The 115,281-nt window shown below is 43.9% G+C and overlaps 1 protein-coding gene and 1 long non-coding RNA gene across 15 annotated transcripts; one reads left to right on the plus strand and one right to left on the minus strand.

Annotated features, from left to right (window-relative positions):
* Nucleotides 1-2,797: 2,797 nt before the first annotated feature.
* ARHGAP25 (Rho GTPase activating protein 25) lies at nucleotides 2,798-96,114 on the minus strand. Of its 14 annotated transcripts, none has more exons than XM_042245956.1 (13): nucleotides 95,661-96,114; nucleotides 51,834-51,898; nucleotides 50,992-51,191; nucleotides 43,860-43,947; nucleotides 36,758-36,874; nucleotides 21,922-22,129; nucleotides 15,751-15,883; nucleotides 15,222-15,299; nucleotides 13,682-13,755; nucleotides 11,997-12,118; nucleotides 10,460-10,644; nucleotides 6,106-6,632; nucleotides 2,798-3,660 (listed from the first exon to the last, which is right to left on the minus strand). In XM_042245956.1, exons 2-13 carry the CDS (start codon nucleotides 51,892-51,894, stop codon nucleotides 3,453-3,455), a joined length of 2,001 nt encoding a protein of 666 aa, XP_042101890.1. In that variant the 5' UTR covers nucleotides 51,895-51,898; nucleotides 95,661-96,114; the 3' UTR covers nucleotides 2,798-3,452. The 14 variants fall into 14 exon arrangements, with proteins under 14 accessions (XP_042101890.1, XP_042101889.1, XP_042101888.1 ...); XM_042245955.1 differs by lacking the exon at nucleotides 95,661-96,114 and adding an exon at nucleotides 95,368-95,550; XM_042245954.1 differs by lacking the exon at nucleotides 51,834-51,898.
* Nucleotides 33,213-34,225, plus strand: LOC121819026 (uncharacterized). Its single transcript, XR_006059149.1, has 2 exons — nucleotides 33,213-33,407; nucleotides 33,681-34,225. It is a non-coding gene; the product is annotated as an uncharacterized LOC121819026 (long non-coding RNA).
* Nucleotides 96,115-115,281: the final 19,167 nt, after the last annotated feature.

Consider the following 115,281-nt stretch of genomic DNA (forward strand, 5'->3'; position numbering starts at 1 on the left):
CGGCTCCTGGCCCTCCCCTTCTTGAGAGCCTCAGGCTGCTTGGGAGTCCTCTGCTCCATGTTTCCCGAGAGGATGGGCATCTGAGCAGGACCGAAAGAATTGGTCAAAACAACAACAAAAATGATTATTGCTTGCATCCTCTGCAGTAGGTTCGGTATTGTGATGTCACATTCCATCTCTCAAGGCTCAGACTGACCAAGATTCATTGGGAAAGAATGGCTCTGGTCTGAATGTTTGCTTCCCTTCCACCCAAAATTCATATGTAGAAATCCTCAGCCCTAACGATGATGGTAATAGGAGATGTGGCCTATGGGAGGTAAGTCGTAAGGTTGGAGCCCTTGAGAATGGGCTTAATGTCTTACAAAAGAGCCCCCATGGAGCTCTCCACGGAGCTTCTTCCATGTATGCACACAACTGGAAGCTTTCAGCCCAGAAAAGGACCTCACCTGACCTTGACCTCAGCCTCCAGAAGCGTGACAAATAAATGCCACCCCATCTGTGGAATTTTGTTAGATGAAGACAGGACTTACCCCAGGCAATTCCCTAATACAAAGTCTCCTGCCCTATGCACAAACAGATGGAAGACCACCAGGTCTGCTTCACACATAGGAGCAAACGTGCCATGCTCAAGGCAGTGAGGAAGTGAAGAATGTTGGTGGGAAGAGGGCAGGGGGTTTGAAAGCGCATATTGCAGACTTTTTGAAGTTCTCAGCACCTGTGCAGGTAGAAGAGAAGGGACGGTAAAGGGGGTAGAGGCAGGGAAAAGGCAGATTCCTTAGACCCTGCCCATTGCAGGGCTTTGGAAGTAACACTGGGAGCTCCAGGGCCCGACAGAGGTGACATAGATCAGTCTGGATCTGGCTTCCAGAAACTGGCTCCCAGATCCAGGTGAGCTGGAGCTACACTGCTATGCATCTTGTAGGTGGTCTTTTGGGGCTTTGATGACACTCAGATCCCAGATCTTCTTCCCTGGCCCTTCCTTGGACTCGAGGGCCTGAGGTCCTGGAGAAACTCTCCTCTGTGTTCTCTTTATGTGGAGAGTGGCACCACAGCAGGTAGGAGCAGCTTTGGCAAGCCAGATACCCTCGATTGTGAAGAGGTACTGAGACACTGGCTTCTGAAGCTGGACCAGTCACTCTGTGATCTTGTGGTTCTGGCAAAAGGCGTGGAATGAGAGACATGATATGACCAGGAGGCGCTTGGGACTCAAATGTGGGCCAGCAAGTTCCTATAATGTGGACCCCCAAACAAACAGGCTTCAGGGCTTCCTCTCTGTACCTGCAGACAAATGTTCCCTTTGGAACTATGAAGCCGGCTACTTCCACAGTCAAGTCTGTATTAGCATCCAAAGGGTCCATGTCAGGAACCCATGGGAGAACACAGTACACGTGCCTGGCAGAACTACAGACACTCATCAGTGGACATCAAGTATTCAGGAAGTGTTTCTACATTTGCTACTCTGTCATTGAAAAACAAATCCCAGGAAATCAAATATTTAACTGCTTTACTTAATAATGTCCCCAATCAGTCTCCCTGCCCTCAATGGGCTGTAAGCAGGCCTCTACTAGGAGCTCTACATGTCATTCTTGTCCTCCATATGTCTGGTCCTCAGGATGCTGGAGGCGGGAGGAGCAGGGCCTGGGTAGTAAGACTGGGAAACAGCTCCTGCCCAGGCCTTTCACTCTGTGAGGGATATGATGGCCAGAGTGGGGAAAATATAGAAAAGAGGAAGACAGGGGAGAAAATGAAGGGAGAAAAAGAAGTAATGAGGAGACACAGATGCTGGGGAAGGCTGAACTCTCACTGTGGTAACCGGAGATTCCAAACCACTAATTCAGCCATGTTCATGTCCAGAGTTCAAGCATATTTATGGGAGTAATGGATGAAATCTGTAATATGAGTACAGGTAACACCCGCTGGGAAATTGGGCTAGGGGCTTCTTCTAGAGCTGAAAGCACATTTGAGAATATTTACTTAGGTTTGTTTTTACCTCATCGTTATTCAGTTTCTTCCTGTGTATGCTTTGTGATATACATGATATATTAATATAGTAGTATGTATATATCATTTATAAATAGATAAACATACTTATGTTGAGAAGGATGGACTTCCCTGGCTGCTCAGATGGTAAAGAATTAGTCTGCAATGCAGGAGACCCGGGTTTGACCCCTGGGTTGGGAAGATCCACTGGAGAAGGGAATGGCAATCCACTCTAGCATTCTTGCCTGGAGAATTCCATGGCCAGAGGAGCTTGGCAGGCTACAGTCCATGGGGTTGCAAAAATAGGACACAACTGAGCGACTAACACTCACTTTTTTTCATGTTGAGGAAGGTATGCTTAAATTTTTTCTATTGATGGGGTACATGATTGAAAGAGCTTAGAGACTACTCAACCAGAACGATCACAAAAACCATCAAAGACCCCACCATGCTTCCTAGGAAGGCCTGGGGCCTCATTAGGGGCCTCTGCCAGGTTGGCTTAATATAGAAGGAAAAGTCAACTCTCAGCTTTTCTCTAGTGCCTCAGGATCATTTAAAGAGTAAAATCATATGCATTTTGGTGAAACAGAAAAAATATTATTATATGACTGTTACTATCTAAACTCACAACCAGCGTCTAAAAAGAGTTGTATCATCATGGGCGTGCCCTATGCAATTGCGGCCCCTGAAATGCAAGTGGAATTGGAACACAGCCCATGTCCTGCTCACCATGTGCCTTGAGAGGGGTATCTCTGCCCTCAGGAAGGGGAGTCATTTACTCTCATAAAGGTGTTGCATGGATTACCAACAGCCCTGCTGCTTTTTCTTTCTTTATTTGAATATAATTTTCTAATGGGTTTTGCTTTCATAAATACAGTTTATTGCTTGGTTTGTCTTTGCCTAACAAAGTTTTGAGTTTCCAGCCATGGAGGGTATGCCTCATGATGGGGGTGGCAGAATGGGGTCCCAGCTTCAGCAGGTACAGCCCTTCAAAACACAGTTCCCCACCCCCAAGGCAGAGAACTCAAAAGCTGAATATTATTTTTGGCCCCTGTGTCTCAGAGACATCCCAGTCAGATATCTGACCAAGCAAGTTGTTCCACAATGGAAACAGCTAACACTTCAGTCCAGCCTGTGTCAAGGGCAGCCTGTTGCCTGTGGCCTGCATCAATCTCCACTGGACACAGCCATCCGGTTGTGGAAGGTGCCGTTTCACTCAGCTGAAACCACCGTGGAATAATGCAATCCTTTCTAATACAGCCCCAGGGGCTCAGAGCTGTCCACACAAGTCCCCACTCACTCTTATCTTCCTGCAAACTCCACTGATCTATTTATTGGGAAATGTGATGTTTTTCCCCTCCAAATGTTGTCTACCCTCTTAGGGAGTGATGTTGCTTCCTGGCTATTGGTTAGCAGCAAGAAAGGCAGCAATGCTGGGTCTCTGCAGGCGGTCTCTGTGGTTCCTGGGATCCTCAAGCGTCAATCTTGGGTTCCTTCATTGATTTGACAAACTCCTTGACCTCCTCTTCCAAGGCCTTGTTTCTCTTCTCCACATCCTCCCGGGAGCGTTCCACGTTGCGGAGGCTGATTTCCAAGGCTGCTGACTTCTTCTTCTCATTCTCCAGTTCTTCATTGAGCCTCACCACCTTAGCCCACACGTCATAATTTTCCTTCTCGAGGCTACAAAGAAGGGAAGAAAAGAATGGGATGACAAGGCATGACCTCTAGACTCTCCCTACGGCCTTGCCCACCGCCACCCTGTCCATTTCACCTTCCACATCACAAGGCCCATCTCCAGCCTGTGCCTCCTAGTGTGTCCCACCCCGGACAGGAGGACTTCCCAGTAAACCTGAACTCCCAGAGCGCATTCCTGCTCCTCTTCTGTCATTTATCATCCATCCTGTGACATCTTGTGTTGTTTTACATGTCGTTTTGTGTTTTGTATCTTCCACCACACTATAAAGTCTTTGAATGAAGATACCACCTCTAATATTTTCAGCCCACTAGAGCCTTACATCTGTCCTGCTCTGTGGAAGTGTTGATTAACAGCTGACTCTCACCCAGATTCTGTGTGTACGGATCACCAGCCCCTGTGTACACACGTGTGCCTTCTCATCCTGCTCCACGCAGACCACGGACCAGAGCCTTCTCTCATGAAGGGTCCTGGAGACCAAGATTTGGAGAATCCAGGGAGCTGCTCTTAGAGAGCAATGGTCTTGCCAGCCCCACCCACCCTTCTGAATCCCACTCAAAGTGCAAGATCTGCTGGATTCCTGAATTCCCAGGATTTTCACTGTTATTGCCCCAAATCATAGTCTCATCCCAGGTGCCTATCTGTCCCCCTTCAGGCTGTGTTGAATTAACCCTTTAAAATGAGCATACATGTTACATTTTAAAACCACAGTAGGGAATTTCAGGCCTGTGAGGAGAATGTGATTAGAAAAGTTGCTTCAGAGTTTCATTCTGAGATAATGCCTCCATGCTACCCAATAGCAGAAACATTCTTAAATGGAGACTTGAGCTCCTGTTTGAGCCCATCCCTGGGCTCTGCTGGTGGCTCAGATGGTAAGGAATCTGCCTGCAATGCAGGAGACCCATTTCTAGCCTGTGCAGGAGACCCCGGTTCGCTCCCTGGGTTGGGAAGATCCCCTAAAGAAGGGAATGGCAACCTACTCCAGTATTCTTGTCTGGTGAATTCCATGGACAGAGAAGCCTGGCAGGCTATTGTCCATGGGGTCGCAAAGAGTTGAACACAACTGAGCAACTAACACTTTCACTGGCTTCTAACTTCAAGGGCCTAGTCGATGCTGCACGTAATGGCCTCTCATCAGAGCATTGCCTACCTCTGCCCATTTCTTCTTAAAGCCAAATTAGACATTCCTCTGGAATCCACATTGCAGGAAGATTCTTTCCCATCTTCCCTAGTGGCACAGACAGTAAAGAATCTACTTGCAACGTGGGAGAGCCAGGTTTGATCCCTGACTTGGGAAGATACTTGGCAGGAGGAAATAGCAACCCACTCCAGTGTTCTTGTCTAGGAAATCCCATGGACAGAGGAGTCTGGTGGGTTACAGTCCATGGGGTTGCGAAGAGTCAGACACGAGTGACTGACTAACACTTTTACTTTCTGGAATCCTGCTCATCACAAATCTAGTTTTCTTCTCAGAGTTCTCCACATCCCTCTTGCTTAGAGGGCAACCTCACGAGACACTGCTAGATCTTGGCCACTGATTCCAGTGGTGGAGACGTAGAATCTGAGTGGGCTTGGGAGGGTGGCTGACCCAGGTTCAAATCCCAGCCCCATCAATGATTAGCTGTGCAACCTTTAAGAACCTTTTTATACTTCCCAAACTCTTATTTCTTCTGTAAAATGAGGGTTTTACCTATTTCACCTGATTACTGAAGGGATTATATGAGAAGGGATGTCTGAAGCGTGAATATTAGAGCAAGTATCATAGACTGAGTCCTCTTTCCTCTCCCACGGAGGAGTGGGGAACCCCCACTTCCCACCCAATTTTGGATTCAGAGGACTTTGTCCCCTTCAGGAGGAGTGGCCACCTTAATAAATATTTGTAGAGTTGGTGAATGACATTAATACAAAAAAGTTTTGAAATTTCTCTTAATGTTTTAAGGCAAATGCATGAGATTCTTTGTGATCCCATGGACTACAGTCCCCTAGACTCCTGTGTCCATGAATTTTCCAGGCAAGAATACCAGAGTGGGTTGCCATTTCCTCCTCCAGGGGTTCTTTCCAACTCAGGGATCGAATCTGCCTCCCATGTGTTTCCTGCATTGGCAGGCACATTCTTTACCACTACTTCACCTGGGAAGCTTGTATTAAGGCATGTTGATGCTTAAAGAATCACTTTCTGGAAATAGCTGGTTAAGCTACTTAAGCTACATACTTACTTTTCCATGACTTTAATCTAAAGTTCAGTGTTTTCACTAATTTGGTCATCTCCTCAATCCCTTTGCCCTTGTTCTTCATTAGGCCAGACTACTTACTATAGAAACTGTTGTCTATAATTGAAGTTTCATGATGTCACTCCTTTGGCAGAGAAAAATCCCTATTTGCTTTTAATATGGAAACAAGTGGCTGCCCAAGCCCCTCTGGGGATGACTTACTTTTTAATCTCTTCCTCATACATTTGCTTCTGTGTTTCTATTTCCTTTTGCAGCTCCTGGACCATCCTCTGCAAAGATTCAAGTTCCTCTTCACCAGAGACTTTTTTCCCAGGCCCAGTTTCAGAGTTTAGGCTGGCAAGAGCATCTCTCTTGGAGTCACAGGCCTGGGGTGAGAGTGCACTGGCTTCATCCCCAGGGGACCCGGGCTGGGTGGGGACGTTATCATAGGTAGAAGTCCGCTGGGAGTCGAAAAACTGCGGCATGCCTTGAGACATCGTTCTCCTGTGCCCATCCCCAGCCTTTGCCTCCAAAGAAGATGACCAGAATTCATTTTTAAAGATCTCTGCTTTGCAGCTGTTGGCACCTTGCAAAGCTGAGGTCAAGAAGCATTTCCGGTTTGGGAGTGTCTGAGTCCTTTTTCGTGATTGCAGCTTCCAATCTCCTGGCTTGTCCCTGGATGTTTTGTCTTCTAGACACCTGTCGTTCGGCTGTTGTCCAGTGGGGCTGGTTGCATCTGAGTCACTGGCCTAAAAAAAAAAAAAGGCCACGGATGTTACATGGGTTTTTACACAAGTGTCATGTTCTCAGGATAAGGATGAATAACTTGAAAGAAGGTGCATCTATGAAACTTCAGAAGACCATCTCTTTTATGTCCTTGGTATTTTCTTTATTATTGTATTTTAGATTAGAGGATAACTACTTAACCATTGTGATGGTCTTTGCCACACATCAGCATGAATTGGCCATAGGTATACATATGTCCCTTCCTTCTTGAACCCCCCCTTCCATCGTCCACCCCATCCCACCCCTCTAAATTGTCAGAGAGCACTGACTTTGAGTTCCCTGCATCTTACATTAGACTCCCAGTGGCTATGTATTTTACATATGGCAATGTGTATGTTTCAATGCTATTCTCTCAAATCATCCCCCCTCTCCTTCCCTCACTGTGTCCAAAAGTCTGTTCTTTATGACTGTGTCTCTTTTGCTGTCCTGCATATACGACTGTCAATACTATCTTTCCAGATTCCATATATACGTGTTAATATATGATATTTACCTTTATGACTTGCTTCACTCTGCAAAATAAGCTCTAGGTTCATCCAGCTCATTAGAACTGACTCAAATGCATTCCTTTTTACAGCTGAGTAATATTCCATTGTGTATATGTACCACAACTTCTTTATCCATTCATCTGTCGATGGACATCCAGGTTGCTTCCATGTCCTAGCTATTATAAATAGTACTGCAATGAGCATTGGAGTACATGTGTATTTTTCAGTTATGTTTTCCTCAGGATATATGTCCAGTAGTGGGATTGCTGGGTTGTATGGTAGTTTTATTCCTAGTTTATTAAGGAATCTCCAGATTGTTCTTCATAGTGGCTGTATCAATTTGCATTCCCATGAACAGTGTAGGAGGGTTCCCTTTTCTCCCCACTCTCTAGCATTTATTGTTTGTAAATGGTCATCATTTTTGATGATGACCATTCTGACTGGTATAAAATGATACCTCATTGTAGTTCTGATTGGCATTTCTCTAATAATGAGCAATGTTGAGCATCTTTCCATGTGTTTCTTAGCCATCTATATGTCTTCTTTGGAGAAATGTCTGTTTAGGTAAGAAGACCATCTCTTAATTTGTCACATTAGTTGATTTTCTGCCTGGCATTTTTTTTTTCAGAAGAATATTACATAAATACTTGAAGGAACTCATGCTCTAGAAGTGAAATGCTGAATAAAATCAATTGCTTGTGGGAAAGAGTCCTAAAATAGGATCTTTTAAAATAACCTTAGAATGGGGAGGCTTTTCCATGACCCAGATCCAGAAACCATAAAAGAAAAGTTTGATAAATCCAATCTACATGGGTTTCCATGATTTCCCAAATTAAAAGTAAGCCACAGAAATCACTATATGCTAAATCAAAAAAGAATTAACAAACTAACAAAAATATTTGCAATGTCTATCACAGACAATAGGCTATTTTCCCTAATACATTAAGTTCATAAAATTTGAGAAGACGATGACCAATAATCAATAGAGACATAGGCAAAGAACAAGGTCAGATGGCTTATGTAGGAAAATACAACTGGTCCTTACACATAAGAAAACAATGTTTGGATTCTCTTATAACAGGAAAACTTCAAAATTAAAATTAATGAAATATCAGTTCTTTCCTATCAGATGGGAACCGCCACCCCCTGAAAGCTAACATACTCTGCTGGGAAAAGTGTAGGGAAATAGATTATTTCATGCATCACTGGTGGAAGTACAAAAGAGGACAACCACTATTTAACAATTTTAATTCAAATTACATATTACAAATCTATTTACTCTCTGACTCATCAATCCCACTTCGAGGAATTTATCTCAGAAATATATCTGTCTGAGCATGAAATAAAGCATGGTCAAGATTATTTGTGGCATCCTTGTTTGTAGCATAAAGGAATAAAAGTAACCTGCTCATCTATTGGGGTTGGCTGAGTAGATCATGGTACATGCACAGAATGGAATACCATGTGTGTTAGTCACTCAGTCATGTCCGACTCTGTGACCACATGGACTGTGGTCTGCCAGGCTCCTCTGCTCATGGAATTCTCCAGGCAAGAATATTGGAGTGGGTTGCCATGCCCTTCTCTAGGGGATCTTCTTGACCCAGGGATCAAACCTGGGTCTTCTGCATTGCAGGCAGATTCTTTACCATCATACATCTGCCAAAAACACAGTTTATGAAGTTGCTGTCTATGTATTGACATGAAAATGTCTCCAGGGTATGCCATTAAACAGAAAAATTCAAGATACAGAGTAGCATGTGTGTATGCCTGTGTGTGTGTGTGTGTGTGTGTGAAGGGAGAGAATGAGTATGTTATACCTTGTATAAAAAGGGAAGTAACTAACAGTTTACATTCATATTTACTTAAGTTTTCATAAAGGAACGTTGGGAGGACAAAATAGGAACTGATAAAGGCAGGGAAGAATGAGGTGGGTGGAGAGAGCAGAGGGAGCTGAAGTTCTAAACATATCTTTTTCTTTTGTTTTGACGTTTTTGTATCATGGACATATATGTTTAGATTAAATTAAGAAGAAAGAGAAAAAGACTGAGCCCTAAGTGTAAAATCAGAAAGTCAGGGCTCAAGCTGTCATTCGAGGCTTCCAGCTTATCACCTGCGTCAGCAACCCCACCTGGAATCAGAAGGGCCTGGGCCCTGAGATGCAAACTGGGTCTAAGTCCCACTCTCCTGCCATTCTAGTACCATCACCTTGGGCTAGCTGGTCGACCTCCCCGAGACTCAGCTCCTCAGCTCTAAGATGTGTAAGATAAATTCTGCCCTACAGAGGAAGGGTGACGACTCCAGACGTGATCTATTTAAGGTCTCCAGCACAGTGCCTCTCTTTAGTGTTACACTAAATACAGAAACCTGTCAAATGAGCAAAATGGCCACTCTCAAGGATGTCCAGGATGATTTCACTACATGAAGTAGGAACATTTCTAAATATTAATTTGATTTTAGAGTATTAGTAAGATGCACTGTATCCAGACAGGCATCACCCAAGAAAAATCACAACCACCACCACCTTTTTTTGCAATACGTTCTTCATCATCCACAGGATTAACAGTACTGTAGGCAACGGACAGCACCTGGTCGACTGGGAATTCTAGATCCATGACTTGGTCACACATCAAGAATCAAGCTGCTACATAAAGTTCACATGTTCTTTTAAAAAATATTTGTTGCTCTAAAGATGTGAAAATAGTTGAGCTTTGTAAATTGTTGGCCTTAGTCTAAATTTCAGAGTCTGCAGAGTTTTTTGACATTGTGAACGTGAGCCGCAATCCTTCAGTACAGAGGAGGTGGTTGACATTGCTGAGACAGCTTATCAGGGAAAGGGAAATAATACACAAACACATCACATACTCTGAGAAAGAAATCACGTTTCATGGCTTAGCAGGAAACCAGTTCTCTCTGGACTTTCACCCGGAATTTTCAACAACTCTCACTGAAACGTTTACACTGTGGTATACATTAATTTCGCTATCAAACTTCCCTGGACTGCATTTGAAAGAGTTTCCTTTTTAATGCAGGCTTCAGTGAGGACTCCCGTTGCTTAGTCACTGGGGGGTGGGCACACACGTCACTAATCCATCTCCAGGATACCAACAGAAACTAGGTTTTGAAAGAGGCCAGGCTTTCAAGATGCATTCAAATGAGTCTATACCAGCTGCGTCCACTGCCACAGCATCTCCCAGGACTCCCCAGATTGCCAGCCCAGAGCAGCTCTTACATGGAATGACCTGGACTGAAGGAAGAGTTGGATGGAAAGAGGAAGGTTTTCTACACCTTACCATGTTACTTACACTGTCTGTCCTAGAAATTGGAGGGTCCTCAGTGGCATCCCAGCCCACAGAGCTTCGTGCAACTGGAGGTTTCTTGGGGTCATTTTGGGGGGCAGGGGGGGATAAAGGTGCATCCTTGGACTTGGGGAAAAGGACTTCATGGTCTCTGATCATCATAGTCATCACTCTTTGGATCTGAGGAGTCCCTGAAAGAAAGAAGAAAGAGATTTGTAGTGCAAGACCATGGGCAGGGGGCAGGCAGTCCTCAAGGGTCTCCACCCATGAGATGTCACTAAACTTGACTCTAAAACCACATGGCCCCCAAGGACTTCAGTTATTCTTCACAGGACCCTTCTTAATTACTTGGGATAGGGGATCCTGAAAAGGATGAGACAAAAGCATATGGGACCAGGGTGAAAAAGGGTTGTTTTCAGCCTACAGTCCTCTGCATCGTCTTTGATTAGGAAATAGGGAATACAACAAGAAAGAAAATGAAGACATCTTTCTCTCCTAATGTGGTCCTCAATATGACATCTGATTTCTTACTGCACATATACCTAATGTGTGCCAAGCATACTGTCTCCCCGAAATCATGGCAGACATCAATACTCTGTGTCAGGACTCTTCACTGAACTAAGACACAGCCTCAGAAGTCTTTTCAACACAGCTTTACAAGTAGCCTCTTTCTGAGGTGTCTTATAAAATTACATTTGTTCGCACTCTCTGGTTCAGTTCAGTTCAGTTCAGTTCAGTTGCTCAGTCGTGTCCAACTCTTTGCGACCCCATGAATCGCAGCAAGCCAGGCCTCCCTGTCCATCACCAACTCCCGGAGTTCACTCAGACTCACATCCATTGAGTCAGTGATGCCATCCAGCCATCTCATCCTCTGTCGTCCCCTTAAAAGTCCTCCTGCCCCCAATCCCTCCCAGCATCAGTCTTTTCCAATGAGTCAACTCTTCGCATAAGGTGGCCAAAGTACTGGAGTTTCAGCTTTAGCATCACTTCTTCCAAAGAAATCCCAGGACTGATCTCCTCCAGAATGGACTGGTTGGATCTCCTTGCAGTCCAAGGGACTCTCAAGAGTCTTCTCCAACACCACACTTCAAAAGCATCAATTCTTCGGTGCTCAGCCTTCTTCACAGTCCAACTCTCACATCCATACATGACCACAGGAAAAACCATAGCCTTGACTAGACGGACCTTAGTCGGCAAAGTAACGTCTCTGCTTTTGAATATGCTATCTAGGTTGGTTATAACTTTTCTTCCAAGGAGTAAGCGTCTTTTAATTTCATGAGTGTTTAAAAATACTAAAAGACTAAGAAACACCAGCTAAATGTTTTTGTGCTAGCCTACCATACTGTGTGATGACTGGTAAATCTCTAACCTCTCTGCTCTGTTGTGACGCAGAAAATAAACTGCCTGCTGATTCCACAGGGTTATTTTACAACTTAGATAAGATAATCTACAGAAAATGCTCAGCAAATTGCAGAGCAATTTGGTAGTGATGTCACTGTTATTACTTCCTCTGCCCCTGCCATCACCATGGGACCAGCGGTACCTCTCATGATCACAGCAGGGTCCTCAACCTTCGACCTGATGAGATTCACACCAATCACAGTAGCCAGATTGTCCACGCTCATTTTGTTAACTCCACAGTTCAGCTGGATTTCATGGAGGAACCTGTGGGCAGCCAGGATATCCCAGAGTGGGAGATAAGAAGTTGCCACAAGGAAGTACTTCCAGGTACCAACAAGATCACAGAGGTATGTCTCAACTCTTTCCTCCTGGTCTCAGGAATGGGACCAGTCTGCTTTGACTACAGGAATTTGGCTTTGTCTCGAAAGAGTCAAGATCAAGGAAGACGAGAAACAAGCAGCCCAGCTGCTGAGGGTGGTGTAGGGGCCAAGGGTGGATAGGAAATTACTTTGGCATGAAGCATGGCCCCGTGCAAGGAGCTAAGAGGAAATGAGAAAGACTAAAATGGGTGCAGACCATGACTAGTCTTCACTTTACAGGCTTATCTCCCAGGCTCTCTGTACATCCCAGCTGAGTCCAGAGAAGAAAATGTTATAGTGAGATTTCATAAATGGGAACTCATGATCCCTCCTTGCTCTCATCCTCAGAGTACACCACTGAGCATCTCAAATTTTCAGCAGGTACTCAAAAACTAACAATGAATTTTCACTATAATTCTACCCAGTTGAGGCATGAAGCTCTCAGACTCATTATTTAAAAAAAACAACAACACACACACACACACACACACAAAACCCTGAAAAGATCAGCAAAGGGATTTCTAAATACTATCTCTAAAAAACACTTTTAAAGGAATAGGCTGAAATAATATAAAATTCCCAATATGGAGAAATTCTCAGAGAAGGGTGTGGTGTCCAAATGAGGAAACTTTATGGAATATTACGGAGTCATATATAACCCTATTTTGCGACATAGGAAAATTCTCAAACTATAATGTTTAGCCAAAAGAAGCAGGTTACAAATATATATATTATTAACATATATACATATTTCTAATTTGGTATAAAAATTGTTTCCTTATTATTTATATTGATAGATGTGAAGATCTAGCACATTCAGAAGGAAACACACTCAAATGTTAATAGTGATTTTTGCTGCGTGAGTGGACTTGGGGTAATTTTTGTTTATATACAGCACTTTGTATTTTGCTGGTTTCCAAACCAAGCATCTATCTCTTTTATAATTGGGAAACAATAGAAAATATTTTAAAAAAATAAAGAGAAATTCAGCTATGTCTGAGATGGAGATCCAGGTTCCCAACTCAGCCTGATCTGGGTCAATCCACATACCATGTGTTGCCACAAAGTGAGCACACAGCAGGTCCTCAGAAAGGGAACTAAGAAAGATGGCCTGGAATGAATGCCTCTGGGTGCTAAGCTGTGATCCAGAGTCAAGAAAATGGGAGATAATTCTAGAAAAATTATAAGGATTCTGGGTTCTAATGCCTGTCCCAGGATTCTGGGCAGCCCTGGAGTAGGTTTGAAGGAGGATGTATGTTTCCTTTTAATGTTGATCAGATTTTCAGGGGATCCTTTAAATTATCTTGGGGTCACAGGAAACTACCTCAGTGGTATGTGAATAGAGTTGATCTTCCAAACGTCTGAAACAAAATCTCTTGAGTTCACAGAGATACTCTTTCCTCCTCTAAATGGGGGCTTCTTTCTGGTGTGGCTGAAAATTATGGAGCTGATTCCAGGGGCCTCTTACCTGCAGATGTAGCTCAGGAGGCTATAGTTGTTTCGGGGAAGAAGAGAGAGCTGTTTTATCAACTCCTGCTGGGCCTGGGAAGAGATTTCAACACCAGTGAATGAGGCTGCTCACTTGCCAGCAATGGGACCCTGGAACATAATTGGGGTTTATCTCTGCAGGAGCAACACTTTGGCAGTCAATCCTGTCTGTCTCCATAGTTTTCTATGTTTTTTGAAAAAATGTTTCATTTTGAAATAACTATAAGTCCCCAGGAAGCTGCAAAAACAGCATGGAGATGCTCATTGCTTTTTGTACAGTGTATTTCTTTATTCATCTGCAATTATGCTCTCCTCCCCACCTCGGAGCTACTCTAAGGCAAGAACTAAGTGATAACAATACTCACAATAATTGTTTGTTTCGTAAATGCTAGAGATGTAACACTCCAATAAAGAACTGGACCAGAACCAAATGCCCCCCAAGTAACTTCAAATGTATTGAGAAGGAGGGTGCTTCTGAGAACTGGGATTTCAAGCAATATGGTTTTCCTGGAACACACTGGGACACAAGGCCAGGATGACCAGCCTGGAGGGCAGGTGAGAGGTCTGAAGGTTAGAGCTCCATGATGACACTGAACGTCAGAGAGAGTCACACAAGGCGTGCATGTGCCATGAAGAAGGACTGAAAACTTTCTTTCCTCTTTTCACTCATAGTACCTGCAGGGGTTGCCGTCACTATTTTCTTAAGATTTTATTTTAATGTAGATCATTATTAAAGTACTTATTGAATTTGTTACATTGTCGCTTCTGTTTTATGTTTTGGTTGATTCTGGCTGCAAGGCATGTGGAATCTTAGCTCCCTAACCAGGGATGGAACCCACATCCCCTGCAATGGAAAGTGAAGTCTTAACCCCTGGACCACCAGGGAAGTCCCGAATCAATAATTTTAAAATGTGACTCACTTGTGACACATATCCCTTGGTTCTCAAAATGATCCTGTTATGAAATCTAAGTTTGTACTGTCTAACACGACAGCAACTTGCCACATGTGACTATTATAAAATATAATAAAATTAGAAATGTTGTTCCTTAGTTACACTAGCCACATTTCAAGCACCTAGTGGCCACATACAATGAGCAGTTACTACATTGGACAGCACAGCTATGTAACAGTTCAATCATTGTAGAAAGTTCTCTTGGTCTAAGAACATAAACTGAGTCTTACAGAAGATACATCATTTGCTATTAATAAACGGCAGAATCAAAGTTAAATTTATTGCAAGTTTTTCTGTGCACCATTTTGCCAGAGAGAGCTTTTACCTTAGTAGTGCTAAACACAAATCTCCCCCCGCCCCCAATGTGGGGAGTTAGACCCCTTTAATAGCTGTGTAATACAAACGCATTCATGGACCATTTAGTTTTGCAAATCTTGATTAAAAACCATGAAGGTTTTATCGTTGTCAGTAGGGTTTTACTGGTTTATTTGCTGGTTGGTTAGTTTGTTTAACATGATTCTAATGTGGTTAACTGTTGACTCTAAGGCCTTTAAGGAAACAATTTACCTGAGGATCAAAACTCCTGCTGGTGAAGACCTTTGTGATGTTGCAGACAGGAACTGTAGGCCCTGCAGGCAGCTGTGGCTGAAATGAGCCAAGGAAAGTTCCTGTCCTTCCTCTCCCTGGCATATGTTCCTCATATACCCACGCCTGTCATGCATGGTATCACAAAGCTAGAACACTCAGGCCCCGCATCTGCCCTCTAGGTTGATCAGTCTGTCTTTCTGTTCCAGCAGGTTTCAGCAAGGCCATATTGCTTGAAACCTTCTCAGAAGCATTCTCCTTCTCTTACTGGCTTTAAGGTGACTTGAGGGTATTTGATGATAGTCCAATTCTTTGTTGGAGTGTGACATCCCATAAAGACTGTCACCGTGATTGGTTTCATTTGACTTTTTGCTGTTGAGAAAGTTCTAGCTCAACAAAGTATCTCACCAAAAGGTCCACCCTGACCCATTGTTGCTTGCCTACCAGACTAGTGTTCAGTAACCATTACCTTCTTCCAAAGTAGGACAACTTACTCTAATGACATACAAACCTTTGCCTCATCTGAATTCATGAGCTGCCCACAGAGCAGGAACCCATCGTACTGGCTCCAGGGAACCACGGGCTCTGGGAGGTCTCGGAGGTAGAGCTTCAGCAGGGAGGCCACCGTGTGGACATCTGTATCTCTGGAAGAAAATAAGCAATGCTTTTTGAAAGTAAAGTTCCAGAATTCTCCTCACCTCCCTGCTGGTGATCCACTGAATAAAATCCCAGATCCTCAAAAGGAAATTTTGCAAAGGAGTAGACTTAGCAACATCAGCAGCAGAGTTTAATAAAGACACATTTGACTAAAATATTTTTGCTACTCCCCCTTCTGGAATAACAATCCCCGACACCATTTCCTTTATCTCTTCTATCTAAGTGCCTCAAAGATAAGTTGAAGGTCTACTTTTCCATTAAACCTGTTAAACTGTATAACCTTCATTGCTTTCTTCTTTCTCTAAGTCACTTCAGTTCAGTTCAGTTCAGTCGCTCAGTCGTGTCCAACTCTTTGTGACCCCATGAATTGCAGCATGCCAGGCCTCCCTGTCCATCACCAACTCCCAGAGTTCACTCAGACTCACGTCCATCAAGTCAGTGATGCCATCCAGCCATCTCATCCTCTGTTGTCCCCTTCTCCTCCTGCCCCCAATCTCTCCCAGCATCAGAGTCTTTTCCAATGAGTCAACTCTTCACATGAGGTGGCCAAAGTACTGGAGTTTCAGCTTCAGCATCATTCCTTCCAAAGAAATCCCAGGGCTGATCTCCTTCAGAATGGACTGGTTGGATCTCCTTACAGTCCAAGGGACTCTCAAGAGTCTTCTCCAACACCACAGTTCAAAAGCATCAATTCTTCGGCTAAGTCACTTAGTATACTACAATTTAGCATTTTCTATGTAGTTTATAGCTTTTCATGTGATAACTCATTTATAGCTCTGGCCCATTGCTCTCTTTAATCCCTCAGAGAGCTTAACATAGTTCTGGGGTTCATTCATATATTTACATGATCATTTATTCAACACTTGCTCTCAACAGCAAGTGTTGAGAGAACCTACTAGGTTCAGGATACTAGGTCAGATATAGGGATTTCAGCAGTGAACCCTGAAATACCTGAAACACACAAGACATCTGTCTTCATGGAGTAACAAAGCTGTATAGACTCAAATGTTACCAAGTCATTATAATACTATGTGGTTAGTGCAAAGACAAGGGAAGTTCAGGACCTGGGACTGCATCGAAATGTAGAAAAGGGATATCCAACATAGAATTGGGGAGTCCTGGGAGACGCTTCAGAAAAGATTTGAAGAATGATGAGGAATTAGGGCATGGGCCAGGCAGCACATTATCAACAAGGAGGATGGAGGCAAGACTGGGTAAACCATGGCCCAGAAGCCAAATCTGGCCCATTGCCCTTATATGTATATCCTGTGAGCTAAGAATGGGCTTTACATTTTTAAATGGTTGGGGGGGGGGGTGTCAAAAGAAGAATATTTAATGGCAAGTGAAAAATCATATGAAATTTGAAGTTCAGCATCCATAAATAAAGTGTTATAGGAGCACAGCCATGCTCATTCATTTTTGTATTGTCTTCAGCTGATTTCATGCTATAAGAACAGAGTTGAGTAGCTGTAGTAGATACTGTCTGACCCACAAAGCCTAAATATTTTATTTGTGGCCCTTTAAGAAAAGTCTACTGATCTCTGGGGTTTATGGAGCTATTGCATTTATCCCACAGCTCTATAAGAGAAAATGAGTCTGAATATACCATAAACTTGAAGCTCAATAGTGAAAAAACATATGCTTATTTCATTCATATCAAGAAAAACTGGTCATGCACCCCACTGTTCATAACAGCACTATTTATAATAGCCAAGAAATGGAAGCGGTCTAAATGTCCATTGACAGATGAATGGATAAAGAAGATGTGCTATATATATGCACAATGGAATGTTACTCTGCCTTTAAAAGAAATCTTATAATGCAATTTGCAGCAACATGGATGGAGCTAGAGATTATACTAAGTAAAGTAAGTCAGATAGAGAAAGACAAATATACGATATCACTTATATGTGGAATCTAAAACAATGGTACAAATGGACTTACTTACAAAACAGAAATAGACTCATAGACATAGAAAACAAACTCATGGTTACCAAAGGAAGAAGGAGAGTTGGGGTAAATTGGGAGTCTGGGATTAACATATACACACTGCTGCTGCTGCTGCTAAGTCACTTCAGTTGTGTCCGACTCTGTGCGACCCCATAGACAGCAGCCCATGAGGCTCCCCCGTCCCTGGGATTCTCCAGGCAAGAACACTGGAGTGGGTTGCCATTGCCTTCTCCCTCCAATGCATGAAAGTGAAGTTGCTACTACATATAAAATACATAAACAAGAAGGACTACTGCATAGCACAGGGAACGACAGTCCACATCTTGTGATAACCCATAACGGAAGAGACTATGAGAAAGAATAGACATATATGTGTGTGTGACTGAACCACTTGGCTGTGCACTTGAAACACTGTAAATCAACTATGCTTCAATTAAAACAGAAAGAAAAAGAAAAACTGGTGTTTGTAAGAGACAGCCCCAGTAGTATTTTGAAAAGCTGTGATGTGGTAAAAGGTTCAGCTGATCTGAGTGCTTCCTGGACATCAGCAATGGGGGATACAGAAGTGGATGGGCTGGGTGGGAGCCACTTTTGGAGGACGGCCAGGGGGGGTGGATTTGTGCATGAGGAGGTGAAGGCAGGCATTTGAGGCCTCAGAAACCAGAACATCACGGCTTGACTGTGGAGCTCTCGGTCTTGACATTTCATGTAAATGTTTTCTCTTTGGTTTGTTTTGACGGCTGGTGGTTGGGGCTGCCTTCTGAAAAGACTCCAGCCTTTGCGGCCCGTGAACTCTAACTCCAAAGCAGAACTCCAGCAAGCACAGAGCCCTGCCTCTGCTCCACTGCTGCCCTCAGGAAACCAGGGGTGGGGACTATTCACTTAAAGGTGGGGATTCTGGAAAAGACTTCCCTGCTGAGTCACTGCCTAAAAATACCTTGGCAAAGCCCTCTCATCAAAACGCAGGAGAAGTTCCCCAGAAAACAGCATCTGACACTTTGCAGAGCAGCATTCTCCTAAGTCCAGAAATCTCCTTTGTCCCAAGGCCCCTGAATCACTGTCCACCCAATGGGCATCTCTGGTTTGATTGAAGCCCTTCCCCTTCCCCACATCCTCTCATCTTACTCTGCAAGTGCCCCTGGAATGCCTGTAAGTCCTGCCCCTCCTTTCCCCGCCCTGTTCCGGAAGGCCATCGTCTTTTGCCAGGATTCTGCCCCAGCCCCTATTTGGCTTCCTGCTGCCACGACTCCATTCTCCAATGCATCGTCCGTCATGTGGCACAGCCCCCAAAACTCAGAACACACCCACAGAACAAACACAGAAAACAAAGAATTTGAAGTGAGAAAAATAGTATAGATAATACATCAAGATCCAGAAACTTTTGAAGATAAACACAACCACAAAAAAGTCAAACTTTATAGATAGCTCAATTAGGAGAAGGTAATAGCCAACATTAGAAAAGAGAAAGGGACTGTAACCACAGATACAGGATTGATACTTCAAAGTTATCATCAAAAAACACAGTTAGCCATCTAAATCATCATAGAATATTACAATCCACTGAAAGCTTTCCAGTTCATTTTGCCAGGGGAAGATAATTCCACTTGGTTTCGCTAAATCCTTAGGCTTGTTTATTGTATCTCAGATTAAGTGCCATTTTGGGGTGAAAGCAAGAATACTGGAGTGGGTTGCCAAGGCCCCCCTCCTCCCAGGGGATCTTCCAAACCCAGGGATGGAACCCAGGTCTCCTGCATTGCAGGCGGATTCTTTACTGTCTGAGCCACTAGGGAAGCCCCCTAAATCCAGCAGATCATGTCAAAAGCCCCCTGCTGAAATGAAAAATGATTAAAAAGTGAAACTAAAAATAGATGAAAAAAATACTGTCAATTTTTCATTTTGGGAGCACTTAACACAATAGAACTATACAGTTTTGTCTCTAAATTTTTGGTTTAATGTCTGTGCCCCCATGGTTACAGGAACTGGCTCAAATATCATGGTTATAGTCTAAATTTCCAGCATGATTTTTCCTGAGTTTGCTTTTTCTTCAACCTAATGAAATGTCCTCATATATATTTATTTTTTTAATCAAAGACTAAAAACAAGTCAGGAGCCAAGTGACCTCTGAGTTCAATGACTGACCCATCAGAGATTAGCCAAGGCCTCTCAGATGGTCTGCCGACCCTTGCATCGTAACATTGACCTTATAATGTGGCACACTTGTCCTTTTCTCACAGAAATATAGGTATGGGAAGTGAATCATATATGGGCAGTATCCAGCCTAGAAGTAACGAGACAAAGACATTTTCAAATTCTTATTTATATGTTTAATGAGAACCAGATACATCTGCAGTAGAACCTACCAAATGAGAGCACCTTTGTTTTCCTTCTTTCTAGTGAGGTAATTCGGGGGATCTGATGGTGGAACTGCACACAAGCCCAATGTAGAGGCTCTAGACAAGTACCCTAGGGGTCACGTGGCCCCAAGAGTCGGCTCTGAAGAGCCTCAGGTGACCCTTCTTACTTTGAATGTGTAAATTCTATTCCTCATTCCTAGGGGGTGGAGCAATCAGACAAGGTGTGTGTAACTCTCCTTCCTCCAGCCCCAAATATTTCACAGGAATCAAAGACTCAACTCCAACCACCCAGGCTGACTTTATAGATGTAGGATCTCAAGCCTCGGGCAGGTGTTTGGCAACTCCCATAATCACCTCCAGTCCTCCTGGCTGACTCTCATTGCTTTAGCAATAAGCCATCTGCATCTTTTGATCCACGCAAAGCTAGCTAAAAACATGAGAAGAAAAGTCAGTGTGAAGGTGGTGCACTTGATTGAACAGGTGCCTGATGGTGAAATGTGATTTATGGTCCTCCCAGAACGCTCTGTAAATTTGATGCCCGTAACCTGCTCTCATTCCAGTAACATCTTCGCCTGTTGCTTTCTTGTTAAAAGACAGCACCTTGATAAATTAACCTGTTGGATGTCAAGGACAGCAGAGACAGACATGATGCTCCAAACCAAGACACTGGCTGAGAATGGGGAGAAAGAGACGGGTCTCAGCAATGCTTCTGAAGGAGAGTGGGCATCATTGGTGACTGGAGTGGGAGGTGAGGGAGAAGGAGGGTGAGATGGGCGACACAGTACCACACTTAGCCGTCCATGGTTGTCCCGGGATCAGCCCTAGTCCTCCATCGTAAACAAGCTCCTGGGGGGATTTCAATCTTTGGAGACTGGTGAGAGTTCAGGCTCCGCTCACTAAACCTCGGTTTATGGGCTGCTGATTTGGAAAGAACAATGGCTCTTTCTTGCCGGCAGGACAAGCGCGTGCAGGCAACTGAGCAAGCATTGCACAACAGGTCAAAAGTATCCAGTGTCGGTGGGGGTTGCGCGAGTTGAGCAGGGCAGAGAAGAAAACTTCAGCTGTGTAGATGCAGTGGTTGTGGGGGCGGGGGGGGCGGGGGGGGGAGGGTGGAAGAAACATCACTACACCTGAAATGCCCCAAACAGGGCTGGGCAACCTCCACAGACGAGATTGGGAAAACACCAGGCTGCCATGATGTCAGTCTGTACTCCCTCCCAAAGGGTTCTGAATTAAGTTCAGAGTTGCACAGGATTGTGCTCCCACAAATAAGCAAGAAGTCCTGGCCCTGGCCATTTCTGGAAAGCCAAGGAAGACCATCGGAACCCTTGGATATTGACACAGTACCTAATCCACCACCCCAAGTCTGCCCAGCCAGCTCTGCCATTCTCCATCCCTCGTCTGCTTCAAATCGTGTGCTGTGAGCTAGGTCCCATCTTTCTCCCTTAGTCCGCATTCCTCTCCCCCCATATCCTACACACCTCTTGACTGACCTGCGAGGCCCTAGTCCTAGTTCATGTCCTCTCTCACATAAACGGTCAGCATGCTTCTCTAACCATGCTCCAGGCTCCCAAATTTAGAGTTATAAGCAGAACAAAAGGCTTTTTCTGTTGCAAGCCAGGGATTTGGGAAGCATCTATGCAAGTCCCATAGCTCAACTAGTAGACAAAGGTCCTCTCAGCCAAGCAGGCCACAGGGGCGATGAGGTGAGCACAGCATACCTGTCAAAGGAGGGCCGCTCCCCCGCGTCAAAAGCATCTCTCAGCTGCTTCACCAGGTTGTCCTGCCCAGGCAGTCGGAAGATGCCCTCTTCATTCAGACCATGCTCCAGGATGAACTCGGCACACTTCTCCACCAGGATGGGCACCAGGTGGGGGCCGAACTTCTGCTCATAAGCCACGGTCTCATCCAAGCGCTGGCCAAACACAGCTGGGAAGAGAGAAAGCAGGGCCTGCCCATCACTCCGATTTCCCTTGGCAGAACTGAGCAGTCAAAGTGATAGGATTTTCTGCAATGATACTGAACAAAATATACAAGACAAACCACACATCATATTTTCTGGGGCTATAAAGTGGGGGCTGTCCATTTGAGGCTGTCGGTCAGTCTGTTTGTCTACATTTATAGTATTTAAAAGAGCAACTCACTTTTAATGACTGCTTGTTTTGTGCTAGGAATTGTGCTAAGTTTGAACACCTTTCCTCACTTAATCTTGACAGCCAACTCCATGAGATAGTATTGTTATACCTGTGTTACTATTAAAGATATGGAGCCTTAGAGGCGCTAATGAACTTGCCAAGGTCAGGTGCCAGGACACAGAACAAGTCAGAATTCACACCCAGGCAGTAAATGAAGAGGAGCAAGTAGGCCATTCTGAATTCTGCTTGTGCCATTTAGCATTAAAGCATAATAGTCTAACATCCATATGATGTCTTGTACTGTATTAAACCATTGCAGCGTTTTAAATAATTTATGTTGTTTTCTATGTTCTACTGTTGTTAACACTGCCACAGTGAACATGGTCACTAGCCTAGCAGAGTTCCTGGAATGTATCTAGTTCAATGTATAATTTCTAATTAATTGATTAATTAACATTTGGATTGGATGAACATTGGTTTTCCCTCCTTTTGAACTCTTTCCTTAGGGCCAATTCTCACATGTGGAATTACTAGGTCAAGCCGTTTGAACATTTTAATGACTATGGTAGGCATATTGCTTTCCAGAAATATTTTTCCGAATTACACTGCCTCCAGCGAAGCATGTGTGGACCAGCTCCACCCAGCCCTGCCAGCATCTGGCTCTATAATTTCCCCACCCCAGCAGTGGAACAAGGTTAGTTTATGAATCAGGACACTGGCTGACTACCCATTTCCCGACCAGGGCCCCATGCCCTTCATGTCCTGGAGGTCAGAAGACAATCATGGTTTCATTTCTGTCCTGCCTGGTTTTCTCTCTGGCATCATTAGGGCTCTGCTACACTGACTACTCCAATCCCTAGGACACTGTGCCCAAAGTCCTTTGGTTTTCCCCATGATTCTCTCTCTGGTGTGTCCCCGTTATTTGGTCTCTAATTAATGTGGATCCCACATGTAAGAGCTGCAGCCATATCTCTGTGACCGGGGTCCTCCTTAGTCCCCACTGCCTGAGGCCAAGCTGGACACCTCCCTTCTCTACCTCTGCTGTGGTCTCCTTTCCTGTAATTGTTCAAAATCCTCCTGCTAGTTACCTTTATAAACAACTGGTTTACCCAAGTATGCTTCCATTATTAATAGTCATCCACTTCTTCCCCAGTTGCCACAGCAGCATTTTTCAAATTACCCCTCAAAGCTCCAGGGGATCCTCATCACCTCAGACGTGCTGGGCTGTTTTCTGTTTTACTTACAGCATTCCAGTGAGACTGCCTGCTTAAATATTTCTGTGGGTAAAATTTGAAAACCAGGGCCAGCATCCCTTAGGTCAGCAACTGGGCCAGCCCCCACCTACCTTTCTGGCCTGACTTCCTCCCATGCCCCCAAAGGCACCTCCCTCTGATGGTCTCAGAGCCCACAGTACTCACCAGACTATACACCCTTGGACGGTCTCTTCTAGCTGCCCAATCTGCTCATCTCCCTCTTCCCTGTCTACTAAGATCCTATGTCTTCCCTGAAGTGAAAGTGTTAGTCACTCAGTCGTGTCTGACACTGCGACCCCATGGACTGTAGCCTGCCAGGCTGCTCCATCCATGGAATTCTCCAGGCAAGAATACTAGAGTGGGTTGCCATTTCCTTCTCCAGGGGATCTTCCCGGCCCAGGGATCCAACCCCAGTATCCTGCATTGCAGGGAGATTCTTCACCATTTGAGCCAGAAGGGAAGCCCACGTCTTCCTTGGCCCAACTCAAATACCATCACCTCTGCCAAGACTTCCCTGACCCAGCCGGAGGCACTCCATCCTCGCTCAGTGCACCCATATCCCTTCTGTACCATCCCAATCCTTTCTCACTGAGTTACTATCACGTACCTGTGCTGTGCCCCCTGCAAGACTGTAGGCTCCCTAATGCCAGGAGGAGTCCAGGAGAGTCCCCTGCCCTCGGAGCTCCTACTTCTTTCTTGTCATTCATGTAATCTCTCAATCCAACTCAACCTGATTTCACCCTTATGTTTAGCATGGGGACAAGGCAGACAGTCAAACAATTTTGCTGAATTACTTAATGAGCTTTGTCATCTTTAAGCAAGTGCTTTCCAAGATTAATGACAATTTGGGCATTTCTGTAGTTTAAACCCTAATAGGGATGCCCTCAGGAAGTGATTTCAGCCTCACACTGGCATCTACTGAGTGCCCTGCATGTATCAGCAACAGGTCATGTGGAATGGGTTCTATAGACAAGGGCCTGTATGAGGTGACTCTCGCTTTCAATTAGCCTACTACCAAGTTATGAAAATGAAAGGACCCATGCAAAATGATGAGAAACAATTAGAGGGTGTCAGGAAATATATAGAATTAGGTTTCTAATTGTCTGTGAAAGGAGCTAGATAGATATTTTCACCAAATTGGAAGGAAATGATTAATTGATCTGACTTAAAAGACGCCTACTTCTTGGAAGAAAAGTTATGACCAACTTAGGTAGCATATTCAAAAGCAGAGACATTACTTTGCCCACTAAGGTCCATCCAGTCAAGGCTATGGTTTTTCCTGTGGTCATGTATGGATGTGAGAGTCGCACTGCGAAGAAAGCTGAGTGCTGAAGAACTGATGCTTTTGAACTGTGGTGTTGGAGAAGACTTTTGAGAGTCCCTTGGACTGCAAGGAGATCCAACCAGTCCATTCTGAAGGAGATCAGCCCTGGGATTTCTTTGGAAGGAATGATGCTAAAGCTGAAACTCCAGCACTTTGGCCACCTCAGGCAAAGAGTTGACTCATTGGAAAAGACTCTGATGCTGGGAGGGATTGGGGGCAGGAGGAGAAGGGGACGACAGAGGATGAGATGGCTGGATGACATCACTGACTCGATGGACGTGAGTCTGAGTGAACTCTGGAAGTTGGTGATGGACAGGGAGGGGTGGGATGCTGCGATTCATGGGGTCACAAAGAGTTGGACACGACTGAGCGACTGAACTGAATTGAATGCATAGAAAACGGGACATTTAAAAAGTTCCCTTTGAGAGTTCTAGGGAGGGCACCTTAGACAGAAAAGCAGATGTGTTTCAGAGCAGTTGACATTTGGGCTCAAGGAGCCCGCTGGATCACAGTAGAGAAAGACACCCCAAACACAAAGATGTCAGAGCTGTCAAATGTAAGCTCTGTTTCTGAGGTCTTGAGGCAGATGATCTGAAATCAAGCTCCTTCTTACACACCTCTGCACAGCCTGTCCACCAGCTTTCCTCCTCGTCTGAGTCTCTCAGCTTTGTTCCTGTGCTCATTGTCTCTTCCTCCCATGGTCCACAGTCACAACTTTCAATGTCATTCTCCCCAGAACACACATTTCCCAACATCCCTTTACCCTCCAGCATCTCCTTGGGTCCAAATCTTCACCACACCCTTGAACCCACCACCCATCCCCCTCCCCTCTGTCTTAGCAGGTGACCTTGTCTCCGCTTGTCCTTATCTCCCCAAACAGAGGACATCATGAAAGAAACTGTGATCTCCAGTCCCTGCCTTTCCTATCCTCCCTCCTCTGTCCATCTGCCTGTCCTCTCTTGGAGGAAGAAAACTACCCTGTGCTTTTGTCTAAGACGATGTTTCTTAAAGTGGGGTACCCTCCTTTTCTGTCTTTTCTAGGACTTCGTTCTTCTTTGATATCTTAAACTGAAAGAGCATCTGCATCTAAGTCTTTACCAGTTTATTAAAGAATCATTTCCCACCCCAGCTCTCCTGCAATCAATAAATACTTCCTTTCTTTTCTTCACCAACATGCTTACAGAGAAACATGTATGCTTCTGGAAAGAGTCATCCGCACTCATGGCCTCCATTGTTTCCCTTGTTATTCATGTAACCTCTCAATCTATTTCAATCTGGTATCCTCACCAGCTGTTATCTAAGATTTCTCATGCCTTCCTAATAGCCAAGTCTGACAAACCTAGACAGCATATTAAAAAGAAGAGACATTACTTTGCCAACAAAGGTCCGTATAGTCAAAGCTATGGTTTTTCCAGTAGTCATGTATGGATGTGAGACTTGAACCATAAAGAAAGTTGAGCGCTGAAAAATTGATGCTTTTGAACTGTGGTGTTGGAGAAGACTCTTGAGAGTCCTTTAGACTGCACAGAGATCAAACCAGTCAATCCTAAAGGAAATCAATCTTGAATATTCATTGGAAGGACTGATGCTGAAGCTGAAGCTCCAATCCTTTGGCCACCTGATAAGAGCTGACTTACTAGAAAAGACCCTGATACTGGGAAAGATTGAAGGCAGGAGGAGAAGGGACGACAGAGGATGAGATGGTTGGATGGCATCACTGACTTGATGGACATGAGTTTGAGTAGGCTCCAGGAGCTGGTGATGTGACTCTTTGGTCACAAAGAGTCAGACACAACTGAGCGGCTAAACTGAACTGACTTTCATTCATTCCACAATCTGCTGGTCTTCTCTGAAGACCAATGGTATTGATTCTCCTTCCTTCCTCAAGACTTCCTCCCTACGTGGCAATGAAACCATCCACCTTCATTTTAGTCTCATCTCCCTGCAGGCTCCTCTGCAGGTTCCTGTACTTTCCCATCTTCTACCTGCGCTTCAATGTGTCATTTCCTAGCATCCCAATTCAGACTTCTCCTCACTCTAGATGTTATCTTTGGGAAAGTTCATACAAGTCCATGCATTTGGATAGCACCCATAAATTGACACAAATTTGCATATCTGGTCCAATCTCTTTCTATAGATATCATCTCTGCCTCTCATTTCTTTCTCTCTCTCCTTTATTCCTGTAAGCCCAATGTCTGATGGCAGTTCTCCCACTGTCTTCTCCAATCTCACTCTCATCCCACTCCCAACTCTCCCAAGTCACTGCTCCTCCTATAGACTTTCTCACAAGCAATAGCAATTCAGTCAATCATTCAAGCAGTAGGCACTTTCCGAGGCATTGAGAATACAAAGCCATTAACACAAGGTACTAATTATTGTACATTAGAATGATGTGCAACACCCCTTCCTTCCTTCTTAACAGATCAGGACATTTTCAATTCACTTTAAACTGCCTCTCTTTTCAATCCTCACTCGTACTGCAAACATTGTTGTAATGGGTGCTTCAGCAATTCTTTCTTTTTTTGAAAACTCCTTCCACTGGAATTCACAAAATCATTTGGCAAATATAGCCTGAGCATCTGCTGCAGCCCAGATTCTTTGGTAACTGTAGATTATGATAGAAGGGAAACCAGCCTTCCTCTTGAAAACTCTGGAGTGAAAGCCCTTCCTCCTCCCCACCAGGAAACCTGATTTTCCTGCAGCCTGAACTCAAATGCCTTCTCCTAAGAGGGAATTGGTTATTCCCTACATTGTGCTCACGGCACTCCCTGTGTATACCTCCATCACTTCTCATGTCGTCTTATGATGATTTATTTAAGTATTTCTCTTCCCCTGGACTGTGGGTTCCTCAGAGGCAGACAGCCTGTCTGGCTCACCATCTATTTTTATCTCCTGGCACAGAGCCTGGCACATGACAGACTAGTCCTCAAAGAGCTGTTACCTGCTGTCTCCCATGCCTCCTGTTCCCTGTCCCTTCTCTCCCCAATGCACTCTGGTCAGCACTTCCCCGAACTTGCACTTGTCAAGGAAACCAATTTGTTACTGTTGTTCAGTCACTATGTCTGACTCTTTGCGACCCCATGGACTGGCAGCACACCAGAGTTTGCTCAGATTCACATCCATTGAGTCAGTGATGCTATCTAACCATCTTATCCTCTGCTGCCGCTTACTCCTTTCGCCTTTAATCTTTCTCACCATCAGGGTCTTTTCCAGTGAGTCGGGCTCTTCCCATCAGTGGCCAAAGTATTGGAGCTCTAGCATCAGTCCTTCCAATGAATCTTCAAGATTGATTTCCTTTAGGATTGATTGGAAAGGAAATCAATGGCCTCTGCATTTTTAAAGTCCGGTGATCAAATTCTCGGTCTTTTTCTGAACTGCTGCGTCAGCAACACGTGACACAGCAAATCATCCCTTCCTTCTTGAGACAATTTCTCACATGGCTTTCGGTTCTCCATTTATTTCACCAGCCTCATTTCTCAGCCCCCTTGGATGACTCCTCCTTTCTCCCTGTACACTAAAGGTTAATGTCTCAAGCTTTTCCTTCCGCCTTTACATGTACTTTATAATCTCACAACTTTAAATATCACCTATGTGATGAAGACTCCAAACTTTCCAGCTCCAGCCTAGAAATCCGTGCAAGCCAGTCTTACCAACAAGAGATGACCACTGCCTGCTCTGGAGACACCAAGACCCCACAGATCCCTTCTACCATGAGAGAAAGGGCAACCTTATTTCTTCAGTTTGTCTGCATCAGCGTTTGCCACTCTTCATCTCACATCACATGTCATGAGTTTAGAGTCCAAAATATCCCTGGAACTTCAAAGACCCAATCCTGAGTTCTACCTGCCTCTGAATTCTGGATCCTGATTGCTAGAGTATCCTGACTTCTTTGATCCTGGGTGGACAAAGAATTCAAAGATCCTGAATTCTTTGATCCTGAGTAGACAAGAAATACCTAGCTATAAGGGAATAGATGAACTGAGAAGTCTAGGGAAACAAGTGAAGGATCAGTGAAAGGGGAAGACAACAGACAGTGGGTTAGAAAGTACTCAGAGACCATTTCCTATCCTATGGATACTAAGAGGAGAAACCCAGCTCCCTTTTCTCTGCCCTCCTAGCTTGCACTCAGCCCTTCAGGGAACTGCCCTTTCTACCCTCTCCAACCACTCGTCCACTCAGAATTGCTCATTACTTTGGACCCGTTACCATTAACAAAAGCATTTCCATCTAAACAGGTACAAATCTTAAGTAATTATAATATGCTATATAATTATTAATACATTTAATTAATTAAGCTAATTTTATGACAAACTACCTTAAAATTTTCATGTGCTCTTTCATTTAGTCCTCTTAAGAATAATAAAGTAGCTATTATTGTCCCATTTTACAGATGAGAAAACTGAGGCTCGGGTTACAAATCTGTCCAAGGTCATATTAATGTTTACCCTGGGATTCTAAAACCAGTACACTTTAATCTTTCTTTTGTAAAGTCAGTGGAATAAAACTGTCCAGGTAAAATTTCAGACATCCAAAAAGCTCAAGGAAACAGAGAAAGGGGTAAACTGTCTTGTCTCCTCTCACAAGCCATCCTTCACTCCTTACTTCTCTAGCTTCCACCCCAGATTTGCTGGAAAACCCCTGAACACTGTATTGATTCTGTTAACCACAAGTAGGATTAGCTGTCACCTCCTTTTTAGTCTCATTCCTCCTTCATCATTGCTCAAACACTCCTGGATCCAGGACAAGAGCCCTCCCACCCAGCCTCCGGTCCAGCCCAGGTCACAGAGAGGCCCCTCTCTGCCTCTCTCTCCCTGCTCTCCCCTCCTGTCCCCAGAGGCTCAGTCCTAGGAGCATACCCCTCTCAGACAGGAGGGAAAGGGAACACTGGACAAAGCGTCTTTTTGTGGAAGAAGCAAATCACAAAATTGGAAAGAAATACCTTTCTTTTGGAGCTTGGGTGTTTTCTTCCTGAAATTCCAGCAAAAGAGCAGTGCCAGGGCAGGAAAGCCACAGCCCAGCTCCCACCGCGGCATCCTGGGGATACGAGGCATGATGGGGGCCCAGGAATCGTACTTTCTGCAGGGCCAGCCTCAGACCTTCCCTGCTCCACAAGCTGCAGGAACCATTCTCTCTTGTTTCCAGATCAACACATGCTTGTAAACACTGCTCAGGTTCTGACTCCAGCACTGAAACCATGGGATCTGTCGGCACCTGCCCCGGCCCTCCCTTCCTCCTTCCCACACATCTTCTCCTCCCCACTCACCTTAACACACATGACTCTTGGCTTTTAAAGAGTGAACATAAAGCTGTCAAGGCCCCCGCAATAAAAATAAGTGCCCCCTTTTACTTAGCAGCTAATTGTCAACTGCCATTCAAGGAGTACCAGGGAGGTGCGTTTAAAAAAAAGAGAAAGAAAGCCCACACACAGCCCTTCCCAGCATCGCTCCATATATCAAAGCCTCTGGCAGGAACACAGGATTTCACTTAGCACTGATGAAGCCAGCCCACCCTTCCCTGGAAATGAGTTGCACGTGGCTCAGTTGAGCCTTCAGAGAAAAGGATCTTGGAGGTGGGTTGCTGGATAAAATGAGAAGATTTCCCCCCCTCCCACTGTGAAGACTCAGCAAAGAGTGCAGCAAGCCAGCTAGGCGTGCCCAGGAGACTTGAAATGGACTCTTGGCGTCAGGGGGAAGACAGGAAAGGGCAGGGAAGGACTGCCAGGTAGGATCCTGGACAGTGTGATGCTGCCAACCAAGTTCATCCCTCCATGCACTCATAGAAACGGAGCGCTCATCTTTGATACCATATGCTCTTTAAGTATCAAATTCACTCCCATGTCTGGGCAATGTTACCATGGAAACAGTATGCAAACCTGCTTACTTCTCTCCATCTCCACCTTCCTTACCCTCATCCAAACCACCTTAGCATAAAGACCCAGCTTTAACCAGGCTATCTCCACTGTTCACACCTTCCTCTCACTCCAGAGCCCATTCTCCTTTCTGCCACAGGACCTTTGTATATGCAGTTCCTCTGAGACACTGTGCCTCTTCCCCCTTCTTTGCCTAGTTGGCCTTTTCTGGCCCTTCAGATAGAAGCTGAATCATCATTAGTTTCCTGAACTTCTTAATAAAGACATCCCCCCCGCCCCCCCGCAACTATGGCATCATGAGTTTTATTCTTCATGGTACTTTATGCAATTGAAATTTTATGGGTTTCCTTGGAGTTTTAACTTCTTTTCTATGTCTTTTACTAGACTATGAAAGTAGAGACTTTGTCTTTTTTTCTCTTTTTCTCTCTCTCACTGTTGTACCCAGTGCTGGCACAGTGCTTGGCGCATGACACATGCTCAAGAAATATTTGTTGAGTAAATAAATATTTGTTGAGTATCTGTCAAGTGCTGAGGCCTCAGGGGAAAGGAGGGGAAATAATTAATGAAAGAAACAGAGACCATCCCTTGTAATGTCCCATTTAGCTAGAGAAAAAGAAGCAGGGCACATGGGGTAACAGTGAATTACAGAAACCACACTCCCTTAGGCAACACTGGGCTGAGGGTTGTGAAATTTTGCTCTGAAGGCTGCAGACACAGTAAGAAGAGAGGGAGAAAAAGAACCCAAGGAATAGAACAATTGCATATTTATATGCTCCATGCCTAGTGCTGGCAAACACACAAGGACTCTTAAACCGTGGGACCTGCCCCCAGGGTCTTATATCCTGGTTGGGTGGAGCAAAACGATACACAACCTAGAGCAGCGCTTCTGTGCCCAGCAATGGCTCAGGAAAACCTCAGAGGCCAGCCTCCAGAGGAAGAGGGCAAAGCAGGTCCCCACCGAGGAACAATTTGCAAAGTGGCTAAAGGCCTCCTGGGGATGGGCGGATCCAGGGAAGGCAGAGCCTTCTTTCTAAAGGGAGGAGATGGTTTGAAGAAAATGGGCAGCTGGGAGCCTGGGGAAGAGTCATTTAAAGTTAAGGTGTAATCACTTCCCTTTTTGTTCTCCTTAATTCTAGAAAACTCTAGAATTGCATCCAGAACTTCCAGGAAAAATTAATCTAACTTTCCAGACAGACCCTTAGGAAAAGCATAGTTAAAAAAAAGGAGGGGGGAGGAGGAGAGAGATAAACTGGTTGTCTAGGAAGGAAAAAGCTGGAATACCAAGGTGCACCAAAGTGTCGCTTTCCAAGGTGCAATATTATGATTTATAATAAGAAATATATATTTGCTCTTCCACCCATTTCCTGGCACAGAGTTCCAAAAACTCTTGGAATTTCCTGAGATAAGAGTGATCAAGTGTCTTTTGTTATGTTAAAGAGGTAATTTTTGGATCCTAGCTAAGGATGGGGGCTGGTTGCTAGGGGAACCAACCATGTGATTATTGGTTTGGAACTTTCAGTCTCAGCCTTCTCAGCCTCCCTGGAAGGGGAGGGGCTGGCAACTGAATTCAGTCACCAGTGACCACTGATTTAATCAATCCTGCCTATGTAATGAAGCCTCCAGAAAAAAACAAACAAACAAAATGAATTCAGAAAGATGTCAGGTTGCTGAACACAAGGAGAAACTGATAGAGTGGTGTGGGGAGAGGGCTTACCCACACCTTTCCTACACATATCTTCTACTTGTCTGTTCCTGAGTTTTGTCCTTTTATAATAAACCAGTAATCTAGTAAGTAAACTGGTTTCCTCTGTTCTCTGAGCCACTCCAGAAAATTATTAGAACCCAAGGAGGGGTTGTTGGAATTTCTAATCTCTAGCTGTTTGGTCAGACGCACATGGTACAATGTGGACTTGTGGCATATGAAGTGAGTGTGTGCTTGGGAGCAGTCTTGCAGGACTGAGCTCTTAGTCTGTGAAATCTGAAGCTATCTCTTGCTGCATGTGTGTGTGCTGTCACTCAGTCTTAGCTGACTCTGCACCCCAAGGACTGTAGCCCACCAGGCTCCTCTGTCCATGGGGTTCTCCAGGCAAGAATACTGGAGTGGGTTGCCACTTCCTCCTCTAGGGGATCTTCCCAACCCAGGGATTGAACCCATGTCTCCTGCATCTCTTTCATCGGCAGGTGGACTCTTTACCGTTGTAGATAGTGTCAAAATTGAGTTCAACTGTATAGCACCTAGCTCCTGTAGAAGAACTGCTTGAACTTGTGGGGGAACCCTCCCCCTCCCCACAACACATATCCACCGAAGTTGGTCCCAGAATCAGACACGGTTATAGGCGTGTTCAGAATCAGTTCCGAGGCAGGAAGAGCCATGGGGAAGAAGTTAGGTTTGCGTGGGAACCACGTGGACTATCTCTCCCATCACGGGAGTTAGAAAAGGAACTGGGGCAGGAAGAAGCCTCAGCCCTGAAGAACTGTCATGAGAATGACTTGATGGGAAAAGGGCTTGATATTAAGTGGGACGATTGGGGCAGGGCTTGCTGACACTTCAAGCAAGGACCTGAGCAAAGCAAGGGACCAAGCCACACAGCTGTCTGAGAAAGGAGGATTACGGACAGAGAAAGCAGTAAGTCCCAGGGCCCTGAGACAGGACTGTGTCCAGGGTGTTTGGGGAAGAGCAAGGAGGCTGGTGAAGCTGGAGTGAAATGAACATGGGAGAGGGTTCCAGAAAACAAGGTCAGAGAGGTCACAGGGATGGGGGCAGATTGTGTACGGATTCATCCTAACGCTTCTGACTTTTCCTCTGACAGAGAAAGGAAGCTATTGGACTGTGATGAGTAGAGCAGGATCTTGATATGACAGAGTTAACAGGCTTGCTCTTCTGCTCTGTTTTCAACAGACCATAAGATGGAGAGGCTGAAAGCCTGGAGAGAGTGTGGAGATCAAAGCCACACTTCGAACAAGACAGTCTGGCATCTCAACCAGGGTGGCGGTAGTGAAGGTGGTGAGATGTGATTAGGTTCTGGGTGAAAAAAAAGCCATAGAAAGTTTCATGAAAAGCTGGGAAAAGACAGCAGCAACAGATCTCAGTGTCTTCCCGGTGTTTGAAGGATGCGCCCTGGGGATCCAGTAGACCCAGATCCGCGGCACTTAACAAGGCAAAAGAGGGCCCCCTACAGGGACAGTGGCCTTGCTGCTGCCCCTTGATACCTGGGCCCCTTGGAAAAATCATTTACTTCCTCAGGACTGGACTGTCCTAACTGAAAAACAGGAAAGACAAATGTCTGACTTGTCCCATGGCCTCAGACTGGACTCTGCTGTCTTCAAATGCCTTCTCATCCTGAGATCTCCAAGTTTGGTTCAACAGAAAACTTTTAAGGGTCTGAGATGCCACATCAAATCCAAACCTTGTTCTCTGAATAAATAAATAGTGCCGTGCTCTTATTTTTGCTCCCCTGGACTTTCCTCTGCCTACAGGACTTATGCCTGACTTGCTTCTGATGGCGGCGGCCTCCAGGTGGGGTGAGGAAGAAATCCCCGTTCGTGTTATGACTGTAGCAGCAGTTCACCCTGACAAGGCTGAGCAGAGCACCAAAGGGGCACAGATGCTGGTCACAGCACAGCCACAGCATTCTGACTCAGAACAGATACATATTTTAGAAGGCATCTACCACCCTTGTCGATTTAGTCAAAGCACTGGATCAAAGAAAGAAAAGGTCAACCATCTCATAATCCAGGGCAGTAAGGAGGGTCACAGATAAGACCAGCCAGGGTGAGCATCACCAAATAGACATTTAATAAATAAACATCTCATCTCTACTTGATTAGCACCCTCCAAAATGCCATATTTAGGAATTGGGAAATGATTAATGAAATCACACTCTTTTTTTTTTTGGTAATAGGTTACAGCTCTTTGCAGGAGGCAGACACTCTTGAGTTTGGCTGTCCCATTCAAGTCACTTCTGTTCTCACAGCCCACCCCTCAACCCCCCATGCAGGTTATAGGTCATAGGACAGCATCTCTGCCCCTGATCCTGACCACAACTGAGCCAGGAGTTTGGAATGGGGCAGTGGTAGAGTCTGAGCTCATACTGTTCACAGGGTTCTCCAGGGAAGAACACTGGATGGGTTGCCATTTCCTTATACTTTATCAGAACTCTTGACTATGACCCATCCATCTCGGGTGGCTCTGCAAGGCATGGCTCATAGCTTCACTGAGTTACGCAAGTGCCTTCACCACAGCCTCTGCTGCCACCCCATTCATTGGAAGCACTGTTGCTGAAACTGAAGCTCCAATATTTTGGCCACCTAATGTGAAGAGCCGACTCATTGGAAAGGACCCTGATGCTGGGAAAGATTGAAGGCAAAAGGAGAAAGGGGCGACAGAGGATGAGATGGTTAGATAGTACCACTGACTCAATGAACATGAATTTGAGCAAACTCCGGGAAATACTGGAGGACAGATGAGCCTAGCGTACTGCAGGTCCATGGGGTCGCAAAGAGCTGAACATGACTTAGTGACTGATCAACAAGAGGTTGAGCTCAATCACCACTGGTAGTTAAGGGAGAAATACAGGAAAGCTGGGGCTAGCTCAGCAGTGTTTGGGACTGGCGTGAGTGCTAGAGGGCTGTTAACTAGATGAAAACAGACAAGCAGGCAGAGGAAAACAGAATGAACAGCTGCATGGCCCCTCAGAAACAAACAAGATAAGCTCATGCTGATCAGTTCTCAGTCTCAGCTCCTTGAGTCCTCCTGGAAGTTCCTGCCCTTGGTTTCCTGAAGGAGCGACTACAGATGCCCAGTGTTTCTTGTTTAACATCATTTGCATAAAATTTTCCAATTAAGATTATACAACCATTTTGGAAAATTAAACTAGAAAACAAAAGGTATTGAATTGCATATAACCTTTGTTTATCATTCTGGGGAAGAAGTGTGTATATATGAATACCGGCTGAAAGGAAAATATAAAAATATCTTTGGTATCCTTATGGGTGGTTATTTTCCTATATTTTTTCAAATGTCCACAAAGTTGTTAAGATGCTTATCATTTTTGAAAGAAATAATTGGGCAATTAAAAAATATATAATATTTGAGCTGTAAAAGCACCCCCCCAAATGATTTATAAATCAGGCAGCATAACTGATAAATAATCATGTATTACACAGTTATCCTGAAGCTGACAAAAATGAGTGTCTTCTTAAAAAAGTTGAATACACTCATTTGTGTTATGTGGTCCCTTGAGATCATGTCCACATCAGTTCTTTCATATTTTTTATGACATGAAAAATCACATACTGGATTCACCTCTTTGTTAATTTCATATTTTTCTCACATTAGTTATTCACAGGCAGGACTCCTGGTGGACACAGCATCAGGTTTCTCAGAGAGCTCAAATACTCAGGCTTGTAACCTTGAACTTGAACTTGTACACTCAAATACTTGTAAGCCAGGAAAGTGTTCAGTTCTGAATTCACTGCATATCTATAACACTAGACACAAATTCAGAACCTCTTCCCAGTCTGACTCCCATAGCAACTTTCCTTTCCTGTGCTGATCAGCCTTACTTATGTGTTTAGCATAGATCCTGCTATCAACCCTTTTAGGTTCCAAAGTCCCTATAACTGGGCAGACTCTTGGTACCGCTGAAGGTTAGTGCTGCTGGGGACGGGTCAGCTGCTCCAATCCATTCATTTTACAGACAAAAGCACTGTGTCCAGAGAGGAAAAGGACCACTTCAGGGCATCACATACATTTGTTGATGAGTGCAAACAAAGGTCTTTCCAGCCAATCTAGAGTTGGCTTTGATATCACTGGGGGAGGGAAGTTAGAGCCTTGGCAATGGGCATAGCCTCAGAGTTGTCCCCTCGTGGTCTTCTTTGAACACTGTTCCAGGAAAGATCATGTCTGAAACTACTTCCTTCCCATCTCTGAGATGTCACAGACACCTGTTCAGAAAAGCCTGCAGGGGTCCTTACCTCCAGAGGGCGTGCCAGAGACTCTCCTAAGGAATTTAACCCACTCCTCCATTTCCGCCTGGGAGCTGGCCATGAGGACATAGGAATCCTGTCCTGTACGACTCTGGTCACATGAGGCTGGAGGAAGAAGTAACACTAATGAAGGTCTCACATTTGTCAGGAACTAGAGCAAGGGGCAGCAAGGGGGAAGTCAAGCCTGAATTGCTTTTTGGTCTAATTAAACAATTAGTCAAACAACAGAAAAGCATCTACTTATTCCCAGAACTGAATATCTGTGCACCTTTGCTGTTTTTGCTGAAACTCCCAATTCTATAGATGAATCACTGAACTCGGTGGTTTGCAATTGAGTTGATTTGGGCTGATATCTGCTCCCTTGAATGACAGAAGCCATTTCCTACCAAAAGTAAGAGGAAGCGTGAGAGGCAATGTCAGTACTAGAGGAGACAGGCTCAGCCCGTACAAGTTTTGAAGACTTCAGTCTATCACGCTAGCCATGGATACTTTCTTCAGCTGCCCTGAGCTCAGCTGTGGGTGTGGGAAAGGAAACAGCAACTCAGGAGGGAGGGACAGTGAGCACACAGGTGTCTTTTGTGAATCAGTGCTTCTTGTTCAGAATCACTGCTCTCCTGCCTGCATGAGACATTGCAAACAGTGGCTCTTGATACATGGTTGACAAACAAATGAAGTCTGTTAGGACTTATTTACTGTTTTCACTTTAAACCCAATATTATAGACATACATCTATAGTATGTCCTGGGTTGGAGTTGTCAAGTGGACAAAGGGTAGAGGAAATGACGAGGGGGCAGAGTAGGGATGGGAGACCGAGACAAAGAATGAGAGAAAGTGACAGAGACAAGTAGGGAGAGAGAAGGAGAGGCGTAGGAGAGGGAACCCATCAAGCATAGGTCTTAAAAACAACAAGAAAATAAGGGCAACGACAAGATACTATTAAATTTCAAATTGTTCTAGGGATATCAACCCATTCTTTTCAAAATATCAGGGTATTTCCTCCAAAAAGAGTTTGTTCTACTACCATATGACCCAGCAATTCCACTCCTGGGTATTTATCAAAAAACCAAACAAAAACACTAATTTGAAAAGATACAAATACTTCAATGTTCATAGCATCATTATTTACAATTACCAAGATATGGAAGCAACCTAAATGTCCATCAACAGAAGAATGGATAAAGAGAATGTGGTATATACATACAATGGGATACTACTCAGCCATGAAAAAAGTATGAAATTTTGTCATTTGCAGCAACATGGATCCATTTGGAGGGCGTTATGCAAAGTGAAATAAGTCAAACAGAGAAAGATAATTATTGTATGATATTGCTTATAGATAACATCTAAAAAAATACACTAGACTAGTGGATATAACAAAAAAGAAGAGAAGCAAACTCATAGAAAACAAACTAGTGGTCACTAGTAGGGAGTGGGAAGTAGAGAGAGACAATAAGGGGTAGAGGATTAAATGGGACAAACTATTGGGTATAAAATAAAATAAGCTACAAGGATATATTGTACATCATGGGGAAGATAGCCAATATTTTCTAATAACTATATATGGAGTACAACCTTTAAAAATTGTGAATCACTATATTGGACACCTGTAATTTACATAATAATGTACATCAAATAAGTGCAATTTCTTTTAGATGTCAGAAAACATAGTCCCAATTTTATTTGCTTTTTCATTTATTATTTTCTATTTGAGTATTATTGCTCTATAATTTTGTGTTAGTTTTCTTCTGTACAGCAAAGTGATCAGCTATATGCACACATGTACCCCCTCCCTTGTTAGCGCCCCTCCCCCGCACCCTCCACCCTACCCCTCTAGGTCACCACAGAGCACTGAGCTGAGCTCCTTACGTTATACAGCAGCCTTCCACTAGCTATCTATTCCACACATGTTAGTGTCTGTATCTCAATGTCACTCTCCCAGCTCATCCCACCCTCCCCTTCCCCCACTGTGTCCACGTGTCCCTCCTCCATGTCTGTGTCTCTATTCCTGCCCAGCAATAGGTTCATCTGTTTTTTAAAAAAAACTTTTAAAAAGAACCTATTATATCTGCCCAGTTGGGTTCAAACCTGTATTTTCTTTCATAGCAACAGAATACTTCCAAAGTTCCTCTGTTTCCAGTCTCTTGAATGCACCTTAAAATTACCCAGTCTCACTTTTTTTATGCTTTGGAGAAACCTGATTCTGTATCTGGCTTGCTACAGTCCATGGAGTCGCAAAGAGTCAGACATGACTTAGTGACTCAACAATGACAACAAACCTGATTCTGAATCCATCTTATCATTGTGTCGCCAACAGCTCTTCTGGTCTCAGTCCATGGAAGCACTGGCTATTGAGGAACATCGGATGTTCCCAGAAGTAAAATGGGCAGTAAAAAGCCCTCGGGGAAGAACTAAGGAATCCCAAAGGAATCACAATATCCTTACAGTAGAATAAGGCTCTACTATCATTTTTGCTCCACAGATAAATGAAGCCCAGAGGTGCAAGGGGCCTTGCCCATTGGTACCCAGTAAGTGCTAAGTCACTTCAGTCATGTTCAACTGTTTCCTATGGACTGTAGCCCACCAGGCTCCTCACCCATGGGATTTTCCAGGTAAGAATACTGGAGTGGGTTGACATTTCCTACTCTAGGGGATCTTCCCGACTCAGGGATCAAACCCGTGTCTCTTATATCACCTGCATTGGCAGGCAGCTTCTTTACCACTAGCACCACGTGGGAAGCCTATAAGTTCCCCAGTAAGTTACCACCAAACTCAGGGCAAGGCTACAGATCTTTCTCTCAAGAGTCCATTAGCCCATAGTGCTTCAGATTTGACCTTGGCCAAAATTCATCTGGTATCTTCCATAATGCCTACACTCCAGTCTGAGAGAACATGCCTTTCAATTCACTCATTCCTGAAAGCCTCATTTGGCTGCATCATGGCAACAATTAAGAAATACCCAGATCTTGATGTTTCTAAATAGCTAGAGCTTCTGTGACTGATCTTTCTGATCAGAAGAGCTGATGACAAGATGGATTCAGAAGTAGGTTATCTCAAAGGCTAAGGAAAGTGAGGCTGAGTGAGATTAAGATAGATTTGAGAGACAAGAACCACAGGGAATTTGAAAGCTCTTGTTGCCCTACAAACAAATAAGTGTTTAGACACACTGAGGTGCTAGGAAGAGCTGTCTTTGAGAGAAACTGTTTGACATTAATACAAAGCCCAAGAACAGCAGCTCTGCCCTCAGACACATACTTTCTCTGACTTAAACAGTCGGTTCAGTATGTGTCACCTATTGGGCTGTTTCTCTTGTTAGAGAGGAACCTGCCTTCTTTTCTTCCCTTGCCTAAGGAACTCCTAGCCAGCCTTTAAAGTCAAAGTTTAATTGCTCAGTTGTGTCCGACTCTTTGCGACCCCATGGACTGTAGCCCGCCAGGCTCCTCTGTCCGCAAAATTCTCCAGGTAAGAATACTAGAGTGGGTAGCCATTACCTTCTTCAGGGGATCTTCCCCACCCAGTGATCAAACTCCAGGTCTCCCTCATTGCAAGCAGATTCTTTACCATCTGAGCCATCAGAGAAGCCCATCCTTTAAAATCTAGCACAAATGTTATTTTCTCTAGGGACCCTTCCTTCACATCTCCCCTCCCATTCCAAATCTAGTGCGGAGTCGTTTTTCTAAATCTCTTATCCTTACCTCTATGGAAGCAGTAGCTAAATTATCCTGAACATTGTTTTCCTTGTCATTAAAACTGAGTTAACTACTTAATACTAAGACAAAAATACAAAGCTAAAGCCTTGATCTTCTACATGCACAAATCTCAGGAAAGCCAGCTTTCCTATTGTTTGGGTGAAAACCTTGGAGTCAACCTTGACTTCTCTTTGCTACATTTAATCTGTCAGCAAATGAAGTACTCTCTGTCTTCAAAATGTGTCCAGAAATTGCTTATTTCCCACCCCTTCATTGTCTCTATCACTCAATTGTATAATTGCAATAACCTCCTCTCTGCTGCTCCTGCTATGTCTTTGCCCCTTTTTAGCCTCAACTCAGAAAAGTTTTAAAACAAAAGTCAGACCATGTTACTTCTCTGCTCAAAACTCCCAATGGCTTTCCATCCTTCCAGCACAAAAATCAAACTTTGCACAGTTACCGACCAGTGCCTGTGAAACCTGGGCCCACCCCTGACCAAACTGTCTCCTCTTCTCCCCTCTTAGCACTCCACTGTAACCACCCTGACCTCTTTGCTGTTTCTTGAACATGAGAAATAGGCTCAGAGACTTGGCACCGGCTGTTCCCTTCCCTGGAATGCTCTTCTCCAGATACACATTGGCTCATGTCTTCACTTCCTTCAGATCTTGGCTCAAAGGTCACCTTCTCGATGATGTCTATTCTGCCTGCTCTCCTTCAAATGATAAATCAACAATTGCCATCCCTACCTCACCAGAACTTCCTCTCTCTTACTTTGCTTTCTTCTTATAGTACTGATCACATCATAAAACTATACAAGGTACTCATTTATTTGGCTTGTTGTCAGTCTCCCCGCCTTGATTCTAAGCTGCTTAGAGGCTGTTTCATTCATTGCTGGGTTCCCAGTTCCTACAACATGTGCGGCTCATAGCAGGTGCTCAAGAAATGTGGTGTCACATCTCAGAAAGCAGTATGAGAATTAAATCCTACATGTTCCACAGAAGGAATAGCCCCCCTCTACCTGATGATCCCCTTTGGGTGGGAGATTGTTATTCTGCTTGAGTTAAGTAGGGAAGGGAAGCTTGCCTCAAATCTTTGCCTGCTCCAGATAAAGAAAAGCAGAGCATAACAACAATGGAACTCTGTGGGTTTTGTACAGCTAACACTGGTGATCACAGAGAGGGGACCCTGATTAGGAAGGCCGTTTCTTATGCCAGGGTTGGACCCTGAGAATCATCTCATACAAAAAGATGACCAAAAAAGGAACTGAAAATTCTCTACATTGTAACAGAAAGCATTGTCTCATTTCAGGTTAGATGAATGACGACATGTTTGGAAAAATGGCTCCCTACCTTACTGCTGCTTTATAAGTGTTGTTTTTCCTTATGTGATGAGTGTGCGCGTGCACCTACGTACACGTGTGAATCTGCCCAAGAACTGCCCCAGCAGCCCAGGAGACAACTGCAAGTGTAGGTTACGATGAGAGGACAGATCTTCACCCCAGCACAGCAGGCTCCAAAGGCACTGGCTTCTTGGTGCAAAGCCCACAGTAAAATTTCTAGTTGGAACTCTCAGTAGGGTCACCCTATATTGAGAAGTCAGGCTATGGGACACAAATTATCATAAGCGGCTGTGTCTTATGATTTGTGCTGGGAAAGGGGCCCTAGAGGGAGAAGAAATTCTGTGGGAAAGGGGTGGAGTTCTCCCAGAAAGGAGAGATTGGAAAAGTAGGCTCTTCCTTTCAGAAGTAAGAAAAATGGATAGCTCCTCAGATAAAAATCAAGGGAAGGCATATGAGGTGGCCACTTAGGAAGAGCTGAACTTTAAAAAAAAAATCCTATTTTTCTTTGTTTTCTATAAACAGTCATAGCCAGTTTGGAGATTGATTTCTGAATTTTACAATTTCCTCTAGTTATTGCCAAAATATCAAACACTGACATGACACTGTTACCAGGCACTATACCAACATATATAGTGACATATATATTTGTTTACTTAATCCTCACTATATCATCATTGTCCCTATTTCACAGGTAAAGAAACAGAGGCAAGGAGAAATTAAATTATTAGATTCAATCACTGATCACAATTACACACATAGCAGGGGCTTCCCTGGTGGCTCAGATGGTAAAGAATCTGCCTGCATTGCAGGAGAGCCCAGGTTCGATCCCTGGATCAGGAAGATCCCCTGGAGAAGGGAAAGGCAATCCACTCCAGTATTCTTGCCTGGAGAATTCCACGGACCTGGTGAGGTCACAAAGAGTTGGACACGACTGAGCGACTTTCACTTTACTCTATCACACACGCAGCAAATGGCAGGGCCAGACGTGGTCCCAGGCAGGCTGGCTCCAGAGAGCGCACGTCCACCCTCTCTGCTATACTGCCTTCCCCCTCAAGCTTCTTATGCATACGACTGACTTGTGTGAGGGTTAAAAAGAGAATAAAGGGAAGGGGCACCCAGGGCACTTGGGGCCTCTCCTGCTGTGTCACCAAGGCAGCAGCCAAACATGGCTGCAGAGCTGGACCAGCAGCCCTGGAGTTCCTGGTGGGGCAAGAGACGGGCAGAAGCAGCTTCAGAGGGACACATCAACTCCCCTTGAGACGAACAGACAAATTCCCCTGTTCCTTACCTGAGTTCCAGGAAGGTAACTCCTGATTAGAAAGAGGCATCTCCAGCATGCTGTTAACTTGTGTGATAGGTGAATTACAGCACCCGACACGTAATAAGTACTCAGGAAGCTGGAGCTATCATTTCTTACCAGGTCACATCGCACCATATGAGACTGCTGATTATCGACCATTTTTGACCTACCAACACGGCAGTTTCTCATGGTTCTATTTATACTTTGTTCATTTTATTGTCCCACTCATCTTCAAAGCTAAGGTCCTTTTCATGTTGTTGCTTAGTTGCCAAGTCAAGTTCAACATTTTTGTGACCTCATGGACTGTAGCTTGCCAAGTTCCTCTATCCATGGGATTTCCCAGGCAAGAATACTGGAGTGGGTTGCCATTTCCTTCTCCAGAGGATCTTCCTGATCCAGGAATCGATCCTGTGTCTCCTGCATTGGCAGGCAGATTCTTTACAAACCACTGAACCACCACGGAAGCTCCCTTTTAGTTAGCGAGGGTGATATACTTTCAGATCAGTGTCCCAGTGCCTAGTGAATACCTGGCTCCAAGCGGGTGCCCATGAAATGCTTACAGAGCTGAATCAGATGCACATCCACGTAGTTTCCATGTTATTAATGAACTAGTATAGGATCATTAACTATATATAGAACTATTATGCATTCTTACTAGGTTGGTTGGTTAGATGGTTGACAGACTCACTGAATGTAGCCTTGACTTCTGGGATCAGAAGTAACCAGGGAATGTAATGAACATCTCTCCCACTTTTTGTCACCTACCTGGAATGACTTCGAAGACAAACTTCCCTGCTTCTTCTGGATTTGTGGCGATCTCCTTGATTGTACTTCCAGGTAGATACATGCAGCCCTGAAAGATTGAAAGTGAGGCCTTTAAGAGAAACATAAATGTCATCAGCTTCAAACTAAACTTAAGTTGGAGGACAGGCAGGACAGTGCTGGGCTGGTGGAGAAGAACATGAAAGCGAGCATCTCAGCTTCGAATGGGGCCCTTCGGCTGTTCAGACTTCGGTCAAATTAAGTGGCAGCTATGTGAGCACAAGGGAGGTGCCTGAGGAGACAAAGAGGACAAGGTCTTGACCAGAGAATGAGCTGAGAGAGTGCTGTCAACAACCTGTGTCTCTACCTACTTTTCCAAGAGCCCAAATTCATGGCCAAACCAGACACCTGATCTCTGTGGAGGCCATGTTGAGGCTGGGGGGATCCTACCACCTGCCAGGTCGCCAGAGGGGGCACTGAGGACTGAAGCGAGGTCATTAAGGAGACGTAGCACTTAGCAGCAGCACACTCCAGGAGTCTGTGCCTTTGCTGTACTTAGCAGCAGCACACTCCAGGAGTCTGTGCCTTTGCTAAGCACTTCAGCTGCATATTTTTCACTTAGTCCTTTCATCAATTCTCCAAGTAAAGTATTGCTACACAAATTCACAAGTGAGGAAATGGGATCAGAATCGTTCTGTGATTTGCCCAATGTCACAGAGCTAGGAAGTGGCAGAAATTCATCTCAGAAGTGTGTTCACAGCCTGTGCTCTTGACCATTACAGCTGAGGTGCTGAGACGCTTCAGCATAATGTCCCTTGAAGGGACAGGGGAGGAGGATCATGGATTCACGGGGGCGGGTGGGGTAGAAGAGTGAGGGTGGAACTTGTGACCTCACACATGAAAATGTCATCAGAAAAACAAGTCACCTCCACCACGCATACACACACTGCTTCACCACTGACAGTGCACCGCCACACGCAGTATCTCCTTAGACCTCAGAACAGCCCCAAATCAAAACCCATTTCACAGACGAGGAAACCAACGCTTTCAAAGTCTAAGCAACTGCAGGAAAGGACATAACTAATTTGTCCTCGCGTCACTCACTCATAATTTACATCTCACTGACTGTAATAGGTAGTGTCTCTGATTCACAGTTGAGTAAACATGGACGTCTTATTTCTAGAACAAACCACGGATGAAAGGATTGGCAACAGAGAAGTTATAAAGAAAGAGTCTTAAGCAGCTCTCATATCGGCTCAGAATCCCGAAAGAATAAATGTTCCTCGGGGGTCTAGAAATGAAAATGTCTAAGACTGAGGAACAGAGTAGGAAAAAAAAACAAGAGGAGGAAGAGGAAGGGGAGGGGAGAAAGGGGAAGAGGAGAAGGAGGGGGAGGAGGGAGGCAGGGGAAGAAGGAAAATAAAAAATATCTGCTTATACTTCTCTAATTTTATTATTTAAAAATACCCACCACCTACACACTCCTCATTATCTTTAAATATCAGTGGCCCCAGGAAAAAATTGACCCTGAGATTATGCTGCTGGATAGTATATGCAGGACTTTTAACACAGATCCCAGCACTGAGTAACTGTTCAATAAATGGTACTTACACATTTTGCATTTTATTTGTACTCTATTTGGATTAAATTTATCAAATAATAGTTTAGAGATGTATTTAGGAGAGACAGATACCTCTGAAATGACATTTTATTTTTCTTCCTACTAGGCAGGGCTTCCTCCTGTCTAAAACACAAGTTTGTTCCCATAGCTCATAGCCATTACTAAAAGTTAAATTATATGAACTTTCAATGAAATATTTTGTATTAAAAATAAAGAGTACTATGCAGAATTTATCATTTTCCAAATCTCTTTTTCTTTTTTTTTTTCCTTGCAGTTCTCCTGAGACACAAGTGACATACCACACTGTCCAAGTTCAAGATACACAGCACAATGATTTGACCCACAAACATCATGAAATGATCACTGTAATAAGTCTGGTGAACATCCATCATCTCATATAAATATAAAAAAAAATTTCTATTTACCTAATGTTTTGCTATATTTTACTATCATTTTTCTTCATATAGTTATTTACATGTAACCAGTCTGTGTGGTAGAAATAGTGCCTAACACCGTGCTACTGTACTTCCGTTCTCAATTCTGAGTTCAGAGATGCTGATAGCTTGAATCAGCCATGGTGGGAGTGTTTACACCACAGAAATTGGCAAGTGCTTCCTCCAAAATAGTTCCTCTACCAGCAGGCTGCTGGTTAAATACTTCCCAGCTTGCCCCTGATAGACAACCATCTGTTCTGACTTCAGGGAAAGCAGATGAAGCAACAGGACAGCTATACCAGGATTGTCTAAAACCATCATTGTAGCAGAGACTTGAGAGCAATTCACTGAGATTCTGTTTTAAACAACTTCCTTGACAAAGAAATTTTGGAATGAGTTATAGAAAACTAGGTCATGGACTTACAGGGCATTATACTGTCAGAGCTGGACAGACCTTTCTGAGAATTCAGAGGAAAAAATGTACAGATTGCCTTCTCCCAAACCCTCCCTGGAAGAGCATAAATAAGAGTCCATTACACAGGGCTCTGTAATTTACTTAATCATTCTCCTTTGTCAGACACTTCATCCAATGTTTCTCATTACAAATAGCACTGCACATATCTGATTTCTTTTGAAGAGCTTCTTAAAACCAGAATGACAGGGTCATTCCAGATATATTTTTGGCTCTTAGAAATCTAGCCAAATTGCTTTCTAGAAAGGCTGCACGTACTCATCATCAGTATACATGAGGGCCTTTTTCATATCACTGCTCTAAGATGATTGCAGCATTGTTGTGTTCTGAGTGTTTTAGGAATGTGTGTTCTTTTTAAATTTACAACTAATTTATATTTTAGTCATAGATAAAGAGAAAATTAAAGTTTTGTGTAACTCCAGTACTCAGATAACTCAGTTAACACCTCTGTGTATTTCTTTCCAAGTCTTTTCCATAAATTACAGATTCATGATTCTTTTTTCCCTCAAAAATGGGATTATCATATAAATCATCCTCTGCTGTTAAGTGCTTTTTTTCAAAGCAATTAAATTATCAATGTCTTTCATTTTCAAAAAGTATCAATTTCAGCATCAACAGCTGAATTATATTCTATTGTATAAATATATATAAGTTTCCTGATATAACTTAGCCCCTTTTGCTATATATTCTTTCGATGTCACTATTATAAACCCCTATGTTAGGAATGCAGGGTCAAATAATTTGCATTTTTAAAGAGGCTTATTAGTCTCCACAAAGGTTGTATAGATTCTCATTTCTACCAATTGTGCATGACAATTCCTGTTCCCTAGTCTTCACTAATATTGGAATTTCTAGAAAATCTTTGCCGGTTTTATAAAAGGACAGTGATATCTCATTAACTTCCATTACATGTCTTTAATTACAACCGAGAGTGAAATTTTTTACATATGCCTTTTGGCTATTACATTTCTTTGGGAAATTGTCCATTTAAGTCCTTTGCTCATTTTCCTATTGCTGTTTCTTATAAGTTTGACAGTACTTTAGATATGAAGAATATTTACCAGATGTATATGAACAGTTTTTCCTGTTTGTTCCTTGCCTTTTCACCTTGTTATTTTGGTTTTTAACATCGAGAAATTTCTATTTATATAATTAAAATCAGCTTAAGAAATTAAAGTGTGCTTAAGAAAAATCTGCTTCCCAAAGATCATACAGGTAATTACACTTTCTTCTCGGATCTTTATGAATTGTTTACACATGTAAGTCTTTAATCCATCCAGCATCATGAATGGTGTGAAACAGGGTGGAAATAGACCTTTATTTTTTCCCATGAATTTATTTGATAGCTTTCATTTCAGTTCAAGATATTTGCAATGTCTATGGATCCCAATGGAGAAGGCAATGGCACCCCACTCCAGTACTCTTGCCTGGAAAATCCCATGGACAGAGGAGCCTGGTGGGCTGCCGTCTATGGGGTCGCACAGAGTTGGACACGACTGAAGCAACTTCACTTTCACTTTTCACTTTCATGCACTGGAGAAGGAAATGGCAACCCACTCCAGTGTTCTTGCCTGGAGAATCCCAGGGATGGGGGAGCCTGGTGGGCTGCCTTCTATGGGGTCACACAAAGTCGGACACGACTGAAGCGACTTAGCAGCAGCAGCAGCAGCATCGATCCCAAAACAACGTTAAATGATAGTATAATAAAAGTTCTTCAGTTTGTATAGATTTTTCTTTATCTTAATGAAATAATGATGGATATATGAAAAGTCTACAAGATGTCCACTTAATTCTTGTTTGTTACAGTAATATAGAAACATCAGCCCAAATTCTCAACTAATTTCTAGGATGAAATTGGTTAAAAAAATTATAGAATGTCCACATAAGAAATTATTTTGCCACCACTAAGAATTACATTGTAGAAGGATATTTAATAATAAGGGACAATATTCATGACATATAGTTAATTTTAATTAAAATATTATTATACTAATTTTGCATTCAGAATAGATATTTTTAAATGTGTATGCATAGAAAAAACAAAGAATTGGGAATTTGGGTAGCTATTTCTTCCTGATGGGATAATTTTTATTTTCTACTTTCTGATTTTCTGCATCCTCCAAATTTCCTACCATGTTCCCATATGGCTTTTGTAGTCAAAATGTTCATACCCATATAATGTAAAATATTCCAAGAAACTATCATTTTATTACTGAAAGTTTTTTAAAAAACTTTTTATATCTGAAATGAGTTTTGAATTTTATCAAATTCTCTTTTCAGCCATCTCTTTAGGGGTTGTATAATTTTTCTCATTTGACTTCTTGATCTTGACTTATTGGCTTGATACATTAATAGGTTTCCTAAAAAATAAGCCACACTTGTCATCCTCGAAGCAGCTTTACTAATTTAATCCTGAGAGGATTCTGAGTTTCCTCCTCCCAAGGTAAGGGAGAAAAGTTAGGACCACCAATAATTGATTTTACCCTTTGACATCAGTTTTTGCTTTTACAAAACAACTTTTTACAGGTGCTTCATATAATCCTGTGACAGATAACTGTCTCATTTTACAAAAGAAGAAAGAGGGGTCTAGAAAAATTAAATAATTACACGGCCAGATGGTAGTAGAACCAAACATAAGCTCCCCCACAACACCTCAGTGAAGTAAGTCTCACTGAGCTGCCCTTTCTGCTAATTTCAGAAGGCCAACGCATTGCTATCTCCCTTACTCTTCGCAGATGGGAAGACTTCCTGCCTTACTATTAATGCACTAGGAACTCCATCTTAGCCTGTAATTGTTTGACTCTGATGGGGTCTGTTTGTCAAGTGAAGAAGGTCTGGTTTCTACACACAGGACACTGATCAAGAACTCAGTCAGTGGTGGGGTCTCCAGCCCTTCTCCAGCCTCTGCAGGAACAAACCTGCAGTGTGGAGGGCCAACACATTGCCGATGTGTTACAGAGCCTCAAGCCTGCTCTTAGAGAGAACTGTTCTCTTCCTAAAGAACCTTCTCGTTTCTTTACATACCCTGTCACCCACTTCCAATATCTTCACCCTTCTTGGTGATTTTTTTCCTGCCTCCAGAAGGTTCTAGAGTCTGTTCTCCCTAGTAAACCCCTTCCAGCCAAGCCTACTCTTTCATCTCCACTGCTCTAGGAGAGGGTGTCCAGCCTTCCTGGTTGCCTTGAGATATACAATTTACACCTGGGGCCTCTCAGCTGTTACTAACATCTCCGTTTGCTCTCATTCACCACAATGGCCATGAGGCTGGAAGAAAAGACCCAAGCCCAAGATTTAGGATCAAAGCCCTCTCTAGCCCCATCCACTCCACCTGGAAGTCGCATTTACTGTACTTTCAAAGTATATCAGGCAATCTGGTCATTTTCCTGCAGCCCCCAACTCCTGTTGAGATTTTAAACATTATAGCCTCTCATCTAAATCACCCTTATGCCTCTCCACGTCCTTGGATCTATTTTGGACCACAGTAGCCAGAGCCATCTTTTCACAACACACAACAGGAATGACCCCTTTCTTCTGGAAACCTTGTTAGGCCTCCCATTTACTTCAGTATAAAGGCTCAAGTCCTCACAGAGGCCTACCGTGTCCTTTGTAATTTGCACCCCCACCTCCTGCCTTCTCTCTGACTTCATCCTCTCTGATACTCTCATTCTCTAACTCTTTCATCCCCACTCTGCCCTCCTTGCTATTTCCCACACATATCAGACACACGCTACCTCAGGCCTCAGGCCTCAGGGCCTTTGCATTGCCTGTCCCTGCCACCCAGAGTGCTCTTTCCCCAGAGATCTGCCTGCCCAGTTACCACTCCTCCTTAATCTTTGCTCAGATGTCCCCCTCTTCATGAAGTCATCCTGACCACCCTTCTTGAAATAGTACCACCTCCCTCAAATGACCGATCCCCCTAGCCCACTCTATTTTTTTCCTCATAGAAATAGTCGTTTTCTAACAAACCACATGCTCTTCTTAATGATTATATTTATTTTCTGTCTTCCCCACCCCATCTTCTAAGTTCCACATGGCAGGGTTTTTTTTGTGTGTGTTTTTTTTAATCTCTTTTACTCACTGGGGTTATTTCAATTCCCCAAAACACTGCCTGGTGCAAAGTAGATGCTCAACAAATACTGATTGAACAGACAAATAAATCAAAGCCTCAGATCAATTTTCCTGAAGCCAAATCTACTCTCCCTGAGCCCTTGTGCTCTGCATCCCCATCAAGACCATGCTGTCACGGAGTCTCTTTCGCTGTTCACCTGAAACTGTCACAGCATTGTTAATCAGCTATACCCCAATACAAAATAAAAAGTTAAAAAAGAAAAGACCATAGCTGCCAGGCTTGACTTAGTGCTGTGTTTAGGAAGAGCCCCAGTGATCATCTTGGGGCTCCGTGGAGGATCATCACCCTGTCATCTCTGAAGCCCAGTTTATATTATCTTGACAAGGGTGAGAAAGACAAAGAAGTGCTTTCGAATGGACAGGATGTTATCCTAGTGAGAAGCCCCCTGAGAGTTTATATGAATCTCCGGCGCTCTATCCGCCTCCCACGCCCGGGAGGGGACAGCTGTAGGAAGAAGGTGCAAACAGCCTGGTTGGTACCTGTGGCTTTACGTCCTCCTCGTCCTTGTAGTAACAGAGCTGCTGTGCCCTCAGCACGAAGTATCTCTGCTGCCAGTTTCTCACGATGGACCTCTGCTTCTTCAGCCAGCCCATCTTGATGGGCCTTTCCAGCGGGTTGGGGGTGGATGCAGGGTGAAAGGCCGCCATCTGCTCTCCGGTCATCACGCTCCTTGACCGAGCTGTGGAGAGGGACAGACAGGCGGGCTGACCTGGGCTGTGAGCAGTGTGCAGGGAGGGCCCGGGAGGCACTGGGCCCCAGCCTGGCCGGGCTCAGGGCTCCAGATCTGCTGCAGAGAGGATGCCCCGGGACCCAGCGAACCAGCCGAGGGGCCCACTCCCACCAGCGCCGGCCCTGGGGCTCTCCACCCACAAGGTCCGGCAGCTGGAGGCTGCTCCCTCCTTCTACAAAGCCAGAGATTGGCTGGAGCCGTCTGAAGAGGAAGTGGCCGCAGCATCTGACAAAAGGTGCTTCCTTTTTCCTGCGTGGGAGTCAATATCTGACAAGAGAGGGGAGAAAATAGTGCCTCTTGCTCTCAGGGTTCAGGGTGAGTCCCACGCAGCTGCAGAGCCCCCAGAAGCTGCCTGACTTCTTCCACAGAAGGAGTTGCTGTGTTCCGCAACCTCACTATCTGGTTCTGCCCTGCCCCGGCTGCCCCCGCAAGCCCCTCACCCCTGACCTTACAGCCACCATGCAGGATGCGGGCACCTCCCAAATCCTTCTGCCCAGGGTCGTCAAGTGCTTTCTATCCCCCTGCCCACTGGGCGAGTTCACAGCCCTTTCTGCTGGACCAAGGGCCTCCCTGTGGCTGCCTTCCCATTACCCTTTCGGTTGGGTTGCCCCTCCCGTGTGGCTGACATCATACAAGCATTTGAAGGCAACATGAGTCTGTCAACAAGACACAGAAGCAGAATTTGAATCCAGACCCTTCAACCCACTGCACTGTGTAGCTTCCTTTTGCTTTCACAGGAGAGCTCTGCCTGTCATCAGATTAGGTCCAGGCGACCACAGCTTGTCTGCACTGTGACTCCCACTGAGGATAACTCTCTCCTTCCCTCCTTTCCACAGCAGTCGGTCAGCCAACCTGGGGTCCCCCGCGGGTCAGCATGTCCTTTCTCTGTTTCTCCCTTCCTTCTTTCCCAGCTGGTTCAACAGTGCCCTTAAAATCATGTTGGAGCTCCCTGTCTCCTCAGCCTTGTGCTAAGTGAACTTCATACCTGTCAGTTTCCTGTGTCTGTAGACTCCTCCTTGCTGGAGGAAGTCTCCATCTTATAATCCCTTGATCTAGCTTTTGTCAGTCCCCAGAACGTTCATGACATAGCTGAACTAAGCCAACTCCTCTCTCAGCCCATCTCATCTAACCTGGTTATAGACCGGTTTTTCCTTTCTTGGATCTTTCAGCCTGGATACATCAGGCAACTTCTCTGAGCCTGCTTCCTCACTTGTTAAACTAAGATCATCATAGCCCCTATTCTATGGAAATGCTGTGGAGATTAAATGAATTTATATATATATATATATACATATATATATATTTATATATATATACCACTTTGCACAGTCCCTCATCCAAGGTGAACAATGTTACTCATTATTTTTATCAACAGAGGACTTTACTTCCTACTTTGAAGATGGAGATCACCATTGAGGATCTCCTAAACTTCCCTGTTCGTTTCAAAATGTTGCTCCATCATCAAATCTTCCTTCTTCCTTCATTCCCACCTTCAATGCATTGAAGTAACAACTTCTCTCCTGGCTTTTGATTCCCTGTTGGTTTTTTGTCCTGTATTTCTGTTCACGACATGCTTTCAAATGCCAGAATTGTATACAGCATTACAGAGTCTTTCTTCCACTGACTCTAACTGGATCCAGAGTTATCACCCTATTTATATATTTCATCCTGTATTGCTGTCTGAGATGGACTCTTTCCTAACTGGGCTTTCTTGACCCCACAAAGGTTCTGCGTTCCTGTCACATACTGTCATTCCCAAAGTGCAGCTTGCAGCATCAACCCTTACCTCTCACCAGGGACTGGAGAGATCAGCCTATGTTGTACACCAGGATACAAGACATTCTTAATTCAACCTCCTTTGCACAGACATCATAACAGTGCAGATACCCCACTGTAGTAAAAAGTAACTTGACATTCTGATGACAATTCAGCAGCATGCTAGCAACACATTTGCTTTATATCCATGTGTCCTGGCCATGCCAGTTAAGGATTTTATCTTAGATCTTGCTCTTCCCTTTACTGCTGTCTTCAAGGTCTTCCATCTGTAACTCAAAGAACAGCCACTCTGGGGCTGGTCACTTGCTCTAAGGCTGTTTCAATGATCTGAGGGAATCAGAGGAGGGTCTGGGTAGGAGTACCATGGGGAGGAGGGAATTTGAAGTGTCTCTCTAGGCCAGAGACTGTCACTTGGAAAGACTCATATTTGTACTAGAAAGAGGGCAGAAGTGGGAAGAAGGGTTTGTATTCAGAATTTTGGAAGAAGACTGAAGAGTGAGGGATTCTGACGCATGCACAGGGATCTTCTCTCACCTCAATAGCCTCTGTGTAGCCCAGCTCAATGGGATTTATGTGATCATTCAGCTGAAGCAGCACCAGACTTGGGAGGGATGCCATCCCTCCTAGCAAGTGCTTAGTGAGAAACCTTCATATGGCTTCTAGGGTAATGCCACTAAAGGCAGCCTGTGCAGGAGAGGAGGGAATCAGGTGGGTGCCATGTGGTGGTTCTGAAGACTCTGGTCTCCCCAGACTCAGGCTATGCCCCGCCCCCGCGAGAGGTCCACAGAAACTGTTAGAACTCCTCCAGGAGGTAGGAGAAACCAGAGGACTCCAGAAGCACTGAAGAAGAGCAGGACGCCAAAAGACACTGGAGAGTGAAGAGAACCAACTCAGGGAAGAAGAATTCAGATGCTGGGATAGCTCTGGGAAATTCTTCATGCTCTGTAGTGGCAAAAACTGTGCCAGTTGGACCACAAAGATGGCTGAGTGCTAAAGAACTGATGCTTTCAAACTGTGGTGCTGGAGAAGGCTCTTGAGAATCCCTTGAACTGCAAGGAGATCAAACCAGTCAATCCTAAAGAAAATCAACCCTGAATAATCATTGAAAGAACTAATGCTGAAGCTCCAACACTTCAGCCACCTGATGCGAAGGGCCGATTCATAGGAAAAGACCCTGATGCTGGGAAAGATTGAGGGCAGGAGAAGGGGGCGACAGAGGATGAAATGATTGGATGGCATCATTGACTCAATGGACATGAGTTTGAGCCAAGTCCGGGAGATGGTGAAGGACAGGGAGACCGGGTGTGCCACAGTCCACAGGGTCACAAACAGTCGGACACAACTGAGCAACTGAACAACAACAAGACTGACAAAAACAGCAATAACAGAAACAAACACGTGAAGCTCCACACCTTCCCCTAGAAGCACCCGTGCATTATAGAATAGCCTGGCAAAGAAGAGTGGATATATGAAGCTCATATCCTCAGACTCGGTTAAGAGGGGTCTTGATGTCCTGGTGACAGGTAAGCGACCACTTTGACTGCACATGTGGGATCTAGGCCTTGGCTGACCATCTGTTATATTTCAGAAATGATCCCATTCACCCATATGTCCATCAAATGTGATGTGAGTTGGAGCACTGGGCCATGAGTACAGATGGTTCAGGACAAATTCGCACTGCTAGAATCAGGCCTGAATACTGGGGAGAAGATAGCAGAGTTTCTGATGAGACAGTAAAGAAGCTGGGGCTCCTTCTGTCCCACATCAGAGCTGTCTCCCACCTCGGCCCTCAGTAAGACCCCTCACCCAGCCCGCTTATCATCAGATGAGTCAAATACCAGAGAAGAAAGCCTGATGGGCCCCAAGATGGACTTGGTTTTAACTACATTTCCTGATTTTTCCCTTTGAACAGTATCTCTTCTCTGTGGGTGTGACTTAATCTGTTACTATTTATGGGGACTTTTTCTCATAATGAAAATAATAAGTGTGATAAGTTTTGCTTGTAAGCCAGTCATCACATACTAGTGCATGCTCCCAGCCCTTCAGGCAGGAAGTCTGAGCTGGAATGTGGGCTGGAGAAGGGGTGGCGAGTAGCCAGTGAGGCAAGGTGGGCAGTTGGAAGGCAGTTGTTAAAAGTTTACAGAATACTCTAGGGATGTGGGAAACCCACCTTTACTCTCATAGATAAAGAACGAATAGGCCCCAAGACCTCCACTGACCAATAATATAGTAACTACTTGTTATGACTGGCTACATACATCAAAATGAATTAAAATAAATTAAATTCAGTGCCTTGTTCACACCAGCCACATCTCAAGTGCTCAACAGCCCTTGAGGCTCATGGCTAGTAATAGACAACATAGAATATTTCCATCATCACAGAAAGTTCTGTTGGTTGGCACTTCAAGCATGATATGAAACAGGCCATAAAGGTGGGAGTATCATTTCATCAAATAGAGAAATGAAACGAGGGTCCAGAGAAGGAGTGGCTTCTGATGGCAGAGTTAGAAGTTCAGCCTTGATCTGAGAGATTAGAGGGAGCCAGCTCACCTACCTGAGCAAGAGAGGTCTGTGATAAAATCGACAAGTGATTTAATTGAACTGAATAGGTTGAACTCTAGTCTGCAGGTGAGGGAGGGCGAAATGAGACACAGAAAAAAAGACACAGAAGAAGTTCCATATTCTCAGTGATGCAGTTTCTGCAGTGGAAGTTAGCTGCTTTTTGCCCCAAATTGGAATGAGAAAAAATTAAAGGAGGAAGTTTAAACAGAGAAGTCAGCTGGGGAGGCATTATCACTTCCTTTCTTTATCTTCTCATCTTCTGACCCCTCCCCCTCCAGATAATCAATCACAAAATCTTCTAAGGTCTACTTCGCAGATGTTTCTTCCAACTTCTCTCAACTCTGCATCCGTTTAGATTCTATTTTAGAAGCTGCGAACATGTGAGTGAGATGGGAATAGTTTGGTCAAAGCCAGAAATCTCTGAAGATATTTTCTCAATATGTTGATCTGAGCAGTGCATGAGTCTGGGAACCCTGTTTAAATAAATTTGAAAAGGGGGTAGAATTTACATGGCCGCCCCCCAGACACCCTCTCCTGAGCTGTGGACTCATCTACCCGACTGCCCACATGTACCACCATGAAGATCTTAAGGTCATGTGTTGCTAGTTGAACTTACCACTTCCTCCCCAATCTCTCACCCATTGTTTGGGTTGTGCAACAGACACATTCAAACCTGCTTTTCTATGGTTTGTTGTGACTGACCTCTTCCCAGTCAACCAGCCAATCCAGAAGTCTTCTCCATTCCTACATCCTCACAATCAACAGCTTTCTTTCTCTCTGATTCCTCCTCTTTACCCCCACCATTTTTGGGGGCCCATTTATCCTCTCCCTGGGTTTCTGCAATAGTTGCCTGACCTGTCTCCCTCCCACCAATCTCACCTCTAACCCACTGATAACATTGTTTATGACATGGATCTTCTGAAACACAAGTCTAACCATGTCACTCTTTGACCTAGAAGCCTTCAATGACCCTCCAACATCTTTATCCCAAAAGATGAAGGCTAAACTACCTACCGTGGGATTCAGAATCCTTTGTGATTCTCCTACTGTGTTTCCTGCCCTTCCTCTATACCCATCCTGAACTTTATCCATGACAATATTCTAGTCTCTCTGCTGGAATATTCTCCCACCCATCCTTAGCCACCCCCAGTTGGACCTCTTGGAATGTTCTTCTTCATCCTTTAAGACTTCTGGCCACACCTCCCACAAGAAGACTTTTCAGCCCAGGCAGACTGAATCAAGCCCTGGGCTCTGGTCCCTCTTAGCTGGGGATACATGTCCTTCAAAACACTTATCATGCCTTCTGGTCCTTTTCTTATTCTGTCTTCCCTCTCCACTTGAACTCTAAGAGGACAGGTGCCAGCTTGGGTCTACCTCTTAAAACATGGGCATTAAATGGAGGTCATAATTGTTAGCATTATTATCATAGTATAGATTTGATTTCATAATAAATGAGAGAAAATATAGAAGTCATGAAAGGAAAGAGATGAAAGAAGGAAGAGGGAAGGAGGAAAGGAAAAGGAGAAAACTAACTGGACAGTGCACAATATTCTGGGTGAAAATCCAGAGGTCAGAATTAGGATGATGTCAGCGGAACAGAGAGCATAGGAGAGGCAGTGGTGAGGTGGATCACTGGAGCCCCACACTCCACTGAACAGGAGGTGGGTGTGAGGTTTGGGGTTTGAGTGGCTCAGGTGGGGGGGGCCTTCTCCATCCATTCATTCTATGCATATTGGCCAAGTACTTGGCACAGACTGCAAACAGTGACTGGATCTGGGATCTAAGATCAGCCAGACACAACCCTGCCTCCAGATAGCTCATAGACCTAAGAGGCCCTTTTGTAGATGCAGGGAAAGAAGCAGAGAGCATGGTGGGTTGGAATGGGCAGGAAAGTCCTGTTCTGGGTGTGATGAAATATAAGAGTGGGCTGGTGACTGCAGCCATGAAATTAAAAGATGCTTACTCCTTGGAAGGAAAGTTATGACCAACCTAGACAGCATATTAAAAAGCAGAGACATTACTTTGTCAACAAAGGTCCGTTTAGTCGAGGCTATGGTTTTCCCAATGGTCATGTATGGATGTGAGAGGTGGACTATAAAGAAAGCTGAGTGGTGAAGAATCGATGCTTTTGAACTGTGGTATTGGAGAAGACTCTTGAGAGTCCCTTGGACTGCAAGGAGATCCAACCAGTCCATCCTAAAGGAGATCAGTCCTTGGTGTTCATTGGAGGGACTGATGTTGAAGCTGAAACTCCAATACTTTGGCCACCTGATGCAAAGAGCTGACTCATTGGAAAAGACCCTGATGCTGAAGGTAGGAGGAGAAGGGGATGACAGAGGATGAGATGGTTGGATGGCATCACTGATTCAATGGACATGGGTTTGGGTGGACTCTGGGAGTTGGTGATGGACAGGGAGGCCTGGCGTGTTGCGGTTCATGGGGTCACAAAGAGTTGGACACGACTGAGTGACTGAATTGAACTGAGAGCTTTTGACTTCCCCAGAATTCTGATTTTGACAGGTGAGGCCTGTGTGTTCAGAAAGAGGTTATTGGGGGAAAAGAGGTACAAGTGAAAGGATGTGAGAATCTCCTATCTGGAAAGTAACATAACAGATGTTCAGAAATCAAAGAAAAGTCTGAGCCCAGAGGAGACTAGCATTGAGGGAAACATTTTAAAATCAGGGCGCTGGATACAAGGCAGAAAAGGTTACTGTTTTCCCTCTCTTTACAGAGAGCTTGCACTAGGTGTAAGTCTGGAAGAAGAAAGTACAGCAAGAAAATCTACTCTCCCCAGGAGTTCAGCGATCGAGCAGTGGTTGCTGCCTGGAAGGGATGTGAAAGGAGAGGCTGTCACTCCATGCCAAGCAAAGATCCAGGGCCAGTATTGGCCCATCTCATACCCCTGGGCCAGGAGCTGTCCTGGAGGAGCAGATAGTACCCCTGGAGGAATGGATGTAGCCACTCGCCAGGTAATAGCTTCATGAGAGGAACACTGGCTGGGTTTCAGCCCTGATCACTCTTTCTGCCAAAACTTTCGACCACACACTTACACAAACGTCTGTGTTCTGTTAGAGGACCCTTAAGGATACAAATACAGGACTTCCCTGGTGGCTCAGATGGTAAAGCGTCTGCCTAACAATGCGGGAGACCTGTGTTCAATCCCTGGGTCGGGAAGATTTTCTGGAGAAGGAACTGGCAACCCACTCCAGTATTCTTGCCTGGAAAATCAAATGGATGGAGGCCACAGTCCATAGGGTTGCAAAGAGCCGGACATAACTGAGCGAATTCACTCACTCACTCAAGGATACAAGTACTGTTCAAAAGCAAGAGGTCCTTTAAAAAGAAGTATTTGAGCTTCTGATTTCAGTGTTCACTTTCAGAAAAGCATATTTGGCTGCATAGGTGAGCAAAGGCCCCATGGCTTGGAAATAAATATCTTTTTTAATTCATATTTTTATTGAAGCCTACTTGAATTATAATGTGTTAATTACCATTGCACAAAAAAGTGACTCAACTACATATATGTCTGTGTGTGTTAGTCACTCAGTCATGTCCGACTCTTTGTGACTCGATAGACAGTAACCACCAGGCTCCTCTGTCCATGGAATTCTCCAAGAAGAATGCTGGAGTGGATTGCCATTCCCTTCTCCAAGGGATCTTCTTGACCCAGGGATTGAGCCCGATCTCCTGCACTGCAGGTAGATTCTTTACCAACTGAGACACCAGGGACTCATGTGTCCATATTCCTTTTCATATTCTTTCCTTTTTCTTTATGGTTTATAACAGGATATTGGATATAGTTCCCTGTGCTATACAGTAGAACCTTATTTATCCATCCTATATTTAATAGTTTGCATCTGTTAACCCCAAACTCCCAGTCCATCCCTCTCCTTCCCCCACTATCCCCTTGGCATTCAGAAGTGTGTTCTCTCTGTCTGTGAGTCTGTTCCTGTTTTGTAGATGGGTTCATTTATGCCATATTTTAGATCCCACATATAAGTGATATTATATGTTATTTGTCTTTCTCTTTCTGACTTACTTCACTTAGTATGATAACCTCTAGTTGCAGCCATGTTGCTTCAAATTGTATTATTTTCATTCCTTTTCATGGCTCAGTCTGAATTTGGCAATAAGGAGTTCATGATCTGAGCCACAGTCAGCTCCTGGTCTTGTTTTTGCTGACTGTATAGACCTTCTCCATCTTTGGCTGCAAAGAATATAATCAATCTGATTTCAGTGTTGACCATCTGGTGATGTCCATGTGCAGAGTCTTCTCTTGTGTTGTTGGAAGAGGGTGTTTGCTATGACCAGTGCATTCTCTTGGCAGAACTCTATTAGTCTTTGCCCTGCTTCATTCTGTATTCCAAGGCCAAATTTGCCTGTTACTCCAGGTGTTTCTTGACTTCCTACTTTTGCATTCCAGTCTCCTATAATGAAAAGGACATCTTTTGGGGGTGTTAGTTCTAAAAGGTCTTGTAGGTCTTCATAGAACCATTCAACTTCAGCTTCTTCAGTGTTACTGGTTGGGGCGTAGATTTGGATCACTGTGATATTGAATGGTTTGCCTTGGAAATGAACAGAGATCATTCTGTTGTTTTTGAGATTGCATACAAGTACTGCATTTCGGACTCTTGTTGACCTTGATGGCTATTCCATTTCTTCTAAGGGATTCCTGCCCACAGTACTAGATATAATGGTCATCTGAGTTAAATTCACCCATTCCAATCCATTTTGGAGAAGGCAATGACACCCCACTCCAGTACTCTTGACTGGAAAATCCCATGGACGGAGGAGCCTGGTAGGCTGCAGTCCATGGGATCACTGAGAGTCGGACACAACTGAGCAACTTCACTTTCACTTTTCACTTTCATGCATTGGAGAAGGAAATGGCAACCCACTCCAGTGTTCTTGCTTGGAGAATCCCAGAGATGGCGGAGCCTGGTCGGCTGCCGTCTATGGGGTCGCACAGAGTCAGACACGACTGAAGTGACTTAGCAGTCCATTTTAGTTCACTGATTCCTAGAATGTCGACGTTCACTCTTGCCATCCCCTGTTTGACCACTTCCAATTTGCCTTGATTCACGGACCTAACATTCCAGGTTCCTATGCAATATTGCTCTTTACAGCATTGGACCTTGCTTCTATCACCAGTCACATCCACAACTGGGTATTGTTTTTGCTTTGGCTCCATCCCTTCATTCTGGAGTTATTTCTCCACTGATCTCCAGTAGCATATTGGGCACCTACTGACCTGGGTAGCTCCTCTTTCAGTATCCTATCATTTTGCCTTTTCATACTGTTCTTGGGGTTCTCAAGGCAAGAATACTGAAGTGGTTTGCCAATCCCTTCTCCGCCAAATTCAAACTTAAATTGAAGAAAGTAGGGAAAACCACTAGACCATTCAGGTATGACCTAAATCAAATCCCTTATGATTATACAGTGGAAGTGAGAAATAGATTTAGGGGACTAGATATGATAGATAGAGTGCCTGATGAACTATGGATGGAGGTTCGTGACATTGTACAGGAGACAGGGATCAAGACCATCCCCATGGAAAAGAAATGCACAAAAGTAAAATGGCTGTCTGGGGAGGCCTTACAAAGAGCTGTGAAAAGAAGAGAAGTGAAAAGCAAAGGAGAAAAGGAAAGACATAAGCATCTGAATGCAGAGTTCCAAAGAATAGCAAGGAGAGATAAGAAAGACTTCCTCAGCAATCAATGCAGAGAAATAGATGAAAACAACAGAATGGGAAAGACTAGAGATCTCTTCAAGAAAATTAGAGATACCAAAGGAACATTTCATGCAAAGACGGGCTTGATAAAGGACAGAAATGGTCTGGACCTAACAGAAGCAGAAGATATTAAGAAGAGGTGGCAAGAATACACAGAAGAACTGTACAAAAAAGATCTTCACGACCAAGATAATCACGATGGTGTGATCACTCACCTAGAGCCAGACATCCTGGAATGTGAAGTCAAGTGGGCCTTAGAAAGCATCACTACGAACAAAGCTAGTAGAGGTGATGGAATTCCAGTTGAGCTCTTTCAAATCCTGAAAGATAATGCTATGAAAGTGCTGCATTCAATATGCCAGCAAATTTGGAAAACTCAGCAGTGGCCACAGGGCTGGAAAAGGTCAGTTTTCATTACAATCCCAAAGAAAGGCAATGCAAAGAATGCTCAGACTACCACACAGTTGCACTCATCCCACAAGCTAGTAAAGTAATGCCCAAAATTCTCCAAGCCAGGCTTCAGCAATACATGAACCGTGAACTTCCAGAGGTTCAAGCTGGTTTTAGAAAAGGCAGAGGAACCAGAGATCAAATTGCCAACATCTGCTGGATCATGGAAAAGCAAGAGAGTTCCAGAAAAGCATCAATTTCTGCTTTATTGACTATGCCAAAGCCTTTGACTGTGTGGATCACATTAAACTGTGGAAAATTCTGAAAGAGATGGGAATACCAGACCATCTGACCTGCCTCTTGAGAAACCTATATGCAGGTTAGGAAGCAACTGTTAGAACTGGACATGGAACAGACTGGTTCCAAATAGGGAAAGGAGAACATCAAGGCTGTATATTGTCAGCCTGCTTATTTAACTTATATGCAGAGTACATCATGAGAAACACTGGGCTGGAAGAAGCACAAGCTGCAATCAAGATTGCCGGGAGAAATATCAATAACCTCAGATATGCAGATGACACCACCCTTATGGCAGAAAGTGAAGAGGAGCTAAAAAGCCTCTTGATCTAAGTGAAAGAGGAGAGCAAAAAAGTTGGCTTAAAGCTCAACATTCAGAAAATGAAGATCATGGCATCTGGTCCCATCACTTCATGGGAAATAGATGGGGAAACAGTGGAAACAGTGTCAGACTTTATTTTTGGGGGGGCTCCAAAATCACTGCAGATGGTGACTGCAGCCATGAAATTACAAGACACTTACTCCTTGGAAGAAAAGTTATGACCAACCTAGATAGTATATTCAAAAGCAGAGACATTACTTTGCCGACTAAGGTCCCTCTAGTCAAGGCTATGGTTTTTCCAGTGGTCATGTATGGATGTGAGAGTTGGACTGTGAAGAAGGCTGAGCACATAAGAATTGATGCTTTTGAACTGTGGTGTTAGAGAAGACTCTTCAGAGTCGCTTGGACTGCAAGGAGATCCAACCAACCCATTCTAAGGGAGATCAGTCCTGGGTGTTCATTGGAAGTACTGATGCTAAAACGCCAATACTTTGGCCACCTCATGCAAAGAGTTGACTCATTGGAAAGGACTCTGATCCTGGGAGGGATTGGGGGCCGGAGGAGAAGGGGACGACAGAGGATGAGATGGATGGATGGCGTCACTGACTCGATGGGCGTGAGTCTGAGTGAACTCCGGGAGTTGGTGATGGACAGGGAGTCCTGGCATGCTGCGATTCATGGGGTTGCAAAGAGTGGACACGACTGAGTGACTGAACTGAACTATGGTTCAGTAGTAAGGAATAAATATCTTTGTGCTTTTTATTGCATGTCTGCAGGTGCTAGAGCTATGAAGCGGTTCTTCATAAGGACCATGTCTTATTCATTTGGTATTATGAAGGAGCACCCTCACTGTGTCTTGCTCAGAAAAGCTAATTGGAAGTAACAAAGAGAGAGGAAGAAAATGTGTGTGTGTTAGAAGGAGAGAAAATAATGTTGAATAAGGCTCAGCAGGTAAAGAATCCACCTGCAATGCAGGAGACACAGGAAGTGGGAGTTTGATTCTTGGGTCCAGAAGATCCCCAGGGGAGGAAATAGCAACCCATTCCAGGATTCTTGCCTGAAAAAAAATCTCATGGACAGAGGAGTCTGGCGGGCTACAGTTGAAAGAGTCTCAATGAGTCAGACAGGACTGAGCTACTAAGCCTGCACACAGGCAAAAGATTCATAGGATATATTCTCTTTAACAAAGAAACTTATATCCTTTAAATTAACCAACCAGAAAATTTTCTTGGGCATTTCCTATGTGCAGAGCATGGTGCTAAGTAATGTGCAGAGTTTAAAATATAGAGGAAACCCTCTAAATTAGTTAACTCAAGACTTATGAGGCTTCAAACATTTGCTGTGCAGCCTGGCACATAAAAATACATTCTACTGCACCCTGATGTCTATAGTTGACTCCACTCTGACCTAGTTATTGGTGGACCAGAGCCCTTTCATATTCCTCTTGTATAAAAAAGGGGATTCATTATCGATCGCAAACTGCAAAGTGTGAAAAGACAGAAGTTCAGGTGTGAGAAAGTAGATTCCCAGGAACAGGGATTTTTATAAAAATTTTTTTTTCACCAGTCTAACCACACCTCCTAGAAAAGCATTTGGTCAACTAAAGGTTCTCAGTTAATATTTCTTGAGTGAATAAAATAAATATTTTAGTGAGAAATGTGAGTCACCACCAGACAGTGTATATATTTGCAACCAAGGGATTTCTAGATATGTTCACTTGTGCCCACGCAGTCAGAGCAGCCAGGGAAGATGGAATCCCTGATATGAAAGATCCACACAAACAGTGCTGTATTAGTGAGGCCTTAGCTGTGCCAGCCACCATGCAAGCACACCATCAGGGTCAAGTCCAGTGTGCTTGAATGCTCACCCTGTATCTTCATGGAAAGCTCTATGTTTTACAGACCAGGAACGGGAGCTCAGAGAAGTGAAGTGACTGGCCCAGGTACACAGCAAGAAATCTAATTTCAAAGCCCCAAATCCATACCTAGGCACACAGTCCATAGAGGCACATGTGCTGTGCGCGAAGTTGTTTCAGTCGTGTCTGACGCTTCGTGACCCCATGGACTGTAGCCCGCCAGGCTCCTCTGTCCATGGGATTTCCCAGGCAAGAATACAGGAGTGGGTTGCCATTTCCTTCTCCAGGGGATCTTCCTGACCCAGGGATTGAACCTGCGTCTCTTAAGTCTCCAGCATTGACAGGCGGGTTCTCTACCACTAGCACCACCTAAGAGCCCACAGAGAGGCACATATTCTAGTGGCAAAGAGAGACTCCAGGACTGGGAATCGTGTGCAAAAACTCAGAGCTAGACAGAGGGAAGTGAAGAGGAGACCGTTCCCCGCCCACTGTGGGAGACACCTGCCTCGGCCTCCACCCATCTTGCTGCAATGTTATGTGTAAACCACTCTGCGCTACTTTTTCCGTCCAGTGTAAGCTCTGCAGGGCTCAGCAGCCCTTGGTGAAAGAGCGATGGGGAACAGTAGCACCGAAGCTGCCACCCAGCACCAGGGCGGTGCTGACACCCCGATGGGAAAATGGACATGTTAGGCAGTCCTGCTGCGCCTTACTGGCTCTCTGCAAAGCTCCTTAGAGGAGACCTTGGCAGAGCCCAGTGGGGCTGAGACCTGGGAGGTAGGAACTTGGAACCAACCCCAGGGGGCCCAGCACTCGGCCCACAGGGCAGCTCATGGCGGATCCCCCACGTGGCTGAGGGGCAGCCCTGGGAGCCACGGGGAACAGTAGCCCCCCATGGCTGCCTCCCTGGAGATGGTCACTAGGGGTCATTAGGCCATTGCCTAGACCCTCCATACACCCTGCACACACCCCCACACACTCATACACACCCACACACACTCACTCCCCCCTTCACACCCCCACACACTCACAGTCACCCCCTACACACTCATACATAGCCACACATATTTGCGCACATACACACACCCACACACTCACACCCACCCCTTCCACACTCATACTTAGCCACACACATTCGCGTATGCACACACACACACACTTACACCTACCCACACACATATACTCCCCACACTCACACCTAAACTCACACATCCATCCACACTCACACACCCACCCACACACTATCCGCCCCACCACATATGCAGACCCTCAGCTATCCAGTTAACAGACTGTGGGAAGACAGCTTTCCTAGAAAAAAAATGACGTCTTTTAACTTCAGAACCTCCAGGTCCACTTTTTCTCCTGCTCTTCTCTTTTCCTTCTCCAAGGCAAACTGACCTCTGTTTTGAAACACCCATTATTTAGGGAGGTGAGGAGCTTTAAAAAATCTTTCCACTTTCAAAACCTGGCATTTAGACTTTAGAATACATTTATCCTGTGATTACTCTCCTGGAATTTTGTCATAAATTCTCAGTTTCATTTTTAACTTTGGCTTGAAAAATCTTTGCTCCACCCCCACCCCTGCAAAAGGTAATGAGATCTAAGACTGAGGACAGCTCTGTGCACCCAGAATGAGGTCACGTGGGCCTACAGGACACTGGCCTTGAGACAAATTCATAAGACAGAATTCAAAGAAATACCTAAAGCTGTTCTTTGAATACCTGCCTCCAGACCCAGGAACTGAAGGTTTAATGCTCTCGGGTTCTATAGCTCAGAGACATTCATTGTTTGACAAGTGAGTCTTTCAATCTAAGAAAGCAAACTCTGTCTTGCAAAGGGGCGTAGCACACACAGCTACGTCTTTTGTAGGAATAAGTAAGAATGTGGCCTGCATAGATTATGAAGAAGAGCAAGTGTCGTCAGGCTTTCAAGGTCTACACTTTGAATTCACCCGACCTAGGCTGCCTCTCCAGGGCCACCCCTCTGGTGTTCACGTTCTGGAACTTGTGTGTCTCTTGGGAATGCACAGAGCTGTTGCCTCTTGTGGGTGTGTGTCTCCATCCGTTGCAACACTTCACGGCCCCCTCGGCCGATCTTTGCATAACAGGAAGCCAAGCATAAAAACAAGAAGCGCACAGAATTGTGAGTGCTTCCGAATAAACACTGCTCAAGGCTGCCTCTTCCTCAGCTCATGGTGAAGAGGAGATTTGGCAACAGAGTGGCACACGCATCCTGGAGTACACACTGGGGCCCCTTCACTGTATCTAAGCTACCTGGCTCCCCAGACATGAACAGAAGGAAGCACTCTGATCATTAAGACTGGTAGGACATTAGCACAGTCAGATGTGCTCTTTAGTATTGACCCTTCCACTGTCGAAGTCAGTCATGTGTTCTAAGCAAGGGGTTTTGCTTAGTCACTGGCATTCATAAATAAGTAGTGCATTAGAATGCTTGAACTATTTGCATTTTATAAGCCCAAATAAATTCTGTGGCTCCAGTAACTCACAGTAGGGACCCAGCCAGGGCCATGCCCTAGGGCTGGCCCCAATAATCAAACACTAGGCCCTGATGATGCTACAAGCCATTGACTAGCCTACAGATATCACTCCAGTCTCTTTCTAGGGGCCCTCTATGGTCCTTGGGAATAGTGATTTTTAACATTATAGTTCTATGAAGAATGTTAACAATGAACGGTTCTTAAAGTGGGATGTTTCTCTTACTATTGTTGTTCAGCTGCTAAGTCATGTCCAACTCTTCAAGATCCCTATGGATTGCAGCACACTAGGCTTCCCTATCCTTCACAATCTCCCAGAGTTTGCTCAAATTCATGTCCATTGGGTTGGTGATACCATCCAACCATCTCATCCTCTGTCACCCCCTTCTCCTGCCCTTAATCTTTCCCAGCATCAGGGTCTTTTCCAATGAGTTGGCTCTTCTCATACTGTACAATCTGATAAAAAGATTCTATTAAACATGGAGGCAATTAGATTATGGATGGAAGACAAAGGATATTATTAATTAGTTTCTTAGATGTAATCAGGCATATGGTTAGGAAATTAAGTGTCCATATTTTCAGTGGTGTGTACTTAAGTAAGGGGAATAAAGTTACACAGTGTCTGGGATTGGCTTTAAAATATCTCAGCAAAAAAAAAAAAAAAAAAAAGAAAAAAAGAAAAAGAAAGAAAGTAATAGAGCAAATGTGATAAAATCTTGATAATTCTGAATTTCAGTAATGGATATACATGGTGGGGGGTCATTATTCTTATTCTCTATTTTGGTATTTGAAATGTATGTATAATTTTTAAAAAAGACTCCTTCCAGGTTCACTAGTCTTTAACAATAAATTCTTTTAAGCTTTTTTTTTTTTTTCACACATCAGCTGTTGCTCTGAACTTCAACTTGTTGGTTTTCCCAGGCCTGCATTTCCAGACCTGTTGGTTGTTCCTCTGAGCGTCACAGAATGATGTTAGACAGATGTTCCACCACACACGTACGCATTCCCCTCTGGACGGAGCTTTCCCCTCCGTTTCCCAGCTCTGTCGCTTTATCAGTTAATGAAGGGGAAGAACCCAGGAACCCCTGACGCTTTCAATTTAGGATAATATTTCCTGTAAAGTCGGCTTTTACTCAGACTGTTAGTGGTGGTGATGGTCTGCGTGTGTACATGTACACACACACACATAATTCCCCAGGGTCACAGAAGGAGCTTTAGAAACAGCTGTTGCAAGGCAGGCAAAGAGGCTTCGTCTTGCTTGACAGTTCCTACTGGCCGGAAGTAACGTCTGGGACGTCAGATGCCTAGTTCAAGATCAATGGAAAGAATGGAGTGACTGATCATCAGCATTTACAATGACAAAAATTGGAGGAAGTGCTAGTCCATAGGCTACTGAAACCTGGTAACTCATTACACTTGATGATGGTGACCCCAGCCTGCAGCGGACAAGCCGGCAGGCAGTCAGCCTAGAGCAGTGAAAGGCCATCTCATTGGGCGTCAAGAGACCGAAGCTCAAGTTCCAGCTCAGACACAAACCAGCTGTGTAATTCTCTGGGCCTTTCTGAGTCTTCATTTCCTCCTTTGTAAAATAAAAGGATGAGAATAAAGCAACTTGAATGCTTTTCCAACTCTAAATTAAAAACAATTTTTTTCAACTCTAAATTTTTCTGATTGGCCTATTAAACATTTTTCAGCCAATTACTTTGTGCTGTAATTCTGCTTTTCAGATGCAACATGTCTAACAATTTGCCAATCCAGTCAAGACTGCATATCAAAATCTCTAGCAATGCATTTATGTAATTGATTAAGAAAAATGAATATGGAAAAAGAAATAATCTGGTGATGTTAATCAAACCAGATGATTTGGCACGCTCTAGTTACAGTGCTAATTTCAATAGAAGGCTAACGAAGATTTCTCTGAGAAGTCCCAGTAATAATACAGGGTAGGAAGCACATCAAGGCTGTATATTGTCACCCTGCTTATTTAACTTATATGCAGAGTACATCATGAGAAATGCTGGGCTGGAAGAAGCACAAGCTGGAATCAAGATTGCCAGGAGAAATATCAATAACCTCAGATATGCAGATGACACCACCCTTATGGCAGAAAGTGAAGAGGAACTAAAAGCCTCTTGATGAAAGTGAAAGAGGAGAGTGAAAAAGTTGGCTTAAATCTCAACATTCAGAAAAAGGAGATCATGGCATCTGGTCCCATCACTTCATGGGAAATAGATGGGGAAACAGGGGAAACAGTGTCAGACTTAATTTTGGGGGCTCCAAAATCACTGCAGATGGTGATTGCAGCCATGAAATTAAAAGACGCTTACTCCTTGGAAGAAAAGTTATGACCAACCTAGACAGCACATTCAAAAGCAGAGACATTACTTTGTCAACAAAGTTCCGTCTAGTTAAGGTTATGGTTTTTCCAGTGGTCATGTATGGATGTGAGAGTTGGACTGTGAAGAAAGCTGAGCACTGAAGAATTGATGCTTTTGCACTGTGGTGTTGGAGAAGACTCTTGAGAGTCCCTTGGACTGCAAGGAGATCCAACAAGTCCATTCTAAAGGAGATCAGCCCTGGGATTTCTTTGGAAGGAATGATGCTAAAGCTGAAACTCCAGTACTTTGGCCACCTCATGAGAAGAGTTGACTCATTGGAAAAGACTCTGATGCTGGGAGTGATTGGGGGCAGGAGGAGAAGGGGACGACAGAGGATGAGATGGCTGGATGGCATCACTGACTCGATGGACATGAGTCTGAGTGAACTCCGGGAGTTGGTGATGGACAGGGAGGCCTGATGTGCTGCATTTCATGGGGTCGCAAAGAGTCGGACACAACTGAGCGACTGAACTGAACTGAACTGAGGAAGCACGAAGACAAAAGCCACTGTAACTATTCCTCAAGGACTGACAGTTAAACAGGCGGCATGATCAATTAATTCTGGGGTGATACCTTAGCTCCCAGATATTATAGACCCATAATAGATGGACGTTTTCTGGATGCATCTCTCCAACTTTAAACCTTGCTTTTCATATCAACATCTGCAGATATACCCATGCCTTTTGACCAAGAAGCCTTCTAGTAATTTAGTTAAGGAGACAATAATGTAAGTAAAGATACTCACTGCAGCATTATTGTTAAAAAATGTAAATATTAAATGTTCAACAACATGGAATCGGTTAAAGGAAGTATGGTGTCCCATAAAATAAAATGCTATGCATTAAAGTTGATGCTTCCTTGGGTTATAATGACATGGAAACATTGAATTTATATATTGATAGCTAGGTTAAAATCTACTTACTCCAAAATAGTATATGACTTCATTTTGTTAAATACACACACATACACATTATAGTGCAGGAAATTCATAAATATGTGTGTGGTATAGCACAGAAAAACATAATGCAGTACTCACACCAGACTGATGTAGGGTTATGGGTTATTTTCCTGGTAGGTGGAATTATGGGTAATTTTTATGTCTTCTACCTGCTGTCATTTTTTCATAAAGAAAACAAGAGTTATTTGTAAAATCTCTACACTGGCTTTTTCTTCAGTGATCTACAGGCTATCTCTGAATTTAAAAATTTTAAAGCTTACTGTGTGTGAGTCAAGAAAGAACTGACTGAAACTTTAGAATAATTCATTATTATTCATAAACAAGATTGGCCATGTGTTGAAAAAAGAAAGAACTGAATGAGGGGAATCTGTCCCAGGGTTAGAAAAATTTCCATAATCTAAACCAAAGTAAATTCCAAAAGTTTTCAAATAAAGCTAACATAACTAGTATGTTATCTTGGGCAAACTCCCCTTCCCTGCCTGATGGTATTATTTGCCAGCAGGATACAATATATAAATGCCCTATACAGGAGGGATAGGACATTTTGCTTATTATTATCCTTATTAAGCAGGCTTTCTCAGCTACACTAGTAGTGCTAGTGATAAAGAATCTGCCTGCCAATGCAGGCAGAAGAGACGTGGGTTCAGTCCCTGGGTTGGGAAGATCCCCTGGAGGAAGACATGGCAAACTTCTCCAATATTCTTGCCTGGAAATTTCCATGGGCAGAGGAGCCTAGTGGGATACAGTTCAGGGGGCCTCAAAGAATTGGACAACTGAGCAGCTGGGCACGCACACACACACACTCACACACACTCACACACACTCACACACAACACTGTCATTAATAAGAATAATTTCTGCACATCTTGGTTTCTACATATTTTAAATGAAGTGGTTGAGCAGGAGTCTTGCTAAGGTCCTCCTCAGCCCCCAAATTCTTCTACTCTCTGTATCCAAGCAGTTTCTACTAATACAATATGAACACAGAGTACAGAATTAGAGAAAAGGAGAGCAGAGCAGTCTCATTATTTAGGAAAGAAAATAAGAGAGAAAGCACTCAGGGAAGAAGGGAGATCAGTATAGTTTGGAGCTGCCAGCCAAGACATCACAGAAACCACAGAGCCTGAACAAATTCTTTGGGGCTAAGAAGGGCAGGGCTTGGGGAAAAAGAAGAGGCAAACTGAGGGATCCTAGGAAGGAAGGATCCCCTGGAATTCTGGAAGATTTGACCCTATGGTATAACAGCCCCATTTCCAAATTTCCCCTGAAACGACCAAAGAATGACTTCAGTAATAAGGGGACATGTGAAATGAAATTGAAACTGAAGAAGGAACAGTGTCAGCTACTGGTGATGAAAAGGAGTTCTGTGACCTGGAGGCTAAGCAGGACTACACTGAGAGAAGAGTTGACCAACCCACAGTTCAGTGTCTGTGGAGGAGCAGTTGTCCACGAGATGGGGATGGTTCCCCAAGGAATCTGCCCGCCTCCTCGAGCGGAACAGCAGCACTGGAGAGGGGAGCAGAGGGAGAGCCCCAGAGCACGGAGGCCTGGCTGGGCAGGCTATGCCATCTCCAGCTTACACCAGTCCTGCCAGAAAAGCAAGGGAGGTCCTGTCTTGCAGATGCCTAACCTGGGCCACTGAACCAGTGAAAGCAGGGGAAATTTTTCAGCTAACCTGGGGCGGCCCCAAAGAGGGAAAAAAATATTGCACATGAATAAAGCTGAATCTAAACTGAATGCTTCTTTAAGAGTTACAGGTAAGCTTTACCATGTTTCCCAGCAATTCCACTTCTAGGAATCTACTCACGATAAGTGAAAGCACATGTCCACAGATTCCTTGAATTCAAGTGTTTCCAGTAATATTATTCATAATGATCAAACTGGAAATGATCCATAATCCATCAGCTGCAGGATGGATGAAAACAAAGCCACGGCTGTGCAATGCATCACTGCCCCACAAATAAAAAGGAATGGAGAACTGATACAGGTTGCTACATGGTGACCCTCAAGAGCCTTATGCTAAGTGAAAGATGCTGAATGCAAAAGATAGCATGCTGCAAATCCATGTAAGAAATATCCAGAAAAGGCAACATTATAGAGACAGAAAGCAGATGAGCAGCTGCCTGGAGGTGAGAGTAAAAGTGGAGATTGAATGTGCATGGTCAAGAGGGAACTTTCTGGAAAGATGAAATTGTTCTAAAACTGAGTTGTGGTTAATTACTGTACAAGGAATAATTCCTAACTCATGCTATAGTGAAAGCCTCTCAGTCGTGTCCGACTCTTTGTGACCCCCATGGACTATAGAGTCCATGGAATTCTCCAGGCCAGTATACTGGAGTGGGTAGCCTTTCCTTTCTCCAGGGGATCTTCCCAACCCAGGGATCGAACCCAGGTCTCCCGCATTGCAGGCAGTTTCTTTACCAGCTGAGACACAAGGGAAGCCCAAGAATACTGGAGTGGGTAGCTCCACTCCATTTTATAATTCCATTTTTTTAACTCATTTATAAAGGCTTGGAGAATTCCATGGACTGTATAGTCCATGGGGTCGCAAAGAGTCAGACACAACTGAGTGACTTGTACTTCACCATTTACAACAGATCATTAAACTCCACAAATTAAGCAATTTGCCTGTTTTCCCACTTAGGTAGTCCAAGTGTCTAGAATACTCCAGGAATGCAAATATTTCATTATTAAGAAAATTATACAATGGTTTATTACAGCAATAAAGAATTGAAAAGCCATTTTTAAAATATTTTGAATTTATATTTGATAAATTAACAATATCAATTGATATTACAAAATTAATTATCAACAATAGAATACATTCTTAGGTGGTAAGAAAGGTCTATCTCAAACCAGAAACAGGAAGCTGAAAGGATACTCTACATTGCCTAAAATTCAACTACTGAAAATTGAAAGCATCTTTAAGAAAACCTCAAAAAAGAAGTTCTTAGGAGCAGGGCCAAATGTTTGGTGTTTAGCTGTGTAAGGAAAAGTGATGAAGCTGAGAGTTCCAAAGAAACAGAGGATGACACAGCAGAAAATTTCTGACACTTTTCCTGGGTCGTATAATCGAGGGCTGTGGAATGTGTGAACATTTCCATTGCGGTGACAGTTTACAGTTCCATTAAACATTTTTTTGAGGATCAACAGAAGAAATTACTCTAAAGTCCACAAAACATAATCCAATAGAAAAAAAATTAATGTCAAGGTCTCACATAGAGCTAATGAAGTGGGAAATCACTGAGATTTTACTTTTTTGTGAAATAATATTCTTTACCACCATTTCTATCCATTTCAGGCTATGCATCGCAGTATCTGAGTGAGGCTTCGCAGAAGACAGAATTTCCCCTGTGACTCTGCTGCTGACATCCTACAGTTGTTTCCTCTTCAAAGGTGTCAAACGTTATCAGCTGTCTGAAAAAAAAATGCTCAAGGGGGTTTCCCTATTATCGCTCAAGGTCCTCACAAAAATGTTAGGATTTTTTCTGAAAGCATCGGTGTGAAGTGTGGGCTTCTTTGACAGGCAGACGCAGACCTTTCCCTTGATCACTCTCTGTGGCTGACCGTTCCCCGCCCCGCCCAACCTTGATTGTCCTCCCAGCCTCTGCACTACATCTCTTGTCCATAGAAGATCTAGAAAAGCATCACTTTTCTTTCTTCCTCCATTATCCATTTGTTTGCTTTTAGCCAATGGCTACTGGAAGACAGACTAAGCCTTGAAGTTGTAGGTGCACAAGCTGAAGAAACAGGAAGCCCAGACGGATAAACAGGAAGCAGAAGACAGGGAACCACACATGGGTGACTTGGTGATTGGTACTATGACACGCAAGATTTGTCCCCAGTTCCAAGTCCCTCTGGTCTGGCCCATCTTACAGCATAAAACGTAAAAAATCACTTATGTGTGCATGAGGTTTTGTTGAAAGGGAATGATTTCATTCAACTCAAGGTATGCACTAAATAAAGATAAAATAACTGACATGTTTTATAATGATCTTCCATGGAGTTCATTCCATCTTAATGTGGAATTTTAAACATGGAAGAAAAGATTTATTCATGTGCTCAAGAATGGATCACACTTTTTTCTCCTGCAACTCCTTAACCCCACCCTTCCCCTCTCTTCTTCACTTTTCTGGCATTTCCTTAGTTTGTATCAGCTGTGAAATGGGAGGACTTCAAATCTCACCTAAGATAGCGACAGGAAGCTGTACCCAGACTTAAAAATAGCCCCCCAAATCATCTGTTCCTTTGAATATATGGAAAAGATATTTCAAAATACAAGTAGACAAACATAGCTGATTAATTCACTTGAACATTAAATCCCATTGACACAAAGCGTGAGCTTTGTTACACAAGGGATGGATGTATTTGCAGGGACAAGATTCCAGAATGCCATTTTTACTTGCATAAGTTTGAGAAAGAGGCTTCACAATGATGTTCTGGACTGTTTGGCCATTAAAAACAACACTGACCATTCCGATCTCCAACACTTTCCTCTGCATGATAAAAAATACTTTGGAAAATGTGACTTCTGTGATCATTGGGAGGAGGCCTGGAAAGGGAGGGCTGAGCTTTCAGAGTGACACAGGAAATCTGTGCTTGTAATGCTCAAGTGTGTGGGTGTGTTCACATGGGCAGTGCTGGAGAGGAAACGTGAAAGAAAATGTTTGCAAACCATTGCAGGCAGGAGCTGAATGAGAGACTTAGAGTCTATAACATTTACAAAACATATTTGATATCCATGGAGTATCCTGGGTCAGAGTTAGCGGAAACTACTCCTGCCACCGAAAGCACAGTCTAGAAGAGAAAAAATTGATGGTGGCTTTCGTCAAAATTAAAACCTTTAGCTCTTTGAAAGGCACTAAGGGAATGAAAAGCAAGCCACAGATTGGGGGGGAGGGGGAATGTTTGCCCATCATATATCTGACAAAGCTATTGTACCCAGAATACATAAAGAATTCTTAAAACTCAACTATAAGTAAACAAACAAACCAATTTTTTTAAATGGATAAAACACCGAACAGATAATTCGCTAAATGAAAAGATGCCAAACATCATCAACCATTAGGAAAACAAAGGAAAACCACAAGAGGTACCTTTACAATCATATTAGAATGACTGAAATAAAATTTCAAAACAAACAGTATGGACTGGTAATGATGAGAAGCAACTGGGACTTTAAAACCTGACTGGTGGGAATACAAAATGGTTCAGCTACTTCGGAAAACAAATTGGTGGTTTCTTACAAAGCTAAACACACACTTACAATATGACCCAGCAGTCCCACTACTCAAAATTTACCCAAGAGAAATGAGACATTATATTTACACCAAACCTGTAAGCACCATATTTATAGCAGGTGATTCATAACCTCCAAAAATTGGAAGCAATCCCAGTGTCTTTGAATTGACAAGTGGCTACATCTATACGATGGAATAACACTCAGCAATGAAAAGGACGCAACTCTTGATAGAAGTAGGAACCTGGATGGACCTCAAATACATTCTGCTGTGCAAAACAGATTGGACTCCAGACAGGCTACCTCCTAAACAACTGCATTTATACAGCATTTAGGACAAAGAAAAACTATAAGGACAGAGGATAGATGAGGGGCTGCCCAGGGTTGGCCACGAAGGGTTGGTTAAAAAGAGATGGTGCTGGACCTGTCTATATCTTGACTGTGATGGTTATCATATGACTCTAGGCACTTTTCAAAATGCATACAACTGCAGACCAAAGTAAATATGTTTCACTAGATGTGAATTTCAAAATAATTCTTTCATCCACTCTCATTTGTTGTATGTTTGTTACACAGAACCACCTGACATTCTCACTTCCTCCTGACCTTCAAAAGTTTCCATAGCTAATATAAGTTCTGAATGGAAAAAAAAGTGACTCCTACCATCCCACAGTGACTTGGGTGAGGTGAGTGACCTCAAAAAACAAGGGAATGTCAGGAGGACCAAAATATTAAGCCAAATCTCCCCAGACAGTAAGGGAGCAGGATCACAGGAAGGGTGGACGGTAGCCCTGCAAAGCCTGGTCCACCTCATGGCCCGCCATCCCCAGCACCAAACCTACATCCAAGGAAGAAAGTCTGACCATGATCCTCACCCAGATGACTAATTTTGGTGTCCCAGGCTAACAAGGCAACACAGCCATGCTGTTTCCTCACCTCAACACCATTTCTTCATTCCAGTGTTACCATGTTGTAGGACAAGGGAGAGCACGATGATAGGCAAGCTGGTGGGGTGAGAGACCCCTAAAAGGAGTTCTCTGGTGGCAAGCAGCAGAAGTCCCACTGGGTAATATTTCTGAGGCCTGATTTTCCAGGCCTGGTTTTGCTGCTAACTTACTGTGCTCTTATTTGAGCAGTTTACAGAATTTATTCATGTTTTATCATTGTCTTACCAGACTTTTTTTTTCTTTTGGCTGCAAAAAACAGACTCTGAATCAAGCTGGTTAATATAGATAGATAATAGATGGATAGATAGACACATATGTACATACATACGTATATACACACAAACACACATACATGAACCAATAGCTAGATCAATCAATCGTTCTTAATGGGGGATGTTTTTACCCCGGGCGATAGTTGGCAATGTCCAGAGATATTTTGTTTGTCACAGCTTGGAGGGTTGCTATTGCCATGAGGTGGAGAAGTCCAGGGATGCTGGTAAATAGACCACAGTGTTCAGGGCAGCCCTCCCAGGAAACATATGTCCAGACCAAAATGGGCCAGTGCTGAAATTGACAAACCCTGATATAGACACATGTATATACATAATGTATGTATGTGCACGTGGGCAAAATTTTTTTTAGGATGGCAAATTATTTTAAAAAACTAAGGCAATTTGGGGAAAAAGACCATGGCTCAGGATGATTAGAAATTAAGATACATTTTGCAAGTTTTGAGCTCTTAGAGTTCAAGGACCTTTCTCTCAGCGCCCTACAGTTTGCAGGGTCTTATTGCAAATGCTCATTGTCTGTGAACCTCAGGCTGAGAGAGAACAAGCTAGATGCAGCTTGAGTCAGCTCTGTCCAAGGGCAGACCTGCAAAGGCTGAGCCTGTGGCCACCCATGGAGATGGGCTAGAAGCCAAGAGGGGGAGCTGGGAATATATCCCCCAAGACGTTATTGATCGTATCTGTAAAGTGATGACAAGGACACCTACCCACTAGAAGCCTACCATTAGATAAATGACCGTGCTTCTCAAGTCCCTTGGAAGTAGAAGCAATAGGTTTCTCCTTGAAATGGAATTCATCAGCTTTCTTTTTTCGCCCTTGAAGAACAGTTTGCATTTTTTATGCTACTATACAACAAATGGAACCATAACTTATGTTCCCCTGTTTGCATAATTGACCGCAAACATTTATAAGTTTTGCTTGCATATGTCAGTCCCAAGTTTTACTCTCTTAGGGCTATCAGGATATGAAGGGTAATTTTCCACCTGAACTTTATGGTTTAAGGACCAAGTGAGTGTACAGAAAGTACAGTCAGCCCCCTCCCCAACAGAGCAAGTGGGGGCCAAAATCAGTCATCTGCAGCACAGGACCACGTTATTTTGAAGCTAATGAAATGGCAGGGTGGCCTTGAACCAGCTCAGCTGCCCAAGGGTGCTCCAGAGGTCTGGCTGGGCCAACACATCCGCTCCAGCTGCAGCTGGGTGTGCTGCCCTCTGGTGGCCACAGTCCACTTCAGCTTACACATCCATGACCGGGATGCGGTCCAGGATGCCAGGACCTGCAGGTCAGCAACAAGAAGCAGTTCTAGGAACTTCCCAGTTAGTTGTCACCCTCAAATTGCCCCAGGCCAGGAACGCTGTGGGGCCAGGAAAGGCTGTGAACTAGGAAACCGTGTGGCCTTTTCCCACCACTCAGTCTTCTCTCCTTTCACTCTTTACACACGACACCCAGAAAAACACCCTTGGACAAGACAGAGGACGGACCCATGTGCCCACCACATTGTGTTTAATTATCACCAGGTTCCTTGCTGAGGGTTTGTTTTTTTTTTAGTGCTTGGAAACATAAAATAGTGATTTTAGCCTTTGTATAGACTCCTTTGAGAATCTGCACATATAATTTTTCATAAAAATTTGGGAGGGTTGTGGACTTACCCAAGGCAGTCCAGGACACAGTTTGTCACCCTATTCAGCAGCTTAAACCCTGTGACTTGGTCCTGACCTCTCTTGAGAACAGCTGACGCTCAGTCACCTGCATGTTCTTCCAAAATAGCTTCAGAAACCAAAAGTTCTACTTCCTTCTCTTAAAGAAATTCAGAATTGTCTCTCTGAATCAAACCATTACTCCACATTAGTAAGGGAAGCAGAAAAAACATGCCTTGATCTTATTTTTACTCACGAATTTCACTGGGGTGGAGAAAAGTTAGCAGGCCACAGGACAGTCCCCAGATATACCACAAAAATCTCCAAGGTCACCTGTTTAGATTCCAGGCTCTGTTGTTGGCAGCAATGCCCTAAAAGTGAGGGAAATAGACAAAGCCCTTCCTTCAAGGTGCTTATAGTCGAGTAGGAATTGGAGATCATAAAATGAAATCAAATAAATATCATTTCTGGTACTAAAGTGATATAAAGAAAATAGAATAAAGTAATGAGATAAAGAGAGACTGGAGTAGGGGGATGTTATTATACTAGATACTGTGGGCAGGAAAGACATCTTCAGAGAGAGGCTATTTGAACTGAAGTCAAATGGACAAAAGGTCATGGTAAGAGCTGGGGAAGGGCATGTCAGAGAGACGGTGGCAAGACAGACCTCTAGGTGACCTTGAACTCCAAGTGTTTAAGGAACTAGAAAGTGAGTGTGGCTGAAGGGCAATGTGAGAGAAGCAGAGAAGCAGCAGGTGGGTTGGAGAAAATGGGTGGGATCAGATTCCATAGGCAGGTCTCATTGGTTTGAATCTCATTCTAAATATACTGGAGAAAGCATTCCACAAGTTGATTTCTGCTTTTAAATTCTATTGAGGGGGCGGTTATTCAATGTTCTGAGAAATCAGGACTGATGTTGTAAAAAATCATCTGGATAACAACTTCATTATATTAAAGCAAATAATTGAAGGGGGAAAAAAGAAAAACAAAAAACCCACAAAAACCACAACTATTGAGACTGGCCACAGTGCAGAGTGTAAATTGTACAGGACGAGATGGGAGACACAGGAAGTTAGCAAACAAATGCAGAAGACTTGGCCAGAAATGATGGTGTTTACAGTATCAGAAATAATTTTTAAAAAATCAGATGGGGAACCCAAATCAATAATGAATCCAAAAATTTTTTTCTGATGGGTTAGATGCAGGGTGGGAGAGAAAAAGCTGAGTGGAAGATGACTGTAGGTGGAAGCTTGAGCAACCTGGTGAAAAGTGGGGTCTTTTATTGAGACCTGGTAAACAGGGTGGGGAGGAATGGGAAGAGAGAATTTTGGAGTCTGTGTTGGAGGTACTGGGAGAGCAAAGCCCGAGAGGGATCCAAGTGGAGATGGTGAGCTGTCTAAGACTAGGGTGAACATAGAAAAGGGTAGATGAAATTTAAAGCCATGGGAAGGGATGAGAGCACCCAACAAGTGAGGATGGATAAACAGAAGAAGATGAGGGAAGTGAGTCCTGAGGCCTGGGTTGGCCTCACAGACACACAACCTGCGAGGTCGCACGGGGCCCCACATCTCAGCACCTGCATCAGCGCCTACTTGAACTCCTCTTCAAGTGCACCATCTTGAAATTCTTCATAACTGGGAATAAGGGGCTCCACATTTTCACTCAGCACCAGGCCCTTAAAATGATGGAGCCAGTTCTGCCTTGAACATCTCAAAGCTAAGTGTCTGGTGGAGAAGGAGACTCCATTAAAGAAGACTCAGAAAGAGTGGCTAATGCAGTAAGGAAGGCCCCGAGTGTGGCATCTAGCCAGCCTGGAGATTATTTCAAGGCGGAAATGGCCAACTCAGTTAACACTGCAGGGTAGTAGAATGAAACAAGGACAGCCATGCACCCTTAGCCAAGATACCAACAACCAGTGATGCTGACAAGGACATTCTTAGTGGAGTGGGGTCCCCAGTGATTACCTTGGCTGGCTGTAGATGATAAGTGGCCAGGTTTCTACCACCAACCTTGGAGAAAGTGTGGCAAGAATACAGATAGAGGCCCCGCATCGTATAGCCCACACCCTTTCTCCTCCCAATCCCAGCTCCATTTAGCAGAGTGCGGGGCTTCACATACACGCATGCGGACACACCAGCCCAGACATCCAAGCTCTATTCTGGGCCTCCTTGCCAACAACCATCTGCAGAACAGCCACTGCGGGGGACCCAGGAAGACAGCTCTGACCATCCTTGTAGGAATCTCACATTCCCAAGTGCTCTCGATAGCATGCAGGGCCCAGGCTACAGGTGGGAAGATGCCTTGTCTTATGAGGAGGAACACAGAGCCAGACCTGAGAAGGACCCTATAAGATCCAAGTCTCCAAATGGGGGTCCCATGTCCAGATCTAAAGGGAAGTTCTTGAAGGGAAGATGGGGGTAGATGTGGGCAGACAGAAGCACTTGGTGGTAGGAAAACAAGGTGGTTCTCAATCAGTTGCACACACTTTTCTCTAAGAAATGTAAAAGTGAGTGTGACTGTGGGAAGTAGGTGTTAAGGCATTCAGAAAAGAAAAAAATGTTTTGGCAAACAGGAAAGGAAATTTAATAGGTAGGCATAGCAGGCTTTTTTGGCTTGGCTGAACATCCACCTAACATGATCGATCACAAATTTTAAGTAAATCCAGGCAGCTCAGTGGCCTGATTTTCCCTACCAATGATTAGATGCCTAAGGCACCAAGAAAGTCAGTTGTTGAGTTTAAACATAGGGAAGGGTTTTACCAGGTGGTTATCAAGGCAAGATGGAAGGGCAGAGGAGTCGAGGGTGTTTGTTTAACAGCTCTGCAATCCCAGAATCTTCTTCTATGTTAAAGAGAATATAATGGATGATTGATGGCGGAAAAGTGGTAGAACCAATGGAATGGGAGGAATTGCTGGAGTGCGTGGCCCGGGCAGGTAAGATGTGGTGGTCACATCACATTTCCACATGGGAAGCCTGCAAGTGAGACTTCAGAAAGGGTACAGTGATAAAGAATGACATGGTTTATTTAGGACCACGAGCAATTCCTTTCAAGAAACAGGTATTATCTGGAACTCACTTTGTATCTCTAAAGATACAAAGGTGGCTTTTGTTATAATGCTGGGTATTTCAGGCCACAGAGGAATGAGATATGGGGACGACTTTATGATGATCACAGCCTGGTTAAATCCAGGGCTTTCTAGAGAGAAACCAGGGAAACAAACCGAGTTTGTTGGAGATGTAGCTATGTTGTCTGTGGGCGCCCTCTACTGGCACTTAGTCAAAATAGCCATCTGGAGTTGGAGGCTTTTGCGCGGCGGAGGCGGGGCGCGCGCGTATTATAATTAACAAGTGAAAACTTGCCCCTTGTAGATACTTAGGGGCTGTGGTTCATTTGGGGCTAGGAAACTTTAGTTACAGAACAAACCCTGCGTCAGCTTTTTAAATGTTACAATCGCACTTACGTCATTTATGACTTTCTGATTCTCTCTGATGGGAGAGCCCTGCTTTCCTGTCTCTCCAATGAGCCTGAGCTCCTTAAAGTGAGGATCAGTGTTTCTTATCTTACATTACGAGCCTAGCACAGTGTAGGTGTCTGATAAATGTGTTCGTCAAAAGAGAAGCAAAATGCAACAATTTCACACAAGAAGGGGAGATTAATCTTACTTGGGCAATTTCACGAAGGCTTCCAGAGGGAGATGGGTGGTGGTCATAGTGGTGGGGAAGAAGGGGTAGAATTGAAAGAAAACCCAGAAAGCATAATGGCAAACCCAGGGGCCAGATATAGATTCCACAAAGGGGGGATTTTTGTGTCATTCTGGGAAGACGTTCCTTGCCATGACTGACAGGTGTGTTTTTTAATTCTTCAAGAGAAAGTATGAGCAAGAAATTTAAAATTTCATGAAAACAGAGGAAGTTAGCATGGCAGATTCAGGTAGCCTGAAGGAAGAATCTGGAAGGACTTTTGATCATAAGTACCAAAAAAAGAAAAAGTCAAGGTTTAAAGATGTTTCTTTCTATTTATTTTTACCTTAAACTGTACAACCTCATTGGAAATCCAGTTCAATGAATAGAGAGACTATTAGAATAATGACAATTTTCTGTGAAAACATCTCAAACTTAGAGCATGTGACTAGGGTGACTTTTCTGGTTTCTATACTGAGTGTCTCATATTTCAAGAACCCCTTGAGTTCCAGGCAAGTCAGGACAGCTGGTCACCCTAACTGAGTGGGAGAACTCAGGATGGCTCACACAGAGACAAGGGGTGCCCAAGCTGGTCTCAGGACAGAGCACAAAGAGCCCCGGCTAAGAATGGACTGACAGTGATAACAGTGCCCTGTACCTGTGGTCCCAATAACTCTGGGTTGTATGCCTGGTGAGATTCCTCATCTACCAGCAAAGTGGGTTTCCAGTATCTAAATGACCAAATGCCCAGAGCAAAATGCAGAAGGACCGGGAGGGGAGAATACACTCACAAGAACCCTTCAGTTGCAACAGCAGAATTGAGGCCGAGAAAGACAGAGATCTCATTTAGAAGGTCCTGCTCTTTCTTCACTTGTATCTAAAAATAATGATGTGGAAATGAATAGATGGCCATGTGCAGGATTCTTACAGAACTGGAAAATCTAGTCTGCTGCTGCTGTAACTCACATGTAAGTGATCACAGACATTAAACATTGACCCGAGTGAGGCCCAAACAAACAAGATGCAAGCTCACATCAGAGGCCAGAGACGTGTGATGTGGGAGATGCCTGCAGCCCTGGAGGAAGCAGCTTCTCAATAACACAGTAGGAGCTCTTCCAGGTGGTGTACCACCCAGAGTCACTCAGTCTTTTCCCACCCAGAGTTAAGAGAAGCGTGAGGAATGGCCCCATCACGACCACATGGAGACTGAACTTTTGACAGCAGGCATCCTACAGGCAACTTACCAGAAGCTCCTCCTTATCCTTACAGGAAAATCACAACCCAGGTTCTTTACCAACTTGGGAAAGAAATGTCAGTAAAAAAGGAGAGAGAGAGAGAAAAGCAAGAAGAAGAAAAATGACAAAGTTACATAAACATATTGGATAAAATTTGTATGTCTTAAAGAAGGATTGCAGATTGAAAGCCTGGAGGTAAGGGAGTCAGAAACAAGACATGTCAGGTGACCAACACTGGGCAGGAAAGTGGGTCAGCAGATGTTGTAAAGACCATTTGTCTAAAGAAAATAGAGAAGAACTAAAATGGACCAAGACAAACCAGCGTGGACTCTAGCATTGCTGGCTGTGGCCTTCACCAACGACTCTGCTAAAAGGCGTTGTAGTGGAATATCTAGACTGTAGTAATGCCCTTGATGGTGATGATGATAAGTGATATTTATGAGACACATGTCACTGTCTGCTGTTAAGCTAAGGATTTTTACCCAGATCATCTCCTTTAATCGTTGCAATAGTCATATGGGTTAGCACTGTGACTATGCCCATTTGACAGATAAAGAAAGTGAGAACCAAAGTCACACGACTAGCAACAAGTGACAGTGGTATTCAAATTTAGGCAGTCTGACTCCAAGGTAACTTTCTAACTGCCATGTTAGTTGGCTCATGCCACTGTAGCTAGTCCAGAATTTGTTATAAATTTATTTGGTAAACTTTATAAAATTACTTGTAAATATTAAAAAAAATCTTTTATATAAGCATCAGACACATAATACTGTACCACTTCCTCTTTCACTTTGAAACCCCCAAACCAACAAGGAAACATACAGATGGTTCAGAAGTCATAGGTCAGAGTTTCAGCAGTAGAGTGTCACCAGCCCCATCTGGAAACAAGATCTGTGTGTACACATTTTGGGGGTGGATCACTACAAACAAAGCTAGTGGAGGTGATGGAATTCCAGTTGAGCTATTTCAAATCCTAAAAGATGATGCTGTGAAAGTGCTGCACTCAATATGCCAGCAAATTTGGAGAACTCAGCAGTGGCCACAGGACTGGAGAAGGTCAGATTTCATTACAATCCCAAAGAAAGGTAATGCCAAAGAATGCTCAAACTACTGCACAATTGCACTCATCTCACACACTAGTAAAGTAATGCTCAAAATTCTCCAAGCCAGGCTTCAGCAATATGTGAACTGTGAACTTCCAGATGTTCAAGCTGGTTTTAGAAAAGGCAGAGGAACCAGAGATCAAATTGCCAACATCCGCTGGATCATCAAAAAAGCAAGAGAGTTCCAGAAAAAAACATCAATTTCTGCTTTATTGACTATGCCAAAGCCTTTGACTGTGTGGATCACAATGAACTGTGGAAAATTCTGAAAGAGATGGGAATACCAGACCACCTGACCTGCCTCTTGAGAAACCTGTATACAGGTCAGGAAGCAACAGTTAGAACTGGACATGGAACAACTCCAAATAGGAAAAGGAGTACGTAAAGGCTGTATATTGTCACCCTGCTTATTTAACTTATATGCAGAGTACATCATGAGAAATGCTGGGCTGGAAGAAGCACAAGCTGGAATCAAGATTGCTGGGAGAAATACCAATGACCTCTGATACACAGATGACACCACCCTAATGGCAGAAAGTGAAGAGGGACTAAAGAACCTCTTGATGAAAGTGGAAGTGGAGAGTGAAAAAGTTGGCTTAAAGCTCAACATTCAGAAAATGAAGATCATGGCATCTGGTCCCATCACTTCATGGCAAATAGATGGGGAAACAGTGTCAGACTTTATTTTTCTGGGCTCCAAAATCACTGTAGATGGTGATTGCAGCCATGAAATGAAAAGACGCTTGCTCTTTGGAAGGAAAGTTATGACCAATCTAGACAGCATATTAAAAAGCATAGACATTACTTTGTCAACAAAAGGTCTGTCTTGTCAAGGCTATGGTTTTTCCAGTGGCCACGTATGGATGTGAGAGTTGGACTATAAAGAAGGCTGAGCACTGAAGAATTGATGCTTTTGAACTGTGGTGTTGGAGAAGACTCTTGAGAGTCCCTTGGACTGCAAGGAGATCCAACCAGTCCATCCTAAAGGAGATCAGTCCTGGGTGTTCATTGGAAGGACTGATGTTGAAGCTGAAACTCCAATACTTTGACCACCTAATGCAGAGAGCTGACTCATTTGAAAAGACCTTGATGATGGGAAAGATTGAGGGCAGGAGGAGAAGGGGAGGACAGTGTGTGAGACGGTTGGATGGCATCACTGACACAGTGGACATGGGTTTGGGTGGACTCCGGGAGTTGGTGATGGACAGGGAGGCCTGGCGTGCTGCAGTTCATGGGGTCGCAAAGAGTTGGACACCACTGAGCGACTGAACTGAACTGAGTAGCACAGGGAGGAAGTGAACCAGCTATCACTAGGCATGATATTGAGGATGCTCCTTAAAAGGGTCTATAATGTAAAGGTGAGCAAATAAATGTTACAAGAATGAATGAAATTAAAGTGTTTGGTCTTAGTGTACTGAACACCATGATTTGATATAAGTAGTGAAAAAATATGAGTGATCATAGAAATGTGCTTTCATTTATGAACTAAAAGAATTGATTCTCAGCACCAATATTCTCTGAACACTGGTTTTAGAAAAATTACAATACCCAGTTGCCACTAATAAGTAGGAAATCTGCTCCCAGGATATCTGAGGAGGTATATATTGATAGATTGCATATACTTATACTCTCTCCTTAAAAGAAAAGACTTCATGGGTTTTTCGTATTCAAATAGAAAACTCATTTGCCATGAACACATAAATTCATATCAAAGACAAAGGAAAATATGCATGCTAGCTGCATGGGTGAAAGTTGTGATGGAGCTTCAATTTAACTCTGAGCTTTGTGGCAGCCAAGATAAAAAGAGAAATACAGTCAGTTTCACAACTGTCTTAACAGAAAGGAGGAAGAATGTCAATCCCTCAAAGGAGACAAAGTACAAGCACTGAATTCTCAGCGAATTTTCTCACCTAGAATTACATCTAAGAGTTACCTGCCTTGTTCATTTCTTATTCTCCTTGTTACAAAATAATCAGGAGCAGATTTCAAGAACTCATTACCTGCGGTGGTGATCGAAACCGATGGTGTGCCAATAAAGCACAGCTCGGTAAGCTCCTCTCACCGAAGGTGCCAAGGGAAGGCAGCCCTAGTACAGCTTCTCATTTGATCTGAGGTTAGAAATGAGATTATCTATAAAGAAAGGAAACAGGTGTTTGCTAAACATCTGCTGTGTTATATGGATGAAATTTCTTCCTCTCAACATATGTATTATTAATTCTGTTTAATAATGAAGTGAATGTTTCTGCAAGTCAGAAAAGGCATCCCAAGCTCATGCACTGTCTTCAGCTCCACATACAACCTCTTGTTCTCCCACACTCCTATCAAGAAAAACCAATGGGCAATTCATCCCTTAGACACACTCCAGTCAATGCCACTTTTTACAGACAACTCAAGTTAATTCTCTCCAGGGAGGGCCTAGAGCACTGGTGTTGCACATTACCGATTAAGGAGAAATGTCTTTGTTTAAAACCCAAATGATCAGTTAATAGGTTTGAATCATATCTTGAATGTTCAGGAGCCTTCACTGAGTTCACCGCAAAGGAAGTCTACAGTTTCTAGAGCGGTGAGGGTCTCTGTTTAAATGGGCTGGGAAAGGATTGCTATATTCTCCTTCCAGTGATTTGCAGGCTCAGGCACTCCCAGGGGACAAGACGTTCACACTATGACTAAAGCATGATAGAGTTTCAATTTAGCTCTGAGCTTCCTGGCAACCAAGACAAAAAAAAAGACACACAGTCAGTTTCATAACTGTCTTTACAGAAAGGAGGAAACATGTCAGTCTGTCAAATGAGATCAAGGGAGGGCTAAAACATGAGCAGGAATCGGGTGGTGGTTAAGGGAGCCCCGAGGAGACAGGCTTCCACACAGATGAGAAGGGGCAGGAACTGCAGGAGATGTGACTGGGGGTCTAGAGTGTGTCTGTGTCTGCCTGGGGAAGCAGGTGCTGCGAGAGACAAGTGGGCAGGAGTAATCCGTCCGCAGGGAGGAGCTACACAAAGTTATCGAGCTTTTTTCTTCTCTGAAAGAACAGAGACCATGTACAGGAACATCAGTGTGAGAAGGATGGCAAGTCTGGGACTCACTGAAGAACATATGCATCTATATATTAAAGAAAAGGGATGGCAGTGATGGGAGAGAGGTGGCAGGGCCAGAATGCAGATTCCTAGGTGCCCTCCTATGGCTCGCATGCCTGTTCTCATCACAGGACTTGTCTTGATGTCCTGTGATTCATTGTCTGTGCCCCACTAGCCTGTAAGCCTTGCAAAAGCAGAGAGCAGGACTGACTGCCTTTATATTTGTTTGCCAGACATACGGGCATCATTTTTTTGCAAAATGATTTTGATTTTTTAGAACATTTTCCAAAGAAAAATCAAGTTTTCAAGGAGAATAATGGTGATGAGTAAAGTATCAAGAAATGTAAATGTACATCTTCTCTCTTTGTAACTTCTGCATCTCAGTTCCTGTCTGGGGATTATACAAAATTTACATACCACGCTCTTGCTAGAATCCCTCCCACTGGCCTGTGCCCCCACGCTGGTTTTCCCTTCGGTATTTCCCTGAGTCTCTATGAGTGCCCTTTGGTGTCAGTTACTGTGGCCACAGCTGGGGCTTCATAAAAGCTGCTTATACACTCCCTTCTCATATCCAGTTAATCAACAACGGAGCTGCCTCATGAGAGATTACACTTTTTTTCTTTCAAGCTGTCTTGTGTATGGTGGGACCATTATCACCAACTTAGTCTTCTTAATCAGTCACAGGATCTTTCTAACTGCCGTATAATGAGTGTCCTTTTCTCAAAGGACCACGCTCCAGCTGTGAAGGGAAGGGGCAGAGTTTCCCTAGTTCTCCTGTAGGATGCTCTCTGCCAATGCTTTATAAACAGAGAGCCAGAGCCGACAGCTTGACCATGCCTGGAAGGTACTTAACGTCTGCATATACCATGCCTAGGTGTATGTTTAGGCACGTCTCACCCTAGACACATTTTTGGAATTTCATGTATCAAGAGCAACTGAGCTCACCTCTGCCAATCCAAGGGCACTTGGCTCCAATCTAACAAAAATGCAGAAGCCAAGTCAGAATCTAAGTCAGCCTTGCCTAGTGTCTGCCAGGAGGACTTTATCCATAAGTGAGCAGAAAACAAGATTTTGACTTCCCATCATTACTCAAGTTGGTCTTCTCTCTGCTGCTGTTTAGGATGACGTCAGCCCCCATTCCCCAAGTGGTCAGGAGTCTCTCGACCTCAGCAGCAAGAGGCATGAAAATTAATTTGTATCTAAAGGTAAGTCAGTGACTACATAGGAAGAGACATTTTTACTGGAAGAAGGAACAGAGACAGGGGTGGGTCCCGAGAGGAGTACCTTTGTGTCAAGGGCTGAGGAATCAACACTCCTTTGGACTAGGCCTGCGTGTGTGGGGCCCCTTATGCCTCAGGGACCAGGAGCTGCTTGAGGTGTGCAAAGGCAGCCACAGCATATAGTCCCATACATTTGGGCCAGACCCCAGGCTGGTCTGGATGAGCACTTTGGAAGTTTGGCAGTGAATTATAAAGAAAGCCTTCACCAGAGCCGAATGCCACAAACATAGACCAGTCACCACAGGCTACATGATCTTGGTTGTTCCAACCTGGGGAGCTCAACCAGGCTGGCCTGGTCACAGAGGGACCATGTAGCTCCAAGAAAACCCTATATCCCAGGGCTAGAGGCCCAGGAAGTCTGCAGATGGCCATGTATAAGTAAGTCCTGGCTGGTTGCAACCTCTGCAGCTGGAGGAGGGCTTTGCAGCTGGCTCTAAATCACCAGAGAGCCTGTGCCACCTGCCAGACCTCATGTCAACCCGCCTGGCCAAGCACTGGAATTTGTTTTGGGTGGTTCAGTGGTTACGAATCCGCCTGCTAATTCAGGAGCACCAGGAGGCATGGGTTCGATCCCTGGGTGGAAAAGATCCCCTGGGGGAAGAAACGGCAACCTACTCTAATATTCTTGACTGAGAAATCCCACGGACAGAGGGGCTTGAAGGCCCACATTCCATGGGGTTGCAAAGAGTCAGATACAACTGAGCACCCACACATTCTTAATGATGTAGTTATTAATAATATCTGTTCACTATAGAAACTCTGGCAAATACCTATAACGTAGTAATACATATATGTGTGGATATACCTCACCCATAAATCCTTCACCCATAATTAGCTACTATGCTTGACCCTTGAACAACATGAGTTTGAACTTGGCATGTCCAAGTATAGGTGATTTTTTTTTTTTGATAAATATAGTTTCTGTGTTTTCACTTTGCAGATCTTTAAATTAACTAAATGTAGCAAAAAATTTGTGTCCAATTGGAGATTCTTTTCCTGTTTCAATATCCTGCCTCCTTGGGTGAGTCATTTATCAATTCCTTTGTTCTGGAGGCAGAGATAACAGTACCCAGATTTCTGACTGCCCAGAATGGGGAGGGAGGGCCCTGTGCCCCTAACCCCCACCTTGTTCAAGGGTCAACTGTATAAACAAATTGTATACCTCCTTCCAGATTTTCAAGGGTTTATTTACACCTCTCTTTCTTTGTTCATTTTATACACATTAATAAAATGCCATCTTGCGTGCCTACCGATTAAGATTAGTTAGATACCTTTGTTGTTGCTGAGTCGCTAAGTATGTCTGACTCCATACCGGCTCCTCTGTCCATGGGATCACCCAGGCAGGAATAGTGGAAGGGGTTGCCATTTCCTACTCCAGGGATTCTTCTCACCCAGGGATCTAGCTCACATCTCCTGCACTGGCAGGCAGGATCTTTACCAGTGAGCCATCTAGGTACCTTTGGAGTTTCCAGATGCATTTCCTGCTCTTTTCCCTCCGGAAGTAACAACCACCCAGAGCTTTATGTTAATTGGTTTCTCTGTTTCCCTTATAGTTTTGCCATATACATACATAGATGTACATAATTTTTAAGTTTCTTATAAATGAATCCCCATTCTGATTTTGTGACTTCCTTTTTCTGTCTAATATTGAGTTTTTGCCATTCAGTCTCATTGAAATACATCACAATTAGTTTTTTGCTCTTGGATAGTATTACATTTTATAAATTTATTATAAATTTATTTTCATTTTATAAAGATACCAAAGTTTATTTTTCTTTTCTTTTATTGATGGGCCTTTGGTTGTTTCCTGTCCCTTGTTATTTCAAGAAATACCACTGTGGAAGAGCTATACCTCTCTTCTTGTTCATACACACAATATTTTCTCCAGGGGGCACTCTCCAGAGGGAAATGACTACTTCATAGAGTTTGTATATCATCAGTTTCACTAAGTAAGTAAGTAAAAAGTAAGTAAAGTCACTCAGTCGTGTCCGACTCTTTGTGACCCCATGGACTGCAGCCCACCAGGTTCCTCAGTCTATGGGATTCTCCAGACAAGAATACTGGGGTGGGTTGCCATTTCCTTCTCCAAGGGATCTTCCCAACCCAGGGACTGAACCCGGGTCTCCCACATTGGAGGCAGACGCTTTAACCTCTGAGCCACCAGGGATGTCAAATTGTTTTTGAAAGTTGTTATTAGTGTCTGAGAGTTCCTATTGCTCCACGTCCTCAACAATACTTGGTATTGTCAGACTTTTTAATTTTAACCATTTTGGTGGGTGAGATTAGGTATATCACTGTACTTTTAATTTACATTTCCTAATTACTGTGATTAACCATATTTCTATGTATTTATTGGAATCATTATTCCTATTCTGGAAAATGCCTATTCATGTTGTTTGTTCATTTTTTAAAGCATTTTTATGGATTCTTGGACTTATTTATATATTCAGTTCTCTCTGTCAATCTATCTATCTATGCATCTATCTATCTAAAACTATACTTCCAAATCTAACTTCTTTAAACAAGAATGATAACTTACACTGGAAATTGATCTAGATCCAGGGCCTTAAGTAACAAATATTTTCATTCTCCTTATGCTAATTTTATAAAGGACAAAACTAGATCCCATATCAGAAAAATAATGATTTATCAAGTGGGGAAAAAACCCTCCTCTACTGTCATTATTCACTTTACTACTTGGGAGAGTGAAACAATGAATTTTTGTTTCTGAATAAGTTTTTCTCAACATTAAATTTCAGCAAGAAAAAAAAGTTGAGTGGACTTTCCTCTCAGTCCAGTGGTTAAGATTCTCCACTGAAGGGGCTTCAGTTTTGATCCTTAGGTGAAGGAACTAAGATCCCACATACTACCACAGTCAAAAGATAAATAAAAATAGTTTTGTTTTAAAAGTATAGCTCATTCACTTTGGTGTACAATAGAAGCTAACACAGCATTGTAAAGCAACTATATTCCAATAAAAATTTTAAAACTATATGTCCACACACAAAAGAAAGTTGAAAATAGTAGCCCTCCATAGTCACTTCTTTTAAAAAATGTATCTCAGAGTCATATGCTCTCTAGGGCCCATTCTCCCCTAGTTCGGCTTAGGGTACCTGAGAAAAAAGTAAGATGTGCCTGCAACTGGATGGATACAGTGTAGTCCTGAAATTCACCCAGCCGTCTTTAACTAAGCACTTTCCAGCCGCAGGGCAGAAGGGGCTTTCCCTCGATGGTCAATACCTTCTCAATAGAGCACCTACATTCCATCCATTGGGTGTGCCAGACCCTTGGACAGAGTGCAAGAAAGGACACTGCATTCTAAAACCACCCTTCAGGGCTTACAATTCTGTTAGAAAGACAGATAAGTGATAGAACATATTTGCAAAGAATAAGACAAAACACTGCAAGAAAGCAACGGAAAGCTGTCTCAATTTTAAGTGTTGGACTAAAACCAAAGATGACAAAGGATCAAAGGAAGAAATGTGTGCTCTTGGCTCCGTCTCAAGTCAAGTCATTGGCTCAGCATTTCCCTTACCTCAAACCCCTGTTCGCTCCCAAGACCAATAGATCAGATTCAGGGTGGCCTGGGTCAGGTTCTCCCGTACATCCAGACCCATGGTGTGGTCTTTCATCCACCTCCCATTCACTGGGGTCTCCTCAGTCTCTGAGATGGAAGTACAGAGTTGCCCCTCACATTGGAAATTTTCACTTTCATTCAAGCCTCAGCTCAGCACTCTCAAGATAAGATTTAGGGGAACTGGAAGTGCCACTCAGCAAAAAGATACTGGGCCCTTTCCTGGGCCACATCAGTGTCTTGCTGTTTCCCTAAACAAGTGCTGAACCTGGTATCCTTCTAGGGTACTGTCCATCCCCGAGGTTATAACTTACTAAGAGCCTCTTGAAAGTGCCTTGACAATGAATCATGAGGTGGTAGTTGAATTCCATATCCAAGTGGCCTGATAACCACACCTTCTTGATGATAATCTGCTTCAGCGATTTTCAACTAGGAGAGCTGTCTCTTCCCAAGACATCTAGTAATGTCTGGAGATATGTGCGGTCGTCACACTAGTGGTGGTAGGGGAGTGCTACCACCATCTACTGGATAGAGGCCGAGGATGCTACTAACATCCTAGAATGCAGGGGTCCCCAAACCCCAGGCCGTGGACCAGTACTGGTCATCATGCTGGACAGCATACCAGTCCCCAACCCCCAGGCTTAACCAGTCAGTTAAGAACCCAGTCACACAGCAGGAGGTGAGCGAGTGAGTGAAGCTTCATCTGTGTTTATAGTCACTCCCCACTGCTCACATTACTGCATTATCACAGTGTAATAATAATAGAAATAAAGGGGACAATAAATATAACCCACTTGAGCCATCCCAAAGCCATCCCCAACTCAGCCCATGGAAAAACTCTCTCCCATGTAACCAGACCCTGGTGCCAAAATCTTGAGGACCATTGCTATAATGCAGAGGATAACCCCCATCACAACAATCAACCAGCCCCAAAATTTGTAGTGTTCAGCTTGAGAAACTGATCTACTCCTGACTAGCCCAGGCTGGAGAAACTACAGGTCGCTGACACCCAGACATGACTCTCAGCTCATGTCTTAATAGATATGAGCTTCTTTGGTTATTCTTAAGCCAGTTCCTACAGTCACACCTGGACCCAGGATGCTGGAGAGGGAACCGGAGGTCCTGTGGCTGAGTCAGTGACTCTCCTCCCTCGGAGGGCTCAGTTTGTGATTTGGATTCTCACCAATGTGATATTCATGAAAAGTATTCTGGCTGCAGTCCAATCCTTGGGGTGACAAACTTGTAAATGGCATAGATAATGACAAGGGCTCCTCTACATTTCATCTTGTGATTATGATTTTTTTCGTTATTACTGTTGTTTAGTTGCTAAGTCATTTCCAACTTTTTTGCAACCCCATGGACTATAACCCACCAGGTTCCTCTGTCCATGGGATTTCCCAGGCAAGGATACTGGAGTGGGTTGCCATTTTCTGCTCCAGGTGATCTTCCTGACCCAAGGATTGAACCCTCATCTCTTGTTTGGCAGGTGGATTCTTTACCACTGATCCACCAGGGAAGCCTGATATTTTCATTAAATAGTACTAAACAATATCATCTGCTTATACTCAATCATTCATCCAGTCGACAAATATTTGCTGTGTGCCCACTGGGACCAAGCACCATGCTGTATAAGATGAATGGCAATTTCCCAAGTCCACTGACTTACACCACAGCCTCTACAGCAGGATTTTTTGATGAGGTGAGATGGAGGGCTGGGGGCTTATTAAATTGCAGATGCTTGGGTATCCCTTCAAAGATTCTGATTTTATAAGTCAGGATGATGCTCAGGAATCTGTATTTTTACCTAACACTTGTGGTGACTTCTGACACAGGCTAACTATGGGACCATGGTTTAAAAAACATTGGTTGATATCACATGAAATCTATGCAGCCTAATCCCAAGTCTGAGAGTATGTAGACCTGCACTCTAATGTGGTAATGTCCTATATGCTGAAAAAACCCCTTAATTATTTAATCAATTAATCATTTAACCATTAATTGTCTCATTTCCCATTTTTTAAACAGAAGGAGAATAAGACTGAAACACAGATGAGGAGAGGGTAGAATGACCCCACACAAATAAAAGCAAGACACTTTCAAAGGAACAGAACTATAGAAATTTTACTTCTAAAAGCAAATTTTTATGACATACAATAGCATGAGCATTAGCCAAGTACCTTGCTATCAACAGTAGTTAGGAGAAAAATCTCTGATTATATAAAATCTCTCCTTATTCTCTGAACCAACCTGCAATAGTTCCCAGCTTGATTAGAGACCACTAATCCTCTCTGGTTACAGAGATAAATGGCTTCTCTGATTACTCTCAGTTTTTTTTCAAATCTTTTCTTAGACCTGTAACATTAACACTCAGATATGTGACTTTTTGCAACAAACCCTTTGTTTTAGTAGCACATTAACCATCATTAGAAGTTTAAGTTAGACCTGTTTCAAACTGAACATTTCTAAGTCATTAGAAACACCTTAACACTTGTCTATGTCTAGTATCAAGGACGTCATCTCACTATACATGTATAGGGGTAAAACACAGGGAATCATTTCCAACCCAATTGCTCTATGGTAAATTACTGTGATCAATTTAATTGTAGAACAAACCCATATAAAGAAACTGATGATAACAATTGTGGAACAGATTAAAATCAAAGGATCACATGGTGGACCTAGAGATAATCATACTAAGTAAAGTAAGCCAAAGGAAGACAGATATCATATGATATCGGTTATATGTGGAATCTAAAAAAAATGATATAAATGTATACTCAATACCTTATCATAACCTATAGTGGAAGATGATATAAAAAAATACACACATACACACATACACACCCCCAAATCATTTTGCTGTATACTTGAAACTAACACAACATTATAAATCACCTGTATTTCAATAACAATTTATTTTAAAAAATCAATATATCACCAATATTGTTAATGAGAAGAGGCCAGAATTAAAGGCCAGAGTATCTCAGAAAGCATACCAGAGTCCCTTACTTTAATTTATCTAGAATGCATCTATTTCAACTCATCTAGATTTCCCTTCCATTCTGTCCTTTTTAATTAAAAGTGTCTTTACCTTCAAATGCCTGTATGTTCCTGTTTTGTCCACACTGTTTACTTTTTACTACAAGTAACACCATTTCAGCCCAAGTCCACAAAGGTCTGGCGACCCAGTGGGCTCACAAAACAGAACAGATCAAGCACTTCCAAGACTCTGTCAAAATCCACCCATACATGGATGTGTCCAAACAGGAGGGAAATTATCCTTCCAAGATAAACAGAGAAAAACTCACCATGTTTTGTGAGATCGGTAGCCTTAGTCCACGCCAAGTACCCCAGATCCCACATGCCAAGAAGCTCCATTCCCACCACCTCCAAACAAACCAAAAAAAAAAAAAAAAGAAGCCTTCCCCTGGTGCTTGGGGACTTTGAGCCAATATATCAATCTGAATGCAAATTTCACCCCACACCCAGCTTTGCCCAGAGATCCATTTTTAAGCAGACTATGCTCCCTGCAGACCAACATGCAAATGGTGGGAACTCAAGTGTAAGAACCACAAAAGCAGCAAAAAGACATTGACCATACCTATTTTGCCAGCCTCCCCTCGCAGGTTGAAATCCCAGTTTCTTGGCAACTTCAGGGACATTTTGCTTCTGGTCTGGGTGAGTCGCTGCTGAAGCGGGGAGTCTGCCACAATTCGCGCCCTTCTTGGCTTTTTGGTCTTCTTGCCTCTCGAGCTTGTGTGTGTGTGTGTGTGTGTATGTGTGTGTGTGTTTTCCCCTTTACGATTGCTTCACAAGCAATCTTGGGTTTGAGGTTGATCTGCCCAAGTATCTTCTCCTTTCTCAGATGAAAGGTCCATCCATCTGTCACGGGGGGTGGCACCCAAGCCCTCCCACGGTCCCTCGGGGGGCTGGTGTCTTGTAAAGTGTACACCCTGCTTCTCTTGCTTTCAGTATTACCAGAAATATCCCAGTTGACACTTCGCTCTGCGTCATGGGAAGCAAAGCTCCTGTTCAAAAGAATCTCAGGCCTCACTGAGGCGAGGTCGTGATAAACAACGGCTGCCTCTTGGCTTTTTTTTTTTTTTTTAACTGTCTGCTTCCTTGCATTTGAGGAAGTGGGTGGCTGTTCAGTGTAGATGATACATTGAGCTCTGAAGCTCTTTCTTCAGAGAATAGGTTTTAGAAGTGCTTATATAAGTAGAGTAAGTGCTGTTGGGCTATAAACCTTATAGGTTTGATTAAAATTCAAAGACTCTGGCCATATACCTCTAAGCCTCCTTTCTCACTGAACAGACTGCACTTCCAAAAACGATCAGTAAGACAATCAGCACTCCCCCAAAGGCACCCTCTTTGAGTTCTTCCTGCTATAAGGCCCACATAGTAAATTCTCCACCTGCTCTGGGTAAAGGTGCCAAGTGATCTCAACCTGCTGTCAGGAGGATTCTGATGTATTTAAGTCAACGTTAGCTAAGTAGACCCACTTAGGTGTTACAACGGTTCTTTGACCTTGTGTACAGGCTCTGGGTTTGGGAATCAGACTGATAAGGGTTCAAAACTCAGTTTTTCCACTTTTTAGCGCTATAGCTTTTAATAAGCAACTGAATCTCTCTGGGCCTCAGTATCCTTAGCAGTAAAATGGGTTGATAATAACCATGACTGCACAGAGCTGTGAAGGCACCTAGTACACACAGTGGGTGCATCACAAACGTATTTCAATCCTTATTCCATTTAGTTCGGTTCCATAACACGCTTTCAGATGTTCAACTGCGCTGGACTAACTTAATGATTAAGTACTTGGGCCCAGAGCCCGACTGCTTGTGTTTGAATCCTGGCCCAACCACTTCCTAGCTGTATGCGTTTGGACAAGTTTCTTGACTACTCTGTACTTCAATAGTCTTACCTGTAAACGAGGTGAACAATAGGACCTACTTCACAGGGCTGTCATGAGGCTTAATAAGGATAGTAGGTAATAAGACTAATGAGGCCATAAGGTAATGGGGCTAATAAAGCAATAGGTAAGAAGGCTCACAAGAGTTGCTACTGGCCAGCATACTAGCTGCAAACCTTTGGTTCATTCCTTCTTCCACTCTCCTAGAAGACTCTGCCGTACTTTCTTCTCTGCCTCCCACGTGCTCACTCGGTTGGTGACCTGGCTTCCTGTTTCACTGAGAAAGTTGATGCAATGGAGGAGAATGCCTGTAAGCTCCCACCACTGTAGGCCCCACCTCCACGCAGGACGGCTCACACGCTCAATCTTCTCCTGGCTACAAAGGATGAGTTGTGTCACCACTCTTCCATGTTTGCCGCATCATCAATTTCTTCTCTCTTGGATCGTTCCTACCAGCATTCAAACTTATTCTTTTTCATCCTATAGGTTTTTTTTTTTAATTTTTTTAATTTTTAAATTTTAAAATCTTTAATTCTTACATACGTTCCCAAACATGAACCCCCCTCCCACCTCCCTCCCCATAACATCTCTCTGGGTCATCCCCATGTACCAGCCCCAAGCATGCTGTATCCTGTGTCAGACGTAGACTGGCGATTCGATTCTTTATCCTATAGTTTTAAAAAAATCTCTCTTGATGCTTCTTCCCCCTTTGGTTATGGCCCTATTTCTCTCCTTCATTTCTGAGCAAAGTTTACGTAAGAATTGTGTGTATTTGCAAATATCTGTCATTATTCTCTTCTGAATCTCTTTTGTTGATCTTTTGATCCCATGACTCCCCCAAATATATTCTTATCAAGGACATTGATGACATCACTGTCACTGAACCCACTGGTCAGTTCCACCTGTCATTTCACTTTGGACACACTTGATTAATTTCTCCAGCTCCAGGCCCACTCTCCACTTGGCCCCTAGGACTCCTTGCTGGCATGGTTGTTTGCCTGTCTTTCTGTCCTATCTCCATAGCCTTGCTGACTCCATCTCATCTCTCTGAATTCTAAACATTGCAAGAAACCAGGACGCACTCAGTGAATTTTTTTCTGTCTATACCCACACCTCAGTGAGCTCATTTCAAGGCTTGCATGCTATGCATCTGCTGACCCCTCCAGTGTAGATTTCCAGCCCAAATTGCTCCCTGAACCCCCCAGTCATACACATCTCTGCTCATATAATGAATAACCATCTCAAACAAAACTGTTCCAAAATGTATGTTTGGGGAATCAGGCTGAAGGAGCAAGGGTGAGCTGAGGCATATCCTTCTTGTGAGTGAAAAGACCGTAAGAGGGAAGAACCACAGGAGCACATTTAAAGCTTCTGTTCTTATCATATCTCCTCACATTCCAGTGGCCAACACATATTACATGACCACGTCCAAAGTCAGTAAGATGGGAAATACTCACAGCCCTGATGGGGAGGGGGAAGAAGGGAGGAGAGACTAAAAGAAACTGATCAATACTCCAATCTATCCCACCAACCTGGCTCATTCAGCCACCTTCCACCTTCCAACCACCCCAGGGGTGCTGGATTCCTCTGAACATGACTCAGCCAACTGCACATTTCACAGCCTCCACTCTGCATGACTGCCTGCCCAACCCAAACAACATTCTTTTTCTGTCCTCACTTGCAGGGGGCATGGGGAGGGGGCACAGGCAGATAGCCATCCTGAGCTCAGCCCAGCAGCATCTCGACAGGGAACTTGATATCACCCAAAGTTTTAGTCCTGAGACCTTAAACTCAAGGACTCTGAAAATATCTTAAAGGTAGCATGTAGAAACATGCAGAGAACTTCCCTTACTCTTCAGGGTACGTTCCTATAAGTCTTGGAAAAACTCGTGACTGATGGGGAAGTTGCTTGTGAATACTTAGAAAGGCAGCCAGCAGAAAAGCACCCCGGAAAGGCCCAGCACAACTGCCTGGCCTCCAGAAGCCTGCTCTGGGGCCTTCCGCTGCCAGGGTAGAGGACATCACCACTGCAGTGGTGCTCCCTGATTCCTGGGCTCCAGAAAATGAAGAACTAGATGTCTTGTCTGGTTCCAAAGATTGAATCAGCATCTGCAACAGCAAAAGGAAAAGCAAACATTCATTCATGTATTTGCTTATTGAACGCTAACCAGCTATTGAGAACTTAATTTACATATGAATTAATATACAGTATTTGTCTTTCTCTTTCTGACGTATTTCACTCTAAATAATAGGCTCCAGTTTCATCCATCTCATTAGACCTGGTTCAAATGCATTCCTTTTTATACCTGAGTAATATTCCATTATGCATATATATCCATTCATCTGCTGATAGACATCCAGGTTTTGGTTCATTTTTAAAATCTTTATTGAATTTGCTACAATATTGCTTCTGTTTATGTTTGGTTTTGGGGGTATGCTGCTGCTGCTGCTGACCAGGGATCAAACTCGCACCCCTGCACTGGAAGGTGAAGTCTTAACCACTGGACCATCAGGGAAGTCCCAGGACTTAATTTTTTACTGGATATTGGAGGAATGTTCATGTTCAGAATGTTAAACAAGCCATTCTTGTTTCATATTCAACTTACAGTCTGTTGAGAGAGAACAATTAGGTAAACAATTAAATATGACACAAGAAGGGGTATGTTGAATTGAAAGTTTGGGAAGCATGAGACTTTACCTTGGAGGGGCCTAAGTGGGCCTTAGGGAGTTAGGGAAGGCTTCCTGGAGGAAGTGTCTTTTAAGGCTTCATGAATAAGTTAGGGAAGCAAAAGGGTTTAAATATTTTCTAGATGAAACAAATAGCATGCAAGAGGCACAGAAGCAAGAAAGAACTCATCAGGTTGCTCCTAAAAAGGATAAAAGAAGAGGGATGGAGGAGAGGTGAAGCTGGGGAGAGAGACCAGGGCTGGATCAGGGCTGGATCCCTGGAAAGAGGTTTGACTTTACACTGGAGGAAATAGAAGCCACTGGGGAGCTTTTTATTGGGATAAGGATGGGGAGGCTGGGACAGACATCCAAGGGAGAGTGACAGTGAAGGACGGCAGGAGGGAAAACAAGGTAAGAGCCAGCCAGGTGGTAAGATTGATGGCACCCGACGAGTTCCTATGGGAGAAAAAAGATGCCCATGTCCTGACCCCTGTCCCTGCAGAGATGGAGGCTCCAGTCACAGAGATGAGGGGTGGACAGAAAGAGTGAGGGTTGCTAATGAGGAAGGCAAGATACCCCAGGGAGAAGACGGTGGGCTCTGTCAGTCCGGGGCAGGTTGGAGCTACTAGGTGCTAAGAGCAGATGTTCCGCTGGTGTGAGAGTCCAGAGCTCACATTCATTGGTTCCCCGCTTCACTCCATAAACATTCATCCAGGACTGTGCTGGATGAATGCTGAGTAAACAGGATGATTAACAACCTAGCTAATCCTCAAATGACTCAGGAGAGAGAAGAGTAAACATCATGGCAATGTCACTGGAGGCATAAAAATAGTGCACACACAGGGTAGGGTGAGAGCCGGAAATGTGAGCTCTGCTTGGGTGGCCAGGGTGGCTTCCCAGGAGAGGTGACCCAGGAGAGACCAGCAGACAAGGAGAGCAGGGTCGGGGCGCGGGAGGAAGATGTTCTGGCTGATGAAAGAGCAGAGAGCTGCTACAACAGGAAACCCATTTAGGGAAGTACCCGGAGCGGTATATGGCTGCAGGGTAAGGCTGGAGGAAGGAAAAAAGGGCCAAAGGGGCAGGGCCTCAGGCACTGGCTGAGGGGTTGGACTCTACTCTGAGGTGAGAGTCAACAGCGGATTTTTTAAACATTTCTTTTATTGTTATTTTTACCATTAGAGATGTCTATGCAAGTTTTTTTAAAATTTATTTAATTGGAGGATAACTATGTTACAATATTGTGGTGGGTTTTGCCATACATCGACATGAATCAGCCATGGGTGCTCCCAAACCCCCCATCCTGAACCACCCCCGCCACCTCCCTCCCCACCCCACCCCTCTGGGTTGTCCCAGAGTACTGGCTCTGTTGGTCATTTATTTTACATATGGTAATATACATGTTTCAATGCTATTTTCTTATATTGTCCCACTCTCGCCTTCTCCCACATCGTCCAAAAGTCTGTTCTTTACATCTGTGTCTCTTTTGCTGCCTTGTATATAGGATCGTCATTGCTGTCTTTCTAAATTCCATATATTTAAATAAATATAAAGACAATAAAAGTCACTGTTACTGTTTAAGATGTAATGAAAATGCTTCTCATTCTCTGTCTTCTCTGTGGATGTGGATGTGTATATGTATTTTTATCTTTATTAGGGAATAATCGACAAATATAATTACTATTTGTACACTGAAAGTGTACAATGTGAGGATTTGATATTCATATACATTCTACCTGTGTGATTACTAAGATTAAGGTTATTCACACACCCATCATCTCACATAGTTACATCCCTACTCTGTGTGTGTGTGTGTGTGTGTGTGTGTGTGTGTGTGTGGTGAGAATGCCTAAGGTCTACTCTTAGCAGCTTTCAAATATGTAACATTAGTTACAGTCACCAGGCTGTACGGTACATCCTGTGTATGTTTGTGTGCTAAGTTGCTTTAGTCGTGTCTGACTCTTTGCGACCCCATGGACTGTAGCCAAACAGGCTCCACTGTCCATGTGATTCTCCAGGCAAGAATACTGGGGCGGGTTGCCATGCCCTCCTCCAGGGGATCTTCCTGACCCAGGGATCAAATCTGCATCTCTCGCGTCTCCTGCATTGGCAGGCGGGTTCTTAACCACTGGCACTACCTGGGAAGTGTCTGTATATATATTTATGTATAGTTTTAATTTTTAAAACATTAGAATGCATGTTGTTTGATAAATGCTAACATCCCTTGACAAAAAAACATGAGTAGTTATCTTGACGTGTTTTCACACTGTCCTCCAGAAGGTTCTACCAGTTCATGTTCACATCAGTGCTATAGGAGGGCTCCAGTTTCATCAGGGCCTTGCTAACAGCTGGCATGTTCTCTTTTTAATCACTGCCAATTAAATAAATAATGTTTTTATTAACAGTGAAACTGAAATTACTTTTTAATATGCATATTGCCCATTTGTAGGGTTCAGCTATGCCCAGGTATCTATGTGTCTGAGCAATCTGGAGATCGCTCAAGGGGGAGATTATCTTATACCTTCACTCGTGACTCGTTCCCCTGGCCCTTGGATCTCCAGAAATTCCAGCTAGCTGCCTGCTAGCTCTTTGTTGCCTCTTTGTCTTTCATTTTGTCACTTCTGTTACCGTCCTCTACATTCTGAGACAGTTTCTCACGTTTGTTCTTCATTTCACTGATTTGGTTGTTTAACAGCTTTATTGAGATACGCTTTATATACCACACAATTCACCCATCTAAAGTGTAAAATTCAGTGATCGGTGATTTTTTTTTTTTTTTACTATATTCATAGAGTTGCGCAAACATCACCACAATTTTAGAGCAGACCCTCCCTATTCCCCCAACCAGCCCCAGGCAACCACTAGACTACTTTCTGAATCTATATATGTGCTCATTCCGGACAGTTCATATAAATGGAGTAATATAATACGTGGTTTTTAAAAAAATAATACTTTCACCTGGCATAATGTTTTGAAGGTTCATCAATGTTGTGGCATATATCAGAATTTTATTTCTTTTTATGACCAAAGAATATTCCATTATATGGACACATTTTGTTTATCTGTTCATCAGGTGATGGAAATTTGAATTATTTTTACTTTGCAGATATTACAATAATATTGCTGTGAACATTCATGTGCAAATTTTCATGTATATATGCTTTTGTTTCTCTTGGGTACATACAGAGCAGTGGGATTTTTGGATCATATGGTGACTCACATTTAAACTTCTGAGGAACTGCCAGAATGTTTTCCAAAGTGGCTGCCTCATTTTATGCCCCCACTAGCCATGTCGGAGGGTTCCATTTTTTCCATGTTCTCCCTAACACTTGTTATCATCTAGTTGAGCCATTCTAGTAGGTACGGAATGGTATCTCATTGCAGTTTTGATTTGCATTTTCCTGAAGGCAGTACTGTTTCCATCTGTTTATTGGCTGTTTCTATTTTTTAAAGCTTAATTTCTGCTTCTTAAAACATCCAAAGAGGTAGCTACAAGAAATGTACATTTCTACAAAACCACATTCAGTTAAAACATGACTTCCAGTTTTGATTGCTTCCAATTTCTACTACTTTGTTTTGGTTCCTTTAAGCCCTTCTTTAAGGAGAAGCTGACACATATCTTGCTGAATTTCATTCCAAATTTCTGGCAGTCTTTTTCCTATGTACTTCTGAAGTACCACTTTCCCCTACCTGCTGAATGATGAAAGTTTAAGTGATGTTGGGTCATCTTACCAGCAGTGATCAGGTCTGCTAGAGAGAATCCTTTGCCCCCTGCTTTCTCCCTCTCTTTCCTCATCACATGCTCCAGGTTGTGTTTGTCATCATCATCCTCATCATCACTGCTATTGTAGCTATATTTTCTGCAGGGATTTGTAGCAGTGCCTGGAGAGAAGAAGGGAGGATGATACAGTAGCCACCTCACTGATGAGCATCAGAGAGACGTACAACAGAGAAGGCAGTTCAGCTTTCCAGATTCTCCACAGTGTGTGTCTCTGAGTGAAGAACAGACTCCAGGAGAAACACCTGAGCATCCCCCTTTGTCAGGAAGTCTCTGCCTATGAGACAAAGTCAGGGAGGCTTCTCTGAGCCCAGATTCTTGGCTTCTTGTGAAACAGGGCAGTACCTTTGGACTTCCCTGGTGGCTCAGGTGATAAAAAATCTACATGCGATGCAGGATATCTGGGTTCGATCCCTGGATCACGAAGATCCCCTGGAGAAGGAAATGGCAACTCACTCCAGTATTCTTGCCTGGATAATTCCCCGTACAGAGGAGCCTGGCAGCCTACAGTCCATGGGGTCACAAAGAGTCAGATACAACTGAGTGAATAACATGTGCACACACACACACACACACACATACACACACACTGGTGATCAATAAGATTCTCCTTAGGAGGAACAGAGAGAAGCTTTGTTGCTAGTGCTGGCCCAGTGGTTTTCCTTAATAGCATTGCTTGTATATTTTGGGAGGTGGGATATAAACAAAGATAAATCTTGAGCATCTTGGCATTGGAAGTGAAACAAAAGAGGCCTTCCATTTCACTATTTAACAATAAAATCTTGGAGTCTAACAGGAGGTCAAGGATTGGCTGCCATCCCACGTGTTTCCCACAGTCCCTGAAGAGATGCTTCGTAAAAATAATAATAATAATAATAATAATAATGCATTGTCCGTGGTGGCAGATCTCTGAATCTAATGTCTTTATTTCTCAGTAGTGAGTGTGGGGTGGGGCTGGGGTGGGGAAAGGGAGCAATGGGAGGCCCCTGTCCTAAGCAGACAATAGATGTCATTGTCTGTGGAGAATTTTAAAAGTATAACAAAATTAAAAGCCATCTGCTTTTTTTTGTTATCATCGTGCATGATAATTCTAAATAATATCTGTGCTAAAACACTCCTCCCCTTAGTTGGACCACTTCCAACCCCACTTTGGTAGGCCCCTACAACCCCTGCTGATTTTGATTCCACCTCATCCATGTGAGAATTCTCTCCTTTCTGTGGACGCCACCCAGGGCTCATGAACTTTGACTGCCCACCTGCAAATATTAACACCATCCCCAGTCCTTTCCGATCCTTCCCACTCCAGCTGCCTAAGGATTTGAACCTCTATTCCAGCGCCTACCCCACCTTCCCCAGTCATCATCTATAACAACCCATCTCATCTCATCAGCTTTTCAGTGAGCATGGAATTTGAGTCAGATGGTTCAGCTTAGAAAACCATTCAGCAGAAGCTCAGCAGGGGCTGCCCTGGTCACGTAGGTCAGGAGTGCCGAGACTCTTCTGCTCCAGAGAGGAGGGGCCAGGTGCCATTTGCTGTCACACCTGTGCTGGTGCTTTCCTTCAGTTCCGTTCAGTCACTCAGTCGTGTCCGACTCTTTGCGACCCCATGAATTGCAGCACGCCAGGCCTCCCTGTCCATCACCAACTCCCAGAGTTCACTCAGGCTCATGTCCATCGAGTCCATGATGCCATCCAGCCATCTCATCCTCTGTCGTCCCCTTCTCCTCCTGCCCCCAATCCCTCCCAGCATCAGAGTCTTTTCCAATGAGTCAACTCTTCGCATGAGGTGGCCAAAGTACTGGAGCTTCAGCTTTAGTATCATTCCTCCCAAAAAGAAATCCCGGGGTTGATCGCCTTCAGAATGCACTGGTTAGATCTCCTTGCAGTCCAAGGGACTCTCAAGAGTCTTCTCCAACACCACACTTCAAAAGCATCAATTCTTCGGCGCTCAGCCTTCTTCACAGTCCAACTCTCACATCCATACATGACTACTGGAAAAAACCATAGCCTTGACTAGACAGACCTTTGTTGGCAAAGTAATGGCTCTGCTTTTCAATATGCTATCTAGGTTGGTCATAACTTTTCTTCCAAGGAGTAAGCATCTTTTAATTTCATGGCTGCAGTCACCATCTGCAGTGATTTGGAGCCCAAAAATATAAAGTCTGACACTGTTTCCACTGTTTCCCCATCTATTTCCCATGAAGTGATGGGACCGGATGCCATGATCTTTGTTTTCTGAATGTTGACCTTTAAGCCAACTTTTTCACTCTCCTCTTTTACTTTCATCAAGAGGCTTTTTAGCTCTTCTTCACTTTCTGCCATAAGGGTGGTGATATCTGCATATCTGAGGTTATTGATATTTCTCCCAGCAATCTTGATTCCAGCTTGTGTTTCTTCCAGTCCAGCATTTCTCATGATGTACTCTGCATAGAAGTTAAATAAGCAGGGTGACAATATACAGCCTTGACGGACTCCTTTTCCTATTTGGAACCAGTCTGTTGTTCCATGTCCAGTTCTAACTGTTGCTTCCTGACTTGCATACAGATTTCTCAAGAGGCAGGCTGGTGGTCTGGTATTCCCATCTCTTTCAGAATTTTCCACAGTTTATTGTGATCCACACAGTCAAAGGCTTTGCCATAATCAATAAAGCAGAAATTGATGTTTTTCTGGAACTCTCTTGCTTTTCCATGATCCAGTGGATGTTGGCAATTTGATCTCTGGTTCCTCTGCCTTTTCTAAATCCAGCTTGAACATCAGGGAGTTCACGGTTCATGTATTGCTGAAGCCTGGCTTGGAGAATTTTGAGCATTACTTTACTAGCGCATGAGATGAATGCAGTTGTGCGGTAGTTTGAGCATTCTTTGGCATTGCCCTTCTTTGGGATTGTAATGAAAACTGACCTTTTCCAGTCCTGTGGCCACTGCTGAGTTTTCCCAATTTGCTGGCATATTGAGTGCAGCACTTTCACAGCATCATCTTTCAGGATTTGAAACAACTCCGCTGGAATTGCTTTCCTTAGGCTAGATTAAAGAAGAGTATAATACTTTGCACTCCTGTCTCATTCTCAGTTCATTTCAGTTCAGTCACTCAGCCGTGTCCAACTCTTTGTGACCCCATGGACTGCAGCACACCAGGCCTCCCTGTCCATCACCAACTCCCAGAGTTTATTCAAGCTCACTCTAGAATGTCTCATTCTGAAGTGGGGAGAATAAAGGTAGTCTGGGCAGGTCAAGACATTTGGGAGAAAACATTTCTTTGTGGACTTGAGTGAGCTAGTCTCACACGCTTATATTCCTTGCCTGTCTCTCATTGGCGCTGGGATGTGTGCCCCGTATTGGGGGTGCACTCGACCAGCAACTGTCCTTTAAGTTACTACTCAAGTGAAGCGAAAGTCGCTCAGTTGTGTCCGACTCTTTGCGACACCATGGGCTGTAGCCCACCAGGCTCTCTGTCCATGGAATTCTCCAGGCAAGAATACTTGAGTGGGTTGACATTCCCTTCTCCAGGGGATCTTCCCAACCCAGGGATCAAACCCAGGTCTCCTGAATTGCAGATGGATTCTTTACTGCTGAGCCACCAGTGAAGCCCTTGCAGGGTTAAAGGCTGCACCTTCAGGGATATATCTGATTCCGCAGAAGGTGTGTTGTGGAGTGTGGCATTTAGAGACACCAACAGAAATATCGTGTTTCATATGGATTATAATAGTCTGTACCTTTAAGACAGTGAAATTTAAAAAGCACAAGTTCAATGTCTTATTTCTTTTCCCTTGGCTACATGAGTAAAATAGATTTTTAAAAAACTCCAGCCTGGCAGAGAAAGAGACTCTGCCCACTGAACACACTGTTTGGGTCAAGGGATGCAGACAAGCATCTCTGCTGGGATCCTTGTTCCTCCAGGCCTGAACTGTGAGGTCAACCTGCCCTACTGATACTGATACTGATCTCATCTTTTCCAAGGCTCTAGTGTTGATTTTGATGGTTTCTCATAGTTTGATAGTCTATTAACCTTCATTGATTCCAACTATCCCATAAACATATATATATACATGGATATAGAGATAGAAATAGAGATATATAATGCTTTTTGATATAATATATAATGTTTTTTGAATATATTATTTTGAATATATTATTATATATTATATATAATATTAATATAATAATATTAATATATTATTACATAATATATTTTATTTAATATATTAATAATATAATACATTATTATTTATACTATTTTTGAATATAATATATTATTTTGAATTTTACCTAGAGGAAGGTTGTTCCATGTATCATAGAATTAGGAAGACAAATGTCCATTTAAATGGGAAATTTGTCACCCAAGGATTACACACAGAATCTTAAGTTTTTGAATGGGAGCACACAGAGCAAACATTATGTGAGGAAAGTGTTCCCCCACATAATACGTCCTTTGGGCCAAACATGGGTTACATTGTATTAGACTGAATGAACTGCATGAAGTTCCTGATATTTGACCACTTTTAACCTGTAAAAGCATCTTGATGAAAGTGAAAGTGGAGAGTGAAAAAGTTAGCTTAAAGCTCAACATTCAAAAAACGAAGATCATGGCATCTGGTCCCATCACTTCATGGGAAATAGATGGGGAAACAGTGGAAACAGTGTCAGACGTTATTTTTTGGTCTCCAAAATCACTGCTGATGTTGACTGCTGCCATGAAATTAAAAGACGCTTACTCCTGGGAAGAAAAGTTATGACCAACCTAGATAGCATATTGAAAAGCAGAGACATTACTTTGCCAACAAAGGTCCATCTAGTCAAGGCTATGGTTTTTCCAGTAGCCATGTATGGATATGAGAATTGGACTGTGAAGAAAGCTGAGCACCGAAGAATTGATGCTTTTGAACTGTGGTGTTGGAGAAGACTCTTGAGAGTCCCTTGGACTGCAAGGAGATCCAACCAGTCCATTCTGAAGGAGATCAGCCCTGGGTGTTCTTTGGAAGGACTGATTTTGAAGCTGAAACTCCAGTACTTTGGCCACCTCATGTGAAGAGTTGACTCATTGGAAAAGACTTTGATGCTGGGAGGGATTGGGGGCAGGAGGAGAAGGGGATGACAGAGGATGAGATAGCTGGATGGCATCACGGACTCGATGGACATGAGCCTGAGTGAACTCCGGGAGTTGGTGATGGACAAGGAGGCCTGGTGTGCTGTGATTCATGGGGTCACAAAGAGTCGGACACGACTGAGCGACTGAACTGAACTGAACTGAACCTGCAAAAACAACTTCATATATTTCAGTGTAAAAGTCCCACTGTGCTTCCTGCCACTCACTCACTCAACAGACAGCAAATAAGTTGTTCACCTGTGATGTTCCAGGCACTGTTCTAGGTGCTAGGATAACAGCCAAAATCAAGATAGCCAAAACCTCCTGCTTTTGTGAAGTTTATTCTGGTGAGAGGAGAGAGAGATAACCACAATAGTAAGTAGAGTGAATGTGCTACGTTAGACAGGGGTGAGAGCTGTAGGGGAGAGTAGTTGCGCCCTGGGAAGGGAGAAGTGGTGCTGAGTTTCAGGAGGGGGTGGCTGCAGCTGTAAATGGGTGGATGTGACCCACTTGAGTAAAGACCTGAGAAAGTAAGGAATGAGCCAGATGCGTATCTGTGGAAGAACATTCCAGAGGAAAGGATAGTGAATGCAAGGGCCCCACTCAAGTACAACTGTGAGACAGCCTTGTACATGGCATGAGGGAAGAAAAGGAGATCATGGGGATGGGTTGGTGAGGTAACAGGGGGCTGACTGCACAGGGCCTTCTAGAACCTGGCCAGGACTCTGGCTTATGCTTGGAGTGAGGTTTTGAGCAGAAGAGTAACTTGACTTGTAGTTTTAAAAGACCACTATGAAAAGATGCTCAACATTGCTAATCATCAGGGAAATACAAATCAAAACCACGATGAGCTATCACTTTGCACCTGTGAGAATGGCTACCATCTAAAGAACATAAGTAACAAACGCTGGTGATGATGCGGAGCAAAGGGACTCTCATGCACTGTTGGTGGGAATGTAAATTGGTGTGGCCAGCATGGAGAACAGTATGGACATTTCTCAGAAAAACTTAAAGTAGAACTATCATGAGTGAGTTGCTCAGTAGTGTTCGACTCTTTGCGACCCCATGGACTGTAGCCTACTAGGCTCTTCCGTCCATGGGATTTTCCAAGCAAGAATACTGGAATGGATTGCCATTTCCTTCTCCAGGAGATCTTCCCAACCCAGGGACTGAACCCAGGTCCCCCACATTGTAGGCAGACACTTTACCATCTGAGCCACCAGGGAAGTCCAAGAACCATCATAAGACCTATTAATTCTACTGTTGGCTATATATCCCCCCAAAAACACTAATTTAAATGTTTATAGCAGCACTGTTTACAACAGCCAAGATACAGAAGCAAACTAAATGCTGATCGACAGATTAATGGATAAAGAAGACAATGAGCAATATATATGTAATGGAATACTATTCAGCCATAAAAAAGAATCAAATTTTGCCATTTGCAGCAACACAGATGGACTTGGCATTACACTAAGTAAAATAAGTCAGACAGAGAAAGACAAACACTGTAGGACATCACTTAAATGCATAATCTTTAAAAAGTACAACAAACTAGTAAATATTTTTTAAAAAGAAGTGAATTCATTGATAGAGAAATAAACTAGCAGTTACCAGTGGGGAGAGGGAGGAGGAGGGGCAATATAGGGGTAGGGAGTTAAGAGGGACAAACTACTTGGTATGAAATAATCTACAAGGAGGGGTTGCACAGCAACAGGGAACATATCCAGCATTTTATAACTATAAATGGAGTACATCATTCAAAAAGTGTGAATCACCATATTGTACACCTGTAACTTATATAATATTGCATAGCAACTGCACTTCAGTAAACAGAAAGAAAAAAAGATCACTGTGGCTTCCATGTTGAGAGCTGGGAAAGAGGGGATAAGAGATCCCAGCTTAAGTAGGTGGGAAAGAAACAAAAAGGGGCAAATTGTGTGAAGGCTGAGAGGGCAAGGACAGAAGCAGAGACTTCAGAGGTTGACTGCAACAATGCAGGTGAGAGGGGATGGTGGGTCTGGATTGGTGTGGACCAGCCAGCACACCACACATGGTTGTGCCGTTGACAGTTTGCAGAGGCACCGGCCATACCAACAGGTTGAAGGGGTCCTGGGATCCAGCCAGGGCCTGACTATGGTGTTGCATTCCTCCAGAAGAAGGGGAACCATTCCTTTCTCAAAGGCTCTGTCTACCCATTAAGTCATGAAGTGATATTTTTCTAAATATTACAAAAGCATCACCATATGGACAAGCACAGGCTCTGGCAGTGGCCAAGGAGCTGGTGAGAAGGGCTGAGATTCTAAATGCATCGTGGACCAGTCCTGTCAGTTCTATTAACAGATTGAGTGAGGGGTGTAAGAGAATGAGGGGAATCATAGGAAAGTACAGGGGTCTTGGCCTGAGAAAATGGAACAATGAGGCTTCCACTGGCTGAGATGGGGAAGGTTCAGGCCAGGAAGAGAGGGTGGAGGTCAGCACATGATGAGCTAAAGATGCCCAATAAACCTCCAAGTGGAGATGGTCCAGTGGGCAGTTGGGTGGGAGTCTGGGGCTCAGGGCTGAGATCCATTGGATGGATATTTTACATCATGTAAACAAACACTTCCTTGACTTTACATTATTTTGGTCCTCCTAGTGGCTCAGGAAGAACATCAGTAAGTACAGTTGGTATTAACCTGAGGGCCTCAGGAGCTCCTGGCCCTGTTTTCCCCGCATCCTGCAGAGATAATGCACTGTGGGCCTTGCCCCCGTGGGGATGCTCCCCCAGGATGTTCTTTTCCCTGGGGCTGGCATGAGAGGTCTTGCCCAGGAGATATATACCGTTTAGGCTCAGATGTCAAGCAGGCTCATATGTCAAGGGGTCTTAGGGACAGCCCAGGTGTTCAGGGGGTGGGGGGAAACATCCGCTCCTTAACTGGGAGAGTCAGGGCCCCCAGTCCAGTGGGAAGTTGAGTCCAGGGGGGCCTCAGCCTCTCCCATGTTTCCCGGCCATGCAGTCTCCACCAGACATCCCTGCTGAGCTCTAATTCAGCTCTCTGACCCCAGTGGCTCGGCATGCAGGACATAGCCCTGTGGTGTCTGGATTGGGAAGTTACCCTACTCCACCACCTCCCAGTGTCAGGCATGTCCATGGTCAATCATCTGGGGTCTTCCATTCCTTCCCAAGTGAGTCAGGTGATGTGTGCCTCTCTTTGGAGCAATAGGCTCAGAGAGGAACAAGGAGTTTCCATCCTGCCACTAGAAGGAACTTCTAGAGGCCAGAAAGTGTGTTAGTATAAACCCACGCCCATCTTCAGGTCCAGTTTGTGTCCATCCTAGACTGACTGGCTACAAGCAGTACTAGAGCCTGTCTCTTCCCAGTCCCCCTCACTCAAGCCCTTTTACAAATATCTTACAGTGAAAGCATCAACACCTAGGAGGAGCGGTCAGAGCAACTCGGAGGCTAACGTGGCCAAGCAGGCCTTGTGAGCAAGGGACAGAGGACTAGCTCTCCCACCCCTCCTTCATCCACTCTCAGGGGCCCAGGGGTCTTCCCATGACAGAGGAATCTGGGCCTCATGATTGCCTCCCAGGGAGTGCCTACGGACCAGCATTTCCCAAGCACTCAGCTCACCCCAGGCCCCAAAGATGGGTGGAAATTGTTGAGGTGCCAAGATTTAGTGCCCTTTATTTCCCCTCACTCTTGGAACCCAGTGGGGAGTAGGGGCTCGCTGATCCCTAGAGGGAGCCCCAGGGCAGGAAGGGAGTCCTCTTGCTCTTTCTCCTCCTTGACTTTGACCGTGTTCTCGATGGTCACCCTCCCTCTCATACCTGCTCGAGGTTTTTAATCTGTTCCTTCTTACTCTGTCCAACTATCACAAGAGAAATTTCTCAATAAATGTGGTCCATTCCTGTCATTTTTGAGAAACAGCCCATCCAGGCTTGCAGGGAGCCCACTGGCTTTCTGTTTCACAGCTGGTCCCACTGTAGGGCCACAGGTCTGGACAGACTGCCCAAAGAATCTAGCACGGGCAAGCTCACCCAAATGCCCCTCACTGGGCTGACAGCCCCGCTTCCTTCACTTTGGTTTTGCTGAGCCTTCTTTGCTATTAACCAGCAGCCACAGTGCTGGCACCTAGGTGGCTGCCCACAGGCTCTCTGAAGCCCAGCTGGGTCCCCCTGGCCTTGAACACAAGCCCGCTGCCCTATACAGAGATGGACAGAACTCAGGCATGCGTGCCTGGGTTCTCCTGAGACTCTGCCAAGCCTGGTTCCCCTTTCAGGCTTTCAGCACTTCCCCCTATGGTTTAGGAATTGGAAACTCCTCCATTTCTTGTCTAACAAAACTGCTCGTAGCCCTCCTGCTTCAGGTGAGAGCCTCTCATGGCGATTTGACCCAAGCTCCCTTCTTGGGCTTTCTCTACCCTTTTTACTCTCTTTCCTAGATGGAGCCCTGGGAGTTGTACCCATTCTACCTGGGACTTCATAGTGCAGGCTGAGCCAGGTGCTGCCTGTGGTCTTGGCAGGGCTGTGCAACTTTGCATCCGGGGTTTCCCATGTTCCCCACATGAATATGTAAATATATCCACTGTGAGTCCAGTTTAAGACTGAGCTGGGTGTGGGGAGAGAGGGGGAGGGACAGTATAAGGATAAGGGGTCAGTAGGCACAAACTATTGGGTATAAGATAGGCCTGATACAACCACTATGGAGAACAGTATGGAGATTCCTTAAAAAACTAGGAATAAAATTACCATATGATCCAGAAATCCCACTACTGAACATATTGTTATGCCCAGAGTCTGAGTCCCCAAAACTGAGAGAATAAGACGTCCACAGCAATGCAAAAGCATGAAGGGGTTTTATTTCTAGCTCGAGCTAGGGCTCCCGCCACATCCAACGCAGTGGAGTGGAGCAAGGAGCCCCGAGCCCAGATTTACAGCAGTATTTATAGGTTTTAGAACAGAGCGTTGTCAAGGGCTGATTGGCTGCAGGAGTTTCCTAGTATTTACTAATTGGCTAATCTTTATTGGCTGCAGGGGTTTGCTGGTATTTACTAATTGGCTATTGGCTGCAGGGGGATATCTTTTACATCCTGATAAACTCAAACCAGGTTACGGGGAGTATGCTGATTAGACAAGTCCTGGCATCCACGGGGATGACCTCACTGGGCAATGACTGAGCTTTTCCCATGAGTCCTATCTTAGTCCCTGAAGCCTATCATGACATTTGTTAGGTCCCAACACATATACCTTGAGAAAACCAGAATTGAAAAAGACACATGTACCCTAGTGTTCACTGCAGCACTATTTACAATAGCTAGGACTTGGAAGCAACCTAGATATCCATTGGCAGATGAATGGGTAAGGAAGTTGTGGTACATATACACAATGGGATATTCAGTTCGGTCAGTTCACTTGCTCAGTCGTGTCCGACTCTTTGCGACCCCATGAATTGCAGCATGCCAGGCCTCCTGTCCATCACCAACTCCCGGAGTTCACTCAGACTCATGTCCATCGAGTCAGTGATGCCATCCAGCCATCTCATCCTCGGTCGTTTCCTTCTTCTCCTGCCCCCAATCCCTCCCAGCATCAAAGTCTTTTCCAATGAGTCAACTCTTCACATGAGGTGGCCAAAGTACTGGAGTTTCAGCTTTAGCATCATTCCTCCCAAAGAAATCCCAGGGTTGATCTCCTTCAGGATGGACTGGTTGGATCTCCTTGCAGTCCAAGGGACTCTCAAGAGGCTTCTCCAACACCACAGTTCAAAACCATCAATTCTTCAGTGCTCAGCCTTCTTCACAGTCCGACTCTCACATCCATACATGACCACAGGAAAAACCATAGCCTTAACTAGACGGACCTTAGCTGGCAAATTAACGTCTCTGCTTTTGAATATACTATCTAGGTTGGTCATAACTTTTCTTCCCAGGAGTAAGCGTCTTTTAAATTCATGGCTGCAGTCACTATCTGCAGTGATTTTGGAGCCCCAAAAAAATAAAGTCTGACACTGTTTCCGCTGTTTCCCCATCTATTTCCCATGAAGTGATGGGACCAGATGCCATGATCTTCGTTTTCTGAATGTTGAGCTTTAAGCCAACTTTTTCACTCTCCTCTTTCACTTTCATCAAGAGGCTTTTTAGTTCCTCTTCACTTTCTGCCATGAGGGTGGTGTCATCTGCATATCTGAGGTTGTTGATATTTCTCCTGGCAATCTTGATTCCAGCTTGTGTTTCTTCCAGTCTAGCATTTCTCATGATGTACTCTGCTTATAAGTTACTCAGCTATAAAAAGGAATGCATTTTAGTCACTTCTAATGAGGTGGATGAACCTAGAGCCTATTATACAGAGTGAGATAAATCAGAAAGAGAAAGACAAATACAGCATATTAATGCATATATATGGGATCTAGAAAGATGGTATCAACAGTCCTACATGCAGGGCAGCAAAGGAGACACAGACATAAAGAACAGACTTTTGGACTCAGTGGGAGAAGGAGAGGGTGGGATGATTTGAGAGAATAACATTGAAACATACACATTAAGATAAACATATACAAAAATATGTAAAATAGACAGCCAGTGGGAATTTAATGTGTGATGCAGAAAATGCAAAGCCAGTGCTCTGTGACAGCCTGGAGGGATGGGGTGGGGAGGGAGGTAGGAAGGGATTTCAGGAAAGAGGAGACACACATAGGCATATGGCAGATTCACGCTGATGTGTGGCAAAAACCATCACAATATTGTAAAGTTAGTGAAAGAAAGTGAAAGTCACTCAGTCGTGTCCGACTCTTGGCAACCCCATGGACTG

The sequence above is a fragment of the Ovis aries genome, chromosome 3 (genome assembly GCF_016772045.2).
Source record: "Ovis aries strain OAR_USU_Benz2616 breed Rambouillet chromosome 3, ARS-UI_Ramb_v3.0, whole genome shotgun sequence".
NCBI classification, from domain to species: Eukaryota; Metazoa; Chordata; class Mammalia; order Artiodactyla; family Bovidae; genus Ovis; species Ovis aries.

Excerpts from the sequence above, each read along its gene's own strand:
- ARHGAP25 (XM_042245953.1), bottom strand. The coding sequence starts at position 95,437 with ATGGAGCTTCTTGGCATGTGGGATCTGGGGTACTTGGCGTGGACTAAG. Across the intron at positions 36,875-43,859 it reads TGTCTTCGAAGTCATTCCAG|CCTCATGTGACCAGAGTCGT; the intron begins GTAGGTGACAAA and ends TTCTTCCTCCAG. Across the intron at positions 10,645-11,996 it reads CCCTGCTGTGATCATGAGAG|GGACTCCTCAGATCCAAAGA; the intron begins GTACCGCTGGTC and ends TCTTTCTTTCAG.